This window comes from Neoarius graeffei, chromosome 24 (assembly GCF_027579695.1).
Source record: "Neoarius graeffei isolate fNeoGra1 chromosome 24, fNeoGra1.pri, whole genome shotgun sequence".
In the NCBI taxonomy this organism is placed as follows: Eukaryota; Metazoa; Chordata; class Actinopteri; order Siluriformes; family Ariidae; genus Neoarius; species Neoarius graeffei.
In genome coordinates, this window is record NC_083592.1 from 48,769,199 (window position 1) to 48,891,094 (window position 121,896).

A 121,896-nucleotide genomic window follows, 5' to 3' on the forward strand; every position below is an offset into this window, starting at 1 on the left:
TTCAGTCCCAAATGTGTCCGTTGGTTAAACTTATAAAGGTCCACCACGTAGGATTCTGTTGTTTTCAACTAGTTGTGTGCCCCTCCCTTTCAAAGCATGCATGAGAACATGTACGGTGGCCATCACATGCCTGTAACATACTTCAAATCCATACATTCACTCTCCCTTATTATTTAGCCTGAGAAAAAACAAGCACAATCTTCCATTTTTCAAAACTTGGGTTTTCAAACTTGTTAGCCAGCATCAGCAAACACTGATTCCTCTTCCTTCTTCTTCTTCTTCCTCCTTGTCTGACTTTACATAGCAAATACTTTCTTTAAAAGCTGACAATCTGGTATTTTTAGCCATCTAGGGTTATTTCAGGTTGTCAGTGCCTTCAGCCTAATTCATTAAAACTTATGAAAAATATCTATTCAAAAAAAGTAAAATAGCTCCAAGAAGGGTATTAATAAAAACAATGTTGTTGCTGCCTACTGGTGCTTTCTTCCACATTCACGCTGCTACTTGTAAAAACATGAAACTTAGAAGATGCTCTCTCGAGGTTTGTCCGTTCTGGGTTACCGTAGCGGTGTACTATAACAACACGGTCACTCTGTGGAAGTGGACCTGTGCCCTATATAGATATAAAGGAGTCATTCTAAGCTTATGAAAACTCAATGATTTATAGTTACAGGCAAGTATACATTAACGAAAACGTACTTTTGAAGACGATATTTCATTTCTGCTAATAGAGCCCCCTAAATCTTACACAGCGCACCTTTAAAGGAGGGGATTGTGATGTTTAGAGCCCTCTGCTGTATGTGAGGTGAACTGCAAAAGCCTTCGTCTTCCCCTGAAAACAACCACACTGCCTCTGCTGAATCTGATACTACATGACCTTCATGGGTTGCCTTTTAAAATAAAGACACCAGGCTAACCAGCTCTGCTTCAAATGGAGACAATTTATGGGCCAGAAAACGTAAACACCCAAGGTCGCTTTACAATTAGAGAGAGACAGAGGGAAAAAAAAAGTCCACACAAAGAGGGTCAGGATGTAATTCCAGTGGTGTAGCTGCCCACAGTCCCACCAAAAGGCACACAAAGGTACATCCTACACCGCCTACACAGCTGCCATGATGCCACCGGGCAACAATGCCCGGAACACTGGACCATGGATCCATAAAGCGAGCACAGAAGCACCACCGCACAGAGCACTCGTATGTCCTAAACTGCCCGCACAGCCACCATGACACCACCAGGCAACATCGCACCAAGCACAGAAGCACCGCCACACAGAGCGCTGGACATCCCTCATGTCAAAGAGAGCAACGAGCTCGCTGCAGTCCATAGCGAGGAGCACAGGCATCATTCATGACGGACCAAGGCCTGAAGGGAACCAACAACCAAAACTGGGTCGGGAGCTACACCACAACCGGCAGACAAAACATTCAAAACAAAGAACAAACATCAGACCATACAATCACAAAAAGAAAAACAAAGGCGGGAGAAACCAAAATAAAACGCTCCGGTGAGAAGCAGCAGCCAAAACGCGCACAGCGTGCTCTTAACTGGAAACACGTATCTTAACCATCTTTCCGTTGGCATTGATTAAAAACCCTTTGGTGACTGACCCCTTGAAAATGGTTCCTCCAGGAACGATGACATTTCAGTTGTCAAGACAACGGAAAAACTAAAATACAAAAACAGAAAGATACGTCACAATGCTCTTGTGCACAAAACAAAATGCTCTTGTATTTTAGTTTTTCCGTTGTCTTGACAACTGAAACGTCATCGTTCCTGGAGGAACCATTTTCAAGGGGTCAGTCACCAAAGGGTTAAAAGACTGGGCTCATTTTCTGTTACCTAATTATAAAGTGTGCTACATAAATTCTAGAAGACAATTACGTTATAGACATACTGTAGCTGTAGTAAGGCATGTATTATGTAGTATTAAGCATGTAACGATTCACCCAATTCACAATTTGATTCAATTCATGATATTGGGTTCACGATTTGATTTTCCAATGATATTTTCTGGAAAATAAATAAATAAAATTTACGGACCAGAAAATGTTACTTATTTTCCTATTTTTAAAAATATCACATCAAGTATTCCTTTTCTTAATTTTTTTTTTTTAAATAAAAAAGCATTTTCTTCATAAACCTTTAAAACATTTCAACTACCTCCATTTGCTTCTCTTTTCTTTCGCTTTCAGCAATCTGGAAAAGCATAGCTTGAAAAAGAAATTGGAGCTATTTGTCAATCACACAGCAGCTTGTTCCCATTTTAAATCAGATTTTTTTGTGCGCGTTTTCACAGCATTAGAGCTGTGTTACTTCCACCCAAGGTGAGATCATGTGCAATCCCGCTATTGTACATTATTGTGCCCTGTGCTGTCTAAACAGTGCAGTTACCACAATGAAAACTAAGCAATTACACAGCCTGATAATCGCGGTTAATTTTTTATTTTGATTTGAATCATCATAAATTTGTATCATGAGTTAAATATCACATGATATATCATTACATGTCTCATAAATATATAGTTTGGGATCTGGCCTAGGGGGGATTTTCTGTGGATCACAGACAAGAATTGAGAAATCAAGTTAAAGATTAGCAACACGAAAATATTACTTGTGGTGAAGAAATAAAAATGGATCTGAAACATTACACTGTATTACAAGAGTGCTCCGAGAGTTCCTGCTGGGTACTCTGCCATAACTCTGGTAAAATGTGATGGAATTGAACGAAATTGTAATATACGTATTTCCGACATATAACAAAGAATTCTGCCAAGTTTCGTGAAATTCCTCCAAAAATTGTGAGAGGAGTTGATTTCAGAAGGTGAGGACCCTTTCTGGGACGGATGGACGGACATCGCCACAACATAATCCCCCTTCGGGCCTTTCAGCCAGCAGGGGAATTTAAAAAAATTTTTAAAAATGTAAAAAAAAATAAAAATAAACTGTGAGAAGTGGTCATAATGCCTGGTAGGAAAGCAGTTACCTGGAAGCTTCTAGCTTGAAGAGTAACCAAATTCAGCACAGGTACTTGGATACAGTCTGGCTGACTCGTTAGTGGAAATCGCAAAATGGTGGATCGTGCACATGTTACAGTATTTTGACAAGAAAAAAAAACATGCTGTAATTCATAAAATAACAGGAAAGTTGTGAAATTTCTCTTTAAAGCCTAGGTCACAACCGGATGTACGATTTTTTGACTGTGTGATTTTTGGTGTTTCCCAAATCGCTGCATTTTTTTTTTTGTTCGTGGAGAAAGACGCACGTTGGCCGTAAGTTTGTCTTGCAACCTGAAAAAAACGTAAGCGCCCGTAGAGTTTGTTTGACATGACAAAGAACCTCTGCGGCCGGTCTGTGGCCAGTCTACAGCTCGAAAATCAGCACGTCACACGTGCACCCTCCGTGTGTTTCACGCGCGCCCTCCGTGCGTTTCTTGCATTTTTTGCACGTAGACCGGCCGTAGGAGCACGTACGGCCGGTTGTGACCGAGGCATAACTTTGACATGTTTTATCCATCACTACACTGTGTATAAACATAAAAGACATGCTGTTGGGAAAGCATCCAATAACCAATCATGCTCAACACAAGGATAATTTGAATATATAAATGCTTAAATGTTCAATATTGCGCAACTCGCGCAGATTAAAAAAAAACATTAAGACAGAAGTACACCGATCACCGATGTTGCTACAACAGCAGGTATTAAAGCAGTGTGTGGTCTGCTGGCAACAATTACAAACAAGCATCTCAAAATTTCCTGTTTTTCTGTCTCGACATATTCATTAAATCATGTTATTAAAGTCATTCATCAGGCTCCTTTGATCGCTTTAATAAACCATGAGCACCTGACAAAGCAGCCCCAGAAATGTTACATCAAACTGAATATGCATCAGTTCAGCTTAGTAGGAATGAGTGAGTCCTGGAGGGACACAAAGACACAAAGAGGAAGAGCGCTTATATGGGATCAGGCTTCAGGAACATCTGTGTTGACTGAGCTCACAAAAAAAAAAAAACCAGACTCTTTACAAGACCAGACGATGCAGGTTTTGCCGGTTCACAGTTTCAAAACTGCATACTATATACGTACTGTGGATATAGTATCCATAAGCGAAGAAAAGAAAGAAAAAGAAAGCACAACTTTATTCATCACACACTTGTGAAATTTCCTCTCTGCATTTAACCCATCTGAAGCAGTGAACACACACGTACACTACCGTTCAAAAGTTTGGGGTCACTTTGAAATTTCCTCATTTTTGAAAGAAAAGCACTGTTCTTTTCAATGAAGCTCACTTTAAACTAATCAGAAATCCACTCTATACATTGCTAATGTGGTAAATGACTATTCTAGCTGCAAATGTCTGGTTTTTGGTGCAATATCTCCATAGGTGTATACAGGGGTTAAATTGGGATTGGTTATGTGGGGGGGCTCTGCCTCGTACCCGCCCCTGCCCCCGCCGCCCTGCCCCAATATACTTTTTGGAAAATAACCCTCTAATTTGATAACCATATCATATTGCACAGAGATATACACCTTATCTGTGTGTTGTAGGCCTATGTGTGTCTTGTAGTGCCCCCCTACACATTATGGCAGTTTGAATGTAGATTGGTTGGCCAATGTAACAGATTGTACAGGTTGTTGTACATTGGTTTGAAGGAAATGATTAGTGGGGGGTCTGGGGGTCCTCCCCCAGAAGTTTTTTATTATCATACATGTTATTTGCTGAATTCTGGTGCATTTTAATAAGTTGTTAGCTGACTTTACAGAGGTAGGTTGAGCAATATCATGTTAAATCTTGTCACATGCCTACAGGTGAAAAATGTGAAGGAGAAATGTTCAGTGAGAAAATTTGAAGGCTTGCACAATCTTAAACCAAAACAGTTGATTTATTTTGGAGGATAAATGTTAAATATGCCAAAACACTGTCAGTCAAATTGTCAATCAAGTATATTCATGCAGTGAATGCAACCAAACACAAACAAACACTATAACATTGGAAGCATTTATTATTATTGTTATTATTATGTATTCAATTATTTATTTGGCATGTGGTGCTTTTTGTATTGTCTAGAACATACATAAGATGAGCATATTATAGCAGCAAAATAGAAGCACAATCATTTGAATGCAGCAAAACTTTTGCTGCATTCAAATGATTGTGCTTCTATTTTGCTGCTATAATATGCTCATCTTATGTATGTTCTAGACAATACAAAAAGCACCACATGCCAAATAAATAATTGAATACATAATAATTACACTAATAATACATTAATAATATTAACAATAAATAATAATAAATTAACATTAAATTAAATATTAACAATAAATAATAAAACACTAAATATTAACAATACAGTGAACATAATCATTATCATATTTTTTCTTATTAAAAACAAAATATCAAATAATACTGAAGAGGGGAAAAATAATACTGATCTAAATATGTAGTGTTTTTATTTTTAGACAGTATGTGTTTTGCTAAACACATACTGTCTAAAAATAAAAACAAGCCCAAAAACCCGCAAACCACGACTTCTGATTTTTTTTTTAAAGCGAGCTCACAAAAAAAGAAACCCCAAAGTCGCTTATAAAAAGCGGAATTGGCAACCCACGCAGTGTTCCAGAAACCAGAATCTCTGATCGCAAGTTCTGTTCTAAATAGCTTTGACAGGTCGTCTTGTTATCAGGAAAACTATGATCTATCTCATAAAAGTCATGGGTTTATTGATTAATAAAATGATATTTAATTATTCAGAACTGAAAATCGTGAAAAGGGTTTGTTGCTTTTGATGTGTGCGTGATCATATGCCATCCGCTCCGAGCTTATGTGCCGGGGCTCAGCCCCGGACAGCCCCGGCCCAATTTAACCCCTGGGTGTATAGAGGCCCATTTCCAGCAACTCTCACTCCAGTGTTCTAATGGTACAATGTGTTTGCTCATTGCCTCAGAAGGCTAATGGATGATTAGAAAACCCTTGTACAATCATGTTAGCACAGCTGAAAACAGTTGAGCTCTTTAGAGAAGCTATAAAACTGACCTTCCTTTGAGCAGATTGAGTTTCTGGAGCATCACATTTGTGGGGTCGATTAAATGCTCAAAATGGCCAGAAAAATGTCTTGACTATATTTTCTATTTATTTTACAACTTATGGTGGTAAATAAAAGTGTGACTTTTCATGGAAAACACAAAATTGTCTGGGTGACCCCAAACTTTTGAACAGTAGTGTACACAGACGTGAGAGCAGTGGGCAACCATGCTAACAGCACCCGGGGAGCAGTTGGGAGTTAGGTGCCTCGCTCAAGGGCACCTCAGCCCAAGGCCGTCCCATATTAACTTAACCGCATGTCTTTGGATTGTGGGGGAAACCGGAGCACCCGGAGGAAACCCACGCAGACACAGGGAGAACATGCAAACTCCCCACAGAAAGGCCCTCGCCGGCCGCTGGGTTCCAACCCAGAACCTTCTTGCTGTGAGGCGACCGTGCTAACCACTACACCACCATGCCGCCCAAAAAAGTGTTTTCACAGTATAAGGGCAGCACGGTGGTGTAAGTGGTTAGCACGGTCGCCTCACAGCAAGAAGGATTCAAACCCAGTGGCTGGTGAGGGCCTTTGTGTGGAGTTTGCATGTTCTCCCCGTGTCTGCGTGGGTTTCCTCCAGGTGCTCCGGTTTCCCCCACAATCCAAAGACATGCGGTTAGGTTGATGTGGGGCGGCCTTGGGCTGAGATGCCTTTGAGCAAGGTACTGAACCCCTGACTGCTCCCCGGGCACTCTGGTGTGGCTGCCCACTGCTCGGAGTGTGTGCGTGTGTTCACTGCTTCAGATGGGTTAAATGCAGAGGATGAATTTCATTCTGCTTGAAGTGTGCATGTGACAAATAAAGGTTTCTTCTAAGCACAGGATATAATTGTGAAGCATGGGGTAGGACCAAAAAAAAAAAAAAACCACCAACAACGTGTTGCCAGGCAAAACAAACCTCGCCCAGTAGCACTTGTTTTAGTAATCGTATGGGGTTGATTAAAATTAAGGATTAATTTCACGAGTGATTTCGAAGTTTTGAAAATTTCAAAACTTTGAAATCACGAGTGAAATTGACCCTTAATTTTACGAGGAACCATACGATTACTTGTTTATAATATATAGGGCCAAATTCATACTTCGGAAGCCATTCAAGTTCACAACATTTGTCATTCACGTTTTCTGAACCAATCAGGGCGCGAGACTATCTTGCACGTTTGAATCAGTTTCTAAAGCGTCTTTCATCATGACACGGTGACACAACACGAGGATTTTGAAAGCGGTTTACAAAATTTTATTGGAACTTCTTTACAAAAGCCATTTTGTTGACAAAATTTGCTAATTTTTGTAACCGTACCCAAGCAACGAACTAGCCAATAGCATTTCAGAAATACGGCCCCGTGTTAAGGAAAAAAGCCCTCCTTGATTGACCAATCAGAACTGAGTAATTTGGCCCCATGTATTATAATCATTATAACAACTGATTCAGTCTCACAAGTGTGGTCTCTGTTCTGTCAAGGTCACCAAGTTCAAAAGTGATGATACCAAATTAAAGCTTATATGCTACGTCAGTACAACATATTACTACATCAGTACAACGTATTACTGAAGTACATGAAAGTTGAAGAAAAAACAGTAAACTAAGTCACTACAACGTATTAGTGAAGTACCTAAAAGTTGAAGAAAAAAGTAAAACTGCGTCAGTACAATGCCGTTGACCTTTTTTTCTTCAACATTTTTGTACTTCAGTTACAATGAAACTCATGTTTGATATAAAATAGGACTTCCTATATGTTGATAATTATAAACATCTCTCTATTGCTAACCGGTTTTGAGTTCTAATGGAAAATATGCAAATTTTACCAATGACCTTGACCCTCTCCAACATTTGGCCCTCAACCACGAAGAAAACTATGAGAGATACCTCATCATGTAGCATATCAATGGAAGCAGAATTGAAAGATGAACATTTTGGAATTGGATTGAAGTAAATATGATTAATATGAAGGAAGACATCATGAAAAAAACCACAATTTTGACCTTTTTAAATGACCTTAACCTTGAACGGATGACCCTCAAAATGTTGGAGGTTTTATTTGAGACCATTGCCTATCTATGCTGAAAGTTTCATGAAGACTGGTCCAGATGTTTTCCCATAAATGTTACTAACAAAAAAACAAAGAAACCCCACTGAAAAACAATACCTCAGCCCCTGGTGGACTCCATCCCAGGCAAGGTTAAAAAAAATAATAAATAAATAAAAATAATTTATCATCATCACAGTAATTTGCGCTAACTCTTACAAACCGGGACGTCTGGTCACCGTACCATATAGATCCAGAACGGTAAGAGATAGAGAATGACACTTAGCGAGGAAAAGTTGTGTCCTGCCGCCCTAAACATTATAATAATAATAATAATAAGAAGAAGAAGATTGAAAAAAATCATGACAATTGACAGAGTTACAAGTGACTAAAAAAAAAAAAAAATCCCGATTTTTATAGATCATTCCAGTTCAGTGATCCGGATCAGGACCAAAAGTCATAGCAATGTAATTCAGCCCAGAGATATTCTTCATGTGAAATTTGGTGATGACTGGTTGAAAACTGAGGGAGAAATAGCATCCTAAAATTGTTCTGAGAAGAAGAAGAAGTAAAAAGATCCTGAGTGAGAGAGTAACAATTTGTGCCAGCGCTGCTAGCGCAAATTAATGAACAGTGGAACAAAATGACAACCAACCAACACAAAAATCCCACTGGTGATGTCCATTTGTGGGATCGGCGCTCATATAACTAATGCATAATAGAAGAAAACGGGGAAAAACTTTAAGGAAAGAAGTGAAAGAAGCCAAAACGCTCCCCTGTGAAGAATAGATTGATAGAAATGACGTTTACTATCATGATGTAACCGAATACGGATACATTATTTGGAAATGGACAGATCACATGCTCTAAACAGATATGAATCCAGATACAAACAGAAGGCGCAATACGGCATCTAGAGGTGTGTATCAAGGCCTGGGAGAACAGAAATTAAAGCTAGATAAATACTGTGACTAAAGTCACAGTGATTTGTGCTAGCTCTTACAAACTGGGACGTCTGGTCACCATACCCTATAGATCCGGAACGGTAAGAGATAGAGAATGACGCTTAGTGAGGAAAAAGCCTGTTTTTCATGGATCATTCCGGTTCGTTGATCCAGATCAGCACCAAAAGTCATAGCAACTTAATTCAGCCCAGAGGTATTCTTTATGTGAAATTTAGTGATGATTGGTTGAAAACTGAGGGAGAAATAGCATCCTAAAAATGTTAGGAGGATAATAATAATAATAATAATCATAATAATAATAATAAAAGTAGAAAGATCTTGAGTAACAATTTGCACCAGCGCTGCTCGCGCAAATTAAAAATAAAAATACATAAATCCCCCCCAAGTAAGAGATTTTCTTACATTCATGCACATGTGAGCAGCGAGAAAAATTCAGACAAACAAAGACCTTGTTTATTAACAAGAACGAACAATATTCGTTCATTCATGCTTAGCAACCAGCTCCTTGGAAAAGCCAGAATTTACTGAGCATCCTGACCTTGCTGCTGGCATTTTCTACCTCTGGGGTTTTTTTTTGTTTTGACCCCCAGGACAATAGTGGTGTGGTTCATTAGAGACTGAGCAAGTAGAACTCCATACCAATGGCCACCACCAACAAAGTCTAGTCCTTCTTGTTACTTATTTGTAGGCCAGAAATATACTTCAAACTTTCAACAGGAAGAAAGCTATCAAAGAAAACAATCTAATCTGTGATCGTGACCCAGTTGCAAAATCTAATAAAGAAGGTGTTCATCTGGTGACTACAGTAGACTTCATATAAATCTTACAAAATATTCAAAATCCTGTTTTGGAGATATACGTAGCACTAACCATTGTTTTTTCCTTAGGGTAGCCAATCATCTTTCTTGTAGCGGAATTACGAAGGACGCAGCTCAACATGGCCAAGTCGAAGGCATACAAAGATGCCGTTGGCAGCTGCCATACTACTCATGGAATTATCTCAGATCTCAGGACAGCCGCATGGTAGACTGATAGCTAGTCCAAAAAAAAAAAAAAAGGGCCTTGAGTTTATGGACAAAGTACATATGCAAGTAAATAAGTACAATCAGGAAGGAAGGTGTTGATTAAAAAAAAAAAAATTCAAAAAACATTCGACCTTGCTGTGACCCTGACCCTGTTTGGATCAAAAGTCCAAAATCTAAAACGTTACAGTGGTTACAGTGATACTTTCTACTATTTGTTCTTGAGATATTGCAGTAACAATAAACCTCCGGCACGGTGATTAGCATGGTCATCTCACAGCAAGAAGGTTCCGGGATCGAACCTCACAGCCGAGAGGGGTGTGGAGTTTGCATGTTCTCCCCGTATCTGCGTGGGTTTCCTCCGGTTTCCCCCACAGTCCAAAGACATGCGGTTACGTTAACTGGCTACTCTAAATTTGTAGCCCATAGGTGTGAATGGTTGAGAAGAGAAAACCTCTGTAATAATCCAGTAGAAGGCAACGGGAAGCCACTACTGTAATTCTTCCCTAGAAACTTTGATGGTTGGAGCCGTTAGAGCGGCCACGTCACTGTAGTGACCAAACAGAGAGAGATAGACTTGGTAAAAGAATCTCCTTCCAGTTTAGGCCATTTCCATCCAGCCAGCCATCTTCTACGCCACTTAAATTACATTGCAGGGATTTAGCAGATGCTCTTATCCAGAATGACATACAACATATCCAGAGCAGCCTAGGGAGCAGCTGGGGATTAGGTACCTTGCTCAAGGGCACTTCAGCCATTCCTGCTGGACCAGGGAATTGAACTGGAGACCTTTTGGTCCCAAAGCTGCTTCTCTAACCTGTAGGCCATGGCTTATCAATCAGGGTTGGCATGGAAGCAGGATCCAATCCCAGTTGACTCTGGGTGAGAGGTGGGGTTCACCCTGAGCAGGCTTCCAATTCACCGCAGAGACAACCAACCATTCACAGTGGCATCTATGGGCAATTTAGAGTAGCCAGTTGACCTAATCCGCATCTCGTTCGGTGGAAACCAGAGCACTCAGAGGAAACCCATGCAAACTTCACCCAGTCAGCCGCGAAGTTCGAACCTAGAACCTTCTTGTTGTGAGGCGACAGTGCTAACCACTGCACCACTTCCATTTCAATCCAATTTCCCCAATAGTAGATACACAATGATGCCAGATGTGTCCGTTTTACACCTACAATTGACTGTATCCTCTTGAACAAAGTCCACTCCCCTAAATGTTCATCAAAAGGAATGGGACTGGTTCATCATGTTAATCTATACAAGAATTTAAAGTGATTTCCCAGAAAGAACCTGTGATCACCCTTTACTGCACTTCTCCAACGATGAGCTCATGCTGTAACAAGCTTACAAGTTAATGTTTCCTGTGATCCATCACTTTGGCTATTCTATTTCCTTAGTCACGCACAACTTTATAAACACAGAAACTCTGACTTGATGTCTTGCAGTCATGTTGGAGGATCTGACTCCGGACTGAGCAAATCACAGGCAAATGTTATTACGTCAGGAACAAGAGGCATGCTTCCACCACAGGAACCTTTTCAGGAACCTTTTCAGGAACTGAAATCTTAGTTCTTGTTGCAGTCAGAGTAGGTCATTTTTTAAAAGATGGGGAACTCCTGGAGGAGTTTGCTGTACTGAACACAGCTGATCAGAAGAAGTAGGAAAGGTCTTGAACCATCAATTAGGGTTTTAATGTGGAAGTGAATTTCTTGATCATTGGTGATTTTACACAAAACAACAACTTTTCTGTTATTAGCATATTTTTACAAAAAGTTGGAGGTTGCACATAGATGCGAGACAAGAACCGTGATGCTGGCTCATTCAGGGGGTGGAGCTTATTCGTCCCACTGTATCTAAACCACCGATCTCTATGTAGAATACCTGGATGTGGAGGCTGTGAACCCTCATATACTGTTCCAGATCAGCAAGTTAATAAATAAATAAATAAATCCATTCTATTGCACAGAATGAAAAATGAAAAGAATCATACAAATAATGGATGGAACAGAGTTAATTTGTAATATCTACATGTAACTATTTAATAATAGACTGATACCAATCCGTAGCTAGAGTTACAAATTATGTATAATAATAATAATAAAAAACAAATCCTAAATTAATTACAATTTACTGCTTAATTATAACAAAAAATTATTCTAATACTCCATTTATTAGAAAATATTTTCATACAAATTAATATTTCCAAAACATTAAAAATTTTTGACGTTAATTTCAAGAAGACCTAAATAACATCAGGCCGGTGTTGTAGTCGAGTCACTAAACCTCGAGTCCAAAGTGTTCAAGTCCGAGTCATTAAAAAATATTTCGAGTCGAGTCCACTAATGATCCGAGTCGAGTCTGAGAACAAGACTCCACCCACACCGTTTGACGGTGGCTGTTTTAGTGCCATTAACATTAGTTTGTTCCTGAACATGACGTATAAACAGGTGAATGTGCTTCTCTTTATCAGGGAGTGTGAAGTATTCTGTCAGACATGGTTGGAAGACAGATGTAAGTGCAGAAGGTGTGTTTATTAATACAAGTGAAGAAGGTAAACAATCCAGAACGGCAGGCAAAATCGTAAAACAGGCAATAGGTTGAGCGAGACACAAACAGGCTATCGTAGGTTTGGGAGAATCAAAGATGAGAAACAGGAAATCAGGGATCAGGAAACCAAACAAGGAAATAAGGCTCGGTAATGTGTCAGCAACGCAACTCAATACTTCGCAAAGTAAGTGTGTTTTCACAGTATTTATATAGGCGCACTGATTGCGCCTTAATCCTGTGCAGGTGAGAGTCGTTTGCGGACAGCACACTCGAGAGTCTATCTGATGCACGTGCCAAGGCGTGCAGGTGTGACATTCTTACATGAAATTAGTACAAAAATTAGAAAATTCAGGAGAACCGGAGGCAAATTTTTTATGATCAAAATTCTATTTCTCATTTTATTAAATATAGGAACGCATTTTTGATCGCTATTTTGTCACTGCTATAGCAAGTTATGAGTGTTTGAAATACGCTCTGTAATATATCAGTCCATATGTCAAAGCAATGGCCGTAAACAAGATTCGTTGAGACCTGTGCGAGACATCATAGGACGGAAGTAAAACGTACAGCGGAAATCAAAGTGACCAACATCTGCCAACGTTGTCAAAAGACGCGCGCGCCCTCTTTCGAATGCTGATGTAATCAAGCCGGAAGTTTTGTTTGTTTTGATAGCAATCAGGAAAGTTTGAAAAAAGTAGGCAGTAATCGTCATTTAAACTCGTTTTTGTGCAATACTTCATTTGGAAAACAGTTTTCAAAACGGCGGCACTGACACCTGGCTGACACTTGACGTTTCGAAGTCTCACACAAGTCTCGTGAAGATTGCGCGGATAAGCGACGCCTGCCGTGGACCAAACGAACTAAATTCAACACGGCTAAAAACCGAATAGGCCGATAAGTATAATATTTAATTGCAATTAGTTGCCAATACAAGTCACAATATAAGGTTACTAAAACTGAAAACATAATTGAATAACACTTTAAGTAAGAAATAAAGCAAGTTTAAAAATGACTTCAGTTCTCCTTTAAAATTAGAGCACAAGTCAGACTTGAGTACAAGCTTGCATCAGGCAATATCTATAGGGGTGTTCACATGGCAACTTTCACTCCGGTGTAGCACCGGGGCTGCCCCGGTAGAGCGTTCACACGGTACAAAGTTATATGGGTGTAACCCCTGAAAGCTGCTTAAACCGGTGCAAATCTAACCCTGGTGGTTTAAGAAATTTACTCCGGAGTAAATGCTAGTTTGCGGGGCAGCACCGATATAAAATGGGACGTCTGAACGCTACAGGGGTAGACTCGCTACGCCTGAGGAGAGTTGATTACATACGGGCATTGCATAATTTGCATCCTGGTATTTTGCGCTTCCAAAATGGCGAATATCAACAACAACAGAACTGCGTGTCTTCCAGTGTTGCCAGATTGGGCAGTTTTAAGTGCATTTTGGCGGATTTAAACATATTTTGGGCTAGAAAACGTCAGCAGTATCTGGCAACACTGGTGTCTGCATCCATGTTGTTTTCCCGGCGCTTGGTGATGCCATGACAACCGGGAAAAGGAAGTACATTTTTGCACATGCGCATATTTCATTTCCGCATTATTACTATCGTATAGCACGGTCGCAAAAACTGCCGTGTGAACGCAAGTGGGGCTGCACCGGTGCTAACACGCTTCTCTCTAGTAAGCAGGTTTGTGACGTGTGAACGCTCCACAAAATTTACACCGGTGTAAGATATATCGCAACAAAATACATCGGTGCAGCATTGATGCAAATGTGTGCCGTGTGAACACCCCTTATTTATATCTATATATCATACAAAAATAAGATCAATATAACAATTCAGTAGTATAAAAAGCCAATGTGTATTACAGATAATGAGGTGTGAGATATTCGTGTGAGCTCTGAGGAATAATCTACAAGTTACTTAACACTATCAGGATCGATTCATGTGTGGTGTGATTTATGTGACCAATAAATACTGTAAAGATATGACTGTGAGAATGAAGTGAAAATGGAAAATAACATGAGAAAATAATCCTGTTTCAAGAACTGTCCTAAACAGAAAGGAAATAAGAACTATACGAAAGATATACTGTATGAGAGCAAAACTGAAATAATCTCAGTAAAATTAAATTATAGTAGTAAAAAAGAGACTGAACTGGAAAAGAAAAAACAATAACAGTGAAGCGGCGTGCTATAAAAATATGTAGGTAAAGGTGAGAAAATAAGAGAAGGTCATCAAAGGAAAGAAAAAAGGCAGGAAATACTTTTCATGAGGCAAATTTGATCGGATACGACGGTTAAACCAAATACACGTGATGTGCGTGGTAACATGGAGGCCAGATGGCTTCACTCGTCTGTACAGCAGGGATTGGCAAACGAGCCATCTAGATATTTTAACGTAGATACGTGTCGCTGGTCTAAACACATCTTTGTGGTGGTCTATTTTGTATTTAAGCAGGGTGATCAGAGGGCTGGCAGTGGTGGAAGGTTTACCAGTCGGAAAACTGAAAGCCTTTAAGCCAAGTTTATTGTGTTTTCCTGAAATGTTAGCATTGAATACGGTCAAATAAAAATAACAATAAGATTAGCGTGTGCGAAGCCGTGTTGATTAAAGTGGCGCCGGTTAGTGTGTCCTTTTAACATTTAACTTGTATTCTGCGCTCCGCTGATTAACATTTAAACACGCGCAGAGTGAAATCAAAACTGTGAGAGAGACATCACAATCTGTGTTAAAGAATAGCCGGAGACTTTCCACCGTCAAGTTTTGTCAGGCACGCTTTAGAAAATTGCATTAGCTCTATATTAACAAACCTCTGTATATGGCTTCGACTGGCAAAGAAATAACAACATGACCCCGTCCTCTGTAATTACAGCACGCAGATCAGCGGCTGGTGTGTGTGAGATAAGAGTAAGAAACCTGCCGGGGTGGGGGGAAATCACTTCACAAGGTCCTGCATTCAAGTCTAAGGTTTCAACAGCAGCCTAGTGTCGGGTTGGGAGTGTTTCTAATTCGCCATTTCATAAAATTTTAGCTGACTCGAGTTTTTTTAGAGAGTAAAATGTTTCTTAATAGTGTCTGTGATAAAGAGGAGGGTTTATGCTGGAGTAATAGGCCAACTTAATGCAACATTACAAAAGATAACATAACGTCATGACCGCACTGCTGTGGGCAAGCTCAAGTTAACTTTCCGTCACTGCAGAACTCATTCCAAAGCAATTACTTCATCTAAATATAGTCACTCGTTTGTGAAGCGGATGAGTCAGTAGTTTGAGAGTAACTGACGTAAGGACATGGGTATGCTAACGTGCATGCAGACAAGTTTCAAGAAAGGACTCAGTGACTCAGGAGTAGCCTCTGGGGCAATGCTGGGTTTTCTTTCTTCACCCTTCACTGCAGAAGAGCAGGAAAGATTCCCTCGTCTTAGAGCATGCATACTTCCTTTCTGTTGGAGCATGCACACTTGCACACTTTGCCTATAATAAAGAATCTTCAGAACTGGAATATGTATGTTTCCCTTGGACAAGAACCAGCATGCAAACCTGACCTGTGCCAGAGTATGTATACTTTTTCCCTTGTAATGGACTGGAACTTGCGCGATTTTCCTGTACGACAGCATGCACACTTCTCATGTACAACCCCGATTCCAAAAAAGTTGGGACAAAGTACAAATTGTAAATAAAAACAGAATGCAATGATGTGGAAGTTTCAAAATTCCATATTTTATTCAGAATAGAACATAGATGACATATCAAATGTTTAAACTGAGAAAATGTATCATTTAAAGAGAAAAATTAGGTGATTTTAAATTTCATGACAACAACACATCTCAAAAAAGTTGGGACAAGGCCATGTTTACCACTGTGAGACATCCCCTTTTCTCTTTACAACAGTCTGTAAACATCTGGGGACTGAGGAGACAAGTTGCTCAAGTTTAGGGATAGGAATGTTAACCCATTCTTGTCTAATGTAGGATTCTAGTTGCTCAACTGTCTTAGGTCTTTTTTGTCGTATCTTCCGTTTTATGATGCGCCAAATGTTTTCTATGGGTGAAAGATCTGGACTGCAGCCTGGCCAGTTCAGTACCCGGACCCTTCTTCTACGCAGCCATGATGCTGTAATTGATGCAGTATGTGGTTTGGCATTGTCATGTTGGAAAATGCAAGGTCTTCCCTGAAAGAGACGTCGTCTGGATGGGAGCATATGTTGCTCTAGAACCTGGATATACCTTTCAGCATTGATGGTGTCTTTCCAGATGTGTAAGCTGCCCATGCCACATGCACTAATGCAACCCCATACCATCAGAGATGCAGGCTTCTGAACTGAGCGCTGATAACAACTTGGGTTGTCCTTCTCCTCTTTAGTCCGAATGACACGGCGTCCCTGATTTCCATAAAGAACTTCAAATTTTGATTCGTCTGACCACAGAACAGTTTTCCACTTTGCCACAGTCCATTTTAAATGAGCCTTGGCCCAGAGAAGATGGCACGATGAATTGTGTTCACAGATAATGTTCTCTGGAAATATTCCTGAGCCCATTTTGTGATTTCCAATACAGAAGCATGCCTGTATGCGATGCAGTGCCGTCTAAGGGCCCGAAGATCACGGGCACCCAGTATGGTTTTCTGGCCTTGACCCTTACGCACAGAGATTCTTCCAGATTCTCTGAATCTTTTGATGATATTATGCACTGTAGATGATGACATGTTCAAACTCTTTGCAATTTTACACTGTCGAACTCCTTTCTGATATTGCTCCACCATTTGTCGGCGCAGAATTAGGGGGATTGGTGATCCTCTTCCCATCTTTATTTCTGAGAGCTGCTGCCACTCCAAGATGCTCTTTTGATACCCAGTCATGTTAATGACCTATTGCCAATTGACCTAATGAGTTGCAATTTGGTCCTCCAGCTGTTCCTTTTTTGTATCTTTAACTTTTCCAGCCTCTTATTGCCCCTGTCCCAACTTTTTTGAGATGTGTTGCTGTCATGAAATTTCAAACGAGCCAATATTTGGCATGAAATTTCAAAATGTCTCACTTTCGACATTTGATATGTTGTCTATGTTCTATTGTGAATACAATATCAGTTTTTGAGATTTGTAAATTATTGCATTCCGTTTTTATTTACAAGTTGTACTTTGTCCTAACTTTTTTGGAATCGGGGTTGTACTAGAAATGGAAGTGCAAATACTCAAAACGGGAAGTACAAGAGCATGCTACAGGAATCTAAAGTAAGTGTGCATGCAACAGTGCAAGAAAAGAGGAAGTGTATATAAGCTCTTGTACACACTTCCCCTGCAAACAGCCCACAATAAGTCCACTGTTTGTAACGTACATGAAAATTTCACAATCGGTCTTTATATACGGTGCCTTCCAAAATTAATGGCACCCCTTGTAAAGATGATTAAAAAGGGTGTGAAAGAATCCACCTTTTGGTGAAGTCGTTTCATCTCGCACTGAAAAAATGAGAAAATTCAAGCAAATCCAAACAAAATCATCAAGAACTTATTTATTTATTTTCAACAAAAACACACGTGACACTATTATCGGCATCCCTGGAAATGACAGCGAACACAATGTAACTGAAGCATGTTTCCAATTTAAAGCTGTACTGCCTTTCAGATTTTTCAACTATAGGTCATAAAAAGAATTTTCCCCGACATGCAGTTATTTCTGGTTTAGTGGACTGAAAGCTCCTGAATTCAAACCACAGACTTCCAATTTTATTAGTTTTTTTTAAATAGAACAATTAATGAATTTAGAGCCACATGGCCCTAAATCCACCACTATTTTTTCCTGCTTCACCATGACCCAATTCAAGATACTACGTCATGCATTTGATCACGTGGTGGGCTTTCCCCGTTCACGCAAGGCATTGTCTCATCTCATCTCATCTCATTATCTCTAGCCGCTTTATCCTTCTACAGGGTCGCAGGCAAGCTGGAGCCTATCCCAGCTGACTACGGGCGAAAGGCGGGGTACACCCTGGACAAGTCGCCAAGTCATCACAGGGCTGACACATAGACACAGACAACCATTCACACTCACATTCACACCTACGGTCAATTTAGAGTCACCAGTTAACCTAACCTGCATGTCTTTGGACTGTGGGGGAAACCGGAGCACCCGGAGGAAACCCACGCGGACACGGGGAGAACATGCAAACTCCACACAGAAAGGCCCTCGCCGGCCCCGGGGCTCGAACCCAGGACCTTCTTGCTGTGAGGCGACAGCGCTAACCACTACACCACCGTGCGCAAGGCATTGTGGGATACAAATTTGAAACAGGAGAGAAAAATGCAGGACGTGAGTGTGTGAACGAAACGTGAAAGACCGACGACAGTAACGGAAAGCGAGAAGAAAAGACGTTATGTTATATACGAAGGAAAGGAAACGCAGGACCAAACTAATAAATATCGGCGGTCAGCGAGCACCTCGGTGTGATCAGCTGTTCGTTTAGCGACAGAATGATGGAACTGTCAGTGCACGGTCAAAGGTACACCTGCACGCACACACGGACTTCCTCTGTCTGCTTGACTACGCGAAGCGAGCGATTTCATGCACATTATTTGCTTTAATCCCCTCAAATTAAATAACTTCCCAGCCACAGAATGGCCTGAGATTTTGTGAGATATTACAGAAATAAACATAAATCACAATTACCACACTTCAGAGGGAACTAAATTTCATCGATTTTATGAAATTGAAAGGTTGTCTAGCTTTAAATTGTACGTTTGAGTTGATTGGAGTGTGTAGGAACTTTCAAGCTGTAATCCATGACTTCCTGATTAACTGGAGGACAAATACGATGTGACGCAGAGGCAAAATTCCCTTGGTCATCCATCATCATAGGAAAGATGAGAGAATACACAAACCAAATGAGAGAGAAGTATGTTGACCTTTATAAGTCAGGGAATGGCTATAAAAAATGGCTACTCGTCTGAAAATGTCCATTTCCTTTGTCCTGTTAGGGCAAGAATAATAAAGTGGACACCAACTGGAACTGTTACAAACTTGCCTGGAAGAGGACCCAAGTTTATTTTGCCCCCATGTATAGTGAGGAGGGTAAGAGAGGCAACAAAAAAAAAATCCCCAAGGATCACTCTTGGTGAATTACAAGAAAAAGTAAAATCCAAGTTTCCAAGTCTCCAAAACCACCATCAGACTCCACCTCCATTTGGAAGGTTCCAGAAAAAAAGTATTTTCTGTCAGTTAACCTCAAACGTAAGCACTTAGTTTGCGAAACACTTCTACAACTTTGACTGGAACTGTGTTCTCTGGTCTGAAGAAACAAAAATGGAGCCTTTTGCAATAAACACTGGAGGTGGGTTTGGTGTAAAAAGAAGGACGGCTAGAATGAAAAGAACCCGATCCCAACTGTAAAATATGGTGGAAGTTCTATGATGTTTTGGGGCTGTTTTTCCTCCAAAAGCCCTGGAAACCTTGTTAGGGTTCATGGCATCATGGACTCCATGAAATACCAGGACATTTTAAATGAAAATCTGGCTGCCTCTGTCAGGAAACTAAAACTGGGTCGTCACTGGATCTTCCAGCAGGACAATGATCTGAAGCATACGTCCAAATCAACACAGAAATGGTTCATTGAGCACAGAATCAAGCTTCTGCCATGGCCATCTCAGTCCCCTGACCTGAACCCCATTGAAAACCTGTGGGGCGAGCTGATTCTGAAGAGGAAGGAGCACAAGAAGAGAGGGTCAAGGCCCCTGGATGATCTGAAGAGATTGCGTAAAGAGGAATGGTCTCAGATGCCCTGCTCAGTCTTCAACCTTATACAATGTTATAGGAGAAAACTCAGTGCTGTTTTACTAGCAAAGGGAGGTGCAAAGTATTAAATGCAGGGGTGCCAATAATAGTGGAAGGTACTGTAGATGGATAAATCCACTCACACGGATCCCACCACCTCCATCACATACTAAAGTCTAATTTCTCACAAATGCATAAACAAACAACAATTGTGAGCTCAAACGTTACATAATTTGATATTTTCGATGGCAGACTGCCTTTTAAAGTGTCCAAGACACATCCTCAGCACACACAGTACCAGACAAAAGTTTGGACGCTCATTCTAACTCAATGCTTTGTTTATTTTTATTAATTAACGCATTTCATGTCAAAGTAATAAACGGATGTCATTTCTCTTTACTTAGTTGTTCGGTTCTTGACATGATACTGTATGGATTACTGCAGTTGTGGAATAGGGCTATTTATTATAGAATATTTTTATTATTTACTATTAAACGTTTGACCTCGAACGCATTAAGGCGGCAAGAAACTCGTCCACTAATTAACTTTTGACGAGGCACACGTGTTAATTGAAAAGCATTCCAGGTGACAACCTCATGAACAAAGCATCATCAAGGTAAACACTGGATACACTTAAGAATCTAAAATATCAAACATATTGGGTTTTTTTCACACTTTTTTTTTTTACCACATAATTCCGTATATGTTCCAGATGTTACTTCATAGTTCTGATGTCTTCGGTATTGTTCTACAATCTACACTGAACAAAAATATAAACGCAGCGGTCCATATTTTATGAAATACAAATGTTCAGATAGAAATTCATTTTCATTTTTATTTTCTATGTGCCCGAGCCCAGTCCAGACGAGAACGTCGTCGCCCAGCAGTCAGGTCCAATCCTCGATGAGGTCTACGTGCATGGAGGCCAGCTTCTCTGAGTCGGTTTCGCACAGTTTGACTGCTGACCCTGCGATTGTGTCTCCCTATGGTCTCATCTGCGGTCCGTGTTGCAGTCCGGCACCGATCACGCAGGTGGGTCAGACGGATATGCCGGTCTTGTGCTGGAGTGGTGACACGTGGCCTGCGTGCATGTGGCATGTTGTCTGTGGTGCCACGCTGCTGAAATCGTCGTCGGAGGCGGACTATCGTGGAATAGCACCCCCAATTGACGCCCTACAGCTCTGATGGACATTCCAGCCTGCAGCATGCCAATGGCTCGTTCCCGGTTGATTCTGGTCATCTGTGGCATCTTGACATTTGAACATTTTTGTCATTTTAGGGTGGCCTTTTATTGGCCCCACATAAAGGATGGCCATGACATGCATTACTTAGTGAAATTTTTGTCTGCAATGGTCACACCCGACTGGATCATGGATTATCTCGTCTGGGCACTGCTCAGAACTTGAGTAGAGGGACTTTTTTTTTTTCAAAAAATGTTTACTGGTATGCTATACTATCATTTGATGTGGGCAGAAAAAAAATCAGTATCGGATGTACAAAATAAAATCTTTAGGTGCTGCGTTTATATTTTTGTTCAGTGTAGAAACATGATCAACTGTGAGCTACTGCTCACTTACGTATCCCCCCCGCTCTCGCTTATATCAGAATGCAAGCAATCGAAGAAATAGGACACTTATTATGAATGCTGACTTCAAGAAATAATTAACCCTGAAACAAGTAAGTAAAGAGACGTGTTCTCCCCAGGGATTTCAAATAGCATCCCGGTAAACTGTCATTGTGAAATAGCATTTTGCTTCTTGAAATGGCGTCAAAATCCACCCAATGTTTCGTAAATACGTTCAGTCGGTAAACAGGAAGTCGATGTGCGACAGACCTGAAAACGGTAAACACGGTATAGAACCCCAAGCTGAAGCTCGGTACCAAATATCAAACAGTTGTGGTTTGTAGTTGCTGAGAAAAGTGTTATGAAAATTTTGTAAATCCATGCTATAGGTTTCGTAAATACGTTCAGTCGGTAAACAGGAAGTCGATGTGCAACAGACCTGAAAACGGTAAAACATGGTATAGAACCCCAAACTGAAGCTCGGTACCAAGTGGCTATGATTTGTGGTTGCTGAGAAAAAGGGTGTTTCGGATGGACGGCGATACGGATGGACAGAGATAAACCAGTATACCCTCCCTCCTTTGGAGTGGGGGTATAAAAAATACAAAACAACCCATGAATGAGTAGGCATGTCCAAACTTTTGTCTGGTACTGTATTAGGGAAGTGGAATCACCAACATCCTTTTCAGCACGTACTCAGACAGTCGGATATTTATCAGGATTAATCAAGTTCTCACTGAAAACAATGAAACAAAAAAAATATGCTGCATAAAACTATGCATTAAAAATACAGCTTGTGTTTTGTAAAAGCCTGTGCACACTCACTCAGTAAAAAGGGAGTGAAAAGGTCAGATGGTAAACCGGCTGACCCGGGTAGCCGAGGTTTAATAAATGACTTCATGTTCGAGTCAGTCAATGAAAGAAACAATTTCTTAAAGGCACAACACACACTTTTCACTTTTAGATCTATTAAAACAAACCGTGCGTGCGGAAAAACATTACATTTTTAGAAGAGATCCGAGCCGCATGATCATAAGCCAATACATAGAAGGAAAGGAGGGAAAAAGAAGAAGAAAAAAAAAAAAAGGTCAACAGGACCAAACATTTCTGATGAGAAATGAATGTTACGGAAATAGATGTAGCCTAGTGATTTCTCTAATGAACAAAAAAAAAAGTCAGACTACATTTTGAAAGCAGCACCTGGGTATACTGTTAATAATAATAATAATAATAATTATTATTATTATTATTATTATTATTATTATTAAAGACAGGACGCAGAACTGAAAAAAAATCCTCCAATCCAAACATAGCAGTTTGTTAAAAATAAATAAATAAATTCCTCAAACTTTGAAAAGGGTTCAAGAAACTAACCAGTCGACTCATATTACTGCCCAGTGATCTTTAAATGTCATTTCTAATTGAAAGGCCACGTTATAATTTAATATCGGAACACGTGGCTGCATTTCCACTGTACAAAAGCCTCCATAATTCAGTTCTTATTTAAACACATCATGTATGTAAAAAAAAAAAACTAAATATATTGAGTTTATTACAAAATATGAAAGATTCTATGTTTTGTAGGTCATGTGACTAGCCGTGCAGAGAAATAACAAATATACCACAAAATGACATTATGGATCGTCCCAGAGCATCCCGGTTCGATCCTGAGCTCAGGTTACTCTACGTGTCGAGTTTCTCAGGTTCTCGCCGTGTCCGTGTGGGTTTCCACAGGGTTCTCCGTTGTAGTCCTGCGTCCAAAAGACACACCGATATGGTGTGAATGTGTGTGTTCAGGCCATGGCGCTTTGTAATGGACTCCTGCCTCAATCCCGGTGTTCCCGGGACAGGCTTCAGAGCCACTGTGACCCGGATCACTTAGTGAATAAGGAACATATATATTGTTTTCGAGGACTCGTGAACACCCATTTATAAAAGCAACACGAATGGATTAATAGCTCGTTGTCCTAACCTGCACCTAGCAAGATGTTGAAATGAGCAAATAATTAACTTGTACTGTACACTCACCGGCCACTTTAATAGGAACTTGCTCTTGAGTCTAAGGCCATGTACACACGTAGCCGGGTATTTTTAAAACCAAACATTCCCCCCCCCCTCCGTTTATAAAAATGTTTTATCCACACCACCTCGTCTTCGAAAAAAATCCCTTCCACACATAACCGAACATCTGCGTTTTCAATCACATTCATAAGCATTCCAAACCTGTAGATGGCATTATTTCCCCAAATCTTACCCCCTAATCACATTGTTGGCGTCACTTCCGCCTAAACATAAAACATGACGCCAAGCTCGTTCGTCTGGACAGACTCAGAGACAGAATTGCTTCTAAACACAATTTTGGAGTATAAACTTCAAAAGACGCAAGAAAACGTTGATTGGGAATCTTATCAGTAGTTGGGCTTAGACCCCGAAGCCGTTTGTTTTCAGGATAATGGCTGGCTGATGAAATTATTGGCTGGCTAGCTGACTCAGCCAAAACCTTAATGGCTGCTGCAGCCACCAAAATGTTTATGGCTACAAATGGCTGATACTGGACGTCACTGTGTGGCATATATCCGGGCGAACGGATCAAACAAATGGGGGGAATAAATAGCAAATTACCACAGGTCCCCTGGTCTCTTACTTCATTGTAAATATAAATCTAGCAAAATTGTAGTTCAATGCTAATAATAAGCTAATCTGGATTGTTCGAGGAAGGCATCTAGCTATCTACTCTCACTAGCAATGACCAGTGAAGGACTGGCAGCTATCTTACTATGATGAAAGTAGAGTGGTGGAGTACTTTTTTTAATCAATCAATCTCGAAGTATGTGAAACAAACAAACAAACAAACAAAATACCTTTACACTTTCCCTCAGCAGCGGCAAAGAATGCAGCCATCTCGTCGATATCGGAGTCGATTGATGCTCTGGGTGGGTTCCCGGGTTCCCCAGTGTATCGTGGTAACGGTGTGAGGGGCGGGAAGCCAGACAGGTAGTCACAACGGCAAGCTTGTGGTGGCTCTCTGTGCTGTGATATCAGTTCTAAATCTCTACAGTGTATGCCTATACGTCTCTATTGTGTTACTACTAGTGTGTACAGTTGATCATGTTTGTGTCACTTTTCTTGTAGCTCATGATGTGGATAAACCCATTATTTGATGTACACAATTCTTAGTGGCTCAGCCAAATTTTATTAGATAGCGGCTCAAATTGGCTTACAAAATTATTGGCTGGCGGCGGCTCAAATTCTAAATGGCGGTTTTAGCGGCGCCTGGCGGCGGCTTCAGGGTCTAGTTGGGCTTCTAAAATTAAACATGTAAATAGCACCTGCACAATAATTAACGCTTTCAAGGCACTACTCCGATCCATTACTCTTTGTCCATGCTTAATCTGGCTTCTGCAGTAAACAAAAGGTCGCACGTTTGACGTCAGGGCAGATTTGTTGTCATTTTTTTGGCGCAGATTGTGACGTTCTAAAACGCAAACCTCCGGTTATCTCTGTCTACACGAAAAGGCATACATGGAGTTTTCAAAAATCTTCACTTTGCCCGGAGTTTTTTTAAATATTCGTTTTTGATGTGTTTTCATGTGGATGACAGGCCAAAACGTAGAAAAATATCTTCGATTTAGCAGATACCTGGCTACGTGTGGACGGGGTCTAAGATTCCTGTTCTTGGCTGCAGGAGTGGAACCCGATGTGGTTTTCTGTTGCATGCCGAGATGCTTTTCTGCTCAGCACGGTTGTAAAGAGTTGCTATGAGTTACTATATCCTTCCTGGCACAAAAGCTCGAACCAATCTGTCCATTTCCCTCTGAGCTCTCTTATCAACAAGACGTTTGTTTTCACCCACAGAACTATCGCTCACTCAACCCAATTATTTTTTTGTTTTGTTTTTCGCACCATTCTGTGTAAACTCTACAGACTGTGTGTGAAAACCCCAGGAGAGCAACAGTTTCTGAAATACTCAAACCAGTCCGTCTGGCTCAAACCAACACCCATGGCAGAGTGAAAGAAAGTCACACTTTGAGATCACAATTTTTCCCGTTCTGATGTTTGAACATTGTGAGCATTAACTGAAGCTCTTGATTTGTCTCTGCGTAGGTGTGCCTAATAAAGTGGCCAGCGAGTGTATAAAAACGGGCTTCCAAGATCATTAAACACTACACCCACCTCGCACACCGCTCCTTGACTCTCCTCCCATGATTCAGGAGGAGATAAATCGCCAAGACCCATCAAGTTCAGGAACCTTTCACCTTTATGAACAAAGCACTCCATAAATGACGTACAGTTATGTCCAAGAACTTAAATTTAACACGTACGTACACTTCATACACACACTTTCCACAGACACTACAGCCTTTTTGCCATTCATGTGCAAGCAATGTGTTTGGTGACAGTGTGCAATAACAATTTGGGACTTTGACCGCACTGCAATCTGCAATAGTAATTTGTGCAATACCGTGACTTGTGGACGTGCGAGAGTTAGGAGTGTAAGAATACTCACACCCAACAGGCAGTATACTTTACACAGAATGGTGCGACAAACAAAACAGCCTCCAGTAAGTGCCAGTTCTGTGGGTGGAAACCTCTCTTTAATAATAAGGTGTGAGAGAAGAATGGCCAGACTGGTTCAAATTGACAACAAAGTAACAGCAAGTCAAATAATCAATCACTCTTTACAAACGTGGTGAGTCGAAAAGCATTTCAGAACACACAACATGCCAAACATTGGGGCAGATGGGTTACTACAGAAGAAGACGACAACCACATGGGCTTCTACTGCCTTCAGCCAAGAACAGGAACATACTGTAGACCGAAGACTGTAAAAAGACCAGGCGATGTTGTTCTTTGACAGAAAATTAGAAACAGGTCTGTGTCACAGAGTGAACTAGCGAGCATGAGATACGGCATGTTTACTGGACTGTAGTAATCCTGGTGAGTGATCAAAACAACATCAAGGGTTATACTTTAACTTTAAATGCACTTTTTAGTGTAAACTTTATCAAGGGATATTAAAATATAACAAAAATTCCAGGTATTACGAGGCATGAGGTAGGGTCAAGACCTGCTTTAAATATTATACTCTATGTAGTCAGTAAAAACAATTAGGCATGTAATGATATCTTGCGTGACGATATACTGCGATACAAATTTATGTAAATTCGAATCTATTAAATTTTTACAAATTTATTATTATTATTATTATTATTAATGTTGTGTAATCTTAGTTTTTCCGAGCTGTAATAGTGTTGTTCAGACAACAATAAGGTACAATAAAGTAAAACAGCGAGAATGCACATGACTTATCTGTAGGCGGAAGTAACACAGCTCCAATCCCACAAAAACAGATCTAAAATGTGAAAGAGCGGTTATGTGATTGAGTGTACAAACATATTTAACAAGAAATCAGATATCTCTCTCTTTTTACAGACTGCTGAAAGCTAAAAAAGAAAAAAAAGAGAAGCAAATGGAGGCAGTACAAATGTTCATTAAAGAAAAAAGTTTACGAACAGGGGAAGCTATGCCCTAAAGGTTAGAGAAGCAGCTTTGGGACCAAAAGGTCGCTGGTTCGATTCCCTGGACCAGCAGGAATGGCTGAAGTGCCCTTGAGCAAGGCACCTAACCCCTTACTGGTCCCCAGGCTGCTTTGGATATGTTGTATGTCACTCTGGATAAGAGCGTCTGCTAAATGCCTGTAATATAATGCTATGTTTATTAAGAAAAGGCCTAGTTGTTATTCATGTTTTCATTTTTAATAAAAGGAATATTCTAGTTAATAGGCTATTATATTTTACTCCAAACTTTTACAAATTGAATAAAAGAAATATTTAAGGTAAAAAAAGAATAGGAAAATGTTGCTTTTTTTTTTTAGTTATAAAATTTAACTTTTTTTTTTTATTGTTGGGGGCGGCACGGTGGTGTAGTGGTTAGCGCTGTCGCCTCACAGCAAGAAGGTCCAGGTTCGAGCCCCGTGGCCGGCGAGGGCCTTTCTGTGCGGAGTTTGCATGTTCTCCCCATGTCCGCGTGGGTTTCCTCCGGGTGCTCCGGTTTCCCCCACAGTCCAAAGACATGCAGGTTAGGTTAACTGGTGACTCTAAATTGACCGTAGGTGTGAATGTGAGTGTGAATGGTTGTCTGTGTCTATGTGTCAGCCCTGTGATGACCTGGCGACTTGTCCAGGGTGTACCCCGCCTTTCGCCCATAGTCAGCTGGGATAGGCTCCAGCTCGTCTGCGACCCTGTAGAACAGGATAAAGCGGCTACAGATAATGAGATGAGATGAGATGAAATATTGTTGGAAAATCGAATCGTGAATCGAACTGAATCATGACCTGGATGAATCTTTACATGCTGAAAACACAATAATTAGGACAGAGTTTAAGATACTTTTTTCAAATTGGGAGTTTACATCATGGTTTGTGCAAAAATAAATAAATAAATAAATAAATAAATAAATAAATGGAAATCTGAACTACCGGTACATATCACCAATAAGAAAATATCACTGTGGTAAACAAATAAAAACAAACCTAGTAAATCAGTAAATGAAGTAGGAAATTGTACGATAACGCCTCCTTAGGATAATTATGCGATGACTGGAGTTTAACCAATCAATGAGCTGCATTATTTCAAACTCCACCAACTTTCGAAGAAAGGACAAAGTGTTGGATTATGGATTAATTACCGTCTTGTGCCATATTGCGCTCTGTGTTAAATAAAATATTATTTTGTGTGCGCCTATTATTCTGTGATACCATCGTTTAAAATCTTCTGTGAAGAGAACAGAGAAGCAAGCTTGAATTTTTCATGCAAGATTATTCAATTCTTGCAGATATTAGTCCTTGACCTGTTTTTTGTTTGTGTCCATTGATTCATCCAGCCATTGTGTGTGCATTTGACACAGTTCATGGATTAGCAGCACACCAAAGATCACATGTGTGTCTCCTGACAGCATGCTGAAAAATGACACTGTGTGTGTGTGTGTGTGTGTGTGTGTGTGTGTGTGTGTGTGTGTGTGTGTGTGTCATATCAGTGTCATATCAGCGACGTGTCATATCAGCGACATAGTTAAGAAAGGACAGGCAGAGGTCATGGCCAAATTTTTCCAGCACTTATTTACTAGACAGCTGTCAATCTTTCAGCTTTTCGCTGTCTGTCTCTCTCTCTATGTCTCTCCTCTCACAAGGTTTGTACACGATCAAGCTCACTAGCTCACACTTGCTGCAGAGTCAGCACAGGAAAACAGAAAGAGGAAGAGCGTGTTTGAGAAAACAGTGCTATCAGATGCACACACACACACACACACACACTGATCCTATTACACACTGAGAGGCTTATGGTATGATGGGCCTAAACATGGAGCAAAAGGAATCCACTTAGCAGAGTTGAAACAACAAATGTCTGTACTGGATCACAGCTGTTGGCCAACTTTGAGGCAGGTATGATGAAATTAAGTTTCAGCTGTCATCTATCCACTCAGATGACAAACGGACGAGGGGATGAAAAGATAAAGTCAAGAAAAAGAAGACACAATGCACAGAAAAACAGCTGAAAATGTAATAATGATTCATTTGATAAGGTCCAGAGAGGAAATTCTGGTTTTGTAAACACCATTGTAAGAAATGTTTTTCTTGTCTAATGCTAAGACACACCTTGCGTAGAGAAACCACCCAGACACAAAGGGGTAAAGGAGAACTCTTATCTTGTAGTTAAACTTGACAACAGAATAAAATGCTCCATTACCCTCATTATGGTTAGTACCGTGACTCGCCCATTCCTGGTTATGGATATGTGAGGTAAAGCAGGTTTAAGTTTAAAGGACACCAAATACAACAGATCTGCAAGGAAGGAACAACCATCACCTCTAAAGTATCTGATCTCGCTTCAGATTTCTCTCCCTCGCACCACACCGAGATCTTAATCAACACATGCTAAAAGACACCACAACCGACCCGGAAACAGCACCACCACGATGCTTTCTGAAATCGTTCCACGGTGGAGGATCGCTTCCTCATGCACTATTTAAGAGGAGATCAGTCAGATCTCTGAGAAACGTGTTTAAAAGTAAAGCTGATCCGCTAAACAACAGCTAAAGGCGTGCGTCACATGACGGCTGCTGTAAAAGAGTTTGGCAACAATCGCTTGTGAATGCTTCAAATTCGCTTGTCACTGCACATTACTTGGCCAATGGCCAAGCAGGAAAGGAAAAGGCGAGCTCTTACATAAGAGAAGCCGAGCAAGGAACAGAGAGAAATGAGAAAACTGTCAATACAGCAATCTGAGCCAAACGGTTACGGTGTCCTAGAAAACAAAGCATAAACTTATGATGGCATGACACAAAGGTTGCAGTTATGTCAACAGTCTTGAGGTCTGAGGACAGTGAATTGGAGCCTTAAAAAGCTTCGCAAACCACCGTTCCAGTCCAAGCAGAGTCAGAAGGACCTGACATGAGCGAGCGCAAGCGTAACTGTCGCTTAGGAGCAGAACAACAAGAATGTTCGACTCAGCCCCCACAAAGGTCCTGCAGCATTTCTGCATCTTTTTGCTCCAATTCTGTCAGCAGGGTCACCATTTCTTTAAGTAAAATCAATATTACATTATGTTTATTCATTTGCCAATTACTTTATCCAAAGAGACGTGCAAGTCAGGTAGAATCCAATTCAAGCTGAAGAGCTGTTACAAGAGCTGACAGCGATACAAGTGCTTGCGGAAAAAAAAACCCAACCACCCACATTTCCACCAAGATTCAGATGGAGCTTTGCTTGACTACAAATGATGTGAACACTTCAAACCACTTCCATTTTATTTATCACGCATATTTAACAACGGACACTGCCTCAAAGCAGTTTTATAGAAACTGGACCTTAATTATGTTAAGCCTAGTCCTATACTGATTAAATCCCAACTTGACATTAAGGGGTCAATGACCTTGTTGCAAGGGTAACCCCAGGTCTGAGAACCTGTGGATTACTGAAATATACTACATTACGTTACAGGCATTTAGCAGACGCTCTTATCCAGAGTGACGTACAACATACCCAGAGCAGCCTGGGGAGCAGGTGCCTTGCTCAAGGGCACTTCAGCCATTCCTGCTGGTCCAGGGAATCAAACTAGCAACCTTTTGGTCCCAAAGCTGCTTGTCTAACTATTAAGCCATGGCTTCCCCCCTACAAACTGTGCTACACATATACTCCAACCATTTCAGGTCTCTTCAGTTTCTATACCGCATATCCATTGGGGGGTCGTAGGTGTGTTGGAGCTGGATTGTAGCTCCCTCCTAGCTGAAATTGGGTGAGAGGTGGGGAAAACCCTGGACAAGTCGCCAATCCAATCCATTACGGGGCAAACACAGAGAGACAGACAACTAATCACACTCACGTTCACACCTATGAGCGATTTAGAGCGATGTCTTTGGACTGTGGGAGAAAACCAGAGCATACAAGAAGGTCCTGGTCGAACCTAGAACCTGTTTGCTGTGAGGCAACAGTGCTAACCACTGCATGGTGGTTAGCACTGCCCATTTCAACCATATGGGGGGGGAACCCCACAGAAAAACCTTTCCATTGCTGGATCAGCTCCTATTGTTTCTGGTGTTCCAGAACTGGGCCAATGTTTACTTTTGATCAAGAAAAGGGTTCTTCATGTTTAAGTCACTTTTTAATAAAATCACTATACAGAGAACGACATATTAAAAATGTATTAGCTAGCCAGCCAGGTAATTTACCCAGTGTCATGCTTTGGTTTAATCTGGTTTCACTGACTAGGATAAAACATGGCCACCACCAATGGAACAACGTATGAAGAGCTAGTTTGCTAGTTAAGTGCATTAATGCATTCAAGGAAAATGAATCTTTCCTTATTCCATAAGGGTAACAGTGGCACACAGATGCAGTGGCTCAGTGGTCCCCTTTCCGGTGCTTTGTTTGGCTGGTTGTGTACGTGTTACTTGTCATGACAATATTCTGCTGGGCGAACAACATCTACAGCCAGCACAATCTGCTAAAAATAGGATTATGCATCAAACGGACTGTTACAGCCAAGTTTCTCCATTCCCACGACATCCTGGTGGACACAGCCAGGTGCCCGGGCTCTCCGTGGATTACCATCCCCACAGGCAAGAGACGGAGGCAGTGCAGGGACAGGAGGCAGAAGTGCCGGCATGTTCATGAGGTTACGGAGGCAGCCACACAAGCCGCCTCTTCCTCGTATCTTTCTCACCAATGTAAGATCCCTTGCAAATAAGATGGACGACTCGAAGCTACAGGTTGCAGCAAACAAAATGGTCAAGGACATTTGCATTCTGCTACTCACAGAGACCGGCTTCATTCACTTATTCTGGATACAGCCATCAAGCTAGCAGGCAGTACAGGACACTGTCACGATAGGACCAGGGACTCTGGTAAGAGCAAAGCAGGGGGGTTGTGCCTGTATGTAAACAACAGCTGGTGTACTAACACAAAGACTGTCAACAGCCACTGTTCTCCAGATTTGAAGTATGTAACTGTTAAATGCAGGCCCATATATCTTCCCTGGGAATTTATTGTGTTCTTGATAATGGCTGTATACAGTTCATTGGATGCTAATGCTAACTCAGCTCTTGGTTATTTACATAACACCACTAGAAGTCAACAGAGCATGTATCCTGAGGCTGTTCACATCATAGCAGGGGACTTCAACCATGCTGATTTAAAAAGCAGTGCTCCCTAAACTGGGGGAAGGCATGGCCTAAAGGTTAGAGAAGCAGCTTTGGGAACAAAAGGTTGCTGGTTCAATTCTCTGGACCAGCAGGAATGGCTGAAGTGCCCTTGAGCAAGGACCCTAACCCCCAACTGCTCCCCAGGCTGCTCTGGGTATGTTGTACGTCTGGATAAGTGCATCTGCTAAATGCCTGTAATGTAAATGTAAATTCCATCAGCACATGAAGTGTGCTACTAGGGGAGCAAATACACTGGACAATGTCTACTCCAACATTAAACCAGGCTTCAAGGCTAAACTACCACCACACCTGGGCCAGTCTGACCACATGTCCCTGCTCTTAATTCCAGCATATAAACCCCCACCCTCACCCCGAAAAAGTGCTCTGGCTATATCTAAGACTGTTAAAACGTGGTCCAAAGGTACCCTTCATCAGCTGCAGGACTGCTTCGTAAGAACAAACCGGGATATCTTTGAACATCAGGACATGGAAGAGTACACAACAACTGTCCTGTATTCCATTAAATATGGAACAGACACTGTGGACAAGAGCATCTGGGTCCATCCAAACCAGAAGCCCTGGATGACAAAAGAGGTCCAGTGCCTGCACTGGAACAGAAACATCACTTTGAGGTCTGGTGATGGGGCACAATACAGTGCTGCCAGAGCCAACCTGAAAAGAGGCATCAGAAAGGCCAAGGCCACTTACAAGAGGAAGCTTGAGGAGTATTTCCAAAGCAACAACACAAGGCAGATGTGGCAGGGGGTCCAGCTCATCACCAGCTACAAATCCAGCAACCTCTCAGCTGCTGATGGTGACGCTTCACTGGCAGAGAAGCTAAACCACTTCTTTGTCCGCTTTGAGGAGGAGCCACTGGAGGCAGGTACATTACATCCACCAGCCCACAGCAGCTACATCCTCACAGTGGAGGAGCACAAGGTGAGGTGCACACTGAGGGCAGGGAACCCAAGGAAAGCTGAGGGACCCGATGGTGTCTGCGGACGGGTGCTGCTGGACTGCGCAGATCAGCTGGCTGGGGTCTTCACCAAGATCTTCAACCAGTCCCTATCCCAGTCCACCATCCCACCCTGCCTGAAGTCCTCTACCATAGTTCCACTACCAAAAAAGACCATCATCAGTAGCCTGAACGACTACCGTCCAATGGCACTTACTCCGGTCATTATGAAGTGCTTTGAGAAACTAGTCCAGACTCACATCATCGCAAGCCTCCCACCCATATTAGAGACACACCAGTATGCTTACAAAGCTAACAGGTCCACAGAGGACGCCATAGCCACAAATCTCCACACTGCCCTCGCTCACCGAGAGCAGCTGGAGAACCATGCTAGGCTGCTCTTTGTAGACTTTAGCTTGGTATTCAACACCATCCTCCCTCACAGACTGGTGTCCAAACTGACAGACCTGGGACTGTCTCACTCCATCTGCCTCTGGATTAAGGATTTCCTGTCTGATCGCTCCCAGAGGGTGAGAGTAGGCCCCCACATCTCCTCAGCACTGGCTCCTCACAGAGCTGTGTGCTGAGCCCCCTACTCTTCACCCTCTACACTTACAACTGCACCCCTGCCTACTCCAGTAATAGCATCATCAAATTTGCTGATGACATTACCATAGTGGGGCTCATCTCTGGGGGGGAACAAGTCTGCTTATCAGGACGAGGTGGAGCAGCTGTCAGGGTGGTGCAGAGACAACAACCTGGTCCTCAACACCACTAAAACCAAGGAGCTGATCACAGACTCCAGGAAAAAGAAAATGGACATTCAGCCCATTTTCATCAGCGGGAAAGGTGTGGAGAGGGTCTCAGAGATCCGGTTCCTGGAAGTGCACATACAAGAGGACCTGACCAGGAGCACTAACACCACACAAGTGATAAAGAAGGCACTTTACTTCCTGAGCATCCTCAGAAAGAACCACCTCACTCAAAACTGCTTGTGTCCTTTTACCGTTGCTCCAGAGAGCATACTTACATACTGCATCAGTGTTTGGTTTGCCAGCTGCACAGCAGCAAAGAAGAAAGCATGCCAGAGGATCGTCACCACCGCCCAGATGATCAACGGATGCCTTCTCCCCATCCTGGAAGATCTTTACAGTTCCTGCTGCCTCAAAAGAGCCCAGGGGATATTAAAAGATCTATCCCACCCCAGACATTCTCTGTTTGAACTGCTGCCCTCGGGCAGACAGTTCAGGTCAACGAAGACATGGACAAATAGACTGAAAAACAGCTTTTACCCAAGAGCCATAAGGGCAATTCCATGTAAATGTCAACCTCACCATGCAAAAATAAAGCAACATGTAATACATCAAAACCACTCCCAGAGATATCACTTAGGCCTGTATTTTACAGATGTGAATAAGTTGAACCAATTTGTAACCAACCTAATATGTCACTGTCAGTCTTTCTTTCTTATAATGTAAACCCCAAGCTAAAATCAACTTTGATCATGTACAATTCTATATTATTGCCACAAGCCACAGAAATGTATGCTAAAATCCACAAAACAGCAAAACAATAGCCATCCTAAATATTATTTAAGAACTTTGATAGTTTTAGCTGATATTTAGAGAGTTTTTCAAAGGGTTATGGTGGTTAAATTGCTGATTTTCTAAACATATGCCATGTCTATTTCAGACGCGTCACATCCATAACGGAATTTCGTCACATCCATAACGCTGACTTTTCCTTCCGAAACTCTGCATGAAATACAAAATATTTTAAACAAAGATTTTTTAATATTCACCTTGGACCCCTCTATCAAATGGATATCTCCATTTCGACATTAGGTTTACAATTTCACAGAGTTTGATAAAAATGTACAGTCACCCAAGAAAAGTGATACTTTTTCTGTCACATCCATAACGCATCTTTTATTGGCATTTCCTGGCATGCCCTAGATGTACTATGGGAATTGTTCTTGTTCTATCACTTCTCCAGTATGGTACAGCCTTAAAATATGCAACACCTGTTTAAATACTGCGAGACAATAAAACATGCACTGGGTCATTTGTTGCCATTTTGAGTTCAAGTGTCACGTCCATAACGCTGGAATTGCTCAAAGCATGCCAGAGGATCGTCACCACCGCCCAGATGATCATCGGATGCCTTCTCCCCATCCTGGAAGATCTTTACAGTTCCCGCTGCCTCAAAAGAGCCCAGGGGATATTAAAAGATCTATCCCACCCCAGACATTCTCTGTTTGAACTGCTGCCCTCGGGCAGACAGTTCAGGTCAACGAAGACACGGACAAATAGACTGAAAAACAGCTTTTACCCAAGAGCCATAACTGTACTAAACGCTGCTTATTTTAAAGGGACTGTGCAATTTAAAAAAACAGCAGAGTGTGAATGTTTTGTATGTGTGTGCACGTCTTTAGAGTTGTTCTATATATTAGACATTTTTATTTTATAAACAGGTGTTGCACTGGTAGGATTGCATCCGATTTCTATTCCTACGTTTCTGATTCAGAAGAAAAAAAAATTTCTCACCCGTCATATACAGTAGTTAATCCACCTAGTAAAAATTGTTCCACCAATAGCTACACCTCATCTTGGCTGATGTTGCGTGTTGCAGCTTTGTGCATTAACTTTAAACATGTGTGCATAATAAACTTTAAACATACAGTACATACCCCATGAAAAGTCAAGTGCTTTGTTTCTGGTTGAGTCAAACGAAAGCAAAATAAATAAATAAAAATCACTGACCCAGAAATCCAAAAAAAGGAACTTACAACCTGCTCTGACTGCACGATTGTGATATTAAGCGTGTCATAACACAGTTGTAGAAACACAACAGAACAGTGTTCAGGATTCACTATTTCAACAACAAGCTTTGGTTGCACGCAACGAGACTGAATCCCGAGTGCAGTTCCTGGGAAGTCCGGAAAATAAGTACTGCAAAAATATCACTCAATTTACATTCACCGGCCACATTAAAAGGAACACCTGTACACGTGATTATTTATGCAAGTATCCAATCACGTGGCAGCAGCTCAATGCCTAAAATCATCGAGATACAGGACAAGAGCTTTAAAAATGTTCAAACATGAGAATGAGGAAGAAGTGCAATCTCTGTGACTTGGTTATTGGTATCAGATGAGGCTGGTTTGAGGATTTCAGAAATCTGAGATTTTCACACACAGCACTCTTTGCACATTTAGTTAGTAACAGTTCTGCACACAAGAAGGCTATGGTAACTTAAATAACTACTCTTTACAACCGTGGTGAGCAGAAAAGCATCTAAGAATGCACAAAACACTGAGGTGGACCGTATCGGATTCCACTCAAGAACAGGAATCTGAGGCTCCACTGGGCACCGACTCAGCCACACTGGACAGAAGATGGACAAAAAGACCAGGCAGATGTTTTTCCAATATTCAGCTGTCCATATAATTGGCTGATTGGATAACAGCACGAACAAGCAGGTGTACAGGTATCCACTTATAGTGTGTGTGTGTATTATGTACAGGTTAGATCAAAGGTTACTGTCTGTAAAGTCCTGTTTTCTGCTGTATAGTCCTGTTTATTACCCTGGATCTCCTGTAACTTTGCACCGTCAGAGCTCATTTGTTTACTGCCATTAATCACTTTGCACCTTTAGAGAGTTCATTTGTTTTTAATTTATCTTCCATTCAATACTGCCACTTTTGCAGTTTTCTTTTCATGCATCACAATTCTTGTTTTTAGCACTATTAACGCACAATCACATACACAAAATACACACACACATCTCATTATCTCTAGCCGCTTTATCCTTCTACAGGGTCGCAGGCAAGCTGGAGCCTATCCCAGCTGACTACGGGCAAAAGGCGGGGTACACCCTGGACAAGTCGCCAGGTCATCGCAGGGCTGACACATAGACACAGACAACCATTCACACTCACGGTCAATTTAGAGTCACCAGTTAACCTAACCTGCATGTCTTTGGACTGTGGGGGAAACCGGAGCACCCAGAGGGAACCCACGCGGACACGGGGAGAACATGCAAACTCCACACAGAAAGGCCCTCGCCGGCCCCGGGGCTCGAACCCAGGACCTTCTTGATGTGAGGCGACAGCGCTAACCACTACACCACCGTGCCGCCCACACACACACACACATTTTATTTTTATATATATATATATATATATATATATATATATATATATATATATATATATATATATATGGGCAGCACGGTGGTGTAGTGGTTAGCGCTGTCGCCTCACAGCAAGAAGGTCCTGGGTTTGAGCCCCGGGGCCGGCGAGGGCCTTTCTGTGTGGAGTTTGCATGTTCTCCCCGTGTCCGCGTGGGTTTCCTCCGGGTGCTCCAGTTTCCCCAACAGTCCAAAGACATGCAGGTTAGGTTAACTGGTGACTCTAAATTGACCGTAGGTGTGAGTGTGAATGGTTGTCTGTGTCTATGTGTCAGCCCTGTGATGACCTGGCGACTTGTCCAGGGTGTACCCCGCCTTTCGCCCGTAGTCAGCTGGGATAGGCTCCAGCTTGCCTGCGACCCTGTAGAAGGATAAAGCGGCTAGAGATAATGAGATGATATATATATATATATATGTGTGTGTGTGTGGTCAGCTTGTTCTTTGGATTCTTTTTATTCCATTTTATGCTGTACAGTGTCTTTCTTTTCGCATGTCTGATAACTTGCTGCTGCAACATAATTTCCCAGGTTGGGATCAATTAAGTCAATCAATCAATCTACCTAAACGTCAGAGGTGTCCTTTTTACTGAGCGATGAATGAATGTGGAAGAAAAAAGAAAAAGAAGCTGTTTCTAGCAATATACTGTGTGACAAAGAGTTTGGGGAATGTTGTGGGACAGGGACTATAATTAGAGAGAGATTGGGGTAATAATACTTATTGAACGAGACAGGTTGTGTGTGTGTGTGTGTGTGTGTGTGTGTGTGTGTGAGAGAGAATCATGGAGGTGAATAAGCAATAAATAAGAATGGCAAAAAAACCTGTTTAACACCTGAAGGTTTCTAGCTCATAGCAAACTCATCTCATCTCATTATCTCTAGCCGCTTTATCCTGTTCTACAGGGTCGCAGGCAAGCTGGAGCCTATCCCAGCTGACTACGGGCGAAAGGCGGGGTACACCCTGGACAAGTCGCCAGGTCATCACAGGGCTGACACATAGACACAGACAACCATTCACACTCACATTCACACCTACGGTCAATTTAGAGTCACCAGTTAACCTAACCTGCATGTCTTTGGACTGTGGGGGAAACCGGAGCACCTGGAGGAAACCCACACGGACACGGGGAGAACATGCAAACTCCACACAGAAAGGCCCTCGCCGGCCCCGGGGCTCAAACCCAGGACCTTCTTGCTGTGAGGCGACAGCGCTAACCACTACACCACCGTGCCGCCCTAGCAAACTCTTGCAGTAAATAATATTGAAACGTGTTCTGGGTTTGTTCACAGGAGTTTTGAGAAGAATACTGTGAAGGGAAAAGATGAATATTTAAAAAAAAAAAAAAAAACACCTTACTTACCTGTGATTTTCCCAAGCCCAAATGTCCAAAAAATACAAACGCAAACCCAGACAATGCAAACATACCTTTCTTAAATTCCTCCAGCATGGAATCCAGCTTGGTGTCATGGAACACAAAGTGGACGGGATGATTATAAAACTTGGTGATGGTCTTCAGAGTCGTACAGTCGTCCGGATCCACGAAGGCCAAGTCCTTCACAAATAGGATGTCTACGATATTCGTTCGCTCCTCCTCATACACCGGGATCCGCGTGTACCCGCTCTCCATGATCTCCGACATGGTATTGAAGTCCAACACGGCATCGCTGTGAATCATGAAACAGTTCGAAAGTGGTGTCATGACATCCTCGACCGTTTTCGTCCTGAGCTCCAGCGCACCCTGGATCATATTCATCTCCTCTTTGACCAGGTCGTTATACGGCTCAGTGACCTTCAACATCTCTACAAGCTTCTCCCGGTTGTACACGGTACCGATCTCCTGACCCAAAACGCAGTCCAGGAGTTTGCTAATGGGATAGGAGAGCGGAAACGTGACCAGCATGAAGAATTTAGTGAGCAGGATGGTGTTCGCACCGACTGCCAGGCCATGGCGAGAACACAGAGCCTGAGGAACAATTTCACCAAATATGACGATGCCGATAGTGGACGCGACGACCGCGCCGATGCCTGAACCGATGAGATCGTCCAGCAGGATGGTGAGAGTCGTGTTGACCAAGACGTTCCCGAGAAGAAGCGAGCACAACAGGTAGTTTCCTTTCCTTCGGATGGGCTCGATTTTCCGCGCGTACTTTTTCTCCTTGTCCGTGCCACAGCTCTGGACGATTCGCAGCTCCATGGGATCCAGAGCCATCAGACCCAGGTTGAGACCGCTGAACATGCCAGAGAGCACCAGAAGGCAGCAGATCAGGATCACTTGAAGCCACAAGGGAAGCAAGGACTTCTTCTCTTCCACCACACGGATCCTACCATCATTCTCTCCCAGAAGGTACCACCTGGAGTCCTGGTCGTTCTTGATGCACATGGCGTAATCCCTCTGCGCCTCGCTTTTCCTCAACACCTTGATCTGTGCGCTCAAGACCCCTGAGGTCCCCTGACTGTTGACGTTCAAGCCGCTTTTAATAATGACGTCTTGGGTGAAATCAGCACAAGTCCTGTTAAATCCCTCACTGCTCCGAGGGTCATCGCTGCTGTCATCAGCGACGTCCATGAACTTCACCTGCATCCAGGTGTCATTGCTGATGTGCAAACCGTACAGCCTGAGCGAGATGTTGCTGTCCTCCGTCACCTGCACGATCCCGTCGTCGGTGGTGGCCGCCGGCTTGTCGCTTCTCTCCAGGCGCATGCCCAGAATACGGCTCTCGCTTCCGGCTTCGGACACCGTTTCCACCGCGCTTACAAACCGTCCGGGCCACAATAACAGAACAAAAGTCAGCATGATCTCTTTTCCTCCACACCATCCTGCCGCCATGTTTGTTATGCTTTCTCTCTCTCCCTCTCTCTCTTTCTATATGTGTCAAGAGCTCGCACTTGACGTCATCTACTCTTTCGCGCTCCCGCCCCCGTCATTAGCATAACACCAATCAGCGTTTGCCACGTCACCGAGTAAGCCCAGCACAAGCCTCTTTTCCTTCAACTACTTTAATAAGTACCTCTTTGATCACTCTTACTCCCAAAGATATTTTTTTTTCTATTATGAAAATCCTGGAATATGTTGTGAATTGTTGCTAGGGCTGACACATAGACACAGACAACCATTCACACTCACACTCACACCTACGGTCAATTTAGAGTCACCAGTTAACCTAACCTGCATGTCTTTGGACTGTAGGGGAAACCGGAGCACCCGGAGGAAACCTTCTTGCTGTGAGGCGACAGCGCTAACCACTACACTTAGACTTAGAGAAAACTTTATTTATCCCCGAAGGGCAATTAGAAGGGCGAAGAGCGGTACATTAAAAGAGCAAGAAAATAAAATCACAAAAATGGGTGGGCAAAAAAAAAAGGGCAGCAGATAAAATCTCATCTCATCTCATTATCTCTAGCCGCTCTATCCTGTTCTACAGGCTCGCAGGCAAGCTGGAGCCTATCCCAGCCGACTACGGGCGAAAGGCGGGGTACATCCCGGACAAGTCGCCAGGTCATCACAGGGCTGACACATAGACACAGACAACCATTCACACTCACACTCACACCTACGGTCAATTTAGAGTCACCAGTTAACCTAACCTGCATGTCTTTGGACTGTGGGGGAAACCGGAGCACCCGGAGGAAACCCACGCAGACACGGGGAGAACATGCAAACTCCGCACAGAAAGGCCCTCGCCGGCCACGGGGCTCGAACCCGGACCTTCTTGCTGTGAGGCGACAGTGCTGACCACTAGACTTAGACAAAACTTTATTTATCCCCGAAGGGCAATTAGAAGGGCGAAGAGCGGTACATTAAAAGAGCAAGAAAATAAAATCACAAAAAGAATAAAATCACAAAAATGGGTAGGCAAAAAAAAAAGGCAGCAGATAAAATCTCATCTCATCTCATTATCTCTAGCCGCTCTATCCTGTTCTACAGGCTCGCAGGCAAGCTGGAGCCTATCCCAGCCGACTACGGGTGAAAGGCGGGGTACATCCTGGACAAGTCGCCAGGTCATCACAGGGCTGACACATAGACACAGACAACCATTCACACTCACATTCACACCTACGCTCAATTTAGAGTCACCAGTTAACCTAACCTGCATGTCTTTGGACTGTGGGGGAAACCGGAGCACCCGGAGGAAACCCACGCGGACACGGGGAGAACATGCAAACTCCGCACAGAAAGGCCCTTGCCGGCCGCTGCGCTCGAACCCAGGACCTTCTTGCTGTGAGGTGACAGCGCTGACCACTAGACTTAGACACAACTTTATTTATCCCCGAAGGGCAATTAGAAGGGCGAAGAGCGGTACATTAAAAGAGCAAGAAAATAAAATCACAAAAAGAATAAAATCACAAAAATGGGTGGGCAAAAAAAAAAGGCAGCAGATAAAATCTCATCTCATCTCATTATCTCTAGCCGCTCTATCCTGTTCTACAGGCTCGCAGGCAAGCTGGAGCCTATCCCAGCCGACTACGGGCGAAAGGCGGGGTACATCCTGGACAAGTCGCCAGGTCATCACAGCGCTGACACATAGACACAGACAACCATTCACACTCACATTCACACCTACGGTCAATTTAGAGTCACCAGTTAACCTAACCTGCATGTCTTTGGACTGTGGGGGAAACCGGAGCACCCGGAGGAAACCCATGCGGACACGGGGAGAACATGCAAACCCGCACAGAAAGGCACTCGCCGGCCACGGGGCTCGAACCCGGACCTTCTTGCTGTGAGGCAACAGCGCTAACCACTACACTTAGACTTAGACAAAACTTTATTTATCCCCGAAGGGCAATTAGAAGGGCGAAGAGCGGTACATTAAAAGAGCAAGAAAATAAAATCACAAAAAGAATAAAATCACAAAAATGGGTGGGCAAAAAAAAAAGGCAGCAGATAAAATCTCATCTCATCTCATTATCTGTAGCCGCTTTATCCTGTTCTACAGGGTCGCAGGCAAGCTGGAGCCTATCCCAGCTGACTACGGGCGAAAGGCGGGGTACACCCTGGACAAGTCGCCAGGTCATCACAGCGCTGACACATAGACACAGACAACCATTCACACTCACATACACACCTACGGTCAATTTAGAGTCACCAGTTAACCTAACCTGCATGTCTTTGGACTGTGGGGGAAACCGGAGCACCTGGAGGAAACCCACGCGGACACGGGGAGAACATGCAAACTCCACACAGAAAGGCCCTTGCCGGCCGCTGCGCTCGAACCCAGGACCTTCTTGCTGTGAGGTGACAGCGCTAACCACTAGACTTAGACAAAACTTTATTTATCCCCGAAGGGCAATTAGAAGGGCGAAGAGCGGTACATTAAAAGAGCAAGAAAATAAAATCACAAAAAGAATAAAATCACAAAAATGGGTGGGCAAAAAAGGCAGCAGATAAAATATGGCAAATAAATAAAATGACGCGTGGATAAAATTAAAAAGACAATATGATTAGAGTGACATTGTAGTTAAAGTGACAAGGTGATATTGTAATATTGCACATCAGGACATGTGATATTGCACTAGAGTATTGTACAGAAGACTTAAGTTATTGTAACTGTCTTAGACTTCTTAGAGTTCAGGAGGAGAATAACACTTGGAACAAAGGTTGCTCTCCTCCTCTGGGTCTTACAGGCCGGATAGCAGAACCTGCGACCAGATGGCAGCTGCTCAAATGCCGGGAACAAAGCATGAGTCGAGTCCTTAAGAATTCTACGAGCCAGGCCACTAGCCTGCTGCTCGTACACAGTATTCAGGTGGCGAGCAGGAAGTCCAATAATCTTAGAACACACCTTGACAATATTATGCAGGCGGTTCCTATCCTGTACAGTAATGGAGTAATACCAACAGCATATAGAAAAAGCTAAAACATTTTCAATGAATGTATAATAGAATATCAACAAGATGTTCTGACTAACAGAAAAAGAGTTCAGTTTCCTTAGTAGGTACATCCTCTGGTGGCACTTCCTTAGGATCCCTTCTGTGTTGGAAGAGAATCTCAGTTGGCAGTCCAGAATGGTTCCCAGGTATTTATATTCCTCAGCTGTCTCAACCGGAAAACCGTGGACCATAGTGGTGACAGCCGCTGCCAGTTCCCTTTGGCTGCTGGAGAAGGTCACCACCATCTCCTTAGTTTTACTAACATTCAACTCCATGCAGGAAGAGTCACACCACTCTACGAACTGCTGAAGAGCAGGTCCATGATGGAGGGAAGGGCCGGACAGGAGAACTGTGTCATCAGCAAACTTAACCAGGTGACAGTTGGGGTACGTTGATCTGCACTCATCAGTGTACAGAATGAAGAGCAGTGGAGAAAGCACACAGCCTTGTGGGGAGCCAGTGGAGGTAGTGAGGAGATCAGACAGGTTACTGTTAATCCGGACACGCTGGGTTCGGTTGGTTAGAAAGTCCAGGATCCAGAGGATGAGCTGGCTGCTCATGTTGAAGTTCCGGTGGAGTCTCTCTGCCAGAATATGCGGTTGCAGGGTATTAAAGGCCGAGGAGAAATCTGCAAACAGGAGTCTGGCGGAGGTATTGGGAAGCTCCAGGTGTCTGTGGATAGTGTCAATGATGAAGGCTTTGGCATCATCGACACCTTTAAGGCTTTGATATGCAAATTGGAGTGGATCAAGTTGTGAATTGGTCAGAGTGAGAATGTATTGCCTGACAAGCCTCTCCATAGCCTTCATCACCTGGGAGGAGAGGGCCACTGGGCGCAGATCGTTCAGGGCCATGGGGGGGCTTCTCTTGGGAATGGGAACAATTGTTGAGTGTTTCCAACATTTGGGGACAGTTCCTGTGTTGATGGAGTCTGAAACGACACCACCGTGCCACCTGGAAACACTCTTTAAGTCTTTAAATATAGTTAAGAAAAACTAAAAAAAAATGACAGACTGTTGTGTCTTATTAGCATAGGTGATCTGCTAACTCTTTACATACCACCGGGTGGCACGGTGGTGTAGTGGTTAGCATGGTCGCCTCACGGCAAGGGGGTTCTGGGTTCGGGCCCAGCGGCCGGCGAGGGCCTGTCTGTGTGGGGTTTGCATGTTCTTCCCGTGTCTGCGTGGGTTTCCTCCAGGTGCTCCGGTTTCCCCCACAATCCAAGGACATGCAGTTAGGTTGATGTGGGGCAGCCTTGGGCTGAAGTGCCCTTGAGCAAGGTACCTGACCCCTGACTGCTCCCCGGGCGCTTTGGTGTGGCTGCCCACTGCTCTGGGTGTGTGTGCACGTGTTCACTGCTTCAGATGGGTTAAACGCAGAGGATGAATTTCACTGTGCTTGAAGTGTGCATGTGACGAATAATAAAGGTTTCTTCTCCTTAAAGGTTTCTTCTTCTTCATAATTGATTACTTGCATTCATTATATGTTAGGGTTTTTTTCTTGTTTTTTTTTTACTTCTTTCTGTTAATATCTGATGTCTATGTATTTCCTTTAAACGACTGGCTTTGTTGTATTGTATTGTGGTGTTCTAATAAAGCATTAAAAAAAATCTTTTCCTTCAACTTGTATTTTTAAGGTGGACTGAATAGTTTTAAGGTTGACCGGAAGAATTTAAGTAGATACAGTTTCCAGGTCATTAAAATACTTGACTGAATTTATTACTTTTTTTAACATAATGTATTCACTACAGGGGCAGCACGGTGGTGTAGTGGTTAGCGCTGTCGCCTCACAGCAAGAAGGTCCGGGTTCAAGCCCCGTGGCCGGCGAGGGCCTTTCTGTGCGGAGTTTGCATGTTCTCCCCGTGTCTGCGTGGGTTTCCTCCGGGTGCTCCGGTTTCCCCCACAGTCCAAAGACATGCAGGTTAGGTTAACTGGTGACTCTAAATTGACCGTAGGTGTGAGTGTGAGTGTGAATGGTTGTCTGTGTCTATGTGTCAGCCCTGTGATGACCTGGCGACTTGTCCAGGGTGTACCCCGCCTTTCGCCCATAGTCAGCTGGGATAGGCTCCAGCTTGCCTGCGACCCTGTAGAAGGATAAAGCGGCTAGAGATAATGAGATGAGATGAGATGTATTCACTACAGGGGCGGCACGGTGGTGTAGTGGTTAGCGCTGTCGCCTCACAGCAAGAAGGTCCGGGTTTGAGCCCCGTGGCCGGCGAGGGCCTTTCTGTGTGGAGTTTGCATGTTCTACCCGTGTCTGCGTGGGTTTCCTCCGGGTGCTCCGGTTTCCCCCACAGTCCAAAGACATGCAGGTTAGGTTAACTGGTGACTCTAAATTGACCGTAGGTGTGAATATGAGTGTGAATGGTTGTCTGTGTCTATGTGTCAGCCCTGTGATGACCTGGCGACTTGTCCAGGGTGTACCCCGCTTTTCGCCCGTAGTCAGCTGGGATAGGCTCCAGCTTGCCTGTGACCCTGTAGAACAGGATAAAGCGGCTACAGATAATGAGATGGGAGATGAGGTATTCACTACATGTTTTGGTGTTTATTCATACACAACATACTGTATGAATTGTCATAATATTGGCTCCCTCTTGTGTTTGCCACTGAGGTAACTCTGTATAATGGAAATTTTCATGTAGTTTGAGTGAATATCCGCCAGAGGGCGCAAACTGCTCATTTATTTGTTTTGTGCTTTATTGATTCTTCGGCACAGTGGTGTAGTGGTTAGCACTGTCGCCTCTGATGACTTGTCCAGGGTGTACCCCGCCTCTCGTCCATAGTCAGCTGGGATAGGTTCCAGCTTGCCTGCGACCCTGTTGGACATGATAAGTGGCTACAGATAATAGATGGGTGCTTCTTCGGCACGGTGGTGTAGTGGTTAGCACTGTTGCCTCACAGCACGAAGGTCCTGGGTTCGAGCCCAGCGGCCAACGAGGGCCTTTCTGTGTGGAGTTTGCATGTTCTCCTCGTGTCCACGTGGGTTTCCTCCGGGTGCTCCAGTTTCCCCCCCACTCTCAAAGGCATGCAGGTTAGGATAATTGGTGGCTCTAAATTGACCGTAGGTGTGAATGGTTGTTTGGCTCGATGTGTCAGCCCTGCGATGACCTGGCGACTTGTCCAGGGTGTACCCCGCCTCTCGCCCATAGTCAGCTGGGATAGGCTCCAGCTTGCCTGCAACCCTGTTGGACAGGATAAGCAGCTACAGATAATGGATGGATGGATGCTTCTTCTTCTTTTAGTTGCTCCCGATTAGGGGTTGCCACAGCGGATCTTTCGTCTCCATTGCTCCGTCTTCCGCATCCTTCTCTACCACACCTATCACTTTCATGTCCTCTCTCACCACACCCATATATCTCCTCTTTGGCCTTCCTTGTTTTCGTGTGCCTGGCAGCTCCATCCTCAACATTCTCCTTTCAGCATGCTCTGCATCTCTTCTCAGGATGTGCCCATACCATCTCAGTCTCATCTCTCTTAGCTTAATTCCCAAGCTCTCCACATGCGCTGTCCCTCTGATGTGCTCGTTCCTTATCCTGTCCAACCTCCCATCGCAAACCTTAACATCCTCAACTCTGCCACCTCCAACTTTGCCTCCTGTCTCTTCGTTAAGGGTCCGGTCTCCAATCCATACATCACAGCTGGTCTCACTACTGTCTTATACATCTTACCTTTCACTTTTACTGGGACTTTCCTATCACAAATGACTCCCGAAATCCTTCTCCAGCTGCTCCACCCTGCCTGCACTCTCTTTCTCACCTCACTATCGCAGCCCCCATTTTCCTGCACAGTTGACCCCAGGTACTTGAACTCACCAACTTTCTTTACGTCTACTCCTTGCATCTTCACTACACTCTCATCCCCATTCTCACTGATGCACATGTATTCTGTTTTGCTACCGTTCACCTTCATTCCTCTTCGTTCCAATGCATACCTCCATCTCTCCAAACCCAACTCAACCTCCTTTCTACTTTCACCACATATCACAATATCATCCGCAAACATCATGTTCTATGGTGACTCTTGCTTCACTTCGTCCATCAAGCTATCCATCACTATGGCAAACAAGAAAGGACTCAAAACAGATCCTTGATGAAATCTCACCTTCACCTTGAAGCATTCAGTCATTCCAACTGCACACCTCACTGCTGTTTCACTGTTCTCATACATGTCTTGCACCACTCTAATATACTTCTCATTCACTCCACACTTACTCATACAATACCATAACATCTCTTGGCACTCTATCGTATGCCTTCTCCAGGTCTACACACAATGTAGATTTCTCTGGCCTTCCCTGTACTTCTCCATTAACATTCTTATTTCACACCATAAAATACTTTGAGCTGCTTTTTAAATGTATGGAAACTGCTTCTTTCTTTCTATCTATCTATCTATCTATCTATCTATCTATCTATCTATCTATCTATCTATCTATCTATCTATCTGTTATATGTATTGTCTCAAGCAAGTTCGCACAAAAATGCAGCCCCAAGCAAGAAAAAGTTGAGATGGTATGGAAAATGCAAATAAAAAAAAGAAAGCAGTGATTTCTAAATGTACTACAACTTGTATGAACCCACAATATTTCATGTTTTATCTGGTCAACTTCATTCTTCGTTTCATTTGTTAATATACATCCATTCCTGTGTTTCAGTCCTGCAACACATTCCCAAAAAAAAAAAGTTGGGACAGGGCAATTTAGACCTAGTAATAAGGTAAAACAATTAAATAATGATGTGATTTGAAACAGATGGTGTTAACAGGTGATTATAATCACGATTCGGTACAAAATCAGTATCCAGGAAGGCCTGATCTTTGAGGAGCAAAGATGGGCTGAGGATCTCCAGTTTGTCAACAAATGCATGAGAAAACTATCGACATGTTTAAAAATAATGTTCCTCAAAGAAAAATATGAAGGGATTTGGATATTTCACCCTCTATGGTGCATAATATCATTAAACGATTCAAGGAATCTGGAGGAATTTTGGTGTGTAAAGGGCAAGGGCTCAAGCCTAAGCTGAACACCCGTGATCTCCAATCCCTCAGATGGCACTTCATCAAGAACCGTCATTCAGCTATAGCTGATATAACCACATGGGTTTGGGATTACTTTGGCAAACCTTTATCAAGCTCTACAATACGGAGTTACATCCACAAATACCAGTTAAAACTTTACTGTGCAAAAACGAAGCCTTATATTAACTGTATCCAGAAGTGTTGTCGACTTCTCTGGGCTTGGCGGCATCTGGGATGGACCATCACACAGTGGAAACATGTATTGTGGTCAGATGAATCAGTATTTCAGGTCTTTTTTTGTAATAAATGGATGTCGTGTGCTCCGGACCAAAGACTAAAAGGACCATCCAGACTGTCATCAGGAACAAGTCCAAAAGCCAGGGTGTGTCATGGTATGGGGTTGTGTCAGTGCCCTAGGCAAAGATAACTTACACTTCTGTGATGGAGCATTAATACAGAAAAGTACACTGAGATTTTGGAGCAACACAAGCTGCCTTCAAGACGACATCTCGTCATACTTTTACAATTTCCTGTTTAATCAGACAACTCAGCTCCTCCATATTGTGACTTTAACCTTTTTTGTGATACAAAGCACAGAGACTCACATTGCCATAACTGACATATCAGTTTAATCATCTAATTACTCAAACACAATTAAGGCATTTTATGAGTGACAACACATTAAAACACACACACACTGGACACATTGCAGTTTTACAGATGAAAAGGCACTGATCTAATGTTGCTGGTCCCATTAATCAAGCACTTCATCTAGTGAAACAAAAACTCATTTAAAGATAAGTATTCTCGTTATATGCATGTAATGGCAAGGACGGACACCTGAGGTCAAAAAAAAAAATCACTTCTATAAATAATTTAATTACCAATTAAAACTGCCATATACAGAGACCGCTACAATAAATTAATTGCGAATATTAGGTTTGTTAATATAATTTTTTTTAAACAACAGCTGAGTGAAAAAGTTTGCATCCATCATTCATGGTTTCTAACTAAAAAAGTAACATAGTCCAATAAAAAAAAGTAAAATTAAATGTCACGGTCCTGAAACAATGGCAAAATATAAAACAACAGGGGAAAAAAAGTGGAACGAATATTTTAAATGAAAATATATACAAACTACAAACTATTGGAAAATAGTTCTATTGACAGTATATATCATATGTTGGTTTTTGATATTCTAGATTGGGTGATGAAGAATGCTGTCGATAAGAATGATATGGGGTTTATTATCAAAAGAAGAAGTTGTTCAAGATACCTACAACAGAAATTGTCAGACTTAGACTATGCTGACGATATTGCCATCATAGATGAAACGCAAGAAAGGCTTTAGTATTCCACTAGTCAAATAGAAGAAAAAAGTGCTGAAGTTGGTCTCCTGCTAAACTCCAAGAAGACAAAAGTTATGTCAATTGGATGAGAAAAAAGCCACTTAATATAATGATAGATTATAGCATCATATTGGAGAATGCAGATAGATTTGTACACATCTTGGAAGCATAGTAAGTTTTAATGGGGGCCTAACTTTGGAGGTGGACAATCGGATAGGGAAGGCAGCTGATGCTTACAATAAAATAGAGCCTTTGATGAAACATAAATCCATCAGATTAAAATCCAAGACCAGAATATTTCAAGTGGTAGTAATGTCAACACCGTTGTATGGAGCTGAAGCATGGAACATCACCATGACAGAGGAGAAGTGACTATCTGCGTTTTATAACAGATGTCTAAGAAGGATACTAGGAGTTACTTGGAGAGATCAAGTGACAAATGAAGAAGTATGGAGAGTTCCACTTATCACCCACTTTAGAAGAAAGCGACTGACATGGTTTGGTCATCTGGGAAGAATGCTGCCGTCATGCTTGCCGTGAAGATTACTGTTGTGGGAGCCTAGCGGCAGGAGAAGAATTGGGCATCAAAAATTAAGATGGAAGGATATAATTAAGAGAGACCTAAAAGAGACATCGGTTAATTATGACGAGGCACTGTGTATGGCTTCTAATAGGAGAGAGTGGTTTAATCTTGTATTAGCGCTATGTGGTTCTTCCATGACAGCAAAAGAGAAAGAGAGAGAGATATTATATGTATTAGTATAGTGGTATATATTATATGTATGTAGTATATAGTATAGTATATAGTAATAACACTAACACTAATAACATTAAGTGCTTATACAGTGGATATAATAAGTCTCCACACCCCGTTAAAATGATCGGTTTTTCTGATGTAAAATAATGAGACCACGATAAATAATTTCAAAACTTTTCCCACCTTTAATGTGACCTACAACCTGTACAATTCAACTGAAAAACAAACAAATCTATTTGGGGGAAAAGCATAAAAAATAAAAAAAATGTACAATAAGCTGGTTGCATAAGTGTGCACACCCTTAAACTAATACTTTGTTGAAGCACCTTTTGATTTAATTACAGCATTCAGTCTTTTTGGGTTCACACCCGCCATCAATTAAAATGACTCTGATTTACCCCAAATAAAGTTCAGACATTTACTCAGTTGCCTCCTCCAGCAAAAGCCAGGGTTCACAGAGAGCTTACAAAGCATCAAAGGGATCTCATTGTTGAAAGGGATCAGTCAGGAGAAGGGGACAAAAACATTTCCACGGCATTAGATATACCATGGAGCACAGTGAAGACCGTCATCAAGAAGAAGTGGAGAAAATATGGGACAACAGTGACATTACTGAGAACTGGACGTCCCTCCAAAATTGATGAAAAGACAAGATGAAAACTGGTCAGGGAGGCTGCCAAGAGGCCTACAGCAACACTGAAGGAGCTGCAGGGATTTCTGACAAGTACTGGTTGTGTACATGTGACGACAATCTCCCGTATTCTCCATATGTCTGGACTATGAGGTAGGGTCGAAGAAAAACATCCAGGCCCGGCTAAATTTTGCAGAAAAATACATCAACTCTCCCAAAAGCATGTGGGAAAATGTGTTATGGTCTGATGAAACCAAGGTTGAACTTTTTGGCCACAATTCCAAAAGGTATGTTTGGTGCAAAAACAACACTGCGCATCACCAAAAGAACACCATACCCACGGTGAAGCATGGTGGTGGCAGCATCATGGTTTGGGGTTGTTTTTCTTCAGCTGGAACAGGGGCTTTAGTCAAGGTGGAGGGAACTATGAACCGTTCTAAATACCAGTCAATTTTGGCCCAAAACCTTCAGGTGTCGGCTAGAAAGATGAAGAGGAATTTCATCTTTCAGCACGGCAATGACCCCAAAAAAGTTTTGGAACGGCCCAGTCAGAGCCCAGACCTAAATCCAATTGAAAATCTGTGGGGTGACCTGAAGAGGGCTGTGCACAAGAGATGCCCTCGCAATCTGATAGATTTGGAGCGTTTTTGCAAGGAAGAGTGGGCAAATATTGCCAAGTCTAGCTGTGGCAGGCTGATAGACTCTGACCCAAAAAGACTGAATGCTGTAATTAAATCAAAAGCTGCTTCAACAAAGTATTAGTTTAAGGGTGTGCACACCTATGCAACCAGCTTATTGTACGTTTTTTATTTTTTATGTTTTCCCCCAACAGATTTGGTTGTTTTTCAATTGAATTGTACAGGTTATAGGTCACATTAAAGGTGGGAAAAGTTTTGAAATTATTTATTGTGGTCTCATTTTTTTACATCAGAAAAACCTGTGTGTACACTTTTTATATCCACTGTATATCGCATATAGTACAGTATAGTGTAGTAGACACTATATATATATATATATATATATATATATATATATATATAGTTATATAGTTATATTAAACTATTGGAAAATAGTTACAGTATATTGTAGTCAAAAATATGATGCAGACTTTTAAACTGGTGTCTTTTTCATTTTACTATTCACATGCACTACTTTACAATTTATTTATTTATTTATTTTTAACCTATGATAATGAAGGAATCTCTGAAATGCAACTGGATAAATGTCTTCTTGGTATAATTCGCATTTTGTCTTAAGGGTATGCAAACTTTTGCACTCAGCTATACACACTGTATAGGCGCTTATGGTATAAATACTATAAAGCTTCACTAAAGTTTCATTAACTTAGTTTATACGCACAAGTTTACAATGAAATGTGTTTGACATCAGTAATTAAGATTCTTTTTGGCGAAGTTAGAAATAAGAGTGAATTCAGCCGGACACTGTTACTTACATCTTACCAAAATGGTCCTTAAAAAAACCTACACTCTCAGAAAATTAAGTACGTTATTGTACCTTTAGGGGTATAGCGGCTTGTCACTGGATCAGTACCTTCTTAGGTACTCATTTGTACCCTTTATAGACAACTTGGGAACATATATGTACTGTTTTTGGCCCTAGAAAGCTACACATGGTTACCTTGAGGTCCAATAATGAGCCCTTGGAAGTACATGAGCGCCGACTGTACCTTAGGGCTCAGAAATGGACTCCTACTGTAATTATACCCCTATTTCTGACAGTGTAGCGATTATCAGTCAGTATAAAGCATTCTCTGAATCCATTGTTGTTTAAACTATAATATTGGTTTTATACTGGTTAATAATAATTAAAAAAAAAACCCTCTTGTGACGTTATTCTTGAATACACATCCAGATTCTTGGGTCCCACTGATTTTTATCCCAACTGAGGAACCTGGATAACTTTCTAACAATCCCGTTAACTTTTGAACAGCTTCTTTTTCAGTAAATGTTTTCATGCTTGGAAGACGTGAAGGTTCAGTGGGTAGTGTTATTGTCTCATAGCTCTCGGGTTTCGCTTCGATCTTTAGCTTAGGTTAGCTTCAATCTGTATAGCATTTCCCATGTTTGTCCCATGTCCATGTGTTTTTCCCCCAAAAAACATGCCAGTAGGTGGATTGGTTACTCTAAGGTTCCCATGAAAGGCTCTGAATATACCATGCCCCTAACAGGATATTGAAGATGGTATATATTTTTTAAACGAGCAGTATGAGTTTTGCATTAGAGACACTTTAAAATGAGTAACCTTCCACTATTGGTATATTATGTTCATAGGAACACAATGGAAGTACCGTATATGATTCTCTTATCCATCTCTATCAAAACAGACACCTTACATATACAGTACCGTGCAAAAGTCTGTAATGAAATACCGGAAAGTGAAGACGTCTTCAGAAAGAATGAAATTAAAATGTTTCGATATAAAAAATACACAATAATAAACTAAACAAATTCAATACTGTATTTGGTGTGACGACATTTTGCTTAAAAAAAAAAGCGTCTCAGGTATAATTTGTGCACTTTTATAAGGAAATTATCTGGTACATTCGAATGAATATGTCGCAGAACCAGCCACAGTTCTTCTGGACACTTTGACTGTCACACTCGCGTCGTACAGTATTTCTGCATCAAAACCCAGCAGCCTTCATTATGTTGTTGTTTGAAAAGTGATCTCTTATGTAATATGCTGCTTTCTTTACTGACATGCAAATGTTTTTGGGTAACATTTACATATTACTAGAAATATAAAGCGTTTGTATTGACTCAGTAATGCAGATGTCCTAAAATCAACATCTGGATTAAAAATTTTAATATTTGTACTATTTGTATATTTAACAGTTATTCCATGAAATCGAGTCGTACATGAGCTGATAGCCGACGAGGCACGTAACACTGAGTTGGATATAAGCCATGTACAACAAGATTGAGTGGAATAACTGTTTTATTCTATCCACATTCACTGGATTTTGAGAAACAGAGCATTTTTACTGCTTTTTTTTTGCAAATTCAATTTAAAAAAAAAACTTCATACAAAACGTCTGACAAAATCATTTCCACTTAAAAACCTATCGATGACTGCATGAATTGACTTTAGTGTTCTTTTTTTGTAGAAAGTGCCATCTTGCCAAGGTATAGAATAGCTTTAGACATTTATTTAATTCTTCCTTGGACATTTCAGTTCTGTAATTTTCAAACTTCTTTGAGCTTTTGAACCAGTCTAAAAAAAAATTCAACAAATTTTAATGCTTAGAGATGAACAGTGTAACCAAACCAGCGAAATGACAGGAGCAATTTGTGAAAAATGCAATAATAATAATTATAATAATTCTTGAAAAAAAAAGATACGCTCTTATCAAATACTTTCATTACATATTTTGTTGCTTTTTTTGTATTTTTTGGGGGTTTTGTTTTCGAGTAGTTTTTATTTCGTCCTCAGTTGGTTCAGCAACACGTGCCGCCATTTTGTTTTTCTCTACTCACGGTATATGAGCTGATATCCTAGTGGTAGAGTAGCCAATCAGAGCGCACCATTGCTCATATCCAGTGAACGTGGACATAATAATAGACTTTAGCACAGTACCGTATCAATCATCACATTAATGCTTATACTATCCATAAGAAATAACACTAAGTGCTTGTGTTTCATCGCCAAAGCAAGCATCTATTTCAGCGAAACCTCCTCTGCAGCAAGCATAGCTGAACAGAAACATAATCAGCGCAGAAAAAATGATATAAAACGTCAAACTGCCATGATGTAGATTCTGTTGGACAAGCTAAATGCTGAAGGGATTTGAATGCTATGCTTTAAGTTTTGTGCAGCTATTCACTTCAACTATGTTGCACTGAAGTGACATCAAGTCTTCAACAAAGATCACTTTCTTCTCGTACCACGAGTAATTACAGTTTTGAAACTTTTTTTCTCCAAATTACTGTGCATGAGACAAGCCATTTCAAGTACTGTTTTGCTATGCTGGATCATCTCTAAACAGGCAGGTCAAGAATCACACCCTATTGACCATTCTGAACGTCGCCTCCCGGCGTCCTGCTCGTCTCAGGCCGTGACTGGCTGTCGCTGCTGGGTAAGAGGACTTCCACAGAAAAGCTGACTTTTTTGGACTGGAAGATGCTGTAAGTGTTGTCAAATCGTAGCACGTCTGGTAAAAAAAATAAAATAAAATAAAATTGGTAAATATATGTTCAATTCCATTCCATTAGCAAGAGAAGTAGACGTTTGGATTCGACGCTGATTTGCGATACGTTCAGTTTTCCCCTTCACTCTTTAACCACAAAATGAATAGTATATTTTTTTCTGCAATAAACACAGCTATAAACCTGATAAGCTGATGTAATAAGCGGTGTAGCCACAAGCAGCGGAAAATAAAATGAAAAATACAAAATTAAAAATGAACCAAAGTAAAAAGGCATTAAAAATGTAAAGATTTGTATCTAAAGACTGAAAAAAATTATCAGCAAGTGAGGTAAAAATTCACCGACTAGTGGCCTAGTGGTAGCATGTCCGCCTCTCGATCGGGAGATCGTGAGTTCTATTTACGGTCGGGTCATACCAAAGACCATCATAAAAAATGGCACCTAATACCATCTGGCAAAGCAAGCTGCAATACAGATGTGCATGGGGAGTTAAACTCTCGTGGTTGCCAGAGGACTAGCCCCCCACTGTAACCCTATCTATGTAATAGGCGAGAGGCCGAGGGCTACGGAAACGGAGATCGGCGCCGCCCGATGCGCCACCATCAGAGTTGGGCCTGGTTAGTACTTGAGTGGGAGACTGCCCAGGAATACCAGGTACTGTATGGCGTGGGAAGGACTTTGACTTTGATTTTTTGAGGTAAAAATTCATATAAAATTGCACAATGAAAAAGTCTTTGTTATTTCATATTGTGTGACTTACACACTCCAGGCTCAGTGCAGGTGAGCGATCCGTCCTCAGGTACGAGGTGTGCGTTGTAGCGCTGACTGGCCATGACCTCCTGCATCTGGCCTGCTTTCATCCATTTACCCCGTTTCTTCTTCATGAAGACCCCAAAGCCGACATCCCCACCCTCACAGAAGAACTGCCACCTGAAGACAGAGACAGAGCCGAGAGCAGAGGGAGAATATAAAAACATTAATGAGTTCACAACCGGGTGGCACGGTGGTGTAGTGGTTAGCGCTGTCGCCTCACAGCAAGAAGGTCCGGGTTCGAGCCCCGTGGCCGGCGAGGGCCTTTCTGTGCGGAGTTTGCATGTTCTCCCCGTGACCGCGTGGGTTTCCTCCGGGTGCTCCGGTTTCCCCCACAGTCCAAAGACATGCAGGTTAGGTTAACTGGTGACTCTAAATTGAGCGTAGGTGTGAATGTGGGTGTGAATGGTTGTCTGTGTCTATGTGTCAGCCCTGTGATGACCTGGCGACTTGTCCAGGGTGTACCCCGCCTTTCGCCCGTAGTCAGCTGGGATAGGCTCCAGCTTGCTTGCGACCCTGTAGAACAGGATAAAGCGGCTAGAGATAATGAGATGAGATGAGTTCACAACCACACTTCATTCATTCATAGACTCATTCATGTACTTGTCCAAATCAGCCAAAGCAGCACAACTGCAGAAAATCATACAGAAACTGGTCAAGAGCTTCAGTCAATATTCACGTCAAACATCAGAATGTGGAAAAAAAACCCCGGGATCTCATTGACTCGCAGAGGTGGACAGTAACGAAGTACATTTACTTGAGTACTGTACTTAAGTACACTTTTTGAGTATCTGTACTTTACTTGAGTATTATATTTTTTGGAAACTTATGACTTTAACTTCACTACATTTGAAAGACAAATATCGTACGTTTCACTCCACTACATTTCTATCAAAGTCCTCGTTACTTGTTACTACAAAGCGGTTTTGAAAGTGGATGTTTTTTCTTTTCTTTTCTAAAACGTGATTGGTTTTTTCGCAGGTGACACTGAGACAGTCTATCAGTAATCACTAGGGTCACGTCACATCCATAGACTATAAAATCAAGTTCAACTATTTCTCAACAGCATTATTTGAACATGATCAGTTGATGGCAGAATAGAAGGAGGCGGTTCTTCTGGGGAACGCACACACTCATGGCCATACCGAGAACCCATGTTTCAGTTTTCTGAAAGTATTAAAGATACATTTCGTTATAAATGTTTGCTTTGTTTGCCAAAAACGAACCACATCACGGCCTACAAAAACTCGCCATCCAACCTGCGGAAGCATATCGAGGTATGTGAACGTTTTATTCCAAAAGAAAGCTTGCAATGAAGTTGTCTGTGCTTTTAGAGCTAGTGATAACGTTGCAATAGCTATGCAGTCTGGTTAGTCAAATGACTTTCTATGGATTTTCCCGCCAAGTTGCCATCGCCTTGTCCACGGCTAACGTTAACACATAACTAGTTAACTTGGACACTGTTAGTTAGCATGTAAAAATGGAGTTACGCTGACATGAATAACGTTAACTTCTCTGAAGTCCTTTCAGAAATATGTTTTCGCATAATCTTGCCAAATAAACACAATGTAGAAATCTTTCTTTTCTAGTAATGTTAGCTACCCAATATGATTTCGAGTTTGAAAAGAGTTTGCTAGCATGTCAGGTGGAGCGTCACTGACTAGCTAGCTTAATGTTAAACCACCATGATGCACAGCATACGTTCATTTTGTGAATTCACATTTCTGTCTTTGGTAACGGCATTAGGTTTTGTAAGCGTTGTGGCAATAATATGACAATGCGTTGACAGAAAATGCACTTTTAATACTTAAGTATTTTTAAAAGCAAGTACTTCAGTACTTTAACTTAAGTAAAAATTTGACTGGACAACTTTCACTTGTATCAGAGTCACATTTGATCAGTGGGATCTGTACTTTGACTTAAGTAATGAAGTTGTTCCACCTCTGGTGACTCGGTTGATGAGCGAGGTCAGAGGAGAATCGGCAGCTGGTTTCTGCTAAAAAGAAGGCTACGATAACTCAAATAATCACTCTTTACAACTGTGGTGAGCAGAAAAGCATCTCAGAATACACACTGAACTGTGAGGCAGATGGCCTACAAGAGCAGAAGATCATATCAGGTTCCAGTCCTGTTCACTGAGCCCATGTTTACATTAGACCGTATCAGCGGATCATCAGATTAACATTTTTAAAACGATTAGTGTGCACACAGCAACACCAATACACGATTTGCGTGCACACAGCAACACCAATACACGATTTGCGTGCACACAGCAACACCAATACACGGATACGCTCGGCTCCGCAGGCATCCTGCGCTCCAAATCACTCCGCCCTGAACAGCGAGTGCCCTCTGGAGGGTGCGCACTCCGGCCCTGCGCAGCTCACAGAGCGCGCGAGTGAAGTGCACAACCAGTGATTCAGGACTGAGCCGCTGTGTGTGTGATCCCAGCGCATATCACTTACCACTTGCAAGTGGAAGGATGGCAAGCCTAAAGACAATCATAACTACACAATGGGCAGTATTTGCATCAGTATTTGCAGTATTTTCATACTTTTATACTCTTTAATGAAAGGTGATACAAGGCGGAAGTCCGCGCCGTTTTTCAGCAGTCACGTCACATGACCAACGCCAGCGAATCAGGAAGGTGGATGTCACAGTGACGTTGTCCAATGACGACGCCAGCTAGAGCTCAGCACAGCGTATCCGTGTATTCTCAATGTTTACACAGCACCGGACCAGACACGATCTGGATTGAATACGTGGACCCTGGCGGATTCCCGTTTCCCGGCGTTTCCAGGCGGTTTAATGTAAACGGACAGTGCATCCGCGAAGAAAACGAGACAGATACGGTCTAATGTAAACTTGGCCTGAGATCAGGAATCTGAAGCTAGACGGGGCACAGACTCGGCCAAACTGGATAGATGAAGATGAAAATTATGGCCTGGTCTTTTTACAATTTTTAACTGTCCAGAGATCTTTAGTAATTATTGAGCAAGCAAAACTTCTAGAACACAGTAAACATTTGTCTGTTCATTAAAACAGCATGGAAATACTGCTTTCTCTGATATGTCTTTCAATAATACACATTACAGCACAGGAATATTTAACAGTTATTCCACGAGTTCGAGTCGTACATGAGCTGAAAGTCACTGAGGCGCGTAGCACCGAGTTGTCTATAATCTATGGTGGTGTTTACATTAGACCGTATCAGCGGATCATCAGAGTAATGTTTTTAAAACGATTCACGTGCACACAGCAACGCCAATACACGGATACGCTAATCACATGACTAATTAGACGGCACGTCACATGATCCCAGTGCATATCGGGCATGCGCAAGCCACTCACCACTTGCAAGTGGAAGGATGGCAAGCGAACACCTTCTCCAGCAGATAAACACACCTGGCTGTGATGTTCATGTTCTCACTGAGTTTAAGCGCCTGAAGGAGGTTGAAATGTGTAAATAAACCTCAGTGCAGCTCAGCGCTTCCTCCTGCGCTCCAAATCACTCCACCCTGAACAGCGAGTGCCCTCTGGAGGGTGCGCACTCCGGCCCTGCGCAGCTCACAGAGCGTGCGAGTGAAGCGCATGAGCAGTGATTCGGGACTGAGCCGCTGTGTGCGTGATCCCAACGCCAGCGAATCAGGAAGGTGGATGTCACAGTGACGTTGTCCAATGACGACGTCAGCTAGAGCTCAGCACTGCGTATCCTCGTTCCTCAATGTTTACACAGCACCGGATCAGATACGAACTGGGTTGAATACGTGGGCCCTGGCGGATTCAAGTTGTTCCGCCTGTGGAGTCGTTTCCCGGCGTTTTAATGTGAACGGACAGTGCATCCGCGACGAAAACGAGATGGATACGGTCTAATGTAAACACCACCTATGTATGACGAGATTGAGTGGAATAACTGTTTTATTCTATCCACATTCACTGGATTCTTTTTTTTAAAAGACATTTTTTGGGCTTTTTTCACCTTTATTGGATAGGACAGTGTAGAGACAGGAAATGAGCGGGAGAGAGAGATGGGGAGGGATCGGGAAATGACCTCGGGTCGGAATCGAACCCGGGTCCCTGGATTTATGGTATGGCGCCTTATCCACCTGAGCCACGACGCCCCCCGTTCACTGGATTTTGAGAAACAGAGCATTTTTATTTTGATTTTTTGCAAATTTGATAAATAAAAACTTTATACAAAATGTCAGACAAAATAATTTCCGTTTAGAATGTAAACAAACCGGCGAAATGACAGGAGCAATTTGTGAAAAATACACTTGCAAGTGATGTCAAAGAAAAATAGAAACCCGAATGTCGGCCATGTTGGTGGATATACAAATGCAGGGTCAAGCGACATTCCATACAAAACATAGTCACGCGTGCGCAACTCTCTTTGTTTTTCCACTGCTTTAAGTGTTCTTTTAGCTCTGCTATATCTTTGTGCTGTATATGGTCATAGTCACAACAGTACTCGTGACCGTGGCACATTCCAATTTTTTAGAATTCCATTCGTGATTCGGAAAGAGGGCGAGAAAACTCTGAGGCTGAGTACGGAGAGGAGACGAGCACGGCTGAACAACATCGGCAGGGCTGATCTAACAGAGGCTAAAACCAAAACAGCTTGTGTTTGGAGTAATCATTTTATCTCAGGTGAGATTGAAAAGCTTTCTCGATAAGATCAGGGAAGAATTTTATTTCGTGTTGCTAGAACTTTGCTATAAAAGGAGCGTTCTCTTGTCGTGGTTCAGTCGGTCGTTGTTATAATTTTAACACGTGTATTACCATTTCGCTTCTAGGAGCGCCAGCAAAATTATATGGTAGAAACAATCCAGACTGGGCACCCACTCAGAAAATGGGCTATGTTTCCTCCATGGTCGGACTTAATTCTTCGGCAGCCAAACCAGATAGAACGCGATACCTGGGTACTCGATGGTCGGTAGAAGCGTCTTATCTGCAGAAAAGTCTGACTTTTTAAAATAATATGGGTCAAAACCTCACATATCTATCTTCTCTTTGTATCGAATCTTCACTCAACTGTTCAAATCGTAGTAATACTGAGAAAATTCAGCGTTGTTTACAGACACGCTTTCAGTGGCTGCCATCCTAGTTACTTTGTATATCCACCATCATGGCGGACGCTCATGACGTAGCACATTTTGATCACGCGGGGGTTTTCTTCTTTTTCTTCTTTAGGGTTTTTTTTGGTGGTTGGCAAACCAACTTAAAGGTGCATTACTGCCACCGACTGGGCTGGAGTGTGGACCAGGTGCTACTGGGGGAAAAACAAAAACAAAAAAACCCAAAAACTATATTCTTTTAACTATTTCTGTTTCTTTTAAATATTTGATAACAATTTTGGGGGTTTTTATTTTCGAGTAGAGTTTTTATTTCGTCCTCAGTTGATTTAGCAGCATGTGCCGCCATTTAGTTTTTCTCTACTTATGGTACTGTATATGAGCTGATAGTCTAGTAGTAGAGTAGCCAATCAGAGCGCACAATTGCTCATATCCAGTGAATGTGGATAGAATAATGATTTTTGTCAGATTTCGACATCATTATCTACACCAGTAGCCTGTAGCTTAAAGATAACGGTGTAAATATTTGATTATACTTTTTCATCAAACACCATTATTGGTCCTAGATTGTTGAAAGTGTCGTGCGTTACCTGAGCACACAGCCTGAAGCGAGGATCTCATACTCGAGCTGATGGGAGGAGCCGCGGCTGATGGACACACACTGGTCGTACTGCAGCTTAATAAAATCCCGTGCGTAGTAAGACTTGGGCACCAGGCCACCCTGATTAATCTGTGCAGAGACAAACTAGTCAGAGTTCAGCTCAGGCAAGACATTCATTTAATAATAGGATGAAACGAAGCATAGAAGAATGAAAATGAAACTTACACAGATGACAAGATGCTTAGTGATAAAACTGGCTGGTGTGGTTAATTATGATGTTTACAGAAGTAGCAGCACAAATGCATCGACATTAACAGAAAAAATATTTTTACGGGAGATTTAATGCCTTCTGTTTTTAAGCAGCAGAATACAGATAGCTGCGAAATGTAAACTTTGGCCAATAATTCAGCTGTAAAAGGTAAAGAAATACGGTGCCAAAAATAATCAGAGCACAATTAGAGCACAATTAGAACTCAAGGAGATCCTTTTTACACTTTTGTCCCTTCACGTCTCCTAAAGTCTCACCGTACCACCAGTAGGAAGTATTTTCCTCTGATATGTTCACATCCTTTACAGTTATTCTCTCCCTGTCCTTTGTCTTTATATTAATGTTTAAATATATTTACATTTCGTTAGGGTTGGATGGTTGTAAGAGATAAGAATGCTTCAGAAAAACGAAACTGGCACAAATAACATGCTAAAGTGGACACCTGAGCATGGACATTAATGATGCAGTGTTTTTACTAAACCATCTTGTGATTAATACAACAATATGTACCTTGTTATCATGTAATTCACATAATTAGTGCATAAACAACTATTTTTAAATGATGTGATGCCAGTATATGTTTTGCACGTACATTTGTATGCACACACGCACACATTTTTATCAACACTGAATACAAAAGTAAATAATACTTCAGTCTGCCTTTTATACTGTAAAAATAGCAAAGCGAAGATATTTATTAGTCCTATTAATTACATAAAATTGAATATAAATAATAAAGAAGAAAATCAACTAATTACAACCCTGATTCCAAAAAAGTTGGGACAAAGTACAAATTGTAAATAAAAACGGAATGCAATAATTTACAAATCTCAAAAACTGATATTGTATTCACAATAGAACATAGACAACATATCAAATGTCGAAAGTGAGACATTTTGAAATTTCATGCCAAATATTGGCTCATTTGAAATTTCATGACAGCAACACATCTCAAAAAAGTTGGGACAGGGGCAATAAGAGGCTGGAAAAGTTAAAGGTACAAAAAAGGAACAGCTGGAGGACCAAATTGCAACTCATTAGGTCAATTGGCAATAGGTCATTAACATGACTGGGTATAAAAAGAGCATCTTGGAGTGGCAGCGGCTCTCAGAAGTAAAGATGGGAAGAGGATCACCAATCCCCCTAATTCTGCGCCGACAAATAGTGGAGCAATATCAGAAAGGAGTTCGACAATGTAAAACTGCAAAGAGTTTGAACATATCATCATCTACAGTGCATAATATCATCAAAAGATTCAGAGAATCTGGAAGAATCTCTGCGTAAGGGTCAAGGCCGGAAAACCATACTGGGTGCCCGTGATCTTCGGGCCCTTAGACGGCACTGCATCACATACAGGCATGCTTCTGTATTGGAAATCACAAAATGGGCTCAGGAATATTTCCAGAGAACATTATCTGTGAACACAATTCACCGTGCCATCTGCCGTTGCTAGCTAAAACTCTATAGTTCAAAGAAGAAGCCGTATCTAAACATGATCCAGAAGCGCAGACGTCTTCTCTGGGCCAAGGCTCATTTAAAATGGACTGTGGCAAAGTGGAAAACTGTTCTGTGGTCAGACGAATCAAAATTTGAAGTTCTTTATGGAAATCAGGGACGCCGTGTCATTCGGACTAAAGAGGAGAAGGACGACCCAAGTTGTTATCAGCGCTCAGTTCAGAAGCCTGCATCTCTGATGGTATGGGGTTGCATTAGTGCGTGTGGCATGGGCAGCTTACACATCTGGAAAGACACCATCAATGCTGAAAGGTATATCCAGGTTCTAGAGTAACATATGCTCCCATCCAGACGACATCTCTTTCAGGGAAGACCTTGCATTTTCCAACATGACAATGCCAAACCACATACTGCATCAATTACAGCATCATTTAAATATTTGATATGTCATCTATGTTCTATTCTGAATAAAATATGGAATTTTGAAACTTCCACATCATTGCATTCCGTTTTTATTTACAATTTGTACTTTGTCCCAACTTTTTTGGAATCGGGGTTGTGTATATATATATATATATATATATATATATATATATATATATATATATATATATATATATATATGCAAGTTAATCAAAAGAATTTTAATTTTGAACCGGTTTGCCATTTTGACAACACACATCCAGTCAGTGGGAAAACACTAAGTGACATCATCGGAGTGAAATATCGGGAATTATTATACATACAGGACACTTTTTTGATGGAATAAAAACGTGTTCTATTCCCTTCCAGCGGGTTTCATTCATTTGGTTTGCTAGCATGCAATATTGTTAGAATATCGCTTATCCTACATGTATTACATCACTCTACCCAATAGAGAATGAGTGTTGAATATGGTTTATGATATTGCATGGTTGTCAAGACAACATGACGTTACACATGGGTGCTAATTCGAATATCCAGTGAGAAAGTTTTGTGCCACAGAAACATTTCTTTGTTCGCTGGTGGCACCCACAGTAAACTGTCGCAGTGAATTGAAAATGCCATAAGATGCGTATTACACATAAAACTTCCATGGAAGCGAGTGACTGGCAATTTGTAAACAAACATGGCCGCCAGGTTTGCTTCATTAAGTACAGAAGATTTTGAGAGAATTTAGAACTTTTATTTTTTCCATGGAATAAAAACATGTATTCTGTTCCCTTCTAGTGGGCTTTTTGATGGCATGCAATATTGTTATCATATCGCTTATCCTTCATGTATCACGCCACTCTACCCAAGGGAGAATGAGCGTACAATATTGTTATAATATTGCACGTTGTCAATACAACACGACATCACATTTCGGCACTCATGCAAAGATCCACTGACAAAACTTTTCTGCTGCGCATGCACACATCATTTCTTTGTCGGGTGGGAGAGAGAGAAGATGGGGCTAATTCAGTGCTCTGTTTAAGCACAAAATAAATAAATTGAAACTAAAGACGCGCTGAACATCTGAAAGGCTACCAACACTTCATTATATATTCTTCACACATATTTACAAGAGAAAAACATATCAACGGACTTCGAAAAACTGGAAAAGAGACACATTGGAGATGTAAAACTTCTGTACTAGTGAGTGACTGTGACAGTTTGTTCACAAACATGGCCGCCAGGTTTGCTTCATTAAAAACTGAAGATTTAAAGAGAAAGACGCTCTGAACACCCAAAAGGCTACAAAAACTTCACTGAATATTGTTCACACATTTAATCTTCCGCATTAAATATATGGAAAAACTGGAAAAGACACACGTCGGAGATGTAAAACTTTTGCGCTAGTGAGCGACTGTGACAATTTGTACACAAACATGGCAACGAGGTTTGTTTAATTAAAAGCCGAAGATTTAAAGAGACAGATGCGCTGAACACCAGAAAGGCTACTTCAATGGATATTCTTCACGCATATTTACAAGAGAAAAACAGACCAATGGACATTGAAAAACTGGAAAAGAGAGCAATAGCGGAAATATTGTCAAAGTTCTACTTGGAGGTGAGGAAAAGTGACGGAGACTTTTACAAGAGGACGTCACTCGTGGACTTCGCTCAGCAAAGCCATTTTGTTTTGAACAACTGCAATGGAACAATTAACTACGATCAAAAGTAACTTTGAACTTGAACTGTAACCTGTATATAGCTTGTATATAAGTTGGGTTGTTGTTCAGGCTTTTTGGACTTGTACCATTTTTATTGTTAGAACTTTGACTTTGTACAGTACATTGGATCGACAGAACATTAAATTACATTCGATCAGAATCAGCATTCAGTGTTGGTAAGTTACCCCCCGTTCTTAACTTTTTGTAAAATCTATAATTGTTCCATCAAATGTGTATATAATAATAATATTGGCTGGCTTTTTTTTTTTGTGGTATATCAGATATATTCCATTCAGCTACTTGTTTTCGATTTGTTCAATATTATGCTGGCTGAATGGAATATATCTGATACACCATGAAAAAAGCCAGCCAATGTTATTGAAATGCATCATTAATATAAGGCGATTGAGTAACAAACATGCTCACATCCCTTACAAATGTGAAATGAGCACATAATAATAAACTTTATTACTTAATAAACATAATACACATTCATTTATTTTATCTGATATGATAGTTTGCTTAAACAATATAAAGTCTGCTTTATATTAAAATGTGAACAGAAGTCGTTTTAAAAGTGCTTATATTTTTAGCCTCCCATCCAAATTTTATGAATACGCAAACTGGAACCTCCCCCAACCCTGCAACCTTTTATTTGTAAATGTATTTTGCAGGGGTGTCATTTGCATACTGTTACCTTATAGGCTGTTACATTTAATGACAAAATAACAGCAGTATGTCACGTTCTACAGTGGCATGCAAAAGTTTGGGCACCCTTACTGAAAATGTCTGTTACTGTGAATAATTAAGTGAGCAGAAGATGAACTGATCACCAAAAGGCATAAAGACGACACATTTCTTTTCAGCGTTTTCTGCGAGATGTATTATTTTTGTTTTGTACAACTGGAGAGTGAAAAAAGAAAAGGAACGCCATGCGAAAGTTCGGGCACCCCAATACATTTGAGTTCTTCGGTAACTTTTACCAAGGTTCCAGACCTTAATTAGCTTATTGAGCTGTGGCTTGTTCAAATTCTTCATTAGGAAAGGTCAGATGATGCAGATTTCAAAGTTGTATAAATTCTCTGACTCCTCAAACTTGTCCCTAAAATCAACAGCCATGGGCTCCTCTAAGCAACTCCCTCGCATTCTGAATAATAAAATAATTGATGCTCACAAAGCAGAAGAAGGCTACAAGAACATAGCAAAGTGTTTTCAGGTAGCTGTTTCCTCAGATCGTAATGTTATTAAGAAATGGCAGTTAACAGAAACAGTGGAGATCAAGGTGAGGTCTGGAAGATAAAGAAAACTTTCTGAAAGAACTGCTCGTTGGATTGCTAGAAAGGCAAATAAAAACCCCTGTTTGACTGCAAAAGACCTTCAGAAAGATTTAGCAGACCCTGGAGTGGTGGTGCACTGTTCTACTATGCAGCGACACCTGAACAAATATGACCTTCATGGGAGTCATCAGAAGAAAACCTTTCCTGCGTCTGAGCCACAAAATTCAGCATCTGATGTTTGCAAATGAACATCTAAGCAAGCCTGATGCATTTTGGAAACAAGTCCTGTGGACTGATGAAATCAAAATAGAACTTTTTGGCCACAACGTGCAAAGGTATGTTTGGAGAAAAAAGGTTGCCAAATTCCAGGAAAAGAACACCTCTCCAACTCTGAAGCATGGGTGTGGATCGATCATGCTTTGGGGTTGTGTTGCAGCCAGTGGCACAGGGCACATCTCATTGGTCGAGGGAAGCATGGATTCGAATAAATACCAGCAAATTCTGGAAGCAAACATCACACCATCTGTAAAAAAGTTGAAGTTAAAAAGAGGACGGGTCCTGCAATAAGACGATGATCCAAAACACACCTCAAAATCTACAGTGGAATACCTCAAGAGGCCCAAGCTGAGGGTTTTGCCCGGGCCCTCACAGTCCCCTGACCTAAACATCATTGAAAATCTGTGGCTAGATCTCAAAAGAGCAGTGCATGCAAGACAGCCCAAGAAACTTGTAGAACTGGAAGCCTTTTGCAAGGACGAGTGTGGGAAAATCCCCCAGGTAAGAACTGAAAGATTATTAGCCGGCTACAAAAAGTGTTTACAAGCTGTGATACTTGCCAAAGGGGTGTTACTGGGTACTAACCATGCAGGGTGCCCAAACTTTTGCTTCGGGCCCTTTTCCTTTTTTGTCATTTTGAAAATGTAAAAGATGAAAATAGTTTTTGCTTAAAATATAAATGGAATGAGTCACCTTTAACTTTATGCCTTTTGGAGATCATGTCATCTTCAACTTGCTTAACTGTTCACAGTAACAGCAATTTTGACCAGAGGTGCCCAAACTTTTGCATACCACTGTATTTCTAGCTCAGATTTTCAAGCAAAATCTTCATCTTTCTGTTCATCTCGAAAACCGCTGCAGTGACAGTTTTCACACTCTGACCAGTCAGCACATTGAAATTAAATTCCCTTTAAGGAATTCATAATAATAATAAAAAACCCCGCTTTGTTTCTGAAATGCACAGCTGATTTTAATAATGTAAAATGAAATTAGGGACAACTTTAGAAAGCAGTATTGTTCAAGTGAATGAAAAAAGGTAGTAAAGGATGAGGTCAATCAGTTAATACTGAAGTTGTGCTTTGTCTTCCACAAAACCTATGTGTACAGATTTTTTTTTTTTACTTTGTCAATATAAGATTTCAGCACGTTATCTACAAGGCCCAGCCGTCTTCAGTCACAAAGACAAACTTTAATATGCTCTTATCTACTTTATTTCCCCAGGCTTAGGAAATGTCGAGGTCTGTCTTGGACATGGATTAACTGCGAGAGAAAGTGTGGTCTATTTATAGCCATACCATCCTATACGACGTGGGACACCAGTGGAAAAGAAAACAGCTATGTTTCTCAAAAAAAAATGAAGAAGTAGAAGAATCAAAACTTGTATCACATCTGAGAGATTACTGTCCCGTGTAAATGTGTAATGCCCACAAAAAAAATAAAAAAAAGGAGTCCAGTGGGGCTTCATAAGGACCTCTCCTCCAGTCCTGCAGAGGGCAGCATCGTTACCTACGTATCTATGAGCAGACAACATATCAGGACAGATCAGATAATAACCAGACCATTAAAGGCATGATGGTATTTTATCTACGGGTAATGCGGGATGGCTAATAAGCTGCACTACTTGCCTACAGCAAGTAAAAAAAAAAAAAAAAAAATCACACAGTCTGGGAACTTGTTCAACACAGGCGATAAGATTTCACAACTAATTTGTTGGGATTATACTAGTCAAGAATCATTTCATTGATTTTCATCCAAGCAAAGCCATAATAAGTGCTCAAACTAACCGTGATCATATCTGTAATCTTTGCGATTTTTCATATTTGCTATAAGTATCCGTGTGCAATTGTGAGATCTTGCTGAGTCAGTACCAAGCACAAAGACAACCGGGGTGATTTAATTCACAAATGCTGGATAAGCCTTTAGGCTGGATTATATGAAAGCTTCATGTGTCTCCATGGGACAAACAAGCAAGACGTTTCATTAAGACGCACCGTGTGCATGATTAATATACTGTATTTATATCATGAGTATTTTGAGTTATTTAAGAAACACTTAAAGACATTTATTTAGTAAAAATAGTTATAATGAGTTATTGGCAACAACGTTATTGTATGTGTCTTTCTGGAAGTTTTTTTTTAGTCAATGGTTTCATTATTTTTTTTTAATAATATGTCATTTTTTCTGAAAGTTTTAACTATGTTTTCTGAATTTTGTATAATATATAGCTTTATTAGTAGTATTTTTCAAAGAACATAATATATATATAGAGCTCAGCGTAAATTAATTCACAGATGTATTGCTCCATACTGAAAGAAAAGATGCTACCATCACTCCGTGCCCTTGGTCGTCGTGTACTTTTCCGACATGACGACGATCCTAAACACACATCTAAGGCCACTGTTGGATTTCTGAAGAAGAACAGGGTGAAAGTGATTCAGTGGCCTTTGAAAAGTAACATTTTAAACAATATCTCAATGAACACAAACAATTTCCAAAATGTTGAAAAGACAAAGTTTAATATAACATCTGTTTAACTTATAACGTGAAAGTAAGGTTAATAATATAAACTTAGATTACACATTTTTTCAGTTTTACTCAAATTAGGGTGGTGCAAAAATGAGTACACCCCACAACAAAAACTACTACATCTAGCACTTTGTATGGCCTCCATGATTTTTAATGACGGCACCAAGTCTTCTAGGCATGGAATGAACAAGTTAGCGACATTTCGCAACATCAATCTTTTTCCATTCTTCAACAATGACCTCTTTTAGTGACTGGATGCTGGATGGAGAGTGATGCTCAACTTGTCTCTTCAGAATTCCCCAAAGAAAATAATTTCTTTACACCACAAAGGTGAAGGCTACAAGAAGATCAGCAAAGCTTTACTTATCAGTCAGAATACTGTAGCAAAAGTGGTACAAAAATTTAAGAAAGATGGAACTGCAACCATCTCACAGAGACGTCCAGGTCGTCCACGGAAGTTAACACCTCGACAGGAGCGTCTTCTGATGAGAAGGGTTGAAGAAAATCGGCATGCAAGTTCACTGCAGTTATCTAAAGAAGTAGAAAGCCAAACTGGGGTGACTATTTCCCATGACACAATACGGCGTACACTGCAGAGGAACGGCATGCATGGATGCCGTCCACGAAAGAAGCCTCTCCTAAAGCCCAGGCACAAAAAAGCCCGCCTAGAGTTTGCCAGGGCCCATGCTGACAAAGATGAAGACTACTGGGACTCTATACTCTGGAGTGATGAGACCAAGATAAATGTTTTTGGAACTGATGGCTTCAAAACTGTATGGCGTCGCAAAGGTGAGGAATACAAAGGAAAATGCATGGTGCCTACAGTGAAACATGGTGGTGGCAGTGTCCTTATGTGGGGCTGCATGAGTGCTGCTGGTGTCGGAGAGCTGCATTTCATTGATGGCATCATGAATTCACAGACGTATTGCTCTATACTGAAAGAGAAGATGCTACCATCACTCCGTGCCCTTGGTCGTTGTGCACTTTTTCAACATGACTAAATACACATCTAAGGCCACTGTTGGATTTCTGAAGAACAGAGTGAAAGTGATTCAGTGGCCAAGTATGTCTCCTGATCTGAACCCAATCGAACACCTGTGGGGAATTCTGAAGAGACAAGTTGAGCATCGCTCTCCATCCAGCATCCAGTCACTAAAAGAGGTCGTTGTTGAAGAATGGAAAAAGATTGATGTTGCAAAATGTCGCCAACTTGTTCATTCCATGCCTAGAAGACTTGGTGCTGTCATTAAAAATCATGGAGGCCATACAAAGTACTAGATGTAGTAGTTTTTGTTGTGGGGTGTACTCATTTTTGCACCACCCTAATTTGAGTAAAACTGAAAAAATGTGTAATCTAAGTTTATATTATTAACCTTACTTTCACGTTATAAGTTAAACAGATGTTATATTAAACTTTGTCTTGTCAACATTTTGGAAATTGTTTGTGTTCATTGAGATATTGTTTAAAATGTTACTTTTCAAAGGGGGTGCACTCATTTACGCTGAGCACTATATATATATATATATATATATATATATATATATAGGATCTTTTTTAATATTTTGTCAAGCACTTTAGAGTACTACATAGATCATTCTAGAATTCGGGGTACATTTCACGTCTCCAGAGATAAACCTTTTGTTATTTCCCACAAAAGAAATCTTTATTGAATCAGTTTTGCAAATCTATAATGCAAATTAAGACAAACTTTCACCAACAGCAATGCCTGATGTACATTTTAGACCCAATTGATCCATAAAACATTAACTAAATGACCCCCCACCCCTCCCCCGACATCATCGACTCCTGATTCATCCATTCAACTCGAATAAAGATAAAGTGATTCAGTCTAATAGTCTGTTTTTCAGGGCTTATTCTATTAACTGTTATAAAATCAATTGCATAGAAATTATATTTTCTGTATTGGGTGAAATTTCAGTAATTTTTTTTATCCATCCCGACGTTCTTGTCAACTCTGTTAACCCTGTTGTAAAACCGCATAAAATCTGCAAAGACTTTTAATAATAATACGCCTCACACCTGCACCGAGAGATGTCACTTCCTCTGGTGGGAAACTTCAGAAAGGCAGTGAGGTGTGTTAGGTTTCTTCTATAATTAGTTTGAACAAAACATCGAGGATGCACCAACAGTAGATTAATTATTCGTCAACTCTGCTATCGTGATATTGGAGTGAATCTCTCGCTCATTTAGAAAAAATAACAATAATATGATTAAAACCCATAAAATTCTGTTTTTATACATGCCATGTGGTAGCTAGTTTGAGGTCAGCGCATGGAGTCAAGACGCAAAATGGTGGGAAATGTCAGCTCTGTCATCGCTAATCCTGTTAACGGATTGCCCAGTTTAGCGACAATAGAGTTGACGAGGACTAACAGAGTCAACACTTGACATCTCATCTCATCTCATCTCATTATCTCTAGCCGCTTTATCCTGTTCTACAGGGTCGCAGGCAAGCTGGAGCCTATCCCAGCTGACTATGGGCGAAAGGCGGGGTACACCCTGGACAAGTCGCCAGGTCATCACAGGGCTGACACATAGACACAGACAACCATTCACACTCACATTCACACCTACGGTCAATTTAGAGTCACCAGTTAACCTAACCTGCATGTCTTTGGACTGTGGGGGAAACCGGAGCACCCGGAGAAAACCCATACGGACACGGGGAGAACATGCAAACTCCACACAGAAAGGCCCTCGCCGGCCACGGGGCTCGAACCCGGACCTTCTTGCTGTGAGGCGACAGTGCTAACCATTACACCACCGTGCCGCCCGCAAAATGCGCTTTATGAATAAAAATAAAGTTAAAGTAATGGAGTTAGACAAAAATCTCAAGAATCCTAAAATCCTTCAGCATTCAATTTTCTAAAAATAGTGTGCACTATTCGAGAAAAAAACAACACTTTTTAAAATGTCTTCATTTTTCGGTTAGCTAGAAAGTACAAATATTTAATGGATCCTGAAAACACAGACAGTCCATATGAGGAAAAAAATCCACCCTGAAAGACTCCAATATTATAATGACATCCAAGGTTTTATAATTAACTTCTGAGCTGATTTTTTTTTTAGCTTGAATTTCCATCATCACCATGTTAGTCTATTTTCACCATTACCCACAATGCTTTTCACACAATTTGTAGTGATAGCAGTGTCAAAGGGAATTAGCCCTTGCTTTATCTTTCACCATCTGCTCAAATAAAACTAAAGCTTTACCTTCTACGCTAATACCACTGTGTTCCTGCAAAGCCATCATGCTCGTCATGTTGTCAGTCACTAATCAGCTGAGTCGAGTTGGTTGATGACTATGCTTGTTAATTCAACATCACTACACTGTATAATCTTATTAGATGTCGAATGGCACTAAAAATCACTTTTAACAGCAAAACGTGGCTGTTATCACTCATCCTTGAGATCATTAAAGTCCTTCTCCTGTGCACAAAGCTAGGCAATGGTTTGAAGACATGGTTAGAGTTGAAAAACTCAAATGGCCTGGACCTCAACCCTACTGAACACCTTTGGGATGAACTGGAATGTTGACTGCACCCCGGGTCTCCTCACCTAACATCAGTACCTGGTCTTACTAATGCTCTTGTGGCTGAACGAACACAAATCCATATGTCCAGCCACGCTGTAAAATCCAGTGGAAAGCTTTCCCAGAAGAGTGGAGGTTATTATAAGAGCAAATCTGGAATGCGATTTTCAATATGAATGTGATGGTCAGGTGTCCATAACCTTTTGGCCATATAGTGTGCACTATTTTTGTTTTGTCGAGAGTTTTTTGTGACTATTGCCTCATAGAGGCGAAGCGAGGCAGTAGTCACTATGTCATCATGTTGTAAGAATGTAAAAATGAGTGCAACAATATCGCACGGCGCATACGCATAAACATTACAATCACCAGAACGGCGAATCGTGATCTCGTGATACGAACAGTTGATCTCGCGTTATCAAAGGTACACAAGAACGAGTGGCAAAGCCACGATGTCATCACATTGTAAAAATGTAAGAATGAGTGTAACAATAGCAAAACTTTGTAACCAATCAGCACTTATCATGATCAAGTTCGATTACCCGTTCTACTTCTTGATAAACTTCGGAACCAATCAGAACCAGAAACGAAATGAGAGAAACCCTGATATAACTTCGTAGTATCGGAAGATAATCGGCAGATAAAAAGATAAACGAAATTCACCTCATGATTCGCCCAGGCTACTGATTCGATATCGAGTAAGTGGTGTTTATTTTAAGAAAATTTACCTTTTGATTATCACAGCTTTTGTTTGGGCCTTCTGAAAGGTCAAATGAAAGACCTTTTTTTTTTTAGCTTTTTGGAAGATATATTGAGAAGCCGATATCAAATTTGTGCTATTTGCTTTAATTTGGGTGGCACGGTGGTGTAAGTGGTTAGCACGGTCGCCTCACAGCAAGAAGGTTCTGGGTTCAAGGCCGGCGGGGGCCTTTCTGTGTGGAGTTTGCATGTTCTCCCCGTGTCTGCGTGGGTTTCCTCCGGGGGCTCCAGTTTCCCCCAAAGACATGCGTTTAGGTTAATATGGGACGCCGTTGGGCTGAAGTGCCCTTGAGCGAGGCACCTAACTCCCAGCTGCTCCCCGGGCGCTGTTAGCATGGCTGCCCACTGCTCTGGGTATGTGTGTGTGCTCATTGCTCATGTGCATGTATGTGTTCACTGCTTCAGATAGGTTAAATGCAGAGAGGAATTTCACAAGTGTGTGATGAATGAAATTGTTCTTTCTTTCTAATTACATTTTTTTTAGTCTTTACACTACACTTGTGAAACAAAATGTGCTCATCAGTACTAATTAATGCTTCTAAGACAATTCATGAACAAGTGCGTTCTTACTATTTTGAAAACAGGTCTAGTTCACAGCACTGTATTTGGAACAAAACACAGTAAATAAAATTGGTAACCAAAATACTCTAAGCCCTGATGCTGCTCACAGCTTGGTGATGCTTGCGAGAGATGAGGCGAATATCACTGATAACATGTATATATGCGATATTTACTGTATGGATATGGGAACAGAAAACTATTTTATTTATTATAAGCAATAGCCCCATGGACCCATAGGGTACCTATTTTTTTCTTTGTCACACCCAAACTGCTTCCTGTGGCCTACACTACCGTTCAAAAGTTTGGGGTCACTTTGAAATATCCTTATTTTTGAAAGAAAAGCACTGTTCTTTTCAATGAAGATCACTTTAAACTAATCAGAAATCCACTCTATACATTGCTAATGTGGTAAATGACTATTCTAGCTGCAAATGTCTGGTTTTTGGTGCAATATCTCCATAGGTGTATAGAGGCCCATTTCCAGCAACTCTCACTCCAGTGTTCTAATGGTACAGTGTGTTTGCTCATTGCCTCAGAAGGCTAATGGATGATTAGAAAACCCTTGTACAATCATGTTAGCACAGCTGAAAACAGTTGAGCTCTTTAGAGAAGCTATAAAACTGACCTTCCTTTGAGCAGATTGAGTTTCTGGAGCATCACATTTGTGGGGTCGATTAAATGCTCAAAATGGCCAGAAAAATGTCTTGACTATATTTTCTATTCATTTTACAACTTATGGTGGTAAATAAAAGTGTGACTTTTCATGGAAAACACAAAATTGTCTGGGTGACCCCAAACTTTTGAACAGTAGTGTACATCAATATAAACAAGCTATTTCACACAACTACTAACTACGTACAACTGACTGTTAATCCATTATTATTTTATCCATAACAAATAAGAAGAAAAGATTCAGATTTAGCTACTGAATGTGATTCAGGGAGGTGACATTCCATTAAATATGAACCTTCGAAAATGTCTAGCTATCACAGATACAAGGAAATAGCTGATAAAAAAATTATGTTGCTACAGTAAACGCCCACAAACTCTAATTATATATTATTTTGTGGAAATGTCACACTTAGTTTATAAAAGAAATGAGAGAAGTTGATCTGATACCTTCTAACCACGTTTCTTTTTTCCTCCCAACCCCTACACCACTTCACAATTACGTTCCGTTACTATTTATACCAGTGGCTTGGTCAATACTGGGTTTAATATTCATATCCTACAGAAATGAAAGTGCGAGTGAAAACTCCATGACACCTTCTCTAATTTTTGAGCAGCAAGGAGCTAGAACTATTCAGCAGGGAACGATGACAGTCTGATTATACTATGTACTAGCTTACTAGCAAGCGTATGCCACCTAGAAAGAGCTGGGACCCTGTCTGACCTTTGACCTTTACTCACCCTGGTCCTGCAGCGTGGGTCACCATCAGGATCGGTCAGTTTCCCTCCATAGATGGCTGGGAGCTCTTCAGGGTCAATGTGTTTCTTTAGCACCTCCTGCCAGTTGGCTGGGTAAACACAAACATTAACTGTGTGAGTGTGTTATGAGTACATTTGGACGATAGTCCCCATCAAGGCTATAAATGCAACCGGAAAGTGAAGATTTCGAAGGATAGATTAGGATTGATATACTAGGAAGTCTAATAAGCGAGATCATCTTACACCCCAGAACCATTATCTTGTGGCGAGTGTCTTCACTTAGGAAGTGCTTCACCAGATTATACGCCACAGGAAACAGTTTTGGTGCTGCAAAAAAGAAAAAAAATTACTTAAGACTGATAAAATCTGAGAAAGACGAAGAAATCCAACACTACATGTTATCCTGTTACAGACAAACAACCAAGATGGAGTGGTGCGACACCTTTTACTGTCAAGAAAGTGATTATTTTCTTCAAACAGCACATCCCAAACTGATTTACTCAACTTCAGTTTGTCAACGCTAACTATTTTTATCATGTTTTGACTTGCACTCAGCATATTTATGTCTATCCTACTTTGCAACGTACCTTTTATCACTAATAATCTCTTCAGTCCTTCAGGATAGTTGTCTTCAAACATTGTCAAAACCTACAAGAGAGAAAAGCCTGCTGATTGCTCAACAGACGTCTGTTTCCTAAAAGCTTTTTTTTTCGTTTTCTTTTAATAAGCCATGTTCAACATGGAGTCAAGTCATATAAATATTTACACATTTTCGAAGTGAACCGAGGACAACGATAAAGCATGGGAATACAGTGTACAGAACACAAAATGAGATCTCTCCGTACCTCTCCGTACGTCTCTATAGCAGGCTTCCAGAGATGCTTCAGGCCCAGACCTTCACAATCATAGATCATAGTGATGGACTCCACATTTTTACCCAACTGATATGAATAAAGAGAGAGAGAGAGAGAGAGAGAGAGAGAGAGAGAGAGAGAGAGAGATGGACGTGGGGGAGGAAAGCAGTAATGAAGTTCTGGAAGCTGTTACTTTCCATGAAACATATCACTGCATATAAACTACATTTGTCTCACTAGGTCAACTAGGCCATGCTTGGATTATAATACTATATAAACCCTTCTGCTTTGTATTATTATTATTATTATTATTATTATTATTATTATTAGTAGTAGTAGTAGTAGTACAACCCCGATTCCAAAAAAGTTGGGTCAAAGTACAAATTGTAAATAAAAACAGAATGCAATGATGTGGAAGTTTCAAAATTCCATATTTTATTCAGAATAGAACATAGATGACATATCAAATGTTTAAACTGAGAAAATGTATCATTTAAAGAGAAAAATTAGGTGATTTTAAATTTCATGACAACAAAACATCTTAAAAAATTTGGGACAAGGTCATGTTTACCACTGTGAGACATCCCCTTTTCTCTTTACAACAGTCTGTAAACGTCTGGGGACTGAGGAGACAGGTTGCTCAAGTTTAGGGATAGGAATGTTAACCCATTCTTGTCTAATGTAGGATTCTAGTTGCTCAACTGTCTTAGGTCTTTTTTGTCGTATCTTCTGTTTTATGATGCGCCAAATGTTTTCTATGGGTGAAAGATCTGGACTGCAGGCTGGCCAGTTCAGTACCCGGACCCTTCTTCTACGCAGCCATGATGCTGTAATTGATGCAGTATGTGGTTTGGCATTGTCATGTTGGAAAATGCAAGGTCTTCCCTGAAAGAGACGTCGTCTGGATGGGAGCATATGTTGCTCTAGAACCTGGATATATACCTTTCAGCATTGATGGTGTCTTTCCAGATGTGTAAGCTGCCCATGCCACACGCACTAATGCAACCCCATACCATCAGAGATGCAGACTTCTGAACTGAGCGCTGATAACAACTCGGGTCGTCCTTCTCCTCTTTAGTCCGAATGACACGGCGTCCCTGATTTCCATAAAGAACTTCAAATTTTGATTCGTCTGACCACAGAACAGTTTTCCACTTTGCCACAGTCCATTTTAAATGAGCCTTGGCCCAGAGAAGACGTCTGCGCTTCTGGATCATGTTTAGATACGGCTTCTTCTTTGAACTATAGAGTTTTAGCTGGCAACGGCGAATGGCACGGTGAATTGTGTTCACAGATAATGTTCTCTGGAAATATTCCTGAGCCCATTTTGTGATTTCCAATACAGAAGCATACCTGTATGTAATGCAGTGCCGTCTAAGGGCCCGAAGATCACGGGCACCCAGTATGGTTTTCCGGCCTTGCCCCTTACGCACAGAGATTCTTCCAGATTCTCTGAATCTTTTGATGATATTATGCACTGTAGATGATGATATGTTCAAACTCTTTGCAATTTTACACTGTCGAACTCCTTTCTGATATTGCTCCACTATTTGTCGGTGCAGAATGAGGGGGATTGGTGATCTTCTTCCCATCTTTACTTCTGAGAGCCGCTGCCACTCCAAGATGCTCTTTTTATACCCAGTCATGTTAATGACCTATTGCCAATTGACCTAATGAGTCAAAATTGACCTAATTTGGTCCTCCAGCTGTTCCTTTTTTGTACCTTTAACTTTTCCAGCCTCTTATTGCCCCTGTCCCAACTTTTTTGAGATGTGTTGCTGTCATGAAATTTCAAATGAGCCAATATTTGGCATGAAATTTCAAAATGTCTCACTTTCAACATTTGATATGTTGTCTCTATTGTGAATACAATATCAGTTTTTGAGATTTGTAAATTATTGCATTCCGTTTTTATTTACAATTTGTACTTTGTCCCAACTTTTTTGGAATCAGGGTTGTAGTACGTAGTAGTAGTAGTTGTATTTTCTTTGTGTTTCAGGGATTATCACTTCAACATGAAGTTTAAATGTATTTCTAGAACTGTAATAATCACATCATTTCAAAGATATGTTAAAATAACTACAATGCATAATATTATCTTGCAATACATCTGCCTTTTGCATTTCGGACTTCCAGCTTTAACTTGGCTACTCTGCTCAACCCATTTTCCTTCAAATGTAGCTCTTGGTTCGGTTAAAGCTAGACTGCCTCATGGCTGTAGGTAGCTATGAAGTCACCGAGGTCCGGACCTTGGTCATTTTTAAGAGCTGAAAATACATTTGTAGGCTAAATATTCAACTGGATAAAAAAATAAAGAATAACATTAAAACATCTCCGTAAAAAGTGCACTGTTAATTATGTGAAACATTGATTCTGTCTTCTGTGTCTGTTTCGTGCGCGCGGCTCTGAGACCAAGAACACAAAAGCGAATGAGCGCGCGACTCGGGGGAGGAACGCAGTGCAGGAGACATGGGTTTTTCATGGGAACCGTCGGCGCACTTTCATCAAGCTGTTAAATTTACATTTTTGAAGCAGCGCAGTTGTAGCCTACCTTGTTTGTCTCATCTCATCTCGTTATCTGTAGCCGCTTTATCCTGTTCTACAGGGTCGCAGGCAAGCTGGAGCCTATCCCAGGTGACTACGGGCGAAAGGCAGGGTACACCCTGGACAAGTCGCCAGGTCATCACAGGGCTGACATATAGACACAGACAACCATTCACACTCACATTCACACCTACGGTCAATTTAGAGTCACCAGTTAACCTAACCTGCATGTCTTTGGACTGTGGGGGAAACCGGAGCACCCGGAGGAAACCCATGCGGACACGGGGAGAACATGCAAACTCCGCACAGAAAGGCCCTCGTCAGCCACGGGGCTTGAACCCAGACCTTCTTGCTGTGAGGTGACAGCGCTAACCACTACACCACCGTGCCGCCCACCTTGTTTGTGATTTTCAAAATAAATCCTTTGATAAGCCAAAGCAATAGAGTGGAAAGCTTCAGCTTGTGTTTGTCTTGGATAACTTTGCCTTGTGATATTAGAGAGGGTAAGAGGATCTTGGTGGGATTGGGTCCTCTGCGTCTGTATCTTGCGTGCGTGGGAGAGCAAGAACAGGAAAAAAACAAGATAGGGCAGGCTATGAGAGTGTGCGAGTACGACCCCCAAAAGAACGCAGTTCTAGACACTGCGAGTGCTCATTCTAGAGCGTGTGCACGGTAACCATCAGCACACTTATCTGACACACACACACGTACACAGTTGATAAGGCAAACTGTTCAACAAGTTTAAAGTTACCCCTACTCTTTATTCAAACATGGTGGTGTATACTGTTTTTATTATTTTTTTTTTTTCCCCCAGAATTTTTTTTGTGTGTAGGTGTAATGGATGCCAGATTGTTAATGTATCTTAGTTCCATAGGCTACATGGTTAGGGTATCTTTTGTCCTCATTGCTTGGGCCAGATCAAACCATTAAACAAGCTTAAATTATTCTTACTCTTGCCACATACATGATTTTTTTTCAAAACTGATGATATTCAGTTCAAACACCATTAAAAGTAACTTCAGGAATAGATCTCTTGTGTGGGGGTGGCACGGTGGTGTAGTGGTTAGCGCTGTCACCTCACAGCAAGAAGGTCCGGGTTCGAGCCCCGTGGCTGGCGAGGGCCTTTCTGTGCGGAGTTTGCATGTTCTCCCCGTGTCCGCGTGGGTTTCCTCCGGGTGCTCCGGTTTCCCCCACAGTCCAAAGACATGCAGGTTAGGTTAACTGGTGACTCTAAATTGAGCGTAGGTGTGAATGTGAGTGTGAACGGTTGTCTGTGTCTATGTGTCAGCCCTGTGATGACCTGGCGACTTGTCCAGGGTGTACCCCGCCTTTCGCCCGTAGTCAGCTGGGATAGGCTCCAGCTTGCTTGCGACCCTGTAGAACAGGATAAAGAGGCTACAGATAATGAGATGGGATGAGATGAGATCTCTTGTGTGACGTGTAATTCACCCCTCTCATTTAAATATGTCGAATTTTTCGGTGCGCGCATCACGGACTTCGGTGATTTTAAAATGCTGGCTACGGCTCTGGACTGCCTTTCAGATTTTTCAAGTGTAGGTCATAAAAAGAATTTTCCCCAACACCCAATTATTTTTCTTTAGTGGACTGAAAACTACTGAATTTCAATCACAGACTTCCAATTTTATTATTATTTTTTCAAAATAGAACAATTAATGAATTTAAGGCCATGTGGCCCTAAATTCTCCGCTGTTTTTTTCCTGCTTCACCATGACCCAATACAAGATACTACGTCATGCATCACGTGGTGGGCTTTCCCCGTTTTGCGTAAAGCATTGTGGGATACAAATTTGAAACAGGAGAGAAAACCGGAGGACGTGAGTGCACGAATGAAACGTGAAAGACCAACTACAGTAACGGAAAGCGAGAAGAAAAGACATTATGTTATATACGAAGGAAAGGAAACGCAGGACCAAACTAATAAATATGGGCGCTCAGCAAGCACCTCGGTGTGATCAGCTGTTCGTTTAGTGACAGAATGATGGAACTGTCAGTGCACGCTCAAAGGTAAACCTGTAGATGGCAGTAATGCGACACTGTGGATGCCAGCTGCTGTAAAACCCAAAAGAAGAAGAAGAAGGTAAACCTGCGCAAGCGCACACACACGGACTTTCTCTGTCTGCTTGACTGTGCGAAGCGAGAGATTTCATGCACATTATTTGCTTTAATCCCGTCAAATTAAATAACTTCCCAGCCACAGAATGGCCTGATATTTTGTGAGATATTACAGAAATAAACAGATATCACAATGACCACATTTCAGAGGGAACTAAATTTCACCGATTTTATGAAATCGAAAGGCCGTCTAGCTTTAATGTTTTCATTACAAACTGTCCCTTTAAACTGCTGAGGCCACCAGGCACATCATTGCTCACCCACTTACCCTTTCACTCTGCGATGTGCATTCTTTCTGTAGCATCTCACAATCTCGTACTTTTGTCTTGATGAAATCCTGCTTAGTGGCAGACAAAAGGAGACCTTTGGGATCCACCGGTCCGATAACGTCGTACCACACTGGGCTGCCCTCTCGGTCGTAGCCACACATTCCTCCTGAGAGAAACTTCTCTAAAACCTAATAACAAGCAGCAATATACTAAGAACAGAAGGTATGCTGTAAGCACCAGTGGAAATCACAGCTTTCATTAGGGACAGTGATGCAACGATAGACTTGTTGCTCTGAAGAACTGCACTCGTCTCTCATAACTGTATGTAGCTCATACCTCAGGAGGCTTCCAGTCAGTGGTGATAGTATCAGCCTTCATCTGTTTCCGGAACTCCAAATGCTGAAAAGGGAAAGATGTATAATATTTAAGGAGTAATTTGGAGAAATTTTTATTTAATTTATTATGGCTTTATTATGCTGTTTATAGAATTTTTTTAATGTTGAAACATTTCATTTCATTATTTTTTAAGCCGGCGGCACGGTGGTGTAGTGGTTAGCGCTGTCGCCTCACAGCAAGAAGGTCCGGGTTTGAGCCCCGTGGCCGGCGAGGGCCTTTCTGTGTGGAGTTTGCATGTTCTCCCCGTGTCCGCGGGGTTTCCTCCGGGTGCTCCGGTTTCCCCCACAGTCCAAAGACATGCAGGTTAGGTTAACTGGTGACTCTAAATTGACCGTAGGTGTGAATGTGAGTGTGAATGGTTGTCTGTGTCTATGTGTCAGCCCTGTGATGACCTGGCGACTTGTCCAGGGTGTACCCCGCCTTTCGCCCGTAGTCAGCTGGGATAGGCTCCAGCTTGCCTGCGACCCTGTAGAAGGATAAAGCGGCTACAGATAATGAGATGAGATTTTTTAAGCCAATTTTGGTCTACAGTATTTCTTTATATGTGCCTAAGACTTTTGCACAGCACTGTACATATGTATTTATTCTATCCACATTCACTGGATATGAGCAATCACGCGCTCTGATTGGCTACTCTACTACTAGGATATCAGTTCATATACCGTGAGTAGAGAAAAACAAAATGGCGGAGCACATCAAGTCAGATATATCACTTTGTTATCAAGTATTTAAAACAAACAGAAATAGCCCCCCACCCCGATATCTCCTCTTCCACATTCCAGCCCTGTCAGTGGCAGTAATGCACCTTTAAGTTAGTTTGCCAACCACCAAAAAAAAAAAAAAAGAAAATGGCGGCACGTGTTACTGAACCAACCGAGGATGAAATAAAAACTCTACTCGAAAACAAAAGCCCAAAAATTTTTTAAAAAGCAACAAAATATGGAATAAAAGTATTTGATGGTAAGAACGTATCTTTTTTTTTTTTTTTTTACTTTTCAAGAATGATTATTATCGCATTTTTCACAAATTGCTCCTGTCATTTCGCCGGTTTGTTTACATTCTAAGCAGAAATTATTTTGTCGGACGCTTTGTATAAAGCTTTTATTTATCGAATTTGCAAAAAATCAAAATAAAAATGCTATGTTGCTCAAAATCCAGTGAATGTGGATAGAATAAAACAGTTATTCCACTCAATCTGGTCGTACATGGATTATCAGCGCATATCTAACTCAATTTAGTAGAATAACTGTTTATACACCAAATGATCAGTCAACGGGTTTGGTGTCTGATATGTGATTTTATTTTATAAGTTTTGCTCTGAAGCTAAACAAATTACCGTGTCGTTAACTTTTCAAGAATTCATATTTTAGCATTTTGTACTTACACAACCGTTCAAAAGTTTGGGGTCACCCAGACAATTTTGTGTTTTCCATGAAAAGTCACACTTTTATTTACCACCATAAGTTGTAAAATGAATAGAAAATATAGTCAAGACATTTTTCTGGCCATTTTGAGCATTTAATCGACCCCACAAATGTGATGCTCCAGAAACTCAATCTGCTCAAAGGAAGGTCAGTTTTATAGCTTCTCTAAAGAGCTCAACTGTTTTCAGCTGTGCTAACATGATTGTACAAGGGTTTTCTAATCATCCATTAGCCTTCTGAGGCAATGAGCAAACACATTGTACCATTAGAACACTGGAGTGAGAGTTGCTGGAAATGGGCCTCTATACACCTATGGAGATATTGCACCAAAAACCAGACATTTGCAGCTAGAATAGTCATTTAGCACATTAGCAATGTATAGAGTGGATTTCTGATTAGTTTAAAGTGATCTTCATTGAAAAGAACAGTGCTTTTCTTTCAAAAATAAGGACATTTCAAAGTGACCCCAAACTTTTGAACGGTAGTGTAAATGTCCTTTGAAAATATGAAAAATTAACACAGGTAGTATACGTGAACTGAGAAATTATTAAACGTTTAGTGAATTAAGAAATGATGGAAATGACTTTATTTTCTCAGAACAAAATCGAATCTAAATTACAAAAAGCCAAAATCTTTGTCACTCTAATTAGGCGTTTTCAGTGTCCCAGATATTTTTACAGTTAATACTAGTGCTGTCTCTGAGTCTTTTATCTGTCGGCTTTATGTGTTCACCCTCCAAGTGCATCTGTTTTTAATAACACATTAGGATGTCAGAGTGGGCAGTTAATAAGTATGTGCACCCACACAAATGACAGCCAGTTCTTGCAAATTGCTTACCATAAGCTGTAAACGTGAAGAAATTTTCACTTTGTAGTTTTAGCAATCAAGATACGATTCCCATCTCGATGAATACGAATTACACTTTTCCTTATAATAATTTGATATTCTGTACAAGATGATAAAAAGGTGTTTGGTGTTCACAGTTAAACCTGTGCATACAGAGCATAATTTTCCTACAAACCACAAGTTCTTGTTTTATTCCTAGTAACTACAAAGCCAATTCAAATTCAGTAGGAGCCATTTTAATAATAATGTCGGTGTTGTGCAATAAGGTGCAGTGGAAAAACTAACACATTCAAGCTTGTTTGGTGAGTCACATTAAGATATAATTACTGTCTCTTTGAACGCGTGGAAAGTACATTTATGGATACCGAGTGTATACTTTGTGATTGCTAGAGAAGGTTTCTGAGTCTAGACAAGCTTTGTGCATATACAGTACACCGAACCACAGACTACCACTCATGACTTTATATTCCAAGACAATTTAATCCATGTTGTTGTTGCTGTTGTTGTTTTTTCCGTTAATAATACTGCATATAGAAGATCGTCAATCTTGTAATGTAAGAACGGAGAAGCGAACGCTGTAATTACGCAATCTATAGACTATTTATTACAAAGTCACGAGAGCTATTGAATTGTGACTGACATAAATTGTGACTCATCAGACTAAATGACTCCTCAAATCTCTTGCTATCAATTTTAATTCTCACCACACCTCAATACTGAGTCCAACAGATGAAATGCACACGTAACAGGACAGAATCTGATTCTCACCTGGCCTTTAACCTCAAATCTACACTTACTGCTGTTAACCTTCGTCATGTCTGATATTTTCTGAGATTATACCAAAGCAAAAAGCAACACGTCTGATTTTCATCATGCAAACAAATGCAGATACCTTCTAAAACTACTGTATAACTTTAACACAAACTTTAACATGAACTACTGAGAGTTTCAGGAGTTAAAGGAAAGGTAGGAAATGAATAGTTTAATGGGTTTTTATTGAAATATAAAATGTTACGTTGTACTACAACATTATGACTTTCTTTACGTGTTGCATATATTGTGTACCTTATTAAAGGAGAACTCATCTCATCTCATCTCATTATCTCTAGCCGCTTTATCCTTCTACAGGGTCGCAGGCAAGCTGGAGCCTATCCCAGCTGACTACGGGCGAAAGGCGGGGTACACCCTGGACAAGTCGCCAGGTCATCACAGGGCTGACACATAGACACAGACAACCATTCACACTCACATTCACACCTACGGTCAATTTAGAGTCACCAGTTAACCTAACCTGCATGTCTTTGGACTGTGGTGGAAACCGGAGCACCCGGAGGAAACCCATGCGGACACGGGGAGAACATGCAAACTCCGCACAGAAAGGCCCTTGCCGGCCACGGGGCTCGAACCCAAGGCCTTCTTGCTGTGAGGCGACAGCGCTAACCACTACACCACCGTGCCGCCCTTAAAGGAGAACTGAAGGCAAATTTTTTATTATCAAAATTCTATTTCTCATTTTATTAAATATACGAATGCATTTTTGAGAGCTATTTTGTCACTGCTATCAGGGCCGTAGCCAGGATTTTTCAAATACCGAGGTCAAACATGGCTGACAGCACCGAAGCCCCCCGGCACAACTTAAATAAATAAATAAATAAATAAATAAGGATAGATTTGGTGGAGGACACATTTATTTTAACAATTCTAAAACTGTGGCACCATAACTGTGGTGTTTTATCTGACATAAAAGTAGAAAAGTAGTGAACTCTTGAACTGAGTATACATACCTAAAGTACCAGTTACCTAAAGTATTGGCATTATTTACATTGCAGCATACACGTGACAGAAAGGGTGTGAACTGCTGAATTGTAAGCTTTAGTATTACACCTTATAATAATAGTGTGAGTGAGTGTGTGTGTGAGAGAGAGCGTGAGTGTGTGTGTTATTTGTGGGTGTCTGTATGTGTAGAGACATTCTGAGCAGTAATGTAAAGGCATCAGTCTATCTGGCTGTCTTGAACTGAGATCCATTTGCATGCATTCTCTGAAACAGAGTGTTCTCACCATTGCCTGTAATGTAAGGCTACATCCACACGACAACGGCAACGAGATGTTATTTAAAAATATATCGCGTCCAAATGGGCAACGATCAGTAAAATATCAGGTCCATATGGCAACGCAACGCTTGCTGAAAACGATGCAATACACATGCCACACCTCTAGGGGCGCTGTAAGACGGTCCCTTTGGAGACACCAGAACAATAGAAGAAGTAAGGACGCATGTGCGTAAACTATTATGCGCGAGACTTCATATTAGCCACAAAGTCAGGAAAATCTGTTCGTAAAATTACATTATAATGACCAAATACAATGAAAAGTATTTTTCCAGTCTCACCTGTGAAAGGTAATCCCATGTGATCTCGTTTGGACGGCAAACCTGTTGGTACAGTTAAACGCAGCTAATCTTTATTCTCCGCTTTGACCTATCCAATATGGCAGCGAGGATGATGTATGATTCTACGCGGAAGGCGGCGTCTTTAATGGTCCGGAATAAATTGAATACTACACGTTGATGGATTAATTTGTTGTTTCTCACCTGTGAAAGGTAATCCCATGTGATCTCGTTTGGATGGTAAACCTGTTGGTACAGTTAAACGCAGCACATGAATCTTTATTCTCCGCTTTGACCTATCCAATATGGCGGCGAGGATGACGTATGATTCTACGCGGAAGGCGGCGTCTTTAATGGTCCGGAATAAATTGAATGCTACACGTTGATGGATTAATTTGCTCCTCTACGCCCTTTTTGAGGAATGTATTGTCGGACTTAAACCCACATCTGAAGAGGTGAGATCGCTCCTTTTTTTTCCCTATTTTTGCTGGCGGGATTGACTCTGCCCTAAGGGCTATTCTCTCTCTCTCACTTTGCACCATTACACAATAAATATTCACAGTGAAAATATTTTGTAAGCGCGTTTCATGAACCAAGTTATAGGATTTGTTGACAACTCGCATCGCATCGCAATGAGAAGATCATTGGCACTACTGGTGTTAAGAATCAGACCATTTCATAAATGAATATTTTGCTGTAGAGCTGCAGTGTTTGTACAATTGCATGTTTTTGCTTCACTATTACTGTCACTATTCTGCTTCTTGCATTACTGCTGTGAACTAACACTGAACATAATAATAATAATAATAATAATAATAATAATAATAATAATAATAATATCCAAGCTCGTGTTTCACTCTCACTAGTGCTCTGTAAGGCTTTTTCCTGGTGATATCCTGGTGATATTCGTTACGCTTCTACCCGGCGTGAAGCACTCACAGTCATGTGGTTGTGACGTCATCGTAAACAAATCCGTTCTACTCATCCAGACGACTTCACAATGGCAACGTTGCCAGATCTTTCCACTCTGGAACCCGTTCTCAAAAAGATTGCGTTTTGGGCACCCAAAACGCCGGTGCCGTGTGGACGCCAGGCCTAAACGATAAGCAATTGTATCGGAGTCACCTGAATCCGTTGCCGTGTGGACAGGGCCTAAGTTTGGCTCACAACACATTTACTTTAACAATTCTAAAACTGTGCCATCAGAACTGTGGAGTTTTGTCTGACATAAAAGTCAAAACTGAACTGAGTGTATTGCTCAGCTACCTGAAGTATTGGCATTATTTGCATTTCATTATCTTAAATTACATTAGAATGTAGGGCTATTAGTTCTGTGTGAAGACTATGCATTAGAGAGAGTGTGTGAGAGTGTATTATTTGTGTGTGAGTGAGTGAGTGAGTGAGTGAGTGAGTGAGTGAGTGAGTGAGTGAGTGAGAGAGAGTTATGAGAGAAAGAGAGAGAGAGAGAGTTACTCGAACAAGCCCGTTTACTCAGCCCTGCACAGGGCTGCCTGTGACAACGTAGTTTTGAATGTTTCTCGAAATGCTAACTAAAATGTAATAGGCAATGACAATGAAACGTTTCCCCTTGAAAAGTTGGCATGACACCGCTGAACGGTCTGCCACTGCACTGACAATATTTTCTCACCTTCCCTCCTTCTCTTTCCCTGCTCTTCTGTTGGCTGTCCAAACCTTAATTTAGTTTGTTGCAACTTTTTCATTTTGCACTCGGGTAAAGCCCTATAATGCGATGTGACTATTAGCCTACGTTAGGTTAGGTAGGCATATATGATAGAGCGTAGACTACACCCTGCCTGTTTTATCCAAAACCCAACTTCCCCGGCCGACACTAGTATAGGCTACGTCGCGTGACGCTGCGTTAGACACGGCAACGATAGAGATAGAGGCTGAGAGATTTCAGATGACATTAGACAAATGTGAATTTTATTGGGGGGAAATACAGATGACATGTGGATGCAGACGCTGCGTTTTACATTCATCACTGCTCGAATTCAGCGTAGACCAATTTGAAATTTCTGAAAAAAATACCGAGGACATGACCTCGGTGTCCTCAATGGTAGTTACGGCCATGCCAAGGACATGACCTCGGTGTCCTCAGTGGAAGTTACGGCCATGACTGCTATAGCAAGTTATGAGTGTTTGAAATATGCTCTGCAATATATCAGTCCATATGTCAAAGCAATGGCCGTAAACGAGATTCATTGAGACCTGTGCGAGACATCGTAGGACGGAAGTAAAACGTACAGCGGAAATCAAAGTGACCGACATCTGCCAACGTTGTCAAAAGACGCGCGCCCTCTTTCGAATGCTGACTTAATCAAGCCGGAAGTTTTGTTTGTTTTGATAGCAATCAGGAAAGTTTGAAAAAAGTAGGCAGTAATCGTCATTTAAACTCGTTTTTGTGCAATATTTTGTTTGGAAAACAGTTTTCAAAATGGCGGCACTGACACCTGGCTGACACTTGACGTTTCAAAGTCTCGCACAAGTCTCACGAAGATCACGCGGATAAGTGACGCCTGCCATGGACCAAACAAACTAAATTCAACACGGCTAAAAACCGAATAGGCCGGTAAGTATAATATTTAATTGCAATTAGTTCCCAATACAAGTCACGATATAAGGTTACTAAAACTGAAAACGTAACTGAATAACACGTTAATTAAGAAATAAAGCAAGTTTAAAAATGACTTCAGTTCTCCTTTAATGTAATTAAATACACTCAGAATATAAATCGATTAGCGGTATCGCCATACACTCGCCGGCCACTTTATCAGGTACACCCATAATCACTATACAATTGTGAGCATGAGCGTCAGTTAATGTTCACTTCAGACATCAGAACGGGAAAAATTGTGATCTCAAAGTGTGACATTCTTTCACTGTGGCATGGGTGTCGGTTTGAGCCAGATGGACTGGTTTGAGTATTTCAGAAACTGCTGATCTCCTGGGGTTTACACACACAACAGTCTCTAGAGTTTACACAGAATGGTGCGAGAAACAAAAAAACAGTGATTTGCTTGAGCAACAGTTCTATGGGTGGAAACCTTGTCGATCAGAGAGGTCAGAGGAAAATAGCCAGACTGGTTTGAGCTTTTTTGCCAAGAAGGATATAGTAACTCATAGCAACTCTTTATAACCGTGGTGAGCAGAAAAGCATCTCAGCATGCAACAGAAAACCAGATTGGGTTCCACTCCTGCAGCCAAGAACAGGAATCTTAGAATCAAGAACAAGCTCCTATTAAAGTGGCCGGTGAGTGTATTTGCAGAAATCATGCCTAAGTTATGCTCAGACACCTGTCCCAGCAATTACGAAGAGAAAGTACACGTTATTCATAAAGCTATTATCTATGTGTTCACAGACGGAATGTGACATGACAGAACATGACTCTAATAAAGCAGTTGAACTGAGACTCAGTTTTGAGAAACTGGTACTTTGTCTGTCTCAGGGAAAAGTCTGTAAATCATAGTTTAAAAACAAAGCCGCATACAATATTAATACAGAGTTAAAAGAGCAACAGATATAAGCAACAGATGAGCTCATTCATCAAGAGCTCGAGACTTGACTTGCAGTTGATCTTTTCAGACTCAAACATTAAAATGCTTTGACTTTGTTGGTAAATAAACCTGTAAATACCTGTTTCTTCACCAACTTTAATAACTCAAACCAGATAGAGACTGTGACAGTAATTTGTGCTAGCTGACTTTTGTCAATTGAAGGTCAAGGTGAAGGTCATTTTGGCGGCACGGTGGTGTAGTGGTTAGCGCTGTTGTCTCGCATCAAGAAGGTCCTGGGTTTGAGCCCGGTAGCTAATGGCAGCTTTTCTGTGTGGAGTTTGCATGTTCTCCCCGTGTCCACGTGGGTTTCCTCCGGGTGCTCCGGTTTCCCCCACAGTCCAAAGACATGCAGGTTAGGTTAACTGGTGACTCTAAATTGACCGTAGGTATGAATGTGAGTGTGAATGGTTGTCTGTGTCTATGTGTCAGCCCTGTGACTTGTCCAGGGTGTACCCCGCCTCTCGCCCATAGTCAGCTGGGATAGGCTCCAGCTTACCTGCAATCCTGCACAGGATAAGTGGCTACGGATAATGGATGGATGGATGGATGGATGGATGGATGGATGGATGGATGGATGGTGAAGGTCATTTTAGTGAACAAACTAAAAAATCTGATTGAAAAAATCATGAAAATTGACAGAGTTACAAGTGATTGAAAAAAACCCGCCCGTTTTTCACGGATCATTCCAGCTCGGTGATCTAGATCAGCACCAAAAGTCATAGCAATGTAATTCAGACGTAACCCAGACATATTCTTCATATGAAATTTGGTGATGATTGGTTGAAAACTGAGGGAGAAATAGCGTCCTAAAAACATTAGGAGAATAATAATAAGATTAAATCATAACTACAAGTTATTGTAAATTATTGTATTGCACAAATTAAATAATAACTACACGACTACAACCTACTGCAATTTATTACTGAAGCCATTCAGGGTACGACTCAACTTGAGGACTAACCTTGACTATTCTTGAAAGGACTGATTTGAGTTGGAATTGTGGGCCTTGAATAAAACCCAGGCAAAATGTGATAACATTTTTTGTATGCTAATCAGTAAAGCTTAATAATATTATTAATATTTTAACCAACAACAACAATGATACAACACTCATCAATGTTCTTCACTGTAGTACTGCATTACTATGGAACAGAGGTAAGTAGGAATTCGTTTTCCCAAAACTACACTGCAGGAATATCCACCTGGGCTGAATAATCCATCTTGATCCAACCAGCGACTAAATCCTAATCACACGTCGAGCTGGACAAGCTGGTTGGTTAAATTATACATGATTACATTTAGTTAAAACCTGAACACATAGACAAGGTCTACAGATTCTGCCTGCATCCTAATTATTTAACTAAACATATTAATAAACATGTAAGATTTACTGTATTAATGGACTTCTTTGGTAAATATGTTTTATTTTCTTGAATGCACTGCTACTGCAATAGCAGTCGTGAGTTAGAAACTGTTTCCATCTACTACCACCTTAACCAGCATAGATATTGTAGGTTTTTTCAGCAGGCTTAAAGGAGATAAGCAGAACCTTTATTTTTAAATACATTTCTGAGTGGATAGTATCTCCATCCTTGACTCTTGTATGCTGCATAAATGGGAATAAAAAATATATATTTCTGAGAGTTAAAATCGACCGCAAAGTTGGCATTCGAGCTGCCCTGCTGAGCCAGCCAGCCCTGAGTGCGTGACGTCACAGCGGTAACCGGTTTTAAGGCCAAGGCCTTTTACAGCTATAGACCAAAGTCATATAAATAAAAATTTACGGTGAAAGTAAGAAATACCGTTACCGACTTGCTCAACTAAGATTGATTTGACTTCATTGATTGTGGGTTGACTCGCATTAAAACAGGATAGGTGCTATAACTTATGCAACATACATGTACATGCATGCATTTTCACTGATAAAACGTAAAAGGCTAATTAAATAATCAGATGAACGGAGACAATCGCATTCTGAAGCAAATTAAATAATCTTATACCGGTAACTTAAACACACAATACAAGTTACAGGTATTAATCTAAATGCAGGTAAACAACAAGTGCTGTTTTTTGTTGTTTTGTATCCAAATGGGAGTCGCAGCTTAGCCGTCTGTGTTCTCGCTTCTTGAAGGCCGATCTTGTGGCCGATTGTTTTGAAACAATCTGACTTTCAGTTGTTCATTCAGTTCTCTGTTCGTTTGCTTCTTCCACGTAAAGGCCCGGTCCCACTGGCCGATGGACACAAAACGTATGCAAAAAGGACACAGCGGACGAGCAAAATTTCGGGGGTGGCTCTATCCGTTTTCATCCACTCCAGAAATGGACAAAATTGGCGAAAATTTGCGAAAACAGAACGGAAAAGAACGGACGTGGGTAGTATATAGCGGGGATGTTAAACGCATGTTCATAGGAAGCCTAGCGGATGAAAGCGGATGGAAGTGGATGACAGCTCCGAAGGGGTTACCGGTGATAACTGAGAAGCGGACGCATAGCAGAAAGAGCGGATGCATAGCGGATGAAGGGGATGCATCACGTACGCCTAACGGAAACAAAGGGCATGTTGCGCGGATGTATATCGGATGCAGACCGTTCACTGCGCATGCGGGGGGTATGAATTGCGTCTGCTCCGCGGATATAAAGGGATGCAGCACGCACGCCGTCAGCATAAAGCGGAAAGATGTGCTGGCGGCTACATCGAGTGATCCAGATGATTTTCTCCCCCTTTTTATACAAAATATCGATTGTCCGCTAGGTGTCCTTCTACATACTCTAGACATACTCCAGACATCCTAAATATACGAGATACATCCCAGATATAAACGCTTTGTCCGTTTTGAATACTTTATATACGAGATGCATACGCTTACATCCTTTCTATTTCCGTGCTACTAACGATGAATAGACGTTTCATGTACCTTATCTTTCCTCCCTCTTTCCGTTTTCAGCTGCAGCGGATGTGAGTTGTGAGGATGCCCAGAGGATGCAGAGAGGATACAGCAGACGTTTAACGGATGATAACGGACATAGAACGTTTGTTGCTCGTATATATCGCGGATTTACATCGTACACGGCGGAAAGTTCATCCGTTCTAAAAGTTTTGTGCAGCTCAAAACTTTTTGCGCGGATGAAATCACAGTGGACGGATGCTCGATGGATAGAGCGTATGAAGCACGTATGCAATGAGTACACAACGGATGCATAGCGTTTTCCAACGGATGGCAAAGGTTTTTTTACGTTTTACATCCTCTTTGCATCCGTAAGTGCAGTGGGACCGGGCCTTAAGGGCGCGATATTGCTGCTGAGGCGAGCATATCCAGTGGAGAAATCAGACGGCTGGTCCACTCATTCTCCATTTTCTCCATACTGAGTACTCCGCCATTACTGCTCGGCTCAGGAAATTACTAAAACCTGGGATGGAATGGGACATCACCAGTTTTAGCAACAACCACGGGGAGGTCACTGCCCGAGCGATAATACGTCACGTTACGTCCTGTCCCGGGTTTTAGCAACAACCCTCGGCTCATACTCCAGGAGAACTGGTGCAACTGAACTTACTTTCCTTTTCTTGTAGTATTCTTTTCCTTTAATTGTTGGTACTGCACCATCTTTCAATACAGGCTTATAGCCAACACTCCTCAACAGATCAGAGGTTTCATATGAGTCATCAGTAAAATGTGCAGTGCAGAGGAAAGAAGAAAAGAAAAAAAAGAAAGCACAATTTTATTCATCACACACTTGTGAGAGACCACTTTGTAGGTGCCCAATGTGCCCGTGAACTTCTCGCAAAACGCGTCCAAATCTTTGCAATTTGAACATTCTTGGGCCATAAATGCAACGTAAATCCACCTTCTGTCGTGTTGCTGCACCCGCCAGCAACACATCTACGTGGCATGGCGATGAATTAGCTCAAAATGGAAGCTGGAAGTTGCAGTCAGCTCAGTGTTTTAGTATAGCGGAAATGGCGATGAGACCGATAGACTTCCTGCTGTGATGTCACAGACGTCAAGGTCATTCACTCAGATTGCTACCTATATGAATCATTTTAATCATAAAAATTACTATATTAGATTTATTGTTAACGCTTAAAACTATTCTTGTGCCATTCTTGAGGTCTCAAGGCATTTATACACAAAAAGTGAGGCCATGGTTCTGCGTATCTCCTTTAAGCTCGTGCTTCAGAACAGCAGACTACACCACTCCAAATAATCACTATTTCTATAATAATAATCTTCTCCTTCTTCACGTTCCGTCCTCTGGTCTAGGGTGGGATGTGATGAAACGCCATTCTTTCCGGTTTTGTGCTTTTCATACTGCTTCTGTGTAAGTCACACCAGTCCATTCCCTGATGTTTGTAACCCATGATATTCTGGGTTGGCCTCGACCTCGCCTGCTGTTTATCTGGCCTTATAGTAGAGTATGATGAAGGCTGTTATGTCTTACTATATGACCAAAGGACTTGAGTTTTCTCCCTTTAATTACTTTCAGAAGCATTCGCTTAGCACCTACCCTCTTCAGCACATCCTCATTTGGTACTTTTTCAGTCCAAGAGATCTTATTCATACGTCTGTAAGCCCATCTCAAAGGCCTCAAGTCTTTTTTGCATTTGGTTATTTATTGTCCAAGTTTTGGTTCCATATAAAAGTGTAGACCAAACATAACACTTTCGTTCTTGTTTCTAAGCCAATTCTATTTGAAGTAAGGTGTGCCTGCATTTTGTTAAAGACACCTCTTGCTATTTCTATTCTCCTTACTATTTCCTTCTCACATTTGGCATCTGCTGTTATGAGTTGACCCAGGTACACAAATTTCTCTACCTGCTGAATGTTAGTTCCATCTATCTGTACGTCTACTTTAAGATTATCTGTCTTTTTACTGATCACCATTGTCTTAGTTTTCTTTGTGTTTATTTTCATACCAAGGTCTTTGCCTATCTTATTAACTTGGTCTACTATTTTTTGTAGTTGTTTCTGGTTTTCCGCCAATAACACGGTGTCTTTTGCATCTTTTTTTCATCTTTTGCATCTGTGTAATCTCCACTGTGTAATTATATAATAATATTATAACACTGTGTAATGATATAATAATATTAAGCATGATTTTAATGATGGGGCGGCACGGTGGTGTAGTGGTTAGCGCTGTCGCCTCACAGCAAGAAGGTCCTGGGTTCGAGCCCCGGGGCCGGCGAGGGCCTTTCTGTGCGGAGTTTGCATGTTCTCCCCGTGTCCGCGTGGGTTTCCTCCGGGTGCTCCGGTTTCCCCCACAGTCCAAAGACATGCAGGTTAGGTTAACTGGTGACTCTAAATTGACCGTAGGTGTGAATGTGAGTGTGAATGGTTGTCTGTGTCTATGTGTCAGCCCTGTGATGACCTGGCGACTTGTCCAGGGTGTACCCCGCCTTTCGCCCATAGTCAGCTGGGATAGGCTCCAGCTTGCCTGCGACCCTGTAGAAGGATAAAGCGGCTAGAGATAATGAGATGAGATGAGATTTTAATGATTGGTTGTAAACTGTTACGAGCTTTCCATAGAATTTAGCACAAACTGCTGAAATAGTTAATGCTGGCTTAAACAAAGGTGCCTGCATTAACTTTTTCCGCAGTTTGTGCTACAGGAGCTCTTCTGTGGGATTGGATCATATTGGATCAATGAGCCTTCAACACCCATGACCCTGTCGCTGGTTCACCGGTTGTCCTTCTTTGGACCACTTTTGTTTGGTACTAACCACTGCATACCAGGAACACCCCATAAGATGTGCCATTTTGGAGACGCTCAGACCCAGCCATCTCACCATCACAATTTGGCCCTTGTCAAAGTCGCTCTTCACACTTGCCCATTTTTCCTGCTTCCAACACATCAACTTCAAGAACTGACCGTTCTCTTTCTTGCTGCCGAATATACCCCACCCCTTGATAGGTGCCATTTTAATGATTTTAATTGATATGTTATTCACTTCACCTGTCAGTGGTTTTAATGTTATGGCTGATCGGTGTATATGGTTCGAAAGTATATGGCATGTTTGTTTTAAATTGAATCAGAGAGACAAGGTGTCATACCTTACGTAGCATCGCTTCAGCTTTCTGCACGTTGAAATTTCTGGCTGAAAAATAAACAACAAACGAACAGGAGTGAGCAGTGTGAAAAGATAAGGGCGGTGGAAATCACAGCTGAAACCCAAAGCACGGAGCTGTTAAAACAGAACGAGACACGAGTAAAATCATATCATGATGTCTGTTTATTTCAGACTTTGCTGTATCTTGATTGTTATTTATATAGAGAAAGATAGAGATACCAATTCGATAATGAATATTTGTATCAGGGTCTGTAGAGTGTATGCATGTACTGTCACTATATGTGGAAGTACCTGAGGTCGACACCCACCGAGTGGCAAAAAGACTACTGGATGTGTTAGTTTTCAGCTCGACTATCCTGAAAACACATCTAAAAGGGCTATCTTTTTATAGCTTGCCAAAAGCTAGAGAAAGGAGAATCAAAACAAATCACCGCAGGTCACGGAAACAACTGGAATCCAGGCACCGAAACAAAGAGTCACCATTTTGTGTCAGGTATATATTTTATTTTTGGCTAAACTCGTACTGCAAGTTTGTATATTCTATATTGACTACTCATCAATTAAATATTTATCATGGTTCATTTCATTTATACTCTGTGTAAAGTTTTTGTCAGCATTTTTAAAAATCATTCATGATGATGAACCTTGTGTTCGACAAATAAAGGGGTTAAATAGTTAGATAGGTGTTAACCAGCCAATACAAACCCAGTTTTCCTTATCGGGGGGTCTCCACAAATGAAGTTTAAACAGTTCAAACAGTTAGCCAGCATGGTGGTGTACTGGTTAACACTGTTGCCTCACAGCAAGAAGGTTCTGGGTTCGAGCCCAGTGGCTGACGGGGGCCTTTCTGTGTGGAGTTTGCGTGTTCTCCCCGTGTCTGCGTGGGTTTCCTCCGGTTTCCACCTGAGGTTGGGCTGAAGCGCCCTTGAGCAAGGCACCTAACCCCCAACTGCTCCCTGGGCGCTGTGGCATAGCTACCCACTGCTCTGGGTAGGTGTGTGTGTTCGTTGCTCGCATGTGTGTGTTCACTGCTCGCTGGGTTAAATTTACTGTGCTTGAGTGTATGTGTGACATAAAGCCTTCTTGGAAAAAAATTAAGTTTCTACAAAGTATGCTGAAGTATGTGTGTTTATTATTAGCATGCATATGGGTGAATCGTACACTGAATAGTCGGAAATAGGGGTACAGTTACAGTAGGAGTCCATTTCCATCCCCCAAGGTACTATCTACACTAATGTACCCCCTAGGGCTCATTCTTGGACCTCAAGGTAACTATGTGTACCTTTTCAGGGCCAGAAAGGTACACATATGACCCCACCGTTGCACTTTATTTCTGTTTTATTATGTTCTGCACTATTTTGATTATGTTTTTCATTTTATCAATTGCTTTTATTATTGTCTTTGTACAGTGACCTTGAGTGTCCTGAAAGGCGCCTATAAATAAAATGCATTATTATTATTATTATTATGTTCCAAAGCAGTATATAAAGCGTACAAATAAGGTACCCTTAGAAGGTACCGATCCATTGACAAGCCACTGTACCCCGAAAGGTACAATAATGTACTTTATTTTCTGAGAATGTACGCTATCTTTGTAATCCTGAGAAGCTGCTTTTAAAATAATGTAAAATATTTCAAATGTATATCCTCATACACCATAACAGGGTTGCTTTCTGGCTGTGAAAAGCTCTAATGGCTCCAATATATAAATTTGAGGGCACAAATTTGCCTAATGTGTCTAATATTTAAACTGTATGTCTTGTTTTTTCTGTATTGTGCATACCCTGAAAAGTTTACGAACCCCATGACCTATACGGAAAAAAAGCCAAATGCTTTTGGTAACACATTAACTATGCACTTCGATAGACATGAAAGAGTAAGAGTGGAGGTCTTGTACAAAAAAAAATAAACTACAGCAAGCTGTGGGACTTTAACCACAATCTTTGTCTGAATATAACAGTCTCACTCACTCATACAGTATAAATGCCCTTCATGATGTATGACATCTCGTATTTAATTAAATTTGATCAGAAATCTGTGCTGAATCACTGAAAACATGTCGTTTTTCAAATCCTTTAAAAACTGCATGATTTATTCATAGGTTTACTTGTACAGCAAAGCTTTATTACTAATACGTTATCGTTTCCATAGTAACAGCTTATCAATCATGACTTGTACAGACGGCATTCCACATTAAGCCAAATGTATAAAAATGTAAAAAAAAATATTAAATAACATTCAATAAAAGCATGTTATTCAAAGATATGTTGTTAATATGGTGAATTCTTCCATAAAGAGATGTTTATTTCATATTTATTAAGTGCCAACATTCTGTAACCTTCAGTAAGCTTTCTACCACGGAAGAGTCTTCAAGACCGAGGGCTTGTTTCTTAGCATAATGGAAAGCTGTGTGTAGTTTTTTTTTCTGTCTGTTTATAAGTGATAACACTAACTCATTTTCATGGACATTCCACAAAACATATGGCACGTTGTTCTGTCAAAGTCAAAGTCCCTTCCACACCAGGATCTGGTCTTCCCAGGCAGTCTTCTGTCCCAGTACTATCATCATCTAGTCGAGCTCGGACAAGCATCCTATCACGCCATCCATCACAATCTTGCATCAAGATCGGCAGACCTTCAGGTAGGCAACCGGTGTCTCTACATAGTCGGTCAATGTACATGGTGGCTGGTCTACCAGCTCGGTTTTGGCCATGACAAGGAATCCATAGCAAGAGGTCACTCTCAAGCTCTTGTTTTGCTTGCCAGCAGTGTCCAGCAAAACACATTCTATGCTCACGTAAGGTAGATGAGATTTCAGGGATCGATCCATAGAGCTGTGCTTTGGTGGGATGTTGTCTCCAAGAGATGTTAAGGACAGCTCTCAGCATCCGAGTGTAAGTGCCATCGAGTTTGGATTCGATGGTATTAGTCAGAGTCCAAGCTGTGGCACCATACAACGGGACTTAGGCAGCATCTGTATAGCATCTATCGACTGTTTGGTTGAGGCAATTTCTGCATCTGTTCAAGAATTGGCGGCAATTTTGCTTAAAGGAGATGGTGTCTCCTAAAATAGCGCCCTCTCTATAGGTCTGGCGCACCGTAGTGGACTATTTAGCCACTGAAAGACAAAATGAGTCCTGCTGTCCCAGTACTAACCAGCTCTTTAAGGTGTATGGGTGAGGCGCAGATCTCTGTTTCGATATCCCTCGGCCTCTTGCCTATACAGCTAAGGTTACACTGAGGGGCTAGTCCTCTGGTAACCGCGAGAGTTTGACTTCCCCACTTGTATCTGTATTGCCAGACGGTAGTAGGTACCATTTTTATGATGGTCTTTAGTATGACCCAACCGCGAGCAGAACTCGCGATCTCTTGGTCGAGAGGTGGACACGCGAACCACTAGGCCAATTTGCGGTCATGTTGTTCTGTAATAAATGAAAATTGTTCATATTGGCAAACTGCTGAGGCATGAAAGAAATAAAACACTTCAGGATGTACTGCTAAGTAATCAAATTTGGATTCTGCTTCACATCAACTCACGTCACACCATCACATCCTTGATTAATTTCCTATAACAGCCTATTCTATAGTGTTTAATTCCTTACATGTGTCACCGGTCCATGAACTGAATTAGTATAAATACGGAGGTGATTACAGAAAATCGTGCACACTGATTGGTTGAGAAATTCAGACTATTTCTCGATAATCACCTCGAGTGTCTCGGCAAAATGGCGGCCAATCGCTTTGTCATAATAAGTGAGGAAGAATTACAAATGATGAAAGAAAACGCTGCTCCTAAAAACACTAAAGATGCTACAAAGTTTGGTCTAAAACTATTCAAAGGGAAGGTGGATTTCTGATTTATTTTATCGATTTCAAAACAAAGTATTTTATGTGAGTCGGCGTAGATAAGTGACACAAGTCTGTGCAGTGTCATTATTACATTTGCATGCCGCTTTTGAAGTCTGAAATAAGTGATTTAATTTTAATACAATTAAAAAATAATAATAATAACCTGTGGGCGGCACGGTGGTGTAGTGGTTAGCGCTGTCGCCTCACAGCAAGAAGGTCCTGGGTTCGAGCCCCGGGGCCGGCGAGGGCCTTTCTGTGCGGAGTTTGCATGTTCTCCCCGTGTCCGCGTGGGTTTCCTCCGGGTGCTCCGGTTTTCCCCCACAGTCCAAAGACATGCAGGTTAGGTTAACTGGTGACTCTAAATTGACCGTAGGTGTGAATGTGAGTGTGAATGGTTGTGTGTGTCTATGTGTCAGCCCTGTGATGACCTGGCGACTTGTCCAGGGTGTACCCCGCCTTTCACCCGTAGTCAGCTGGGACAGGCTCCAGCTTGCCTGCGACCCTGTAGAGGGATAAAGCGGCTAGAGATAATGAGATGAGATGAGATAATCACCTGTGTGTTTACACTAAAACAATTATCCACCTCAGGTTCAGTGAATATCGGTGAATAATAACCTCGACTTCATCTTGATTATTACTGAAATAATATTGACTGGCGTTGAGTGGTATATCAGATATATTCCATTCAGCTAGCATGATATTGTACGAGTCGAAGACAAGTCGCTGAATGGAATATATCTGATATACCACAAAAAAGCCATTATTACTACTATTATAATTATTATAATACATACACATTCCGGGCAGCATGGTGGTGTAGTGGTTAGCGCTGTCGCCTCACAGCAAGAAGGTCCGGGTTTGAGCCCTGTGGCCGGCGAGGGCCTTTCTGTGCGGAGTTTGCATGTTCTCCCCGTGTCCGCGTGGGTTTCCTCCGGGTGCTCCGGTTTCCCCCACAGTCCAAAGACATGCAGGTTAGGTTAACTGGTGGCTCTAAATTGACCGTAGGTGTGAATGTGAGTGTGAATGGTTGTCTGTGTCTATGTGTCAGCCCTGTGATGACCTGGCGACTTGTCCAGGGTGTACCCCGCCTTTCGCCCGTAGTCAGCTGGGATAGGCTCCAGCTCGCCTGCGACCCTGTAGAACAGGATAAAGCGGCTACAGATAATGAGATGAGAGACATACACATTCCTTTTGGTGTTCAATGCACCTTTCTCTTTAAAAATTCTCTCAAAATCTTCCGTATTTAACGAAACAAACCTGGCAGCCATGTTTGTTTACAAATTCTCACAGCCGCTCGCTAGCGCCGAAGTTTGACATCTCCGACGTGTGATGTCATGTTGTCTTGACAACCATGCAATATCGCAAACCATATTCAACACTCATTCTCTATTGGGTAGAGTGACATAATACATGTAGGATAAGCGATATGCTGACAATATTGCATGCTATCAAACCAAATGAATGAAACCCGCTAGAAGGGAATAGAATGTTTTTATTCCATTGAAAAAGTGTCCTGTATGTATAATAATTCCCGATATTCACTTCACCTTCAGCGAATAATTGTTAAGTAGGAAATACAATAACAGTAATAATATTTAACCCTAGTAAAAGTCTTCAAAAGGCAGAAGGAAGTGATTGCATTTGATTTGTGCATGCAATTCAGCAGATTAATCTCATTAATGACACTCACCTGCACCTGACTGTCTTACGTTCATGGACACTGAAGTGTTTAATACTCATAAAGGGGATTAGACATTACAGCTGACTGCAACGGATCTGAAATCTGCCACATAGATTATCTCAGACTAGTCCCTCCATATGGTAGGAGTGTGAAAGTCCATTTTTAGGAATGATATGCTTTTTTGTTTTTAATGCATATCTTGATTTTTAGTTTATGATACAAAAAAATTAGTCGTGAATTAGAGTAGAAGTCAAACAGGATGATCTCGAAACTTTAACTGTTTTAAATGTCTAAAGCAATACCCGCTCTCGAACTTATCATATCATACTCCATGGTATGTCAACACGGTTTATATACACTGGTTTTATCTTATCTTCCTTAAAGCGGTGAAGCAACCCTTGAGTTACAACACTGGCATTGTCAGTCACGTGTGAGGGTGTTAATATCGGGCATTCACAACAAGGGGGTAAAAAAAAAATATATATATATATATATGGGCAGCACGGTGGTGTAGTGGTTAGCGCTGTCGCCTCACAGCAAGAAGGTCCAGGTTCAAGCCCCATGGCCGACGAAAACCTTTCTGTGCGGAGTTTGCATGTTCTCCCCGTGTCCGCGTGGGTTTCCTCCGGGTGCTCCAGTTTCCCCCACAGTCCAAAGACATGCAGGTTAGGTTAACTGGTGACTCTAAATTGACCGTAGGTGTGAATGTGAGTGTGAATGGTTGTCTGTGTCTATTGGCCCTTTTCCACTACCCTTTTTCAGCTCACTTCAGCTCGCTTCAGCTCACTTCAGCCCGACACGGCTCGCGTTTCGACTACCAAAAAACAGCACGACTCGGCTCGCTTCAGCCCTGCTTAGCCCCTAAAACTCGCACGGTTTTGGAGTGGGGCTGAAGCGAGCCAAAGCGAGCCGAGTGAGGCTGGGGGCGTGAGCAGACACTCCCCTGTGCATTGATTGGTGAGGAGGAGTGTCCTCACATGCCCACACACGCCCCGCGAGCACGCTGGGATCTGTAAACACCGTAAACCCGGAAGAAGAAGAATTACGAATTACGAGAATTTCTGAAGCCTTATGCGCCTCGCCTCATCTATACGCTCTTGCCAGTATCTGTTGGCGTTGTCGGTGACAACAAGCCACAGCACCAAGACCAGCAACACTAACGACTCCATGTTTATTGTTTACTATCCGGGTCGTGAGACTACCGCTTAAAAGATCACTGATGTCACTGTTTGCGCTGCTTAACGACATCACGTAACGTCCACCCACTTTCGCTAACTCCACCCAATGTGTCCACCCACTTCCAGCCAGCACGGTTCAGCACGGTTGTAGTCGAAATGCAACTCCAACAGCCCCACTCAGCTCGACTCAGCACGGCACGGCTCAGCCCGACTCAGCCGCGTTTGTAGTGGAAAAGCGGCATATGTGTCAGCCCTGTGATGACCTGGCGACTTGTCCAGGGTGTACCCCATCTTTCGCCCGTAGTCAGCTGGGATAGGCTCCAGCTTGCCTGCGACCCTGTAGAACAGGATAAAGCGGCTAGAGATAATGAGATGAGATGAGATATATATATATATTCTCTTGAAATATGATGGGATCATGCAGGCAAAATCTGCTTTTCAACCACAAGAAATATCAGTTTAAAATGTGCAATGTAGAGTTTTTAGAATGTAAGAAGACATGATGGACCATGCTGTTCGAGAAAAATAATCAACGATTATCAACAACGGTTGATGTGATGTGACCCAGCACAAAGCGGGAATTACTGTTATCGTCCCAGAGTTGATTATTTTCCTGTAACAGCATGTTCCAAAATGGTTTATTCATCTTATACTTGAGCAATTTCTCAAAATTACAACTTTTTCATTTATTAATAAATGACACCTCATGCTTTTTCTCTGTTTATAGTTCCATTAATGTGATGGAATATCCACAAAACCAATTATCACAACAGTTATAAACGGATGTTCTTTCATTGGCCTCTATTTCTTCCTTTCTCTTAAAGTTAATAAGGCCAAAACAAATGGAGCTTTTTACTGGGACACTGAAAAATCACAAAGCGCAGACTCTTCCTTTCAAAAGCTACAGCCTGAAATTTGACTGATACAAAGCACTGACACTGGAGACTCTTTCTAAAAATGCTAAATAAGCAGCTCCTTATTGAAAACTCCATCGTATTAATAATTATAAATTGTCATTTGTCTAAAAAAACCCCAAAAACACCAGCATATTTTATAGTTGCTTATTATTAGGCTTAGATTAGGTGATGTTCCCAACATATGATGATAGCATATTAGAACAAGACCGTCAATGACGGCGTCGCTCACTCCGGCCCCGTCTAGTCCAGAAGGAACGATCTAAAATGGGCCACCTTGCACAATAAATGTTGCAAGCTATATACACTATATACAAGCTATGTATAGAAGCGATATACACCCTAGGAATACTGATGTATTTGCCAGAAAGAATCCAAAACGGCAAGGAATTGACCGAGAAGAAGTGATTTTTGTTGAACTGCTCATTAAGGCTTAATTAGTCCATAACTTCATTAATAATTGTAATTAAGCAAATCTGGGTAGAAGTTCTATGCACCCTAGGCACCCCTACCTTCATGCCAGAAAGAATAAAAATCGGTGAAGAATTGAAGGAGAAGAAGCGATTTGTGTGGAAACTGCTCGTTAGGGATTGATTAATTACTCCATATCTTCATTATTAATTGCAATTATGCAAATCTGGGTGGAAGCTACAGTACAGTATATGCACCCCAGGCAGAACTACCTTCCTGCCAAAAAGATTAAAAATCAGTGAAGAACTGAGAGAGAAGAAGCGATTTTCATGAAATGTGGACAACACCAGACGAACGACGGACAACACATGATGGCATAAGCTCATCGCCTGTCAGCTGGATGAGCTAACGAGTGCATTAATATAAACCTGTGGTTTGGATTACAGCCGAGATAATGGTCAGAGCTGCTGTTATAGAAAATTAATTAATTTAATTAACACCCTCTGACCAATCTGGTTTGTGAGCAGCGCTGTAGGATAAATAGAGGATATTACACGGCTGCGCGAAGATATGAAATTTATCTTCAAGTGGGGAAAATATATCAAGAGTGAGCTTCGATTTGTAATGTTCTTTATATTACATGGACACATCCACAAAAAAAATACCAAAGTTAATCAAAAGAATTTTAATTTTGAACCAGTTCGCCATTTTGACGTCGCGCATCTAGTCAGTGGGAAAATACTGGAAGTGACGTCATCGGAGTGAAATATCGTGAATTGTTATACATACAGGACACTTTTTCGATGGAATAAAAACACGTGTTCTGTTCCCTTCTAGCGGGTTTCATTCATTTGGTTTGATAGCATGTAATATTGTTAACATATCGCTTATCCTACGTGTATTACGTCACTCTACCCGATGGAGAATGAGCGTTGAATATGGTTTACAATATTGCATGGTTGTCAAGACAACATGATGTCACACATCAGAGATGTAAAACTTCCGAACTAGCGAGCGACTGTGACAATTTGTAAACAAACATGGCCGCCAGGTTTGCTTCGTTAAATACGGAAGATTTTGAGAGAATTTTTAAAGTGAAAGATCCGTTGAACACCCATAAGGAGTGTGTATGTATAATAATAATAATAATAATAATAATAATATTGGCTGGCTTTTTCTCATGGTATATCAGATATATTCCATTCAGCTACTCGTCTTCAACTCATTCAATATCATGCTAGCTGAATGGAATATATCCGATATGCCACAAAAAAAAGGCAGCCAATATTATTTAAATACAGCGCCCTCCACAATTATTGGCACCCCTGGTTAAGACGTGTTAAAAGCCTTAAAATAAATTCAATTTTTATTGCTGAAGCATAATCTCACACTGAAAATTGTAGAAAAATGTAACCCTTAACTCGAGTGAATTTAAAAAAAAATAAAAAATCCCTGACTAAGAAATAATTATTTTTCATAAAATCACCTGTTCCACAATTATTGGCACCCATAACAATTCCTAGAAAATAAATGGAATTGAAGCATTTCTGTCATTTCTACTGTAGTTTATAAAGTTGATCAGAGTATCTAGGAACCTTTAATTAGTAATTCATCACATCCTGTTTCCCTGGGGTATAAATATGATGTGACACAGAGGCCTATTTCTCTTATCCACTTTTCAACATGGGAAAGACAAGAGAACACACCATTCAAGTAAGGCAGATGTGTGTCGACCTTCATAAGTCAGGCAGTGGCTACAAGAAAATAGCCGCTCGCCTTCACCTGCCCATATCTACAGTCAGAGGAATCATCAAGAAGTTTTAAACAACTGGAACAGTGGCAAACAAGCCTGGATGAGGATGCAAGTTTATCTTGCCACCACGCACAGTGAGGAGGATGGTAAGAGAAGTAAAGAGTTCTCCAAAGCTCACTGTTAGAGAATTGCATCAAAGAGTAGCATCTTGGGGTCACAAAGTCTCCATAACAACCATCAGGCGCTATCTACATGCCAACAAGCTGTTTGGGAGGCATGCATGGAAAAAGCCTTTTCTCACTTACAAGCATAAACGTAAACATCTGGAGTTCGCTAAGCGGTACTGGGACTTCAACTGGAACTGTGTGCTTTGGTCAGATGAGACCAAGATAGAGCTTTTTGGCAACAAACACCCTAATACATCACAAAAGATGAGTATGTGGAAAAGCACTTCATGCCCACTGTGAAGTATGGGGGAGGATCGGTGATGCTGTGAGCCTGTTTCTCTTCCAAAGGCCCCGGGAACCTTGTTAGGGTGCAGGGCATCATGAACTCTTTGAAATACTAGGACGTTTTAAATCAAAATCTGATGGCCTCTACCCGAAAGCTGAAGATGGGTTGTCGCTGGGTCTTTCAGCAAGATAACGACCCTAAACATGTGGCCAAATCTACACAAAAATGGTTCACCAGGCACAAAATCAAGCTCCTCCCATGGCCATCTCAGTCCCCAGACCTCAACCCAATTGAAAACCTGTGGGGTGAGCTGAAGAGGAGAGTGCATACGAGAGGACCCAGGACTCTGGGCGATTTACAGAGATTGTGCAAAGAGGAATGGTCGAATATTCCTCTCTCTGTATTCTCCCATCTTGTGAAATGTTATAGGAGAAGATTAAGCGCTGTCTTGTTGGCAAAAGGGAGTTGTACAAAGTATTAACATCAGGGGTGCCAATAATTGTGGCACACATGATTTCATGAAAAAGAATGATTTCTTAATGTGGGATTTTTTTCCCACTGAATAAATGCACTTGAATTAAAGGTTGGATTTTTCTCTTTTTTTGCACTGTTGTCCTATATTATTTAAAAAAAAATAATTTATTAGAAGCCTAAGAACATATCTTAACAAGGGGTGCCAATAATTGTGGAGGGCAGTGTATGTCACTCAGTTCCGTGATGTATTTCAGATGAAAAATACAACGTTTTCAACAGTGGCGGCTCCTGAATTTTTTTTTCAGGGGGGGCAATTTTCCCCGTTATGTCTACACGGACCATAAATGTCCACAGGACTGAAGTAAATTGACCTACGTAGCAAGTCAACTGTTCTACAGAATGTTCTGTAAATTGATTTTGTACTTCAAACTCCATGACCAGCAAGAATTTTACAGGCTGTGCAACTTAAGGACAAACAGGAAAGTGCACTTACTGTAACAAAACAGTGTAAATAGTTGGCTAACATAACAATAGCAGTTGAATAAATAGATGAGTGGATCTTTAGATCTTGCAATTACTGGTATTTACCAAGGATATTACCAAAGTGCTAACTCTCAGAGCAAAGTGTGGCAAATATAAAAATGCACCTTGAAAACATCAAAAGTGAACGGATTCTGTGACTGTGTGTGTGTGTGTGTGTGTGTGTGTGTGTGTGTGTGTGTGTGTGTGAGAGAGTCACGAAATCAACCAAACCCAGAAAAACACCACGGTGACTGGAGCCCAGTTTCGTCTTTGCCTCGTAGAGCTAACTCGAACACTCCACAAAATTTCATGCATTGGATGAGCCGGTTTAATATGTGCCTGTTCTTGCTCGCCTCATCGTTGTGGCGGTGAACTGCTAGCCTGTAGCCCTCATCCAGCTGTGTAGCGATGTTCACGCTCCCAAAAGCCGGAAATTTCAGGCAGCTGCCCATGTGAATCTTTGATGACTCATGTTTTTTTATTTTCTCCGACAAATGATGCGTGTCCGAAACTCCAGTGACCGTCCAAGCAGCGTTGTCCGTGGAGCCACCTCCAGGGTGGAAAAGTAAGCAGGGGGAGCAGAAAACCGCTGAGGCGTCCTCGCAGCCAGCTCGCCAGGATTTGCGCTGGGACCATGTTGAAGTAAAACCTCGAGTATATGATTGCCCCCCTTGTCGAAATTTGTTTTATGTTTAGATTTGGTCAAGGGGGTCCAGCTTGTTTTGTTGCCAATTTAGCTCGATTTGATCGCTGACTAAATGGAACTTCTTTTAAAGACCGCACTGAATTGCTTTCCGCATCCATCTGACCTCAGAAACTGAGCGGATCGAACGCAACTTTGCCACGCTTCGCAGTGACGTAAGCACGTTAGGGCAAGCCCCCCCCCGGAACCCATAGAGATTGCATTGAAGTGTCAGTCAGGAGAAAAAAAATATATTAACATGGGACTCTATCAGTGAACTCTTGGGCGATTTTCAGCGTGACTGAAATCGCCCCAAAAGGGGCGGTACTCTAGAAGCAAGGCCACCCTGATTGGACAATGATACCCAGAGACAGATCAAAACGGCCTCGAGCAGCGCTGGTGAAAGTTTATTTTAAAAAAAGAAAAAAAATTTTTTTTTAGTTTTGGCAGTGCGTCGCCCAATCGCCCTTATGCACCAGCCGCCCTTGGTTTTCAACATGAAAATATAAACTTCATATCTTCGAGCCAGCGTGTGATATTCTTTGTATTATATCGACACATTCACAAACAAAAAGTACCCAAATTTATCAAAACAATTAATTGATTTCTTCACATGTGACATACAGAGATTTATGGGTTTGGTTCTCCATGTCCGGGATGGAGCTCGCATGAAAAGTATGAGTGGCGTATTTCCCAGTAAAACACTCGTGTCCATATTATATTACCTCTTAATCACAGCGGGTCCACTCTCCAAGCAGCATAACCATTTGTACACCAACATTATCTGATAAATGTAACAGCACACACCCCGTGTAAATGGTTCATTGTGTATAATAACAGTAAATGAACAGTGATAATGATAACCATATCACTTGTTAGTCCATTGCTCTCTGGTAGTGCTGAACTCTACGACATAATCAGTGCCTTTTAGGGCCAGTGACTCTGAACACAGACATTCCTTATCACAAAGCCGAGTGCTCTTCACTAAGCTTCAGCAAACACAGCTTTAAAAAGTTCACTCAAATCAGACCAAACCTTCAGCTGATTGACAAAGTTACAGTACATCCTGAAGTAGTTCTCGCATTTCAACCATGTTTGGAGCTACTGTGCCTGAGACTGAAACATCTGAAGGTGTCTGGTATTGCCAAACTGGTCATACAGTGGATATAAAAAGTCTACACACCCTGTTAAAATGACCAGTTTTTCTGATGTAATAAAATGAGACCACAATAAATCATTTCAAAACTTTTCCCACCTTTAATGTGACCTATAACCTGTACAATTCAATTGAAAAACAAGCAAACCTGTTGGGGGAAAAACATAAAAAATAAAAAACGTACAATAAGCTGGTTGCGGGGCGGCACGGTGGTGTAGTGGTTAGCGCTGTCGCCTCACAGCAAGAAGGTCCGGGTTCGAGCCCCGTGGCCGGCGAGGGCCTTTCTGTGTGGAGTTTGCATGTTCTCCCCATGTCCGCGTGGGTTTCCTCCGGGTGCTCCGGTTTCCCCCACAGTCCAAAGACATGCAGGTTAGGTTAACTGGTGACTCTAAATTGAGCGTAGGTGTGAATGTGAGTGTGAATGGTTGTCTGTGTCTATGTGTCAGCCCTGTGATGACCTGGCGACTTGTCCAGGGTGTACCCCGCCTTTTGCCCGTAGTCAGCTGGGATAGGCTCCAGCTTGCCTGCGACCCTGTAGAAGGATAAAGCGGCTAGAGATAATGAGATGAGATGAGAAGCTGGTTGCATAAGTGTGCACACCCTTAAACTAATACTTTGTTGAAGCACCTTTGGATTTAATTACAGCATTCAGTCTTTCTGGGTTCACACCCGCCATCAGTTAAAATGACTCTGATTAACCCCAAATAAAGTTCAGACATTTACTCAGTTGCCTCCTCCAGCAAAAGCCAGGGTTCACAGAGAGCTTACAAAGCGTCAAAGGGATCTCATTGTTGAAAGGGATCAGTCAGGAGAAGGGGACAAAAACATTTCCACGGTATTATGGAGCACAGTGAAGACAGTCATCAAGAAGTGGAGAAAATGTGGGACAACAGTGACATTACCGAGAACTGGACGTCCCTCCAAAATTGATGAAAAGACAAGATGAAAACTGGTCAAGGAGGCTGCCAAGAGGCCTACAGCAACACTGAAGGAGCTGCAGGAATTTCTGGCAAGTACTGGTTGTGTACTACATGTGACAACAATCTCCAATATTCTCCATATGTCTGGACTATGAGGTAGGGTCAAAGAAAAACATCCAGGCCCGGCTAAATTTTGCAAAAAAAATATGTCAACTCTCCCAAAAGCATGTGGGAAAATGTGTTATGGTCTGATGAAACCAAGGTTGAACTTTTTGGCCACAATTCCAAAAGGTATGTTTGGCACAAAAACAACACTGCGCATCACCAAAAGAACACCATACCCACGGTGAAGCCTGGTGGTGGCAGCATCATGATTTGGGGTTGTTTTTCTTCAGCTGGAACAGGGGCTTTAGTCAAGGTGGAGGGAATTATGAACCGTTCTAAATACCAGTCAATTTTGGCCCAAAACCTTCAGGTGTCGACTAGAAAGCTGAAGATGAAGAGGAATTTCATCTTTCAGCATGACAATGACCCAAAAAAAGTTTTGGAATGGCCCAGCCAGAGCCCAGACCTAAATCCAATTGAAAATCTGTAGGGTGACCTGAAGAGAGCTGTGCACAAGAGATGCCCTCGCAATCTGACAGATCTGGAGCGCTTTTGCAACAAAGAGTGGGCAAATATTGCCAAGTCTAGAATCAAAAGGTGCTTCAACAAAATATTAGTTTAAGGGTGTGCACACTTATGCAACCAGCTTATTGTACGTTTTTTATTTTTTATGTTTTTCCCCAGAACAGATTTGTTTGTGTTTCAGGTGAATTGTACAGGTTATAGGTCACATTAAAGGTGGGAAAAGTTTTGAAATTAATTATCGTGGTCTCATTTTAACAGGGTGTGTAGACTTTTTACTGTATATCCACTGCATGTAATTATTACTGTTCTGATCACCATACAGGACAGTTCTTCAACCATCACTGACTGTACAGACATGCTGCATTTTTTTTTTTTTACAGGACTAATCAGATTATAGCTGACATTAATCTCACTCATTGTCCATGCTGCTGCGTCAGGACTGAACAATAGATCCTTTTCACTTGCTCCTAGCTCTAACTGCATGAGTGAACACGTGAGAAAGAGGATTTCGTTCTATTATGAAGTAAAACTCTGTTTTGTAATGTCACTGCTGCTGCTGCAGGTTAATAAAGACTCTCCCATATCACGGTGCTGTGCCATGGATTTATCAACAGATTTGTGTTGTTCTCACCTCGAAGCCAGCGCAGTAAGAAGTGGTCGCTCTGAGACGGACACTGTGCCAGGACATCTTGGACTCTTTCCCGAAACTGTCCCGATTAAAAAGAGGAAACAAAAAATGAATTAATTTTGTGGAATTATATTAGGTTGCCAGACTGTCGGTGCAGTAATCTGCTCAATTATGCTCATTCAAGTCTAATTATATTTATATTTAACCCTCTATGGTACACATTATGATCGCAATGGGTAAAAAAAAATTTGTACTGTTGCCCGAAGGTAACGCCGTACCACAGAGGGTTAAATTATACTCATTCTAAATCCATACTGGTCCAGGAGGATCACAGAGAGAACAACAGCGCAATAACCTGTTCTAGATACAGTATGTTCTTTTATTTTCTCTAGAAGTGTACAACAACAACAATAACAACAACAACATAATAATAATAATAATAATAATAATAATAATAATAATAATGCTGGAGCCAAATATGGGACTTAATAATTTATTTAATATTTTGTGTAATATTAAAGTTAATTTAATAAACCTAATCAAAATATTCAGTAAATTGTTAAGTCACATATTTGGCTCCAACATTCTGGCCCCTAATTGTCCTGTAGGAACAAAGGACAATCACTTAATCAAATGTAAAAGAGACAATGTTTCTTTCTAGTCCCCCCCCCCCTTTTTTTTTTTTTTTTTAGAATTTTTAGAATTAATAAAGAAGAACAACAACAACTTGGAGTTACATTTGTGCCAAAAGCATAAAAATTACATGTGCATCCAGAATATTAAGCTTAATATCAATATGTTGAAGACAAATAATTAAACATTTAAAATTTTTCTCTAGGAGGCACGGTGGTGTAGTGGTTAGCACTGTTGGCTAAAAGCAAGAAGGTTCTGGGTTCGAGCCCCGTGGCCAGCGAGGGCTTTTCTGTGTGGAGTTTGCATGTTCTCCCCGTGTCCGCGTGGGTTTCCTCCGGGTGCTCCGGTTTCCCCCACAGTCCAAAGACATGCAGGTTAGGTTAACTGGTGACTCTAAATTGACCGTAGGTGTGAATGTGAGTGTGAATGGTTGTCTGTGTCTATGTGTCAGCCCTGTGATGACCTGGCGGCTTGTCCAGGGTGTACCCCGCCTTTCGCCCGTAGTCAGCTGGGATAGGCTCCAGCTTGCCCGCGACCCTGTAGAACAGGATAAAGCGGCTAGAGATAATGAGATGAGACTTCTACATTATCGAGTCAGTACAAAAACATTTTAGAGTCCAAACATTCGTTTTCCAGCACAAAATTACAGGGAAAAAAAAAATTGTATTTGAGCAGCATATTACATAAGAGAGCACTTTTCAGATTAAAAAAGAAAATATAATGAAGGCCGCTGGGATTTGGGGCAAAATGAAGAAGCGAGTGTGACGGTCAAAGTGTCCAGAAGAACTGTGGCTGGTTTTGGAAGATGCTCAGTAAAACCTACAGCTCATTTCCTTTCATGTAAAACTGCACTCACTGGACCTCAGACTACTATTTTTTTTAAAAGCAAAGGGTCGTTTCACACCAAATATTGACTTTGTTTCATTTATTATGGCTTACTGATTACTGTATTTTTTTATATGTTGAAACATTTCATTTAATTAATTTTAAGCCATTTTCGGTCTACAGCATTTCTTTACATGTGCCTAAGACTTTTGTACAGTACTGTATATCTCAGTTAATATTTTGGGCAATGACAATCTAATGTCAATATTGTGATAAATTAGATTGCAATATACTTGCAGTATACAAATTCTGTTTGAACCCTGCAAATTTGATGCTTTCAAATTGCAAAATTCCTCCTTTGCGTGTTAAATATATATATATATCCATCCATTATCTGTAACCGCTTATCCTGTTCTACAGGGTCGCAAGCAAGCTGGAGCCTATCCCAGCTGACTATGGCGAGTGGCAGGGTACACAAGTCGCCAGGTTATCGCAAGGCTGACACACATAGAGACAAACAACCATTCACACCTACGGTCAATTTAGCGCCACCAATTAGCCTAACCTGCATGTCTTTGGACTGTGGGGGAAACCGGAGCACCCAGAGGAAACCCACGCGGACACGGGGAGAACATGCAAACTCCGCACAGAAAGGCCCTCGCTGGCTGCTGGGCTCAAGCCCAGGATCTTCTTGCTCTGAGGCAACAGTGCTAACCACTACACCACCGTGCTTCCCCATTCTATATCATCTCATCTCATTATCTCTAGCTGCTTTATCCTGTCCTACAGGGTCGCAGGCGAGCTGGAGCCTATCCCAGCTGACTACGGGCAAAAGGCGGGGTACACCCTGGACAAGTCGCCAGGTCATCACAGGGCTGACACATAGACACAGACAACCATTCACACTCACATTCACACCTACGGTCAATTTAGAGTCACCAGTTAACCTAACCTGCATGTCTTTGGACTGTGGGGGAAACCGGAGCACCCGGAGGAAACCCATGCGGACACGGGGAGAACATACAAACTCCACACAGAAAGGCCACGGGGCTCGAACCCGGACCTTCTTGCTGTGAGGCGACAGCGCTAACCACTACACCACCTTGCCGCCCATATAAGAATCAGAAGCACTTTATTGCCAGGTATGTTACACACACGAGGAATTTGACTTCGGTTCGACTTAGCTTCTGATATATATATATATTTTTTTTACTAGCTGGGAGGTCCGTATGGTGAAATACCGTGACCGAGGTCTTGAAAGTACTGACCGAGGCCTCTGGGCCGAGGTCAATATTCAAGGCTGAGGTCACGGTATTTCACCATACGGACCGACCTTAAGCTGGTAAATAATATATATTTTTTTCTTTACCAAATTCTAACAGAAAACGAGAGCGCCCGAAAGGGAAAACCAAGGTGAGCCGCCATTTTGAATCCTCATTCACGGCTGTAATGCAAATGGCTTCCTCCTCGGTATTCAAGTGCACTTCCATGGCAGGAAAAAAAATACATTTTGCCGCCTACGTAGTCCCTGATTTATACAAAATTGAGTCATTCAGGATTCAGCTATGTTTTTGCTCGGCGTTAGCAAGTTACAGATTTTTAGCTTTTCTCCTGAAATGTTTTCTTTCATTTCTTCTTCCTCAGGGTAGTAAAACTCGCTTTCGCTGTGAAGACTGCCATTATCGCTGTCCATGATGTAAAATTAATGCTATTCTCCTGAGAAATGCGAAAATAAATGTTGACAAAAATTGCTACTATGTTTGTTTGTTTTTGTATTGAACGAACGAGTCGCCAGAGGTCCATAACCGGGGTCCGTACCATAGGATACAGACCCGCTCGCCAGCCAATCAGAGCGCAGGATTTGATGAAAACTACACTGCGAAAAAAAAAAAAATATATATATATATATATATATATATATATATATATATGTATATATATATATTTTTTTTTTTTTTTGTGGTCATTAAATAAATGCATCCTTGAATTGATTTTTTTAAACCTAACACTACTGTTAGCAAAAATATATCCAGTATCGTGATACATAATGTGTTGTAGAAATGTCTTCAAGTATTGCGACATGATATTTTTGTCACATCACTGATCGGATCCCACTTGTATCCTCTCTTTCCCCTTTGGATGGATAATGGTTCTAGGTTTCTCAAGCCCTTTCTTCTACACTTTCTGAAAATGGATGAATCTGCTGTTGGGTTCTTTTAAGAGGAACTTCAAGGCTATAAAAGGACATTTTTGTGTCAGTGTGAATGGGAGCAGTACTCAATCTGGCAACCCTGGTGCTGTGGCGTGATCTCTTGTGTAAGTCGGTGGTGACATTCTGGAGAAAAATAAACAGTATAGGAGAGGAGAAAAAGCGGAAATGCATCATATGATAAATATCTGAGACATCTACAGCTGACATGAGGATCTAAAGCTCATACATCTTTAATAAAGGCTCTGATCATCTACACACAGAGAGCAGCGGTTCCTGAGCACTTCCACCTTTGTTCTTCTGAAGAATCAAAGCCTTTATGCCTGAGATCATGTCCTTCACAAATGCGTTGAATATTTCTGGATATTTGGTGCTACAGGGAAATGAACTTGATGGCAGATAAACAAGCTGTAGATGCGACATGCAGGCTCCTGGGTTCCCCCAGATGATGGTGTGGCAGAAGCGCTCCACGTTTCCGGGAAGAAAAAAAACACATTAATGGAAAACCAAAACCATGAAGCAGGAGTGAAAACACTCACCTGTGCCAAAGCCTCGGCCTGTTTCGGGCTCAGATCTCCAACCCTGCCGCTCATCTCCTCTCAACACCCTCTGCACACCAGGCCGAAATGAACAGGCTGTGAGATGGTGACACACACACACACAGTGAGCCGTTTCCTCTTCCCTCCCAGCAGCAGCAGCAGAGCGGAGCAGCGACCGCACGGTATACCGTGACTGAGTGAATCACGATATTACTGCGCCGATATTACATACCGATATCACATCAAGGTTTAAAAGAAAATTTCTGGTGTTTTTTTCCTTTTTAACCTGATCCTTATTTGGGCTTTAAAGTGCACATCACGGGTAAATTCAGGAGCAAGATCAAGGCAAGGCAAGGCAAGTTTATTTATATAGCGCATTTCATACACAGTGGCAGTTCAATGTGCTTTACAGAGGTAAAAGCAAAACAGTAAACAATAGAAAATAAAATTACATAAAATAAAGGGTGAAGAAGAGAGAAAAAATAATAAGAATTAAACAATAGTAGAAATAAAATAAAATGCAGTAAAAGTTCAGTAAAAAACAGCAGAATAAAATAGAATAAAAGTTAAGTAAAATTTAAAACATGTAAAGATGACGATATTTATCAGTTAGCAGAAAGCATCTGAGAACAGCTTGGTCTTTAGTCTAGATTTGAAGCTGCCAACAGCAGGAGCATTTTCGATGTCCTCTGGGAGTTGGTTCCATAGCTGTACTGCATAGTAGCTAAAAGCTGCTTCACCACACTTTGTTTTAACAACAGGTTTTACCAGTAAATTTTGCTGCTGCGATCTGGTAGATCTGATTGGGTTAGGCCGCTGCAACATATCAGAGATCAATGTAATTCTCCTATTTTATATTCAACTTCGGTCAAATATCTGTAACATTCTGCATTCTCTGCAATTTTTTTTTACCTTGCGCAATACCAGGAAAATTCAGTTGAAATCGAGCCATTTCAGAATCAGAATTACTGTATTAATCCCCGGAGGGAAATTCAAATTTGCAACCAAGCTCCCGAATCAAAGAAGTAGTAAACATGTCTAAAAATAGAAGAATAAATAAAAATAAAACAAATTTAAATAACTTAAGTAAAAGCAAAATGAAGTGATTTTATATACAATGATTCCTATATACATATACTGCACCTGAGTTAAGGATACATGGTAAGAAGTGTACCGCAGTGGCATTGTACAGCTTGACAGCAACAGGTAGGAATGATTTCCTGTGTCTCTCAGTTGTGCAGCGTGGAAGAATCAGCCGTTTACTGAATGTGCTCCTGTGGCTGATCAGCACCTCATGTAGAGGGTGGGAATTGGTCCGTCTCTGAAAAAATTTGGCATTTGGATTTCCCGGGAAACATTGATTTTCGTGACGTCATCTGCGGGACGCCTCCCTCTGAATCCTACGTCAGCGCTGGTTTGTTTATGAGAAAACGACCTGCTGGTTTTCTGCAAATTTCTTCAACGTTATTGCATAATTATTAAAATGGTTAACAGATGTATCGTGGGAAGGTGTAGCAACACCAATCATGATGGGATTAGTACTCATCGTTTTCCAAAAGACCGGACAATGAGAGAGAAATGGGAGCGCTTGGTCTACACAGGCTGTGCACTGAAACCGTGCAAAGGTCGCGCAGCCTGCTGGCGCTTCCGCAGCTAACGTCATAAATCTGGCTCCAGACTCCCTTGGGATTTTTGCAGACGCATTTTGTTATTTTATTTTTTTCTGCTGGAGACAGATGGCCTTGTGCAAAATTACCCTTCTGGATGAGTGTGTAAAGGGACATACTTTCATATAAAAAAACACAAACTTGGTCCAGAATATGCACTTTAAAATAAGGCTCAGGTTAAAAAGAAAAAAAATAATCCCAGAATTTTCCTTTAAAGCTCAACAAAACCCAAAAAAATAAACTGATAATGATAAGTGCCCTGATGTGTCCCCTCCCCCCGTACACATCCATCCATCCATCCATCATCTGTAGCCGCTTATCCTGTCCTACAGGGTTGCAGGCAAGCTGGAGCCTATCCCAGCTGACTACGGGCGAAAGGCGGGGTACACCCTGGACAAGTCGCCAGGTCATCACAGGGCTGACACATAGACACAGACAACCATTCACACTCACATTCACACCTACGCTCAATTTAGAGTCACCAGTTAACCTAACCTGCATGTCTTTGGACTGTGGGGGAAACCGGAGCACCCAGAGGAAACCCACGTGGACACGGGGAGAACATGCAAACTCCACACAGAAAGGCCCTCGCCGGCCGCTGGGCTTGAACCCAGGACCTTGTTGCTGTGAGGCGACAGTGCTAACCACTACACCACCGTGCCGCCCCCGTACACATTTAAATTAAAAACAAAACTTTATAACAATTTATCCATTTTAAAAGTTACAATATTGTTTAAAAAAAAAAGGCTTCACTGGCTGGGCGTGGCCATTTGTACTGAAACTGGATATACGCTTGTGATGTAGCTTTCCCAAAAGTACCTTCACAACACAGAGCATAACGTCAAATAAAGGCTTCTAATCATTATAAATAAATAAATAATAATAGGTGGCACGGTGGTGTAGTAGTTAGCACTGTCGCCTCACAGCAAGAAGGTCCTGGGTTCAAGCCCAGGGCCTCCCTGTGTCTATGTGGGTTTCCTCCGGGTGCTCCGGTTTCCCCCACAGTCCAAAGACATGCAGGTTAGGTTAACTGGTGACTCTAAATTGAGCGTAGGTGTGAATGTGAGTGTGAATGGTTGTCTGTGTCTATGTGTCAGCCCTGTGATGACCTGGCGACTTGCTACTTCAGCTACTGTACAGCTACTGTAGATTACACATACACAGTACTGACACGGATACTAGTAAACAATGTTTGTTGTCATAACATGATTCTTTCCATCCAAAAAGATTGCTCCTCTCAATGAACAAAAACAAACAAGAGCGTGTCACGGAAAAATACAAGGAAATTTTACATTTTTGGAAAAACAACCCCGCTGCGAGGAGCTGGCGATGGAGCGTTTATAGGCAGCAGAACAGCCTCCTGGCTGGGTGTGGGTTCATTGCTTCAAGGATCAGGCTTATTTTTACAGCCAAACGCTTGACTCTCAGGCATCTTTATGGTTGTTTATAAGAACTTAGAAGTGATGTATCCCCTAGATCTCAGCCTCGGGAAGCCATGTGGTGAGTAAGTGATGTCAGAATCTCGGATTCTCTTGTATAATTTGTACTCAGAGAGTAAGATGGCAATGCCCAGGGACATTTTATTTTAAAAGAAAAAAAAAAAACAATCTGTACATACAGGCACAAATATAAACAAATGAATAATCAAACATGTCTTGTATGGATATTATCGGTCAGTCTAAAGGAGCTTATTTTGGGGAGTTTTGTTTAGCTTTAAGTCCTTTGCAGAATAGTCCAAATTTTCATACGAAATATTCGCACAAAATCATGCAAGTCATCAAACAGAGTTCTTATTAACCTTTGCACACCGAGAACAAAATTCAGTATGATAAAAAATATATTCAAATCTGACTTGTTTGTTTGGTGTGAAAATTTGTATGGGAAAATGATTACCTCTCCAGTCAAATGAGGGTTCCAGTGATGTCACACAAGAGAACGACAAACAGAAAAAGTTGGCAAAATGTGTGAGCAGCTCGTTAATCTTGTCTCCCAGCATTTTGTGTCTTATCTTCAACTCTTGAACGAGATTATATAACTCTCCCTGTCATCATTACCTCCATTCTAACAATGGCTGTACCCAAAAACTAACTTTCTTGGGAACGTGTCCATTATTATTATTATTATGTCTTCAGTGGGCGGCACGGTGGTGTAGTGGTTAGCGCTGTCGCCTCACAGCAAGAAGGTCCGGGTTCGAGCCCCGTGGCCGGCGAGGGCCTTTCTGTGCGGAGTTTGCATGTTCTCCCCGTGTCCGCGTGGGTTTCCTCCGGGTGCTCCGGTTTCCCCCACAGTCCAAAGACATGCAGGTTAGGTTAGAGCAGGATAAAGCGGCTAGAGATGATGAGATGAGATGAGATGTCTTCAGCACTAATATACAACTCCATTAGTCACGCTGGACACTACTGCCAGTCGTGGTACGAAACCAGTGTGAAGCGAACTCAAAATAGAACTTACAATATTGTTAAAAATTAGCATTGGGCTCAGTGTGTGACAAATGTGAAGATAAATGTTTTTTACATCACAATTTCATGTTTCATCTGGTGTATACAGGCCTTTAATAATAGCAGTACATTTGATTTTATTCAGGGTTTTGAAAATGCATGATCAAATTATTTAAAATATACAAAAACAAATGTAACTCAATTCAAATCATACGCAACCAGTGTATGTCATATAATGCACTGGAAGCATCCAGACCAAGCTAAGCGTTTCTAATATGGGGTTCTTTGATGAATAATAAAACATGTAGAGCGGCGGCTACAATTATCGACACCTGAATGATCTTCTGGCCGTTGCAAAAGTAGAAAAGACTTTCAGTACATACATTGTGCATGAATAATTACTCAAACTTCCACTGGGAAAAAAACTACTTGATTCCCAATTACTTAGTGTATCAGATCATGTGACACTGTTCCACAATTATCAACACCTTTGTCTACAGTTATCGACACCTTTCCACAATTAGACACCTTTGTCCAGTTATCGACACCGTTCCACAATTAGACACCTTTGTCCACAGTTAGTTATCGACATCCAGATGATTATTTATTTTAAAAATTATAATCGGTATGGGGTATTAAATTAACAAAACATAGTTTTGATTTAAAATTTGTTTTACATAACTTATATTTAAATGAGGAAGTAATTCTGTTTGTAAACAAATGAACTGATAATGTTGAACCTGTGTCAGAAAATTTTTTTTGTTCCACTTTCTACGTATTTTTGTAGATCACATTTTGTTCATCATTCGTTGTTGTTTGTATTAATTTCTAGTTTTGTAGTTTACCAATAAATATCAACAGGCAGTTGGCATTGTAACCACATGAAAATCCCGGTCAAAGGTCGCATGTTATTCCTCGAACTAAAATATAAAGTGTCTACTGATATTGTAATATGTGGTAGATATTTACAACAAACTGCAAAATATATATATTTTTTCTGAATGGAATAGAAAAATCAATATTTCAAGCATGTAATTTTTTTTATAAGCTTGGAATTTAATTCTGGTCTAATTCTATTTATTGCAATAGGATCCCAAATACTCTATAAATCATTCCATTCTGTTATGAATTATTATAAAATCACAGCACTTTTATATAAAAAAAAAGTAGCTCATCTCCTTCAACAATGTTATACAGAGCTCGATCCATAACAGTTGTAAATGTCAATTCCACAGGGTGTCGATAATGGTGGACACTGGTACAAGTGATCACTATTATCGACACCTCACGTGACTTCTCAAACACGCGATACAAAATGGTGACTGTCAAATGAAAGAGTAAGAAACAAAGTAGATTTTGACAAGGAGATCATGAAATATTGGTGAATTTGATCAGTAAAAACGTGTCCACGATCTTTCCATTATGCTTAACTGCGATGATAACGTCCGGGTTTTCCTCAAATTGCTGATCGTGCTAAAAAAAAAATTCTGTCTCAGGTAACGAGCTGCAT

At 41.4% G+C, this 121,896-nt stretch overlaps 2 protein-coding genes across 2 annotated transcripts in view; both read right to left on the reverse strand.

Annotated features, from left to right (window-relative positions):
- Positions 1-40,671, reverse strand: part of LOC132872517 (metal transporter CNNM4) — a 108,303-nt gene extending 67,632 nt beyond the window's left edge. The window contains exon 1 of the mRNA XM_060907412.1: positions 39,242-40,671. Within this exon, the coding sequence (XP_060763395.1) occupies positions 39,242-40,643 (1,402 nt within the window). The 5' untranslated portion in view covers positions 40,644-40,671. The remainder of the gene's footprint in view (positions 1-39,241) is intronic.
- An 11,795-nt stretch (positions 40,672-52,466) lies between these two features.
- Positions 52,467-116,419, reverse strand: sec14l8 (SEC14-like lipid binding 8). Its single transcript, XM_060907415.1, has 12 exons — positions 116,282-116,419; positions 112,079-112,154; positions 96,808-96,851; positions 82,464-82,526; positions 82,127-82,315; positions 77,173-77,268; positions 76,915-76,975; positions 76,571-76,654; positions 76,310-76,416; positions 62,081-62,220; positions 56,366-56,535; positions 52,467-55,610 (listed from the first exon to the last, which is right to left on the reverse strand). The coding sequence occupies exons 1-12, from the start codon at positions 116,333-116,335 to the stop codon at positions 55,465-55,467; spliced, it is 1,230 nt and encodes a 409-aa protein (XP_060763398.1). The 5' UTR covers positions 116,336-116,419; the 3' UTR covers positions 52,467-55,464.
- Between the last annotated feature and the right edge of the window lie 5,477 nt (positions 116,420-121,896).

Excerpts from the sequence above, each read along its gene's own strand:
- sec14l8 (XM_060907415.1), bottom strand. The coding sequence starts at position 116,335 with ATGAGCGGCAGGGTTGGAGATCTGAGCCCGAAACAGGCCGAGGCTTTG. Across the intron at positions 112,155-116,281 it reads AGGCCGAGGCTTTGGCACAG|TTTCGGGAAAGAGTCCAAGA; the intron begins GTGAGTGTTTTC and ends TAATCGGGACAG. Across the intron at positions 55,611-56,365 it reads CTGCACTGAGCCTGGAGTGT|ACGTGCTACGATTTGACAAC; the intron begins GTAAGTCACACA and ends TTTTTTTACCAG.